Raw genomic sequence first — 114,588 nt, 5'->3', positions numbered from 1 at the left:
GCATCCCCAAGGATTCACAGAAGACAGAAGAGCTGCCAGAGACTTGTAAGAGGCAACATAGCGCCTGGTTTTAGCGGTGCCCAAAGGGGAAAGGAGTCGGCAGAGCTCACAGGCAGGGGTAGAAACAGCAGTTTTTTCCTAAAAGGCCTTTGAAGGTGTTTCTTGTGGCACTTCAAATTGAGAAAGCAAACATGACCCACACGGAACTGCTCCGGGAGCAGCTGCAGAACTGGTTCAGTCGCTCAGCTGCAGGTTGTCTGCGGGAGGGACGGACAGAGGTGTCCTGCCCGGCTCCAGTGTCTGGAGCCGGACGTGAGCCAGGGAAACCAAGTCAGAGTAGGGGGAGCCACCCAGAGCAGGGACCGCAGGGCTCTGGGGGGGACCATGGCCTCTCTGCTGCCACACCCTTCCTTGCTGGGGACCCGTAGTGGGGATTTGGCCTCCCCACTATGTCTTGGGCAAGGCAGTGGCAGAGAAAGGGCGAGTTACAGCCCTGCCACAGGCAGGGGCACCCCTTGAAGGGCCGGGGAATGGCCTCGATCCCCGGCTCCGGTGCTCAGAGAGCTGGGGAATGGGCTTGACCCCCGGCTCCGGTGCTCAAAGAGCTGGGGAATGGGCTCGACCCCCAGCTCCGGTGCTCAAAGAGCTGGGGAATGGGCTCGACCCCCGGCTCCAGTGCTCAAAGAGCTGGGGAATGGGCTCGACCCCCGGCTTGGGTGCTTGAAGGGCCAGGGAATGGGCTCGACCTCCGGGTCCGGTGCCAACCACTGGCTGCGGGAGGTGAAGAGGCAGAGGGGGCTCAGCTCACCGTGCCTCAATCACCCACTACCCTGACGTGTGAGCACCCGGCGCCGCTAGGAAGCCAAGGGCCCGGGAAGGGGACGGGCAGCCCGGGACAAGGCCACGGCCCGCCCGGGCACCCCCACCACTGCTCCGTGGGCCTTAAAACGGCACCGGAGAGGGGGAACCCTCGGCGGGGCACGACCCCGACCTCGGGGGGGCTGCGGGGGTGCTCGGTCCCCGCCCGCGGGCCCAGGGCCCAGGGCCCCGTGCCGGTACCGGGGTGGGGGGGGGGGCGGGGCTCGGCCCGGTCAGGCCCCGCTTCGCACTCCGACAACCCCCAGGGAACACTTCCGCCTTCGGTCACATGACCGGCCGCACGGCGCTTCCGGCTCTCGTCACGCGGGCACCGCCCCTCCAGCCAATCAGCGCTCAGCTGCCCGCGCTCGCGCTCTCCCCCCTCCCTGCGCCGTGACCTTCGCCCTTTGCCCCCCGGCGGTGACCCGCCAAGATGGCGCTGTCCAGGGCCGGCTGCCGCTGGGCGCTCTGGCGCCTCGGCTCCGGGCCCGGCCCCGGCCCCGCCGCCGCCGCCCTCAGCCGCGCCCGGGGGACGCCGAGGTGAGCGGGGACCGACCCCCCACCCCCCTGGTATCGGCCATCGCCCCCCGGCACCGGCCGGGCCCCCCGACCCATCCCCGCCCGATTACCGGCCTTCTCCTCCCCCCAGTTCCCACCCCCCCAGTACTGGCCGTAGCCCCCACCCGCTCCCCAGCCCCAAGGGACCCCCCATTCCCCCGAAACCACCCCCCGTTTCTTACCGAGGTGTCTCGTGTCCCCCCGTCCCCCCACCAGCGCCAGCTATCGCCCCCCCACCCGTTACCGACCCTGTCCCCCCAGCGCCACTGACGGCCCCGCCCAGGCACTGGGGAGCCCCCCAACCCCTGCCGGGCCCTGGTCCTGGTCGCAGCACCCCCCAGTGCCCCCCCAGACCAGGTCATGGACTTGAGTCCTGTCTCAGGAGCTGCCTGGGGCTGGCCAGGGCTGCCCATGTGGGAGAGGGGGGGTTCCCAGTGGCTGGGGGGGAGGGTGTGTGTCCCAGCACCCTGTAGCCTTTCTGGGGCTTTTGGGAGTCCCACAGCCCAGTGTCCCACCTCTCCCTGGGCCGTCTCCACTTTCACAGAATCACAGAACGGTTTGGGTTGGAAGGGGCCATAAACACCACCTGGTGTTTATGGAATGGTCAGAGAAGCAGGAACAGTTTGGGTTGGAAGAGACCTTGAAGATCATCCAGTGCCACCCGCTGCCCTGGGCAGGGACACCTCCCCCAGCCCAAGTTGCTCCAAGCCCCGTCCAACGTGGCCTTGAACCCCTCCAGGGATGGGGCAGCCACAGCTTCTCTGGGCAACCTGGGCCAGGGGCTCACCCCCCTCACAGCCAAGAATTTCTTCCCCAGATCTCACCTAAATCTCCCCTCTTGCAGTGTAAAACCCTTCCCCCTCGTCCCATGGCTCCCCTCCCTGCTCCAGAGTCCCTCCCCAGCTTTCCTGGAGCCCCTTGAGGGACTGGAAGGGGCTGGAAGGTCTCCGCGGAGCCTTCTCTTCTCCAGGCTGAACCCCCCCAGCTCTCTCAGCCTGTCCCCACAGCAGAGGGGCTCCAGCCCTCCCAGCATCTCCGGGGCCTCCTCCGGCCCTGCTCCAACAGCTCCGTGTCCTTCTGCTGTCGGTGCCCCAGCGCTGGAGGCAGCACTGCAGGGGGGGTTGTCTCCCCCGAGCGGAGCAGAGGGGCAGAATCCCCCCCTCGCCCCCCTGCCCACCCTGCTGGGGATGCAGCCCAGGCTGCGGGGGGGTTTCTGGGCTGCCAGCGCACGTTGCCAGGTCACATTCAGTTTTTCACACCTCCGAGTCGTTCTCCTCAGGGCAGCTCTCAATCCTTTCATCCCCCAGCCTGTGTCCATGCTTGGGCTTGCCCTGACCCAAGTGCGGGACCTCGTACCTGGCCTGGTTGAACTTCAGAAGTTCGTCACGAGCCAGCCTTTTCCGTACAACACTCACAGAAATAACTGGGGGATTGTTTCGCTGCAGGTCCGCATTGTGCTGCCTCTCCACGAAGGCTGGTTCCAGGTCCATCCTCGCCGCCCTGGCATCGAAAGCGAAGCACATCAACGGGAGGTACGAGAGGTTTTTGGAAAAGACCTTCCCCCGTTTCTACGTGCTGTACGCGACTTTCACGAAAGGTGGGTCCCAGGGAGGAGGAGACAGTTCTGCTTCGCTGGGGAGAATGGGGGCAGCTGGCTGCGCTGCCGGTTCCCTTCCCAGGGCTAAAAACCGTATCGCTGGAGGCAGTTTTCTGGGGATCGGGACCTGAGGGCGCTCTCTGTTTTGGCAGGAATCCAAGCGCTCTTCCTGGAAGTCAAAGAAATAAGTAAAATCAAATCGAAAATGTCCCACCAGAGACTGAGCGTTCAGCAGCTTCCCTACCGGGAGATGGAGAGGCTGCGGCAGGTACGGCGCGGCGCTCGGGACGCCCTTCGGTGCCACCTGGCTCTGCCTCGCCAGAAAAAGGGTCTTGAGTTCACGTGTGGGGCTTTGGCGGGGGCTCGGAGAGGCCAATTCCTCTGGGCGAGGCACGTTCCCTGCCTAAAAACAGGGTTCGGAAGCCGTGGCCAGGGCCGGGGCTGTTAATTTTGAGGGAATTTTGCGTGTTTGGCGTCAGATCCTGATTCTCTTTTCTGATTTCGGAGACAGTTTCGCAGGGATGTGATCAAGGCCATTCCCATCGGAATTATCGCCATCCCACCCTTCGCCAACTTCTTGGTCATCGTCCTGATGTGAGTACCGGCCCCACAGTGACCGCCAGGGCTCGGCCGCAGCCCCGCTCTTTGGGCTCCTTTTCACTGATACCTTAAATTTCATGGAATTGTGGGGTTTTTATAGAGTTATAAATCCAGCCGGATGGTCTCCCTTCCTCCCTCCACCTCGCACTGTAGTAAAAAATGCCCGTAGCCCGACGAGCCCGGCGATTGTTTCGCAATACCAGCTCCTGCTTGCCAGCAACCCGTCCGGCTCCGTGTTTCTAACCCGGAGAAATAATCCCCGGCATGCAGGGAACAGCCCTGCGCGTGCTTGGCTGGAGAAACCTCCTTGCACAATTCCCTCCCAGCTGTCTCTGTAGCGCTTCGAACGTCCCTCTCCCTGCCAGCTGTCCTGCCGCCAGAGCTAAATCCAGGCTAAATCCCTGGATTTTTCAATTCCGCTCCCTGGCTTTCATGTCCTGCGGGTGGGTGAGAGCCCCGCCGTGTAAAATGGCGCAGGGTGGAGATCTCCGGGTTGTGTGGAACCTCGGCCGCAGCGGAGGAGCTCCAGTTGGGCACGACGGCGATCCGATTGCTCGGAGCTCTCCTTTCCAAGCTCTCTGTGGCCTTTGGAGGAGCCAATCTCCTTCAATGACAAGGTGACCCGCTCAGTGGAGGAGGGAAAGGCCGTGGATGGTGTTTACCTTCTCAGAGCTGATTGATTCATTCCTGACACCATTTCTCCCGGCGTTCTCCTGGCGAAACTGGGTGCTCGGGGCTCGGACAGGGATTCGCCTCACGGGGTTAAAACCTGTCTGGGCCCAAAGGGTCGGGAATGGAGTGAAATTCCAGTCGGCGGCCGGTCGCAAGTGGTGTTCCCCAGGGCTCGGGGCTGGGGCCAGTTCTGTTTAATATCTTTATCGAGGATCTGGAACAGGCTGCCCAGGGCAGGGGGAGTCACCGTCCCTGGAGGGATTTAAAAGTCGTGCGGATGCGGCACCTGGGGACGCAGTCAGGCAGTGGGCTTGGCAGCGTTGGGTTAACGGTCGGACTTGATGATCTTAAAGGTCTTTTCCAACCGAAACGATTCCGTGATTCCCGGGCTCTCCCCTTTGGAGGAGCGAACCTCCGCAGCTCCTGGGGGCGAGAGGTGCTGCCTTGGCGCAGGACGTTGCTTGCGCTTCTTCCCAGCAGCACAAAATCCAACTGCCCCAGCTCGTCCCTGCGGTTTTCCTCCCCGAATCCCCGTCTCTTCTTCTCTCCAAGGTATTTCTTCCCACGCCAGCTGCTGATCCGCTACTTCTGGACCCCCAGCCAGCAGGTTGAGTTCCTGGACGCCTACGACGCCATCCGGAGAGACTCCTACCCGGATGTGGTGAAGAGTATAGCCCTGGCAGCGCGTTCCCTGCCTGAGCCGCAGCTCCAAAAACGCCTGCAGGAGCTCTGCGCCGAGGTACGTCGGCGCCGCGGCTGGTATTGCCCGTCCTGCCTGTGCTGCTGCTTCAGCCCTGCCTGGTGGTGGTGGTGATGACGAGCACCGCCGGGAGGTGTCGGCAACGCACGCCGTGGCTCTTTCAGGTGCAGCGAGGTTCCCAGCCGCGCGTGGCCGAACTCTATGCTGTCAGAAGCTTGTTTTCGGGATCTCCGCTGGGTCTGAACAAGCTCCAGGTGTCTCATGTGGTGAGTGCGGCTTTCCTCCTGCCGGCAGCTCAGAGCTGGCTCTTACTGAAGGGCGCCGAGGTGCCACGGAGGCCCCGGAGATGCTGGGAGGGCTGGAGCCCCTCTGCTGTGGGGACAGGCTGAGAGAGCTGGGGGGGTTCAGCCTGGGGAAGAGAAGGCTCCGCAGAGACCTTCCAGCCCCTGCCAGTCCCTCAAGGAGCTCCAGGAAAGCTGGGGAGGGACTCTGGAGCAGGGAGGGGAGCCATGGGACGAGGGGGAAGGGTTTTAAACAGAAAGAGGGAGATTTAGGTGAGATCTGGGGAAGAAATTCTTGGCTGTGAGGGGGGTGAGCCCCTGGCCCAGGTTGCCCAGAGAAGCTGTGGCTGCCCCATCCCTGGAGGGGTTCAAGGCCACGTTGGACGGGGCTTGGAGCAACCTGGGCTGGGGGAGGTGTCCCTGCCCAGGGCAGGGGGTGGCACTGGGTGGTCTTTAAAGGTCCCTTCCCACCCAAACCAGTCTGTCATTCCATGAAAACAGCCCCCAAACGAGACCGTTTGTCCGTCCTTGCTGTAGCTGCCTGGCTCGGTGGGGCCATCGGCCACTCCTGAGCCGTCCCACACCCCTGGACGTGCCCCAGACACCCGCGTCCAGCCCAGGACAGAGCTCGTTTCTCTGGACACGGCTCCCTGCTCTGCTCGTTGGGCCAGGCAGCCGAGCTGGGTGTAACGAGAACGGCCAAGGGCAGCTCGGGGTTTCAGGGTGGGCAGGACAATTAGTCAGATAATTAAAGAGGAACAAAACGTGGGGCATGTCTGGAACGGGAGAGGCTTTGTCTGATTTAAGTTGTGCCTGAATGGGTCGGACACCCATTTTTGGAGGAGTCGGTTGTCCTCACCGGTGACCCTGCCCTTCTTTTCCCTCTCAGAGAGCCCTGAGCCAGGTCCTGTTCCTGACCCCTCACTTGCCGGCCTTTTTCCTGAGGCATCGCCTGCGGAGCCACGTCCTGGAGATCCGGCACCTGGACCGCGCCATGCTGCGCCTGGGCTTGGGCCAGCTGTCCGAGGAGGAGCTGAAAGCGGTGAGGACGCCTCCTCCAGCCCCTTTCCCCTGGGCTCGCGTCGTCCTGGCCCTCCCCATCGTTAGCGGAGCTGCGTCGGGGCGCAGCACATTCCTCCAGACCCCCCGCCAGGTGGATTGTGGCCACTTTCCTCCAGAAAGGCGTTTTCTGAGCCCATTTTCCATGCTGGGACCACACCGGGGCACCATAGCTCAGCCCTGCTTCCCCGCTGGATCCCAGCGTGATCTCCGGAGATTCATGTTCCTGAATGTATCCGTGTTTTTTCCCTCTCCGCAGGCTTGTTACCTCCGTGGCCTGAACTCCACTCATCTCGGCATGTCGGAGTGCAGAGCGTGGCTGGAGCAGTGGCTGGGGCTCTCCTGCAAGCTGCAAGGTACCGCGAGGCAGCTCCCGCCTGGGGCAGGAGGCACCTGGGAACGTCGGTTCTGGGGAAATTTGGGATAAACGGGGGCTTTATCCCCCTTGGGGCTGCCCCATGGATCTCCTGGCCCCGAGAGAAGGACGTGGCGGAGCCCACTGGCTCTCTGCAGGGACGCGTCCGTGTGGGACGCCCACAAAGGGCAGCCTGTGCCCGGGTGTCCCCGTCCCGCAGAGACCTCGTGGTGGCGGATTCCAGCCGTGCAGCAGCACTGGGGGAAGCAAAATGGGAGCGGGAGGGAAACGGGGAACCCAGAGCAGAGCAAAAAGCCCCCGGAGAGAGGGCGAGGGGGAGCCCCGCAGCCTCCGGTGCCGCACCAGCAGCTCGGGATGAGCGTGTTTGGAGCGGTTGGGCCGTGGCGGCGCCGCTCCGACCCCTCTCTCCTGTTTTTTTTTTTTGTTTTTTTTTCAGCTTCCGAAGCTTCTCTCCTGGCGAACAGCATGGTCCTGCTGTCCCTCAACTACCTCAGGGCCAAGGAGTGACGGCCGAGCCGCCGGCTGCGCACCCTCACCCCAGGCATCGCGCGCCGACTCGGCCGTTCCCAGCCTGGTGCCGCCAAAACCAAACCCGCCTTTCGGTGACCTGAAACCGCGGCCCGCGGTCGGCGCTGGGACCCCGGTGGTGCCGCGGGGGCGAAGATGCGATTCCCTCGGAGGTTTGTGCCAGCGCCGGCTCTTCTCTTCCCCTTCGTGCCGTCGGAGAGGGCTGGCGATGCCGTGGGGCTGAGCCCCGGCCCTGCCCTCCCTCCCTCGGCGTCCCGGGAAGGCGGCTTCGCTGTTACGGCTCTGAAACTGCGTCACTTGAATTACGGGAGGGGAGAACCAGCGTCTCCGCTGCCTGTGGACACTTCCCTTAGTATCTCGTAGTCGCGGGCTCCCTTCAGCTTGGGTTTTGCTGCTCTGTGCCTCGCATGGAGGGGTTTTGTTTAGTTTCTTTACTCCACTGAGCAGTCTTAAAGATAAAAATCTCCCCGAGGGTTTAAGAAAAGACCCCCAAATCCCCGTGCGACCGAAGCGGGAGCCTCGTGGGGTTCCCGTGCTTTTTATTCCTCTGCCTCCCGGAGCATCCCCATCGCAGCCCCGCACCCGGGGGAGGCTGGAAACGCCGCTGCCGACACCAACGGGGTTAGAGCGAAGGCACCGACGCCTTCAGCGGAGGCTCCGGGCTGCCTTCGTTAAGTTCTGCCTAATTAGAGCGCAGCCCCCCGCTTTCTGCTCGGCGGAGGCGGCTCTGGGGGGGCTGGGGGGTGCTTCAGTGGCAGCTCCCGGCCCCGAGGCTGCGTGAAGGGGTTAAAACCCGTCGTGTCTCACCCGGCCCCGGCACTGCATGAGAAACGTCCCGCGGTGGAGTGAATTCAACCCAACTTTCCGTGTTTTATTAAAGAGAAAAGCAAGCGAGCGGCTCCGGCGTCTCTCTGGAGGCCCCCTCCCTGCCTCCCGCGCCGGGAAATACTCCGTGTCCCCCCACCGGCTCCTCCACCCGCAGCCGGGACGCGCCAACACCTGGAAAATTCCCTTTTTTAAGCGTTATTGGGGTATAAAGGAGGGGTAGGAATCACCCCCCCACACTTCCCCTCCCCGTGCACCAGGTCAGCTCCGAGCTCCTCCCTCACCTCTAGGAGAAGAAAACCCTTCCCTTAATCCTCACCCACCCCATTTTTGCAGGAATTCGAGTTCCCCTGGGGCGGGGGGGGGGGGGTGAGGGGTGGGGGTTAACCCCCTTTAAGACAAGAGCGGTGCAAGTTTGAGCATTTCTTTATTTTTACACTTAAATATTCTCTTTAAATACAGCATTGTCACCATGAAAAGAACATAAAAAGGCTGGAAACAATAAGAATTGGGGGGGGGGTAAAAAAAAAAGTGGAGGACAAGCTTTGGATTCACACTGGAAAAATGAAAAAAAAAAAAAAAAATTCAAAAAAAAAAAAAGCCACCTGCGGACAGTGGGAGAGGGGGGAGGTTTGGGAGCCGGGGGCGGGGGGGCTGCCTGGATTTCGGCGCTGCCCGTCGCGGGGCAGGCGCCATCACCGTGCCGTCGGGGCAGGGCGGTAGCACCAGAGGGGAGACGGGCCCGGGGGGGGGGGCGGCTGGGGGGGGTCCTTACGCGGCCAGGAACGGAGCGAGCGACCAGCGGTAGTTAGCGTCGGTCAGGAACGTGTCAACCAACCCACCCCCCAAAAAAACCCCCCCCCAAACAACCCAAGAAAAGGCAGAAAAGCGCTTTCATTGCACTATTAACAGCATAGTTTTCTTTGTTAAAAAATAGAATAAATCCGATTCTTTGCTTATCGTGAAAGCACCCATCCTAACCGGCGTTTTAGGATTCATTCTGTCGGTTGAGGGAACCGCCGGGCTCCCCTAACGAGTCGCTTAAACGAGCCGCGGCGGCCACTGGGGAGGGAGCGCGGAGGCCGTGGGAAATAAAAAAATTAAAAAAAAAAAAAAAAAAAAGGGGGGGAGGGAGGAAGTTAAAGATTTTTTTTTATTTTTTTTTTTTAACCCATTCAAGTGTCGCCGTTTGCTCCGGGTTTTTGCAGCTCGGAGTCGCTCCGGTTCTTGCGGGAGCTGAATAAAACCACCCCCCCTCCCCCCCAGCCATGGCCATGGCCTTCCCGCCGGGAAGGGACGCGGGGACATCGTCATCGCCGGGAATGCGCCCGACACGGGGCTAAGGCTTCGCTCCTCCCGAATTTAGCCCTTGTGCGTCGGCCGAGGGCAGGGGGAGCTGCCCCCGGGATCCCACCGGTAACGGGCACTGAGAGCCCCCCTGCCCCGGCCCCCAGCCCCGGTTCCGGGCAAAGGGGACAGTGTCCCCCGGGCTCGGTGCCGGTGGGGAGGGACGGGGTTGGGGGGGGGGAAAAGCGGCTTTGCCGGACTTAAGGCTCGGTTGGAACCGCTGGCCGAGGCGGCGAGAGCAGCAAAAGGGGCTTTAACCCCCTTCAAACCCCTTTCGACAGCGGGAGGCGACCGCCAGGAGCATGAGAAGAGCCTTAAACTGCAACAACCCCCCCCCACGCACACCCCCCCGGCAAAAAAATAATTAAAGCACTTTGTCGGGCCCAAGTCTTCCCCCTCCTCCATGTCCCTGCTCTCCATCGGGAGGTTTCCCTCAGGAGCAGGATCCCCTGGGAGCAGCTCCGGGGCCGTTTTCCAAGGAGAAGCCGAAGGCGGCAGCCGGGGGCCAGGTCGGATTGGACCCCCCCGCCCCCGCAGAGGAAGGTCCTGGGCATCGAGGGCTCTTCGCCCCCCCGGCTCTTGATTCTCTCCTTAAAAAGAGCGGATTTCCTCATCCAGAGTCCGGTGAACGGCGGGAGACGGAGGGGAGACGCTTCCCATCGGCCGGGATAAGGCTGGAGCCCGGGCGGGGGTGCCCGGGGCTGGGGGGGCGAGTACGGAAAGTGCTTTTCCTGCCCGGTTGCCTTGACCGTTCCTCGAGGCCGGCGTGGAACACAGGGACGGACGGACGGACGCGGGGCTCCGTCACGGCCGCGCCAGGCTCAAACTCTTCAAATCCAGGTGGTTAAAACCCCCCCCCAAAAAAATTTTCTAGAAGTTTTCAGGCCCTGGTCTCGCCCCCACCTTGTGCAATTGGAGCCTCCCCACCGGCTCCGGGTCCTTCCCGGTCCATCCTGGCCGTAGGGAAGGGGCTGGAGCATCCCTCGGAGGCGCCGGGTTGTGACACGGCCTGGTAAACATTCATTAAAGCCGGGGGGGGGGGAAAGAAAAAAAAAAAAAAAAAAAAGAGGAAAAAAAGGTCTTTTTTCATTAAAAACCGAAGAGGGCAGAGGTCTGCTGGCAGCCGGGGGCTGCGGTGGGGGCAGCCGAGGGGGGGGAGGACGGGAAGGAGCTGCCACGGGAAGCAGGAGGCCGCGGGTCCGGCGTGTCCCAGCGCGCAGGTGGCAACCGAGCGGCCACCAGAACGCGAAAACCGTCTCTGCTGGGCAAGCGAAGGGCTCCTGGCCCCCGGGGCGAGGGGACGCCCTTTAAAATCCTCTGTACAAGGCAGCCCCCCCGCGCTCCCCCCTCCCTCCCCTGCAATTAAATAACCACCAGTGGCCGCTGCCGGTCCAGAAAATATTATTGTCAATAAATAAATGAGCGCTGAGGGGGGGACGGGGCCGCTCAGACGGGCAGGACGGGCCCCGGCGAGGGCTCCTCGGCGGAGGGTGGCTCCGGTGGCACCGGGGACGGGGAAGAGGGAGCAGCCGCCGCTCGGCAGCCCTCGGAGGACGGGGCGGCCTCTGGGGACGAGGGAGGATTTTTGGACGCTTCCCCCTTGCTGGGAGCGGCGGCTCGGCCGCAAGTCACCACGGGGCCGGGGAGGACGCCGAGGTCCTTCTCGCCCGGGCAGGAGGACGGTGCCGGTGGCTCCGCCGCGCTGCCCTCGCCCTTGGCGCCCAGCGCCGGCCTCTGCTCCACCTGGTAGTAGACCACAGGGCCATCGTTCAAGTAGGGTTGGTCGCCCACCGCCGAGGCCGCCTGCTCCGAGCCGTCGGCGAAGCAGAGGACGGACGAGCCCGGAGGTAACTGGGCTTGGATGAGGATGGGGGCGGCCAGACCCGGGCACAAACCTTCCGGCACGGCCAGGGGCTCCTCCAGGATGCAAACGCCCAAGCTCTCCACGCTGGAGCCGTTGCTGGAGTCTTCCTCAGCCTTCAGCCTCTCCAACTCCTCCGCCGTTTGCAGGTGCATGACGGCCGTCTCATTCTCCGCCATGAATTCCTGGAAGTCCTGCGTTTCGGCCGGCTGCGGCCCCAGCCAGTCGCCGGCTGAGCCGTGAGCGGCGGCAGCCGCCTCCTCCTCCGGCGCCGGTGGCCGCCCGCCCTGACGCTTGTTCTCCAGCTCCAGCTTCATGATGGTGTGGAGGTAGTGAGTCCGCACCCGGATGGGATTGAATTCGATCCGACCGGCCATGTTCCCGCAACCGTCCCGGGAGCAGCCGCAGGGGAAGGACATGCGATCCACCTGGCAGGGAGACGGAGACGTGGCAGCTCCAGGATCCCAGAGAATCCCTCCCCGGAGCCTAAAATCCACCCCCGCCATTGAGAATTTGGCACTGGGGGAAGTTTTGCCCCCTGCGAGGTGTCCCCAAAACAAGGCCGGAGCTGCACCCCGATTCCTCCAGGATGAGCCGGCCCCCGAGGAGAGTATGGGCACACCGGCACCAGGACGAGCCCCGGCAACCTGGTTTTGCCGCCGGCGTCTCCTTCCCTGACTCACCTGGCATTTAATCCCTGCCTGGCTGCAGGCGCAGGCCTCCGGGTCGCAGTAGAGGCGGCAGTCGCAGCCGCACTCCTCCCGGGACAGGCGGATGGCCCGCAGCTCCTGCTTCTCCTCGGCGTCGATGCGGTGAACGCCGGAGGCTCGCAGCAAAGCTCGGCGGCGTTTGGTGGGCAGCGGCTGCAGAAAGAAATAGTCGTCCACCTCCACGTTCTCCACGTCGATGTCGTCGTCCGAGACGTCCTCCAGCGTCAGGCCGTCCGCCTCCTCCGACTCCACCGTGCCGTTCTTGGTGAGCTGCGGGGCGGCGGGGCAGAGTCAGTGCCCAGCCCGGGGGGGGGAACGCCGAACCCCGGCGACGAGGCAGGAGGAAGGACGGACAGACATCCCTCCATCTGCCTCCTCGTCCCCCACCGACCACCCCCCACCCGGCTCAGAGCCTTCCCTGGCCCCCCAGCACTGAGCAGGGTCCGACCCGGTCCCGCACAGAGCCGTCCCTGCGCGATCCCCCCCCGGTCACACTGCGGGCGGGCTCCTGACAGTTTATAGGAGAAGGAAGTGGGGAAAAAATTAAATAATAAAAATAATTCAGAGCAGAGAATCCCTTTTCTCTCTTCCCTCCGCTACGGCACCCTGCAAGTAGCCAGATAAAAGGAGGCCGCCGCTGCTTAAAATATCAGGGTCCCGGGAGAGCGGTGGCAGCAGCGGAGCTGCAGAGCATCCCCCACCCCCCCCCCCCCAGCCCCGGTAAAACGAGGTTTGAAACAGCGGCGGGGCCAGAGCCGGATCCTGCAACGCGCCTTCACCTCCCTGCTCCGGCCCTTCAACCTCCCCTCCTCCCCACGCCCCCCGATACCCCCGAATCTCGGCGCTGAGGAGAAAAGGGGGTCCCCGGCCCTCGGAGAGCCAGCACCCGCAGAGGCAGCGGACGGAGGGGTCCCCGACCTCCGGAGGAGCTGGTGGAAAAGCCCATTTTTAAAAAATAATCATCAAAAAATAAAGAAAATAAAGAGGCTGCCGGCTGGATTTGAGTCCCTTTGCCCAAAGCAGGCTGTCCCGGCAGCGGGAGCCGATGGCGGGCTCTGCAGAGCGTCCCCAGGCAGCACCCGAGGGCCCAGACCTGGCAGCGGCAAATCGGGGCCAGGCTGGAAAACAGGCAGAGCCACCCCAGATCCTCATCGTTCCCCGACGCAGCCCGGCTGCCTCCTCCCAGACCGGAATTTCTACCGGCACAGACCTGCTAGAATTTGGCCAACCCAGCACAGGTTGACGCTGCCCGGCCGGCACTGCGGGCGGGCGCAGCATCGACACAAAAAAAGACATAAAAAAATATAAAAAAGAAGAGTTTAGCGGCGATAAACCCATCCCCAGACAGTGTGAAACGGCAGCCTGGATCTCTCTCCTCCGACCTGGCTTACGCTCAAGCTCCACCAAAGCTCAGGGAGGCGTTTCCCGGCCGCGATTTCACCAGCGACACCCCGCTGCCCCGGCAATACCTTCATTTTCTTGGCGTGGAGTTTCTCTTCCTTGAGGTGCTCCCGTAGGATCTCCCGGTGATTCACCTCCTGCTCCTGAGCGAACTCGCAGAGCGTGTAGCGGCGGACGGAGTTGTGGCGTTGGGCCATGCCCAGGGAGCTGCCGCCCTGGCTGGGGACGCTGGTGAAACCCTGGCGTCGGGCGAAGTAGTAGACGGTCACTTGGTCGAAGCGGACATTCTTCCTGCGAAGCTGCTTCTGCCGCTTCAGGATGGAGGTGGCTGCGGGGGGCCGGGGGGGGGGAAGGCAGAAAAGGGCTGTTAGGAGCAAAAAACCCTTTTGAGAGTCCCATGAAGACCTTCCGCCCCACTGGAAAGTGGCTTTTCTGCAATCCCTGAGCCCTCGGGCTCCCAGGAGCAGGTCGAGCTCGTGTTGGTGGCCCCCAGCTGGCTTTGGGTGACAGCTGTGTCCTCATGGGCTGCGCTCTTACCTCCGATGCCACCGAGACCAACCCCATTGATCCCCAATCCCCCTACACCACCATCACCATCAGCCACCAAAATATTTCAGGTGGGGCAAACGCCGGGAGGGGGATAGAAAAGGTCCAGGATGGACCTTGGACAACCAATTTGGGGACTAATATTTGAAACTCCCTGGGGTCCGGAGCGACCCGAACCCGTGGGACGGGCGAGTAGATCTCTGCTCATCACCCCAAACGGGTTGTAAGGGACGAAGAGGGGAAGAGTGGAGCCAGCCCCACGTCCAGGGGAAGGACAGAACCAGCCCCACACCCAGAAGAGCGGAGCCAGCCCCACGCCCAGGTGCCCCATGCTCGACGGCAGAGGCTGGGGACACGGCCGGTGACCAGCCCCGACCACTCACGTATGAAGCCGGTGGAGCTGGAGGGGTTGACGCTGTCGCAGCTATCGGCGCTGTCGCTGTTGGAGATCTCGTCGTCCGAGTTGGAGCCCGGCGAGCCCACGTCCGCATCCTCGCACTTCCTCTTGAGGCCGGCGCTCGCGATCGCATCCATTTGGCCGTGGTTCGCATGGAGAGCCGGCCACCGGAGCTCCGGGCGGGCTCACCGCGGTCCTGCCGAGAAGGCGAGAAGCTGTAACGGCGTTTCGGTGAAGGCGGGATATCACTCGGGATAACCAGGAATGGTAACTAGCGGTGTTCCCCAGGGTCAGTTCTGGGTCCAGCCTTGCTAAACGTCTTCATCAACGACCTGGAGGAGGGGACAGTGTCCCTGCAGCCGGTGACACAGGACTGGGGGAAGGCTGTGCCACCATCCAGCCAGGCCTGGCCGGGCCGGAGAGTTGGGTGGAGAAGAACCTCATGGAGTTCAATGAGGGCAAGTGTAGGGTCCTGCGCCTGGGGAGGAACAAGCCCCCGCACCAGGACAGGTTGGGGGGTGACCTGCTGGAGAGCAGCTCTGTGGAAAGAGACCTGGGAGTCCTGGGGGATAACGGGATGCCCACGAGCCAGCGATGGGCCCTGGTGGCCAAGAAGGCCAATGTTCTCCTGGGGTGGCCAGCAGGGCGAAGGAGGTCATCTTCCCCCTCCGCTCTGCCCTGGGGAGGCCACAGCTGGAGCACTGGGTCCAGTTCTGGGCTCCCCGGTTCCAGAAGGACGGGGAAGTGCTGGAGAGAGTCCAGCGGAGGCTACGGAGATGCTGAGGGGCTGGAGCATCCATCTCTGTGCTGCGGAAAGGCTGGGAGCCCCGGGGCTGTTCCGCCCGGAGATCCCCAGAGATCCCTTCCAAGCCCTGCCAGGCTGGGATTCTGTGATTCCCTGGCTCTCAGGAGCAGCTTCTCTCCATCCCTGCCCTCCCCAGTCCGGACAAAGCCTCCAATCTCCAAGGCGAGCCCATCCTCCCCGCGTCTGGTCTGTGGGAGGGAGCTGCGCGTGGCTATTTAATATTATTTAATAACATCCTTTAATTCTTGGGCCGCCCCGGCGGGGTCAGGCGGTTGGGCAGGGTGACGGCCGCAGGTCCCTTCCCACCAAACTCTTCTGTCCTAAACCCGTTCGGCACCAAATCAATTCCCGAGCACAAGGAAACGCCAGTTTTACAAAGAAAGGAGCTCGCGCCGCCCCGGCACGGCCGACCACCGCACGCGTCACCTGTGAAATAACCTCTGCCGGCGGCTCGGTGTGCCTGCCGCCTCCCTCACTAAAAAAAAAACAAACCAACCCTAAAGCTTAAAAAGCCCTCGGGACGCGCCCTGGGTCACCCGCCCATCGCCGACGCCGGATCAGCGGCTCCGTCCGAGCCTTCGGGAGGGATTAAGCCCCTGTAGGATTTTGCTGGGAGAGTCCCCGGCGTTTTCCTGCCCCCTCGTTAATGCCCACACGCTCCAAAACGGGCGGCTTTGCCCCCAGAAAGCTGGGAAATGCTCGACTCCGGCTCGGGCGAGGAATTTTTGGGAGCGGATCCTGCGGCGGGGAGACCGGCGAGCATCGCTCCTCGTCCTCCTGATGCTTTCGGGCCACCGCAACACCGGCGGCTTTTGCTTTTGAACCAAGCCCAGGGCATGTCCCTTGTCCTCGTCCCCATCCCCGGGGCCCAGGATGCCCCGTCCCCAGGGAGCCCAGCACCCACCCGCTCGTGCCATCTCCTCTCCGCTTTGTGTTCCCTCGCTCCAACCACCGTTCTCATGGCAACGGAACAACCGGCTTCGAAATAACACGTGTCAGCCGAGGGCACCCCTGCGGAACCCCACGTCCCGGGGGGATCTGAGGGTCTTGGGATGCGATTCGGGGCGAAGGGGCAGCAGGAGGCACTGCCCGTCCCCGGGGGAAGCTCCGGGCTGGGTTCCCATCGCCTCCGGCCTCTTTAAAGCCGGAAAAGAAACGCTAGCGCCATCAAAAAGGACACACGGGTGCCCTACTTCTCCCCCTGCCCTTCTTCTCCCCCCCAAAAGACATGCCAGTGTCCTTTTTCTCCCCGCAAAAGGACATGCCGGTGCCTTTTTTTCCCCCGAAAAAGAACACGCCAGTGGCCTTTTTCTCCCCCAAAAAGGACGCGGCGGTGCAAGAGCCGCAGCGGCACGGGGGTGGCAGTGAAGCCCCCAAGCAGGGTGCGATTTCCCAGCCCCGCCTGGGTTTAAACACGGCTTTTTGGGGGTATTTATTTGTAGGCGAATCGCTTCATCCTGTTGCTAAAGTCGGGGAAAAAGCAGCTGTCGAAGCAGGGTAAGCAGCAGCCCAATTCGGGAGCCGACTGAACGACACCGATCCCGCACACGATCCCAGGGGATCGGGGGGGGTGGAAAACACCCGCTCGAGCGTGGCTGCCACCACGACCCTGACACCCCCCCCCCAACACACACACCCCTTGTTTTCCCACCTCCGTCGCCCCAAAACGGCCCCCGTTTCCCTGCCCAGGAGGATAAAGGCCCGAGGAGGGGATTTGGGACGGGGAAAGAAAAAAAACTTGACTCAAATAGTGTGAGGAAGGAGCCACGCGACCCCAATTCCCCTCCTTTCCGCTATTAAACCACACCGAAAGGAGCTCAACTCAAAACACTGGTGTTTTCCACGTCAGCCGTTGCCTTTGGGAGCGGGGAGGCGTTCCGGAGGGAGACGGGACTCCCGCGATCACGGATGCCAAGAGCATCCCGAGGCGGAGCCGGTCCAGCCGCGACGCTCCAAGATCCGATCGGGAAAACCTGCTGCCTCAAAGCTCATCCAAGGTTGATTTAACGAGCCCGGACCATCATGAGTGATTAACACTGTCACGCTGCAAAAAACAAACAAACAAACAAAAAAAAACCAAATCCCCCCCAGCTCCTGGTTTGCGGGTTCCCAGCTTTCGGGAGAGGAGGAAAAGTGGGAGCACCTCAGGGTGAGGATGCTCCGTGGTCCCCAAAGCTCGTTGGGTGGCGGACCCACCGCCCTCGGTCCAGCTCTAACGAGTTTTGTTTCGCCTCCCGCGACTCCGGCATCGTCTCCGATGATCCCCGATCCACGTCGGGACGCACTGCCGGGCTGCTCCCCCATCTCAGCTTGTCCAGGCGGAGACTGAAATAGCAATTCCGGAGCAACGAGCGGTTTGATTTCCAAATATTCAGAGCAATTAGTAATCACCAGGCGTGCATCCCGCGGATTTTGTGATCCTTTGGGCATCCTGTGGGTGTTGTGATCCCTCCTGAAAAATCTCACGTGGATCAAAGGGCTCCAGGACGGAGTAACTCCGAAGATGCTCAAAATTTCCTCCTCCTATTGACTCCCCTCTATAAACTGCTTCAACCACATCCCTCGAGCATCAATTTTTGGGGGGGGGCTGGTTGAAATAAGTCGCCCAGAGAAAAAAAAAAAAAAAAAAAAAGCCAAAAGCGGATCCTGACAAAACCTCCCAGGATTTCAAGGTGCCAAATACCGGGATGCGGGATTATTTCAGCAGATGGACAAGGAGAGGGTGGGAATGATATGTAAGAAGGAAGAAAATAAAGAGAGATATATACAGGGAGAGACCCTGGGGCTAAGCAGCAGCATCCCGACCCCGTCCTGGTCGATAACGGGTGTATTTAAGACCGGATCACGGCGCACGAGATAAAACCAGAAAAATATAATCGAGGAATAACCAAAGGAGCCCATTTTATTCCATCGCAGCACCCGGCGTCTCCCGGGAAGGTGATGCTGGAGCGCAAAAGCGGCTGCAATTTTGTATTCCCCCCCGGCTCCGGAGATAAGGATGGCTCTCGGCGGCGATTTCAACAGGAAAACGGCTCACCCCGGGGTGAAACCCACCCAAAAACGCGGCTTCCCCTCCGGCAGCCGCCCCCCCCGCCCGGCTCTCTCCCTCGTTACCCATTACGCAGCAGGATGAGCATCGCCGGGATGACACGGCAGCATCGCTGCGGAGCATCACGCCGTCACGTCGCGGGGGGGGATGGAGCGTGCGTCGAGGTGCCCAGCACACCCCCACCCCCAGCCCCGCCGACGCAGCCCCGCAGCTTCGCGATCGTGCAGAATGAAGACCCTTCGGCACTCACTGGGAAGCGGAAAAGCAGCTCCCACCGTCACCCCGAAGCCCCGGCAAAGCCTCGGCCCCACCGAGGTGGGGGGAAACGGGGAGTTTATTGCTGAGGGAATGCAAAGAGAAAACCCCGGGGAAGCCAAACCCTCGCTCCACGCGTCCTCCAAAGAGCAAATAAAGCAGCTCACCTCCTCAAGGACGGGGAGCCCCCCCAGAACCCCCCAGGGGTGGCAGAAGGGCTTTGGGTCAGGTTCGGCACCGCCTGGGAAGGGTCCGTCACACCCGAGCACGTGGCCGGACACCGCGGAGCACAGAAACCCCCACTCTCAAGGGGGAAAAAAAAAAAAAAAAAATGAGGCTCACACTCAATAATCGCTGCAGAATTAAACCTGGAGCCGGCAAAAATGGTCGGATCCGGGGGCACCTCCACCTGCTCGACACCCGGCACAGAGCTCCCGCTCCCGGCTCGTGCTCCTGTCATATCCCAGCATTATCCCAGAGCAGGAATTCGGGCAGAAGCTCGTATCGATGAGCCCAGAAATGAGATGAAAGAATTTCCACCCTGGATGGAAGGGTCGGCTGCTCGGCCACTGGGAAGAGTTCAGCAGGTTGTCTCTTTTACAAATTTGCCGTCGTCGGAGGCTTTTCCCTCAGGATTGGTCCCGGCAGCCAATGGATCCGCTGGGCTGCGGTTCAGGGACACTCCGGTCGTCACTGTGGTGAGACGAGTCCAGCCCGGGCTGGTCCTTACACCACCAACACTTCGGTTTTGGGTTTTTACAACACATGGCAAAAGATTTGGTTTCCTCTTATACGCTGCCGCTAACGAATGCGGCTAACGAATAAATCTAGGCTACAGCTCCCACGGCTCGAGCACCAGCGGCGCTGGAGCCGGCGCTTACACAACCAGCATCGCAGTCGGTAGGGATGGGGCTGGGTTGTCCTAGAGCCCCGAATCACCTCGGTGCCCGCTGAAGGCGGGCGGATCCCCCCACGCCGCTGCCCCACCTCCTGGGGAAGCTCAGGCGGGTGCTACGGAAAAGGCTGGTCCCAAAAAACCCCACTCGGTCCCCAGAAAAACCTACTCAGTCCTTTTGCCCATCACGAGAATCAAGTCATAAAGGTGGGTCCACCCCACATCCCACACGGTGGCTCCACGGAACACCTTGACCCAAAGGCCCTGAAGGTGAGGGAGACCCTAAAGGTGAGGCCGAGGGGAGACCCTGAAGGCGACGAAGACCTTGAAGGTGAAGCCGAGGGAGATCTTGAAGGTGAGGGAGACCCTGAAGACCAGGCCAAGGGAGACCTTGAAGGCGAGGTCAAGGGAAACCTCCCCTGAAGGCCAGGGAGACCTCAAAGGCAAGGCCAAAGGGAGACCCTGAAGGTGAGGACAAGGAGAACATTGCCATGGTTGTCCCACTGGCCCAGCTCCTCCCGAGGGTGAGCGTGGGGTTGCTGAGCTGAACCCTCACTCCTGGATGCTCTTCTCGGCTGGGTGAGAGGGGCAAGACCTCACGTGCTGGCTGATGTGGGCTCCTGGGCTTCCTCCGGACAGTGGCCACAGCTGAGGACAGCTAGAGGCCCCTGGCCACCGGCAGACCATGGAGCACCTGAGTGCGTGGGACTCCAGACCCTCGGGGTCACCTCCGTCCCCACGCAGACCCTGGCTCCTGCCACGATAACCCCGAGGAGGGTCAGGGCCACGGCGTGAGGGCCAGGCAAGGAGGAACCTTCTCCACAGTGGGCTGGTGGAGTCCCACCACCGCTCACCGAGAGGGGGGAGATCCTCCCAGCCCCCTCCTCACCTCCCAGTGCTGGCGACGGGGGCAGCCCCCCCCCCGCAATACCCCCCCACCATCAGGGACACTGGACCAGCACCTCCATGATGGTTCCTCCTCCAGACCAATGCGTCCCACCGCCATCACTGGCTCCATCCCACCACAACAACCCTGTGAGGCTTCTTGGGGACCCCCGGAACGGCCCCCCCCAGCCCTGCCTGCACCCCAGCATGACTCCTGTACCCCCACACTCTGTGGCCCCCACCTATACGTCCTGTCCCCCCCAATCCTCTATAGGTCCCCAGCTAGAGGACAAAGCAGCTATAAGGGCACCTCGTGTCCTTCACAGGGCCACTGGATATAAACAACCCCCCCCATATCCCTCATAGCCCCCCCAGGTACAAGAGAGGGGAGACCACAATGACCCCCCACATCCCCTACAGCCCCCCCCCCAAATATAAGGGTGTCCCACACCCCTTACTGGCCTCCAAAATACAGCAGAGGGGAGCGCCCCGGCTGTGGGGGCCCCCACATCCCCTACAGACAGACCCCCAGCTGTAGGGGCCCCCACATCCCCTACAGGGCCCCCCATCCCCTGCAGGCCCTCAGCTGTAAGGGGCCATAACCCACAGCCCCTATAGGTTCTCCAGGGGAAGAACCCCCACTTCCCCTATAGACACCTGCATCCTCTATAGCACCCCCCCCCCAGCAGCTGGAAAAGGCCCCCACATCCCCTATAGGCTCCCCAGCTATAAGGGCCCTCCGCATCCTCTATAGCCCCCTCTATAGCTAGAAAAGGCCCCCACATACCCTGTAGGGCCCTGCATCCCCTATAGGCCACCCAGCTACAAATGGCCCCCACATCCCCTATAGGCACTGCATCCCCTATAGGCCCCTGCACGCTTGATAGGTCCCTGCAACCTACGAGCCCCCCAACCATATAGGTCCCCCAACTAGAAAAGGCCACCATGTCTCCTGTAGGCCCCTGCACCCTCTATAGGACCCCGTATCCTCCTATAGGCCCCCCAGCTAGAAAACACCCCCACATCCCCCATAGGCCCCTGCATCCCCTATAGGCCCCCCAGTGAGAAAAGGCCCCCCCACACCACATAGGCCCCTGCATCCCTTATAGATCCCCCCAGCTGGAAAAGGCCCCTGCATCCTTTATAGGCCCCCCACGAATTAAAGGCCACCCCATCCTCTATAGACCCTGCAACCTCTATAGGCCCCCACATCCCTCGTAGGCCCCCCATCCCCTGCATCGCCCCCCAGCCGTAGGATCCCCCCATACCCCAGAGCCCCCTCCATCTCGCCGGGGCGGGGCGGCGGGACCCCCCTCCCCCCCTTCACCCCCCCCACTCACCGGGTCCCCCCGGGCGGGGCGGGGGCGGCTCCCGGGGGGGCGGGGGGGCCGGGGGGCGGCCGGGCGCGCGCTGGGGCTGCGGCCGCGCGGACCCGCCCCGCCGCCGCTCGCCGACAACAATGGGGCCGCCGGCGCTGCGCCTCCCCTTATATACCCCGCGTCACGTGACCGGCACGCCCCCCCCCAGCGTCCCCCGCCACCGCCCGCGCCGCGGGGCAGGCTGGGAAATCGAGTCCGGCGGGGGGAAGAGACCCAGAGCTAGAGCGGCGCGGCCGCGGGGCACGACGGGAAATGTAGTCCGGAAGTGGAGTGGGAGAGGCCGCAGGTTTGAGACTGGGGTGGAGGGCGCAGTGGGGCCTTTCCCCCCTCCCGCCGGCGGGACCCAGCTCGGATCCTGTGGGGCTTCACCCCCCTCCCGGGGCTGGGGAAGGGCCTGAGGGGGGGGGTGAGGGGGACAGCGGGAGCCCCCCAGGCCCGGCGCCGGGTTGGGGGGAGGCTGCAGGCCGCAGCTCTCCACAGGGAGCCGGCGGGAGGAGGAGAGGGGGCGGCCGAAAACTGCCGGCGGAGGAGTCTAGACAAGAGATTAGCGAGGCTGGAAACAGCGGGAAGAGGCCAAAAGCGCCTTATTTTAGCAAGAACAGAGCAGCTGCAGCTCCGGCAGCAGGGAGCCCACAGGGCAGTTCACCATCGGGGGGGGGGGGGGACGACGACACGACACACGGCCTGTCCTGCCTCAGGGGATCCCCCACCCCGCTCCGTCCTCCTCCCCAGGCCAGACAGGGCTCTGGGCCCCGGAGAAGGACAAAATCCGGGGTGTGTGTGTGTGTGTGTGACTCTCACCCTCCCCCTCCACCCCCCCCCCGAGACCCACACACTCACCTCAGCAGCCCCCCCAACATGCTCCTCCCTGGCGGAGTTCAACCAGGTGCCACGGTGCTTCCCGCCCCCCGGATTAGGGATTAGCTGAGTTATTAACTAATAAACAAGTCAAATTATAGGATTCAAATATCCTCTTCGTTCCCCCCAACTCCAACCCCTTCGTCTCCCGCCTTGTTTCCAGCCAGCAACCAGGGCCGGAGGAAGGACTGGCCTGTTGCTACCCCCCTCCAGCTGGGGGCTTCTCCTCCCCAAGCCACGAATCACTTCCCTGGCATTTTCCTCATCCAATAGATTAAAGTCAGCCACACGCACCCAGCAACATCAATACAAAGGGTTGATGGAGCAGACAGCGCCACAACTGTACAGATCCATCGCATTTCTTGTATAGTAAGGGGAAAAAAAAACAGGATTAAAACAGACATCTTCCCTAGGTGGATCCCTGCAAGTGAAGGACGGGAAGCTTGGACCAGACCTGAACCAGCTCTCGTTTGCATCAGGTATCTTGACTGCACCTTCAAGAAGACAACGGCTGGCTGAGGAAGGTGGGAACAGAATCCTTTACGGCTCACGGACGCAGAACAGCAGCCAATATTCCAGCAGCAGGGACGTGGCCGTCACAACTGTCACATCCCCGGTGCCTTTGCTTACCCCACAGGCCATCCCCAGCCTCAGCCAGCACCTGCATCACCTGCCTAGGGCTGGATCTTGTTGCAGCCTTATTTAAAAATAAACCCTCTGCTTTACATTGTATTTTCCCCCTATTTTTTGGCTGAAAACATCCTCGGGTAGTGCTGAAGGTTCAAGGCAAGCGTGACACCGGGGAACAGGATCCATCACCTGCAGAGCAGGGCAGATCCTTCACTGCTGTCCTGGAAACCTGCACACTCTGTGCACTTTTGTCACCATCAAGTCCAACGGCTTTCAATAACCCTTTGAACTTGTTGTTCGCCTCCTCCTTTGCACACACAAGGCTTACACCAGCGCTGGGGCAGCTCCGGAGGCTGCGCAGGGGGACGCAGGAGCAGAAAATGAAGCAGCAGGTAGACATCGCTCAATATTTCCAGGCGAGATATAGCTAAGCCTTTTTTCCTTCTCCCTAAAACATGCAGAAAAGAATCCCACAGACCCGAGCTAGTCAGCTATTTCTTTATCCAACTCCGCTTCACGTTTTGCTCCAGCTTTATACAACTAAAATGCGTAGATAAAGTTCCTGACGACCTTACACGCGCCAGGGAAGAAGGTTGGCGCCACAGCCAGACCCGCACAGACGCAGCCAACGCCGTCTTCGGGGTGGGTGGATTAAAAACGAAGTCGCCACCTTTGTCTAACAGACACGTTGTAATATTAAATGAAAGCTTAACAAAATCCTTTAAGAAAATCCCTCCCAGCCCCAGCCTACCACTCCATCAGCACAGTACATAGCGTATTTGAGACCTGCTCAGCTCAGCACGTGCCCAGTTGGCTTTGTTGGGCCAGCTGGATTCATGTTCTCTTGCCAGTCCGCGAGCCTCACGGGAGCTGATGCCTCTCAGAAAAGCAGAGCACGCTTGCCACAGAAAAAGGCCTCACGCAGGTTTTAGGTCCCAATGGCAAATTTCTACCCAGAGCCACACGAGAGCGCGACCTGGGAACTTCAAGCCTCAGAGCTCCAGCAATTAAAGCAGCATGTTACCGTTAACGGCCATTTAGAAGCCGTCAGAGCAAGGAGGTGCCCTGCCAAGAAAGACAGCCGAGGAACCAACAGCTCGGGGTCTTTCCAGAGGGTGCCCAGGAGTTTCCAGATCTCTGCTCGTGTCCTTGTGCTGGAAGTGAAGGGTCTTCATGCACGATGAGAGGATCGCGGGCGTTCCTCATCCCGTCCTCTCTATTTTAAGATGATGTGGTAGCTATCATTGGTTTCAGCTGCAAAAGAAGCAAAGCTCGTGAGCCACCCGCAACGGCAAAGGAATCTGCTGGGCTGAGCGGCTCTCGACAGAAGAGCCCCCCAAGAAGTATGGAAGGGAAATACAAGACATTTACGCACCTTTCATGGTGTCCAGAACGAAACAGGATTCGTCTTGGAAGTTCTGTATCATCTGAAAGGAGCCACAAAAGCCAGCTGAGTCTGAGGCTGTATTTAAACCCAGCAGAAGCACTTCCCAGCCCTACGTGAAGGTTTTGTGTTCTGCTGTTAGCGATGGGCATAGACTGAAAGGGCTAGGAGCTGCTCAGGCAGGTGCTTAGTGCTCTAGGAAAGGTGACAGCCATAAATATTTATTCCTTCCTCCAGCTCTCCAGAACCGAAGCTCGGAACCAGTAAGCCGAGAGAGAAACCATGGGACTCTGGGATGCAGGTCTAAAAGCAAAGTCCTCCCACAACAATTCCCCTCCCTGCTTTTATAGCAAAGCCAGACGAAACCCAAGCGGGAAGGAGGAGGGTGTGCTCGCGGCCTGAACTAGCTCAGGGAGAGCTGTTCACACCCGATAAACCTCATGGGTTTCAGTGAGGAGCCCCCGGCAGCAGAGCAGCGTCCCCAGACTTCAATGATTAACTCCCAATCCTTCGGAAACTGGAGGGGATGGAGCAGGGCCCCTCCTGAAGGCCTGCCCAGAGGACCTGTTCCCCCGCAACCTCCCCAGCGGAGCTCAGACTGCAATCAGACACGGACCAGCTGAAGCAACCCAGCGCAAGAGGGCGAAAATAAGGAGCACCCAGAGGCCGTCACCTCATCACTGATCAGCACGTGTATCCCCGTCGGACCCTGCTTGTAAATCTGGCTGATCTGTTGGGAAGAGATGCTGAAGAGCTGGGCCAGCTTTTCCGTCAGTTCCACCGCCGTCAGTTCCTCCAGATAAATAGCGTGGTACACTGTGGGGAGAAGAACTCTTACAGCTAGACGTCAAGCACCGCTTCGGTGTCTACGCTACGGATGCGGAGACTCTTCTGCTAGCGCCACGTACGCTCGCCTGGGGAGCGGATGATTAGAGAAGCACCACGAAAAGGCTGTGCTCTGCCCAGGAACATCAGCCAGCAGGGGTTTAGGAAAGGGAGGTCCTGCTTAACCAACCTGATCTCTTCCTACGACCCGCCTTCTGGACGCGGGGAAGGCTGCGGGCGTTGTCTGTCTGGACTTTGGGAAGGCCTTTGACGCCGTCCCCCACAGCATTCTCCCGGAGAAGCTGGCGAATCGTGGCAGAGACAAGTGTACTCTTCGCTGGGTTAAAAACGGGCTGGATGGCCGTGCCCAGAGAGTTGGGATTAATGGGGTGAAATCCTCTTGGCGGCTGGTCACCAGTGGTGTCCCTCAGGGCTCAGTTTTGGGGCCGGTTTTGTTTAATATCTTTATCAATGATGTGGATGAGGGGATTGAGTGCACCCTCGGTAAGTTCGCAGATGACACCAAAGTGGGTGGGAGTGTTGATCTGCTGGAGGGTAGGAAGGCTCTACAGAGGGCCCTGGACAGGCTGGATCCATGGGCCAAGGCCAACTCTAGGAGGTTTAATAAGGCCAAGTGCCGGGTCCTGCATTTCGGCCACAACAACCCCAAGCAACGCTACAGGCTTGGGGCAGAGTGGCTGGAAAGCTGCCCGGCAGAAAAGGACCTGGGGGCGCTGGTGGACGGCCAGGGTGACGTGAGCCAGCAGCGTGCCCAGGTGGCCGAGAAGGCCAACAGCATCCTGGCTCGTATCAGGAACAGCGTGGCCAGCAGGAGCAGGGAAGTGATGGTGCCTCTGTACTGGGCGCTGGTGAGGCCTCACCTCGAGTGCTGTGTTCAGGTCTGGGCCCCGCTGTACAAGAGGGACGTTGAGGTGCTGGAGCGTGTCCAGAGGAGAGTGACCAGGCTGGTGAGGGGTCTGGAGACCAGGGCATGTGGGGAGAGGCTGAGGGAGCTGGGCACGTTGAGCTTGGAGAAGAGGAGGCTGAGGGGAGACCTCATTGCCCTCTACAGCTCCCTGAAAGGAGGGTGGAGAGAGGTGGGTGGTGGCCTCTTCTCCCAGGTGGATAATGACAGGACCAGAGGAAATGGTCTGAAGTTGCAGCAGGGGAGGTTTAGATTAGATATTAGGAAGAATTACTTTCCTGCAAGAGTGGTCAGGCACTGGAAGAGCCTGCCCAGGGAGGGGGTTGTGTCACCATCCCTCGAGGTGTTTAAGAAACATCTAGATTTGCCACTTCAGGGCATGCTCTAGGGGCAGAGATTGTAGCTTGTGTGGTTGTTTTTGTTTTTGTTTTTGTTTGTGTGTGTGTGTGTGTGTGTGTGTGTATGGTTGGACTCGATGATCTCAAAGGTCCTTTCCAAACATGAAGATTCTACCATTCTATGATCACAGCCCCGTTGGGAAGGGACTGTGCACAGCCCATCTATCGAGTCTTGCTTTTCGGCAGGTTCAACACCCGCTCTGCTGCTCCCGCCTCCCGCAGCTATCACCTTGCCCAGCCCAAGCTGCTAAATCTACATGTAGCGTGTCTCTGGTGTCTGCTTTTGCCACATGGCTGCATCATGCCCTGAGCTCCGTAAGCATCAGCTCCACAGTAACTCGGCTGCCATGAGTGTCCTGCAATGCCTGCTCTGCGCTTATGCAGTCCTCGACTCAAAAAGCTTCTATTTTGACTAGAATCAGAGCAACGTTCTGTACCATTCCTGGCAGTTTTCCATCCCAGCAGGACGAAAGCACCACCCCAGCTGCTCCCCAGAGCCCCCTCCCTACCCCCGACTCCTGGCGGTGGTGGTGGTGGGGGGGAAGCAGGAGGATCCGAATTGGAGCAGGGCAAGGAAAGGACAAGCCGTTTGCTTTTGCACTTGCCGCTCCAATCACGGAGGTGGATAAACCGGCGCCTGGCTGCTCCACAAATGTAGGTCACTCATTGTTGTCTGGGCAATGCTGGATTCTCGCAGGAGCTATCGTTTGTCGGCTCAGAGCAGGCAACATGCCGACAGTCAGATTCTGCAGCCACCCATTTGGTGGGCAAATAAAAAAAGGGTTTGCCGCGGTCTTTTGGCACCCTTACCAAAGGAAAGCGTGCCCAAGCCCTCGGTTTGCGTACAGAGCCTGCATCAGGCTGCAGGTGAGCTCGCACGTGAGCTCGCTGCCTCCTTGCAGTGAGGAGACAAGGATGACAGCAGCCAACACGAGGCGCAGCAGCTGAAAGCAGAAGCCACAGACCCTCTTTCGAGCCGCTGTGCGGGCTCTGGTCACACAAGCAGCCTCTCTGGTGAGAGGGGCCTTTCGCCAGCCCAAAATCCGCAGGGAGAGTGGTGCGGGGACAAGGGGATTGGAAGCAACTGGCGCTGAGCACCTGTGAGCAGCAGCAGCAGGGCTTGAAACCGCGTTTCTGTTTGCTTTTGTTTTCCCCTTCACGCTGTCGGCAGCAACCCAAGCCCACATGCCCCCAGCCGGGCTTCGAAGCCCTTACCAAAAAAAGTACTGGTTACTGTGTCCCCGTCCTCGTGTTTCTGCTGCAGGTCCCTCAGCTGCTGGGACTCCTGACACACGTAGATGGTCAGTCTGGGCCGCACCATCCTACGGACAGAGCAGTGAGTGAACGCCATCGGATTTGCTCAAGGACACCTCTAGTTCCCGACACTTTGCCAGCCCTCTTCCCTCCCCTGTATCCTCAGAAGGAAAAGAGAAGATCAACAAACACATCTCAAAGCAAAACCGTCCCCACCTTGCTGATGCAGCAAAGGTTTTTGCGAGAAGGGGATGAAGTTGGCACGGGGACGTTGTGCCAGCTGGCTACCGGGCAGCTAAACTGGACGGTTCCCTCCTGAGGACGGAGCAGCCACGGGTCAGCCTGAGCTCTGCTGGTAACACGCACGCTCCTGCTTGTTCAGTCTCATTTTGCAGTGCAAAAGCCGGCAGTGTCTCCTGTCCTTCGTGCCCTTCTCCCCAGTGCAGTGCGACCACGTTTCCCTGCTATTTCCCGAGCCATCGGAGGCAGTACATTAACCCCCTGGAATGCTTCCCACCCGCACAGCTCTTGGTGCCCCACATCAGAGTCCGGCGCCGATGCCTCCCCAGACTTTCCCTCCGGCATCCAGCCCACCCTGGGCCCCTCCGCCCGGCTGCAGCGGTGCCTTCTGAAATGCTCCAGCTCAGGCAGGAGCTCAGTTAAACACCAGTCCCTCCTTCTTCAGGGAAAGGTGCAGAGGGATATTCCCTTTCCAGGAAGGTAATTCCAGCGAGAGGCTGTTCAGAGGATGCAGGGAACAAGTACGGCACCGGCGGGACATCCTGGCTTGTGGCTGGATTCTCTGACGCTCAAAGTGTAAGATCATTTCTAACGCTTCCCTCCCACATGGATTTTCTTCCCCAGATTGTCTCTGGAGCCATTACCCTGCTGGCTAAGTTATCAAATTTGACTGAAAGAGGTTCAGGAAGGTTAATGAAACTCTGTTTTCTAGCAAGAGCCAAGCAAACAGACTAAATCAAATACAATTTACCCACCAGCAGCTTTTAAGCAAACAACGTACCGTCCTTTTAACGCATTGAAGAGCCTGATGCCATCCGCAGGGCCGCAGATCTGGATAACGTCTTCTCTGGTCAGCTTCAGTAAGTCTGCACCTATGGTTTCAAAAATCAAAAGGAGAGAAAAATCACACAATCCAGCCCAAAGTGTCCGGGATTGGGGGGGGGGGGGGGTGTCTCCGGACACCGCAGCCGTGCTGGCTCCCCCTTGCAGAGCTCGCCCCATTCCCAAATTTCTTCTCCCCCCACTTCCCCCCGCCCCGAAGGACACTCGCTAGGTTGTTTTTTTTTTTCCAGGCTGGTTTCACAACAGCGTGTTTCGGTACAACCTCGGGTCCTGCCTTATCATTTACAGCCGGCTATCCAGCGCCTCGCTGACCCTGGATAACGGAGACCGTTATCATCAGGAAAGGAGAGGAAAATAAACGCGAAGCATTTCTTTACACACAGTGCTTTCCCCCAGATCAGCATTTCTCAGCTTGTTTTAAGACCGGAGGGTGCTGCAAGAGAAACCACCCCAGTCCCCATTATTTTGCCAGTTAAAGAGCGAGGTGAGAAACAAAGAACACAGCTTTCAGGAAGCCAAGTTTTATTGTGTTACAAAAAAGACGAGATTTTTAAAACCATTTATATTTGCAAAGGTAAGACGAAGGCGGCCTCAGGGGCAAGGGGAGGCAGAGCGACTCGGCACAGAGGAGGGACAGACACAGAAGGGATGTCGTAACCTACCTGAGAAGTTTCTGAAAAGCCGAGAAAAAGTAGAGAAGCGGTTTCGGTGCAGCCACTGCTGGGCCTCCTGGGGCGTGCTGGTGGGCAAGAGGTTCTGCAATGTAGGAAAAAAAGGATCACAGCCTCAGAGGTGACGTGGAAACCATTCCCAGTGAGGAACGAGCACAGGTCAGCTCAGTCAGTGTTTATAATTAGTCTTAAATCGAGACCTGAGCGTGGCAGGCTCACAGCACACGCACGCAAGAAAGGCTGCAGCCTGGACGGGTTTTGATTTAAAAGGCTTCAGAAGGACAACGAAAGAGGAAGGAAGCAAAGGGGAAAGCAGAGTGAAGATCAAGGCAATGAGAAAAGGTCACAGCGAGCTACAGAAAGCTTGCTCACAGCTCCGCGTCGCTGTACTGGACGTTTTTCCACCCTGTCACCTCTTTTTCCAAAGAGGAGTCAAAAAGAAGTGGTAACTCCCCCAAGATGTTAAACCAGAGCGGTCTCTTCCCCAACAAACTACAGCCACCCACAAACCCGCCCCCGCTGCATCCCCAAATCCCGTTTTCTGACCTGTGCACCGTCCTTACCACAAGCATAAGCTCTGAGGTGTGACTTACATCTGCGATCGGAGGGGGTGGCTCGGGCTGATGGTTTGGAGAGCCATTGCTAGGTTGGGGGGAAAAAAAGAGCCAGAAAGAGCAGAACAGGAGGTTAGCGCCTCTCTTCCCCCTCCGGCACAGGATCCCGACACGCAGCAACCGCCACCCTCCAAGACCCATAACCAAAAGCACCAAAACACAGGGGCCGCAGCAACGCCGTCATCGTTGCAGCGCAATATTTTGCAAGAACGGATGGCTTACGGCGGAGTATTATCGCGATGGGGACAAGGCAGAGCGAAGCAGGCTGGACGCTGATCAGCAGGGGGAAAACCGCTGATCAAACGCGCGCGGGTTTCTCGTGCGAGAGCCGAGCTTTGCTGCAGCCAGGAGAGGTAACAGCGCTCAGCTTCAAGGCTTTAATTTGATTTTCCCCTCGCTGACGCAGCCTCTTAGGCTGCTTCCACCCTGGAACCAGGCCCTTCCTTTCGTTAGTTGTCACTGCCAGCTCAGACACATCAATCTCTTGTGCAAGGCAGAAATCGATAGCCAGCGTCTTCTCCGGACTCACCCTTCGCCAATGGAAAAACTGCTGTGGGAACTGTTGAAGCCAGGGGACGGCGCGTTATTGACGTACGTTATCTCTGGCCAGGGAGAACACTAGAAAGGAAAACCCAAGAGTCACAGGATTGCTTTGAACAAGCGCACGCATCTGCTCTGGTTGGCAGAGGTTAACAGCTATTCGCTGACCGACAACCGACTAGGAAACAGAATTAAAGAATAAAGTAGGGGATTACAAGAATCTAAGCCAATTCACTGCAGACGGTCACAAAGCTCCGATTTAGGGAGCCTTGATCTCAAAAGGCCAAAAGTCACAAAATTCAAATGCGGGGAGACCTGGGATCTAAACCATCGCTCTGGCACTGGGCTGACACACGCGGCGCCCGCCAGCCTGGGCGGTTCCGTGCAGGAAGGATCCACGCAGTGGATCCAGCCTGAATCGGGCACTGATGAGTGTCCCCAAATTCACCCGGGGCAGGATGAGGGCTCCCTCCCCAGGGCTGCTCAGTACCAACCCCTCAGACGGCCTCATTTCAATAGACCGACGCTTTCCACTAGCGGAGGGGGGAAACAACGGGGCTTTCTGCCAGCTCACAACCTCGGTGGCCAGTTGTCACATGGGCAAAGCAAAGCTTGCAGGGAGAGGTAAAAATCTTTTACTAGGAAAAAACCCATCACGTTTGCAGGCACAAGAGCCCTTTTTCAGGTCTGGTAAGAAACACCTCTTCTGCCTACAAAATTTATCTTGCTTTTGTCTTGCGGCTATTAACAACTTGGCCAAACGTTTCACAGCGGAACTGCCAGTTCCTTGCCACCTGCGAGCGAGGAAAGCCAGGTTCCGTTAAAACAATGATGCCAGCACCCCACCTCTGTGAGTATCGTAGTTTCGTAGGAAGGCTGGTATTTCTCTTTCTCATGAGGCGTTCGCTTCTCCATCTTTTCCCTGTCCGTCTTCTGCTTCCGATCAGCTCCTTTGGGCTGGAAAGGAGATATTCCTGTTAGAAGAGCAGCCTGGAAGGGTGGCAGCAGACGGTTGGATAGATACGCAAGAAATGCAAGCACCAGCAGAGGCGACTCGTGCCTCTGCTCTACCCACTTGTTGCTTTACAGAGGGAAAAGGAAGAGGGCTGGGAGTATCTGCGCGGAGGATTAACAACAGCATCGCTTCTGTAACGACCACAACACCCTGATCTACCCACGCCCCTAAAAAGGGACCCAGAACGTCTGAACAAGGAGGTGAAACATTTTCCGGAAGAACCTTCTCCCAACAGCAGACGCTGGCTTGAAGGGGACAAAGGCCAGGTGCTGGTGTCACTTATCTCAGCCGTGTCTTCTGCACCTACCTCAGCCACACGGAGGGGCGGCATTTCAGTGGCACAAACTGCACCAGAACACGAGAGCGCTCAATTATGTCCTTGCCTTTGCCACGACCTTGAAAACCCGTGCACTCTCTCATACATAAGATTAAGGTGATTTTACTCGTTGCCTTTATCAAACGCTCAAAGCCTGGGGAAAGCAGCAAGCAAGAGAGCGCCTTTACAACCACCAAAGCCATCCTGGTGCTCCCCTAGGCAAAACCCTAAAAAAAACTCCTTTAAAACTCGGCTGCGCGTGGCCTCTGCCTGCACTCACAAGTGGAAGGAATTTGGCCTTGGTGGACCAACACAGCTGCCTGCCAACATGCAGATGCCTCCTGAGTGGATGAGCGCATCCATGGCACCGGCGGGGAAGCTTTAGGACTGCAAATACAACCAGGTACCACAGCCCTCCTGCTCCCCCCGCAAGCTCCACATTTCTTTTCCTCTGGACAGCAAAGCCAAGACCCGAACAAGCTCCCACCACACTCGGAGCTGGGTGAGGAGATGCTGCTTAGCTGTGGCTTGATTAGACAGTTTCCGCCATGAAAATCTAATGGTTGCTCTTATCTTTCCGTGGTCAGCGCTGCTGCTTCTGGCGGCTAGAAAGGATCTGTGCTCCAGACCCCGCTGAGCGTGGGTAAGAGTGTCAGCAGCTGTTTTGAAAGCACTGAAATCTCCCATCTTTGAGGGGCAGAAGGGAGAAAGGGAAGAGCAGGGCAGGAGCCCGAATCACGTTAACCCACAAAGGACAGCCTGCGGTGAACATACCTCAGGCAGGCACAGGGAAACGCAGGCACGGTGTTGAGTCTGGTGCCCAAACGGCAGCCCTGACCCCAGGAGGGCGGCTGCGTCAAACCAGCAGCAGATAAGGCCGAGCCCATCAGAGACCATCCTCTGGTGGGAGGCCCTGCCCTGAAGCCACAGCGTCACCGCTTTGGGATTGTTCTGGTTCAAGGTCATCAGAGCCGAAAAAAACAACAACGCATCCCCTGGCACAAAAAGCTGAAGCTCTGGAGAAATGTGGCGCCAGATGCCTCGCAATCTCGCTGTCCTCCGGGTGCTTGTTTGCCACCAGCCTTATCCCTTAACTCCCAACTCCGCAGCCATCCGCTTCGGCTATTTGCATCCAGATATCAGCCAGAGCTCAAACAAGCCCTAACAAATCACTCCCCTGCCTTCGAAACGTTAGAATCCAAACAGGCAAAAGAGAAGAGAGGGAAGGGGAAAGATGCCAAGCTCACAGCAGCAGGGTGTGCTGCCCGATATCCCACAGCAACTTCACGGCAGAACTGCAAAGCAGCACAGACGCCCAGCCAGGCAACCGGCCCCACTGCGTGCCACGGGCCCCTAACGGGAGGAGAGAGGAGCCATGGATGAGATTTTGTGGGGTGTTATGGGGAGAACGGGGTAACGGAGGCAACCTCAGCGTAGCAGACAGCGTGGGCATGGTGTGTCCCCACTTATTCCCTGCACAGCCACCCTCGCGGGCACCTGGGCACCTCTCAGCCACCCACGCCATCGTGCTGCTGTGGCCGCCACCGCCAGGTCGTGGCTTTGGGTTTCTGCAAACAGTTTGCAACTGGGACAAGACGCCCGCACCGCTGGAGAGGCTGGACACAGACGGACCATCAGATGCAGATGGACTATCAGCAACAGGTAATAATGAGGGGTTTAGAGAGACACCAAAGCTCCTTGAGGGATCTCACAAGCTGATAAGACTCAAGACTAAATGTGGGAGGTTTCAGACACAGGCAACACAACCCATGTTCTCCCTGTACATTGTTCTTGGCTTACTGGTTTTGCAGCCTCAACAGCATCCAGACTCAATGGACACAGAGGAACCAGGGGGAGAGCGGCAACGCAAGACCAGAAGGACCGGGAGGCCCTTTTGCAGGCAAGCTCGGCCACAGTCCTGCACCCGTGATGTTCACTGGGGCTGCAGCGTGAATTGGGGCTGACTCCCAGTTTGTTTCCCAGTGGGGGAAGGCCACCAAGGGGCCGAGGTACCTTGAAGACCTTGATCTGGCAGCTGGCGGAGTGCAGGTGCTCCGTGTACTCCCCGTTCTCGTTCTCCTTGAACGTGTCTATTTGGACCCGAAAGGGAACCCCCTTTTCTCCTCCGTGCTTCCGCATGGTGAACTCCGTGCTGATACAGTGAACCTGGGGGAAGGCGAGGCAGCCTGCGGTGAGTAATTCCGCCACATTCGACTGACCGCATGCTTCCCAATCCCCTCGTGGCAGCCAGGACAGCGCTCACGTAAAGGGCAGCCCAGTCAGAAGGGCGAAATACAGAGCTGGGATGGGATTGCATCAAGTACCCCCAGCAGTAAGGAGTTAAGGGGATGCCACAGCAGAGGTGGAGCCACATTCTTCCAACAAGTTTTGCAACCTCTTAACGTTACAAGCAAGCCCCGGATCAGCAGGGCAGGGAGTTCAGCTCCACCAGCCGCCACACGCTGCAGCCTGTTATCCTAGGCGGGAGGGCCAGACTTCCAAGAGGTATTTTAGGCAGCTGGTGAGATGTGCAAAAGCATCTAGGCAAGACGGAGACACAAATCACGAAGCCAGCGGGACCTAAACCACCAAAAAAACCCGTGTAAAACAACTTATTGGTGGTGGTCAACTGTGCCTGTGCTTTGCTAATGCACAAATTGCTGCTCTCCGGCACTGCTTGAGGCAGGAGGTAGGGTGTAGTTTAGTTGACATCCCTCTACTGTAGCATCTGGCTGCTATTTCAATGCTCCAGGTTAAAAAAAGCATCTTCTCCCGCCTTGGATAACTCATTTTTTTTCCCCCCTAGACCCCCGCAACAGGAGTTTCCCCGCTTTTCTTGTACCTGGATGAACACAGAAGTCCTCTTTGAAGGATCCCATAGAAACTCCACTGTATTGAGCTGGGTTGGGTTTGCTCTAGGGTCGATGATGCCCACGGACATCGGGATATCTGTAGGGGCACATACGGAGAACACGCTGGAGTTTGCAGTAGAAGGAGAAGAGATATTCACAGGGAACACATGGAAGAACCAACCGTGTCTCTCAAAGTGCAGAATCGTGACCGCACTTTGTCCCTTAAAGTCAAGGGAGCGGGAACCCGGCTGGAGGCACTTCAGGCACCCACATCTCCTCCAGCCTTGGCCAAGGTGATACCATGGGGACTCACCTATGTCCAGTATCCTGTCCCCAGGCCTGTTCCACCGCCAGCCCTCCAGCTGCTGATGCTCTGTGTACTGCAGCCGCCGGTCATGAAACACCACCCGGAATATGCTCTATAGAAGGGAGAAACGGTCAGTGCCTGGAGCTCCCCCAGGAAACCTGACGGTCTTCAAGCTGGGAGGCATTTCCCGGTGCAAGAAAAGGGGCAGGGAGGAGAGCCGAGGAGCCTGAAGGCTTCATGAAGAAGCCAAAGCTATAAAAGAAAGCCCAGACGGACCCTTGGGACAGAAGCACGGAGGCTGCAGCTTATCTTCCTGAACACTAAGCGATCAGCAATCGCCTCTTGGCTTGACCCCAGGCCCCATGAGACTGGTTGGACACCATCAGCCAGACTGGTCTCACCAAGGCAGGAGAAGGGGAAAGGGAAAATAAACCCCCCAAGCAAGCCAGACCCCCCACACACCGTCATGAGGGCTGCTGTGGGGATGCAGTACAAGATCTCACTCGCTGCTCCCTGCGGCAGGGGATGGCCCCAGCTGGACACACGTACCCGTGCTCTCCGCTTACCTTTACTAGTTTCCCATTTATCTCCGGCAGCTCTCCGATTTTCCTGTTGTCCAGCATCCGGATTTCATAGGACTGCCCTGGGGGAAAGAAGACAAGGGCGCTTCGCGGTTAGTTGTGGATGGACCCTCGCTGCCACCCCTCCTCTGGCATTCTGACATCTTTTCCTGCCATACCAAGCATGCCACTTGATCTTCTTGCCGTGTTTTAGTGAGGGGCCGTAGGAGCAGGAGCCATTAGAGCCACAGCTATAACGCCCCTCTCCAGGGCGAGAGAATCCTCCCCCCATCCTGCAGCAGTACTTTCCAGGAACTACCCTTATTAACCCAAGATCAAGAACAGGGAAGAAATCGATTACACAAGCTTCATCTGCCTTCCGTCGCCAACCCTGATCTTCCAGTTCTACTTGAAAGCAGCGGGGACAACTTGAACCTGTAAAACGCACCGGCTGCAGAGCACCCCAGCATGGATCCACCACTTAACCACCTTACATCGTGCAGGTTTTAATTAGGTTAAAGCCTACAGGCGATTCACCGCGGTAAGCAGATGGCAGGCAGCAAGGTGGAGGAAGTGGCACTTCCAGACAGGAGCAATCTGGGGTTTACTATCGAGGCGCTTTCCATTTCCAAGGGGAAGTTTCCAAAGGCAGAATTTTATTTTTCAGAGTGTTTACGGGAGGCGCAGACAGCCCGCAGAGGGCACGGGGCGTCCCTCACCTTGGTTGAGATAGGTGAGCGTTTCGTCGTGGAGTTTGACGGCGGGGGAAGTGGCGGCACACAGCACGTACTGGAAAGGCAGAATTTTGTTCTCGTTTTCAGGGGGCAAACTCGATTCTTCCTGCTTGAAGATGGGCAGGGCAAGGACGTCGCTGCGAAGAGATTTGTCAGACAGATTCATTTCAGCTCTGGCTAGAGAGAGATGATGCGTTTGGCATTTAGTTCCTCCTCCTAGGAAGAGCTTTGAGCTTTTTTTAGTTAAAAAACCCCCACATACCCTGACATCTCTCTGCAGAACTGCAGAGGAGCATTAAAACAGACCGAGTAGTTTTAGAAGAGGACCTGACACCTGCTCTTGCTAAAGTTTTTTTTCAAGTTAGCCTCCCTGTCTGCCCCAAACCTGCACATTTCTTGCTTTGAAGCTAAGAGACAAGAGATTTTGTGTTTCTGACTGAAGCCCAGCTCCTCCGGCAGCGCGACTGCTGCACCGCTTATGCCTCAGCGCAGAGCTGCTGCAAGGACGGACACACGCAGAATGACATCCATGTCGTGCCGATAAATGCCCGTCCTCTTCCTCGTGGTACCGGCCCACTCACCTCCACCAGCCCCTAACCCCTTCCCCTGCTCCGCGCAGAGCGGCCAGGAGCTCCTCTACCCTCCAGGAGAGGCTTGGCAGGAATTACAAGCCTTGCTTAGGTCAAGGTTGGCATTTTGTTTGCCGTCCTCGGTACTTATAAAAGCCCCCCAGCGAACAGGCGTGCCAGCCAAAGCGGAGGCAGAGACCTCGGGGTACGCTGGATGCGGGGGGACGCAGTCAGAGCACCAAACCCTCCCTCGGGCAGCCGTAACCTGCTGCATAATGCACACAAACATCTCGGTGGAGCAAATCCTGTAGGCTCCGACATGGAAAGAGCCCTTCTGGCATGAAGGCAGCAGGATGCGGACCCCCCCAATTTTCCCCAAACTCATCGACAAGCCCCCAGAGCCACGAGCCCTTTTGCTGGGCACCATGCAACCAGCCAGCCCTGACCCAAACCCAGAGCGTGGGATGCCCACGGAGGTCAGAAGATGCTGCGTGTCACTGGCAGCAAAACCCACGCCGTGGGTCCCCACGCCTCGGGATGTGGGAGAAACCAGAGCCAGGGTTCTGAGACAACCACAGGCATCTCTCTTACACCTCCCAGGTCTGCCTCTTGCCGAAATCTGCCACGACTCCTGCCCAGCCTACATCTGATGACAGGAGGAACTGCCCTGGGGAGCCATCAGGGTGGCTTCACCACCTGCAACAGCCCCAGCACCTTCCTGGCGATCAGGTCAGAAGAGATGGGTTCTCCAGGAACTCCACGGAGCCGCTCCAGCTGGCATGGGCCTGGGCTCATCATCCTCTGGATGCTGTCGTGCCGCTCGCAGCGCTGGCTGGGAAAAGCGAGGGTGTTCCAGCCCCGTGCTACCAACTTTTCGCAGGAGAAGGATGTCTCCAGGTCTTTGCGATCATGCAAAAAACTCGCTCTCTCCACTTCCCTGCCATCACAGACACCTTTCTATACTCAAAAGGCCACGTGGCAACAATAACTTGCTGAATAATGTTAATTTAAAAACTATCAGCGATAACCCTGAGCCTATGGATACGTATTTAATAGAAATCATTTCAGAAGCTGACTCTCGGCAGTTGTTCCGAGCCGTAACAACGGCCAAAAGTGTTGCCTCCGTACTGCATAAACCAGAACATCCTCCCTCCCAACCACCGAGCGGAGCCCAGGCCAACGTGCTTGAGCACGGACGCGCGGATCGGCTGCTGGGGCCACCCAGTGCCATCCCACCGCCCCCAGGTGAAACAATTCGGGGACAGAGCTATCCAGGTCCCTTCAAAGGGCAGTAGCGAAGCACCGAGCCCTGATGAAGAGTCAGGTGGCCGCCTTCTCCTGTTACAGACTCCTGGGCTTTGGATGCTCAGGGGAGAGCAAGGAAGGAGGAGTTAAATCAGCTTTTTTTCCCTTTAGTTGAATATTAAAAGCCTTTCCCAAGGAAAAACTGGACTTATCTGGCCAAATATCAGCTCCCACCCTAAGAGGGCTTTAACCCTTTGGTCTCAAGAGACCAAACATCCACCCTTCCTCCAGCGCTGTACAAGAAACACACCGTCCCTGCTGCCCAAACCCGAGCAGGAGAGCCCTTCCCTGCTCAAAGCCCAACTTATCAGACATTACACAGAGCCGTGCGGACGTCCCGGGGTCTCGGCATCAAAGCACGTGCACGCAATTAGGCAAATTACACAACCCGGAGGACAAACTTCCCTGCAGCTCCATCTCATTAGCAGAGGAACGGCGTTTCCTCCCGCAGGATTTCTCGCCCGAGCGGGCTGCCGAGGCAGGACCGAGCACGGCTGTTACCGATCCCTGTAAGAGAGCACAAGGCGCGAGGACGGGGAAGACCAGCATTAACCTGCTGCACCCTGACAGACGGGAAAATTAATTCAAAGGCTACGCCCTGCACAAATCCTCCCGGCAGCCGGAGGAAGGCAGGATGCGCTTCTCCTGCACGCACGAGCGCTCATTTTCCTCGTAGGCTTTGACACGGCAATGCTTCAATCCCACTTCTGAAGCCTCGGGACACCCTGGATTTGCTCTTTCGTTTGCTTTGCCTCGCACAAAACCAGTCTGGGTGATAAAAAGGCAAAGCTTGACTGTAACCCCCCCCTGCACGGGGAGCACATCGCCGCCATCCCGGCTTTCACTTGCTTTTCCCGTGCGTGCGTAGCTCTCACGCGACGCTGGACCACGCAGCGCAGCCGTCTGCTGAAAAATCACAAGCTGCTTTTCGGGGCTCCAGGAGCTCCCCTCGGCCACTAACATGGCTCAGACGCCCACCAAGAGGAATGGCAGAGCCACCCCTGCAAGACCTCCCCAAATCCAGCCTCTAGATTTGCGTTCGCTAAGACCCCGCGTGACCACGACCCAAAACCCACATTTTATTGCGAGCTGCAAAAGGCGAAAGATAACTTAGGGTAGTCGCATCCCGGTATTTCTGGAACAAGAGTCCAACCCAATTAATCAGGAATGATCACCAAGCAAATGCTGATTTGCTTTTGCAAGCAGCTGTTGGGGAAGCAGAGCTGCTTTCGGTGCGAATCTGCAGGCACGGGCAGGGCGGTGGAGCGTCGATGCGACACCTCGGTCTGCGGGGAGCGATCCTTCAGCGTCACAACGCCCACGGGTCTGGCCAAGAGCCCTCGGCTGGGACCTCCGGTTATTCAGACACCGTTATGTTCCTGTGCTATAGGACCCAGGTAATGGGGTGAGCTTTACGTATCACAGGGTGCAATAAAAAGTTAAAAACACTTATAGATACGGCACAGTTATAAAACAGCAAGGGAAAGCCCGGCAGCTCCCGGGCCTGGTGCCTTCACGGCATCTCCAGGGGAAGGAGAACCTCAGACCCAGCCGCGACCTGCAAAGCGATTCATGGCGGCACAGAAAGCACTTTGTTATTTCGCCTCCTGCCTGTCTCCCAGGCTGCCATCGCTGCTGAGTTCAAGAGAAGCCATTTTACGGGCTATTTGGAGAGAGCCGGGAAGCTGGGAGTCCTTCAGGCACCGACATCCCACGAGCAGCCCCCCACGATGTCCCCAGACGCCCAGCGTGGCCAAACCCTGCAGCCACCAGCGGGTTTTTGTTTGGACAAACCCACACAAAGCCCTGCCTGCTCCAACGGCACCTGGAGAAGTTCCTGCAGCTCCTGCGACCACACCTCCCTTTAAAAAAAAAAAAACAACACCACAACGATATTTCACTGTGCAATTTAACATGCTTTTGGGGAAACACACTTCACTTAAGGCCTCCGGTTCCGGGGTGAGAGAGAATCTCCTGGAAAAAAGGTGAAAAAAATAATTACAGGAAAACTCTGTGGATGGAAGTGTTCAGCCAAAGCCCGATTATCACCTCTAAAGCCACCTCCGCTCGCTTAAAGACCTAATTCCAGGGAACAACAGTAACGCCAAGAATTAAGGCTCGTTAACAAACGCAAAGCACAATCCTAACATACAACTCAAACAAGAAAAAGCTTCCGGCCCGAGCAACAACCCTCATCCTCCTCCACCACCTACCAGCACTCGCTCCCAAGGTAGTAACGTGCCTCTTCCATAGGGAGAAGGGATGAACGCGGAAAACCCCCACGGGGCAAGCACAGGAAAAGCCGCAAACGCTCTCAAAACCCGAGGTGCCTGTTGAAACCTTTCCCCGCTTCCCGCGACACGGAGAGAAAATGTCAGATGTCAGGACAGGAAGGTCGGCGCGCTCACCTACGGGGGCACACGCTCTATTTACGGGCAGCGTAGGTCAAGAAAAGTCTCCGAAAAAGAGAGTCGGGTTTCAGGCGGCCGAGCGAGCCCCGCAGAGAGCACAGCACGGGCTCAGAGCAGCGGCACAGCCACCGCGCCGCCGTCACCCAGCTCAGAGCCCTTTTGCGCCGGTGACGCCGGCGTGGAAAAGCTTTGCAGCCGGTTTGGTGAAGAGTCGCGGCCTCGGGAAACCTCCAGCGCCGAGAACTGGTGCCCAGCTGGGTCAGCCACGGTAGGTAAAGGATGTAAACGCCTCGAAGCTCACAGCTGCAAGATTTCCTTGTGCAAGGAAAACTTTGCTGCACGGCCAACGGGTTTTAGCTCAGCGGGGGCGAGTTAAGGTGATCCACAAAACCTTCGCTCGCCCCATCTGAGAGGGGGAGCGTTAGTGCACGCAACCCCTTGCCCGAAAGGAAGGGGAAAGGGGACAAAAAAAGAGCTTTGAAGTGTCACGAATCCCACCCCCCTCCAAGCAAAGCTTGACCTCCCCTGCACACCTGGGAAACTCATTCCCTCCCTCCCCATCAAAGGTAACGCAGGAGGAATCCCTCCTCCGAAAAGCGCTCGGTGTCACCATTGCCGGGAGAGGTGACGGACACGCTCCCTCCGAGCCCCCACGTCTTTGGGGCTTTGATTTTCCCCCAAGCACTCCAGTTAAATAAACGCCAAAGGTTGTGACAGATCCTAACGGCGGTCAGGGATAACTTTGGGAAGGTGCTGACACTCCTCATCCCTGGAAGGCAGGAGAGACGGAGGGATGAGAAGAGCTGCCCTTCCACTTCCCCTGGAAAAGGGCAGCGGGCTGGGAGTTGCTTTCCAGCCTGTTTTACCGCGAACAACCACCCGATGGGTCGTTTTTAATTCTGACTTTTACCATGTCCAGTTGCAGCCCCCTCAGAAAGCCCCAGGCTGGAGTCAAGGCATCCTCCTGCGGCATCTTCCTCCCGGACGGCTTAACCTCAGCCCCAACCTCCAGACCTTTCCTCGCCGCCCGCCTGCGTGCCCAGCTCCTGCCTCGGGTCTGCGGGGACGGATCCACCTCCTCCTCCCTCCTGACTTCCAGCCGAGGAGCTCCCAGGATGAACACAAGTGGAACAGAAGTTGCGTTTGAACTAACAAAGCTCTCGCCCCAAATTACACCAAGGCGGCTCTCTCACTGATGGCAGTGGACCTGCACTGGACCACAATGGAGCTACTTAATCAAGGATGGCAGCGGGGACGTGTGTGGCCGCTCGCGAACCAACTGGGCTGACCCCGTCCAGTCCAACACCTCATCCACGAGCTGCGCTTCCCTGTTAGAACTCACACAGCCACAAACGAGGCGTTATCGGGTCTCAAACCGCAAGCACGATGCAGCGCTTTGGCCTTGCTGCTGCACGGAGGCTCGGCCGAGCGGCTGGATGCCAGAGCCGGGAGCGGGAGGGCAGAGAGACGAAGCAAGCCGGGACCCATCTCCAGAGCACGGGCCACGTATTTGTGCAATGAGGGTTGAGAACCCGACGCTACGAGGTCCCGATTCCAATCCCTGCACGGGGCGTTGGACCCCGTGGGGGTCCTGGTCCTCTCCTTTGCTCCCAGTTTAGCTCAGAGTCAGAAGGACAGAGCTGGTCTGACATGAAAAAACCTGAAGTGTGTTCCTCCGGGAGGATGGTTAATTAGGGCAAAGCACTGCTCCTGGGGCGATTACCGTACGCTGCATAAAACCAAAGCAACCAGCCGCGGGCTCTTCTAACCAGCAGCAGAGGAGAAGCCTGGGACTAAGCCTGGGCGATTCAGCTGCACTTTGTGGACATGAGGAGGCCAGAGACCCAGTGCAGCGCCGGGGCTGCGCAGCCCCACACCCTCGAGCGCAACCACTCTCCGAACGGGCTGCCCAGCGAAGCCCCGACGGGCTCTTTCCAACCACGACTCTGTCCCAACTTCAAGCGGCCACCACCATGCCCCAGAGCCGAGCACCCGGCTCCCTCCTGAACCACCCCCTTGGCCACCAAACGTGCCATCAGGCAGCTCGGTCCCCATCTTTAGGTGCATTTTGGGGGTCATCAGCCCACCCTGAGCCCCCCAGCGTCGCCAGCCCCTCTCCCAGGCGCAGGACGGGCCCTTTGGGGTGACCTACCTCATGCTGTAGGCCCCGGCGCCCAGCTCCTGGCCAATGCCCGACAGGCTGGCATCGAAGTCCTGCACCAGCCCGGACTCGATCACCTCGTCGGCCAGCGGCAGCTTCAGGGCCCAGGCCATCCTCACCCACAGGCGGGGGGCGCAGGCCCCGGGCAAGGGGGCCGTGTCCCCCGTGGGGGAGGGCAGCAGGGGTCGCCCCTGGCAGCGGGGAGTTGAACTCGCTCCCCCTTTCTCCTCAGGGGACCCTCTCCCGGGGTGGCTGACTTGGGGATCCCCAGGACCCACACCCCGGCTGCTGCACCCCCCCAAACCCTTCAAGGGGCTGCGTGAACCCCAAACACCCCAAGGCCTACAGACACCCCCCAGGGGACCTTGTCCTCCGGGGACCCCCAAAACCCTCAGCCCCCCTCCCAAGGGACTGCACCCCCGGGGGACCCCGGGCCCTACTGACACCCTCGCCCCGAGGCGCTGCGCCCCCAGGGGATCCCCAGGCTCTAGAGCCCCCCCAAAGCCCTACACCTCCTCAGGCCCTACAGCCTCCCTAAAGCCCTAGAGCCCCCCCAGGCCCTAGAGCCCCCCGAAAACCCTACAGCCCCCTCAGGCCTTACAGCAAACCTAAAGCCTTACAGCCCCCTCAAAGCCCTTCACCCCCCACACGGGGCTGCCCCCCGAGAGGACCCCTCAGGCCCCGCCGCCCCCCTCTCAAAGGCCAACCCCCCCCAGAAGCTGCCAGCGGCCGCCCCCGAGGCCCCGCGCAACCCCAAGGCCGCCTTCCCGAGGGGCTGGGCCCTCCGGACCCCGCTGCAGAGCCCTCCCCGGCCCCGCCGCGCCCGCTGCCGCCCCGACGAGGGCCCCGGGCCGCGGCCCCCGCAAGATGGAGGCGGCGGCGCCGCCGACCCCCCGCCCCCGCCGCCAGCGGGGAGGCGGCCCCGCCCCGCCGCCTCGCCCAGCCAATGGGAGCCGCGCGCCGCCGGGTGACGCGCGGAGGGAGGTAGCCAATGGAGAGCTCCGCTTCCGGCCCGCCACGCGGGGATTGGTCGGGGGGCGGGGCGGGAGCGGCGCGGGGTGGGGCGCTCGGGTCCGTGCAGAGGTTCCCGGAGGTCGCGGGTTCGAGGCCCGGCCCTGGCTCATGCGTGTGCTGAGTTGCGCGGGTCTCAGCCGGCAGCGGGCCGGGGGGCCCGGGAGGGGGGTTGGTCGTGGTGTTTTCTCCCTCCCGGGGCTGCTGCGGGGGTGGAGGGAACGATGGCGGCCCAGCTCCATCCTCGGAGCCGCTTTCCCAAAAACCCGGGTGCCAAGAGCAGCCTTCCCTCTGTGTCCCCCCTGGGTTTGGGAACAGGGAGGGGGAGGAGGTACACACACACCCCCCCACACGCACCCACACCCCGAAAAAAAGGGGAAAGGAAAAGAAAAAAGAAAAATACTGTTTATTTCACATCACTACATCAAGTGCATCAGTCTGCCGTGTCCAGCGTCCCCTCCCCGTCCCCCCAAACCTCCCCCTTCCAGCCACCTCAAACCTCTCCCCGTCGCTCCCCGGGCTCGGGCGGGGGCGAGGGATGGAGTCCCCCAACCCGCCTGGCCCCCAGGTGACGGTGGGGGGAGGCGGGGAGGGGGTGCTGCCTCTGCTATGGGGTTCACCCCCCCAGAACCCCTCTCGGGATGGTGGTGAAGTCCCCAACCACCACAACGTCCCCCGTGGCGCGGGGGTGGCACCGAGAAGCCCCTCGCACTGGTGGGCAGGAGGTGGGGGACCGCCGAAATCAAAGCAGGGCGGGGGGGTGTGTGTGAAATTAAATCGGGGCTCACCCCTAACGAGCCGCGACGCTACCGCGGACCGCGGAAACACGGGAAAACGACCAAAAAATGAAAATCACTCCTTTTTTTTGTGTGTGTGTGTGTGGGAGGGGGGGGGGACACGACACTCGGGGGGCAGGAGAGGCGCGTGCAGGCAGGGGGGCTGTCACCACGCGCGTCGCAGGCAGGAGGAGGCAGGAGGCAGGCGCGACGCCCGACGCGAACACGCTTAGGTCATGTGTGATGCGGAGGAAAGGGGAGAGACGGACACACGGACACAGCTACGGGCGGAGGCGGGGTGGTGGAGCCCCCCCCAGCCCCCCACCGCGGGGCCGGGGGGGGGACAAAGTCGGTGGCAAAAGTGCTGATGGCAGGAGGTCGGCGGGGGGAAGGGGTGGGCGATGGGGTCGGGGGGGTGGGTGTGTGTCGGGGCAGGGGGGGCACATCCCCCTCCCCGGTTTAGGGGATTTGAAAGACGTTGAGTTTACTGGTGTTTTTGAGGGTCTGGCGGCGGTTGCAGAACCAGACGCGGACGACTTCGCGGTCGTAGTTGAGCTCCTTGGCGATTTCGGTGATCTCCTGGCCGGTGGGCAAGGCGTTCTTCTCGAAGTAGGCGTTGAGGGCTTCGATGGCCTGGGGGGTGAAGGAGGTGCGGCGCTTCCTTTTTTTGGAAGGTTCCCCCCCGACGAATTCCATCAGGTTTTGTTGCCCTTCTTGGTTTCGCAGCTCGGCTTCGCTCAACCATTTCTCCAGCACCGGTTTCAGCTTCTGGGCGCTTTTCGGGGTGATGTCCAGCTTCTCGAACCTGCGGCCAGGAAAACTCAGGGAGGTGGGCGAGGACGGGGGGAGGGACAGACACACACGCCACGGCGGGGTTGGGGGGCAGCCGGGGAGAGCACGGCGGGGAGCGACGCCGCGGTGAGGGGCTTCGTGGGCAGCGACCCCAGCCCCCCTCCTTTTCCCCCATTTCCCTCCTTTTTTCCCATTTCCCTCCCTTTCCCTAATTTTCCTTTTCTCCCACTTTCCTCCTTTTCTCCCATTTCCCTCCTTTTCTCCCATTTCCCTCCCTTTCCCTAATTTTCCTTTTCCCCCATATTCCTCCTTTTCTCCCACTTTCCTCCAGTTCTCCCATTTCTCTCCGTTTCCCTAATTTTTCTTTTCTCCAGTTTTCCTCCTTTTCTCCCATTTTCCTCCTTTTTTCCAATTTCCCTCCCTTACCCTAATCTTCCTTTTCTCCCATTTCCCTCCTTTTCTCCCATTTCCCTCCTTTTCTCCCATTTCTCTCCCTTTCCCTAATTTTCCTTTTCTCCCACTTTCCTCCTTTTCTCCCACTTTGCTCCTTTTCTCCCATTTCCCTCCATTTCTCCCATTTCCCTCCCTTTCCCTAATTTTCCTTTTCACCCATTTTCCTCCTTTTCTCCCACTTCCCTCCCTTCCTGTAGTTTACTTTTCTCCAGTTGTCCTCCTTTTCCCCCATTTTCCTCCTTTTCTTCCTTTTCCCTCCCTTTCCCTAATCTTCCTTTTCTCCCATTTTCCTCCTTTTCTCCCATTTCCCTCCCTTTCCCTAATTTTCCTTTTCTCCCACTTTCCTCCTTTTCTCCCATTTCCCTCCTTTTCTCCCATTTCCCTCCCTTTCCCTAATTTTCCTTTTCCCCCATATTCCTCCTTTTCTCCCACTTTCCTCCAGTTCTCCCATTTCTCTCCGTTTCCCTAATTTTTCTTTTCTCCAGTTTTCCTCCTTTTCTCCCATTTTCCTCCTTTTTTCCAATTTCCCTCCCTTACCCTAATCTTCCTTTTCTCCCATTTCCCTCCTTTTCTCCCATTTCCCTCCTTTTCTCCCATTTCTCTCCCTTTCCCTAATTTTCCTTTTCTCCCACTTTCCTCCTTTTCTCCCACTTTGCTCCTTTTCTCCCATTTCCCTCCATTTCTCCCATTTCCCTCCCTTTCCCTAATTTTCCTTTTCACCCATTTTCCTCCTTTTCTCCCACTTCCCTCCCTTCCTGTAGTTTACTTTTCTCCAGTTGTCCTCCTTTTCCCCCATTTTCCTCCTTTTCTTCCTTTTCCCTCCCTTTCCCTAATCTTCCTTTTCTCCCATTTTCCTCCTTTTCTCCCATTTCCCTCCCTTTCCCTAATTTTCCTTTTCTCCCACTTTCCTCCTTTTCTCCCATTTCCCTCCTTTTCTCCCATTTCCCTCCCTTTCCCTAATTTTCCTTTTCCCCCATATTCCTCCTTTTCTCCCACTTTCCTCCAGTTCTCCCATTTCTCTCCGTTTCCCTAATTTTTCTTTTCTCCAGTTTTCCTCCTTTTCTCCCATTTTCCTCCTTTTTTCCAATTTCCCTCCCTTTCCCTAATCTTCCTTTTCCCCCATTTCCCTCCTTTTCTCCCATTTCTCTCCCTTTCCCTAATTTTCCTTTTCTCCCACTTTCCTCCTTTTCTCCCACTTTGCTCCTTTTCTCCCATTTCCCTCCATTTCTCCCATTTCCCTCCCTTTCCCTAATTTTCCTTTTCACCCATTTTCCTCCTTTTCTCCCACTTCCCTCCCTTCCTGTAGTTTACTTTTCTCCAGTTGTCCTCCTTTTCCCCCATTTTCCTCCTTTTTTCCCATTTCCCTCCCTTTCCCTAATCTTCCTTTTCTCCCATTTTCCTCCTTTTCTCCCATTTCCCTCCCTTTCCCTAATTTTCCTTTTCTCCCATTTCCCTCCTTTTCTCCCATTTTCCTCCTTTTCTCCCATTTCCTTCCCTTTCCCTAATTTTCCTTTTCCCCCATATTCCTCCTTTTCTCCCACTTTCCTCCATTTCTCCCATTTCTCTCCGTTTCCCTAATTTTTCTTTTCTCCAGTTTTCCTCCTTTTCTCCCATTTTCCTCCTTTTTTTCCAATTTCCCTCCCTTTCCCTAATCTTCCTTTTCTCCAATTTCCCTCCTTTTCTCCCATTTTCCTCCTTTTCTCCCATTTCCCTCCCTTTTCCTAATTTTCCTTTTCTCCCATTTCCCTCCTTTTCTCCCATTTCCCTCCCTTTCCCTAATTTTTCTTTTCTCCCATTTTCCTCCTTTCCCCCCATTTCCCTCCCTTTCCCTAATTTTCCTTTTCTCCCATTTTCCTCCTTTTCTCCCATTTTCCTCCTTTTCTTCCTTTTCCCTCCCTTTCCTTAATCTTCCTTTTCTCCAAATTTCCTCCTTTTCTCCAATTTTCCTCCCTTTCTACATTCCCCCTTCTCCAATTTTCCTCCCTCTCCCTACTTTTCCTTTTCTTTTTTTCCAATTTTCCTCCCTTTCTCCATTTTCCCCTCTTTCCTCTAACTTTCCTCCTTTTCTCAGATTTTCCTCCCTTTCTCAGATTTTCCTCCATTTTCCCCACTTCCCTCCTTTTCTCTAATTTTCCTTCTTTCCCCCAGTTTTTCTTCTTTTCTCCAACTTTCCTCTCTTCCTCTCATTTCCCTCCCTTTCTCCCACTTTCCTCCCGTTCTCTAGTTCTCCTCCTTCACTCCATTTTTCCTCCTTTCTCCGATTCCCCATTCTCCAATTTTCCTCCCTTTCCCCAGTTTTCCTCCCTTTCCCTAATTTTCCTCCTTTTACCCATTTTTCCTCCTTTTATGTTTTCCCCCCTTTCTCCACGTTTCCTTTTTCTCCCTTTTTCCTTTTCTCCAACTTCCCCCCCCCAATTTCCCCCCTTTTCTCCAATTTCACCCCATTCTCTAATTTTCCCAGTTTTCTCCAATTTCCTCCCTTTCTCCATTCCCCTTTTCTTCAATTTCCCCCCCTTTCTCTACTTTTCCTCCTTTCCTCTGATTTTCCTCCGATTTTCCAACTTCCCTCTTTTCCTCCAACTTCCCTCTTTTCCTCCAATTTCCTCCCTTTCCTCCAATTTCCCTCATTTCCCCAATACCCCTCCTTTTCTCCAATTTCCCCTCCTTTCTCCACTTTTCCTCTTTTCCTCCGATTTTCCTCCCTTTTTCCAACTTCCCTCTTTTCCTCCAACTTCCCTCTTTTCCTCCAATTTTCCTCTTTTCCTCCAATTTCCTCCCTTTCCTCCGATTTCCCTCCTTTCCCCAATACCCCTCCTTTTCTCTCACTTCCCCCCCTTTCTCTGCTTTTCCTCCTATTCCCTGATTTCCCTCTCTTTCCCCGATTCCCGCCGGAGGGGCGGTGACCCCGCGGAGGCGGCCGGTGGTACCTGCAGATGGCCGACTGGCTGTACGCGGGTCCCTCGGTGGCCGTCAGGGCCTGTCCCACCTGCGTCTGCGTCAGCCCGAGGGACAAGCGCCGGATCTTGAAGTTCTTGGCGAATTCCCGGATCTCCTCCAGGTTAATCCCGTCCTCCTCCGCGCTGCTGTTGGGAGCCGGGGGCTCTGCCCAAGGAGGGATGCGGGGGCTGCCGTGAAACGGCCACGGAGCCGCCTCTCCCTCCCCGCCGCCATAACGAGCATCCCCTTCATTAGGCTCCCTAACGAAGGCTGGGTGCCGGTGGTCATCCCCAAGGATGCAGAGTGCGGGTGCGCAGCACCCTCTCCCCATCCCAGGGGATCCCAGACCCTGACATCCTTCCAGTATTCCCCCCCGTATCCTCTCCTCATCCCAGGGGAGCACAGTCTCCGGTATTCCTCTTCCCAGGGGATCCCAGAGCCCAGTATCTCACCAGTATCCCCCTCAATATCCCCAGCATCCTCTCCCCATCCCAGAGGGGCGCAGTCCCCAGTATCCCTCTTCCCAGGGCATCCCAGAATCCCATCATTCTTCCAGTATCCCCCTCCGGTATCCCCAGCATCCTTTCCCCATCGCGGGGGAGCGCAGTCCCCAGTATTCCTCTTCCCAGGGGATCCCAGATCCCAGTATGCCCCCCAATATCCCCAGCACCCTCTTCCGATCCCAGATCTTGGTATCCTACCAGTATCCTACCAGTATCCCCAGCATCCTCTCCCCATCCCAGAGGATCCCAGACTCCAGCATCCCACCAGTATCCTTCCCAGCACTCCCAGCACCCTCTCCCCATCCCAGGGGATCCCACACCCTGTTCTTCCCAGGGGATTCCAAGTCCCCAGCACCCCCCAGTATCCCCCGCCGTGACTCACTGGAGACCAGCTGGCTGACGGTGGGGGTCTCGGAGCAGGTGATGGGGACGGGCGCGGAGGAAGCCTTCGCTGCCGGGGCAGGGTTTGCCATCACCACGGCGGGCTGGGAGAGCGCTGGGGCCGGCTGGATGGGCTGGACCTGGGGCAGAGGGGAGGGTCAGCACCCCCAGAGCGGGGGCTACCCCACTTCCAGCCCCACGGCCGGGCTCCTCCCTGCCCACCGGCTCCATCCACCCAGCTCCATGCTGGGAACGGAGCCGTGACAATTCTGTACCGGGTTTGGGGTGTCCTCGTCACGTAGGTTTGGAGGTGACCAGCACCTCGGCTCATGCCAAGGTGAGGCCTGGTCACGTCCCACCCCAGCTGGGAGATTTGGTGGGTGCAGAGAGCGGGATCCACATGGGGCATGAAGGGTCACGTCCCCAAGATGCTCACGGGCTCCCGAAACACCGTGGCCAGGTCCCAAAGCTGCTCACGGGCTCCCAAAGCAACATGGCCAGGTCCCAAAGCCACATGGCTGGGTCCCGAGAATGCTCACGTCCTCCCAAAGCAACATGGCCAGGTCCCAAAGCCACATGGCTGGGTCCCGAGAATGCTCACGTCCTCCCAAAGCAACATGGCTGGGTCCCAAAGCCACACGGCCAGGTCCCAAAGCTGCTCACAGGCTCCCAAAACAACGTGGCCGGGTCCCAAAGCCATGTGGCCGGGTCACAAAGATGCTCACGTGCTCCCAAAACAACGCGGTTGGGTCCCACGGACACTCACGTGCTCCCGAAGCAACATGGCTGGGTCCCAAAGGTGCTCATGGGTCCCAAAGGCGCTCATGAGCTCCCAAAGCAACGGGGCTGGGTCCCAAAGGTGCTCATGGGTCCCAAAGGTGCTCATGAGCTCCCAAAGCAATGGGGCTGGGTCTCAACGCCACACAGCTGGGTCACAAAGCCACTCACATGCTCCCACAACAACGTGGTTGGGTCCCAAAGCCACCGATGTGCTCCCAAAGCACTGTTACTGGGTCCCAAAGCCACATGGATGGCTCCCAAAGATGCTCACATGCTCCCAAAACAACATGGTTGGGTCCCAACGATGCTCACAGGCTGCCAAAACAACGTGGTTGGGTCCCAAAGCCACCAATGTGCTCCCAAAGCACCGTGACTGGGTCCCAACGCCACACGGATGGCTCCCAAAGATGTTCATGTGCTCCCAAAACAACGCGGTTGGGTCCCACGGACACTCACGTGCTCCCAAAGCAACGTGACTGCGTCCCAACGCCACACGGATGGCTCCCAAAGATGCTCACTTGCTCCCAAAACAACACGGTTGGGTCCTAAAGACGCTCACGGGCTCCCAAAGCCACGTGGCTGGGTCCCGAGGATGCTCATGTCCTCCCAAAGCAACATGGTTGGGTCCCACAGATGCTCACGGGCTTCCAAAGCCATATGGCTGGGCCCCAAAGCCACACGGCCAGGTCCCAAAGACGCTCGTGTGCTCCCAAAACAACGTGGCTGGGTCCCAAAGCCATGCAGCCGGGTCCCAGAGATGCTCATGTGCTCCCAAAACAACGCGGTTGGGTCCCACAGATGCTCATGTGCTCCCAAAAGAACGTGGCCAGGTCCCAAAGCCACCCATGTGCTCCCAAAGCACCGTGGCCTTGTCCCAAAGCCACATGGACGGCTCCCAAAGATGCTCACATGCTCCCAAAACAACACAGTTGGGTCCCAAAGACGCTCACGGGCTCCCAAAGCCACGTGGTTGGGTCCTGAGGATGCTCATGTCCTCCCAAAGCAACATGGTTGGGTCCCAACGCCACATGGCCAGGTCCCAAAGATGCTCGTGTGCTCCCAAAACAACGTGGTTGGATCCCAAAGACACTCACGTGCTCCCAAAACGACATGGCCGGGTCCCAAAGCCATGCGGTCGGGTCCCAAAGATGCTCATGAGCTCCCAAAGCAATGCGGTTGGGTCCCACGGACACTCACGTGCTCCCAAAGCAACGGGGCTGGGTCCCAAAGGTGCTCATGGGTCCCAAAGGTGCTCATGGGTCCCAAAGGTGCTCATGAGCTCCCAAAGCAACGGGGCTGGGTCCCAACGCCACACGGCCGGGTCACAAAGCCACTCACGTCCTCCCACAACAACGTGGTTGGGTCCCAAAGGTGGTCTCGAGCTCCCAAAGCACCATGACTGGGTCCCAAAGCCACATGGATGGGTCCCAAAGATGCTCATATGTTCCCAAAACAACATGGTTGGGTTCCAAAGACGCTCACGGGCTCCCAAAGCCAAGTGGTTGGGTCCCAAAGCCACTCATGTGCTCCCAAAGCAATGTGACTGGGTCCCAACGCCACACGGACGGCTCCCGAAGATGCTCATGTGCTCCCAAAACAACACGGTTGGGTCCCAAAGACGCTCACGGGCTCCCAAAGCCACGTGGCTGGGTCCCGAGGGTGCTCATGTCCTCCCAAAGCAACATGGTTGGGTCCCAACACCACACAGCCAGGTCCTAAAGACGCGCACGTGCTCCCAAAGCAACATGGCTGGGTCCCAAAGGTGCTCATGGGTCCCAAAGTTGCTCATGACCTCCCAAAGCAACTGGGCTGGGTCCCAACGCCACACGGCCAGGTCCCAAAGATGCTCGTGTGCTCCCAAAACAACGTGGTTGGATCCCAAAGACACTCACGTGCTCCCAAAACGACATGGCCGGGTCCCAAAGGTGCTCATGGGTCCCAAAGGTGCTCATGAGCTCCCAAAGCAACGGGGCTGGGTCCCAACGCCACGCGGTCGGGTCCCAAAGCCACTCACGTGCTCCCACAACAACGTGGTTGGGTCCCAAAGGTGGTCACGAGCTCCCAAAGCACCATGGCCGGGTCCCAAAGCAGGGCAGCGTGTCCCAAAGCTGCTCGGGTGCTCCCACAGCCACACAGCCGGGGACATTGCCAGCCCTTTGGCCACGCAGCCGCCAGCCCCGTGCCCGTCGCTCACCTCGTTCTTGGTGGGGGGCTCGGGGGTGCCGGTTTTCTTGATGGCGGCCGCCGGGATGGTGCTGCCGGCCAGCGTGGCGATGACCTGGCCCTGGGCATTGAGCAGCAGCTGGGGTGTCACCGTCTGTACTTGCAGGTTCTGGGCCGGCAGCGCGGCCGGGACAGGGCTGGCCGCCATCCCGGGGGGGTTCACCACCCACGGCAGGGTCCCGATCACCTGGGCGAAGGGAGGAGAGCCAGGGCTGGGGGGTTGCATCCTGCAAACAGCCTTCCCCAGGGGCGGGGGGACGCGCCGGCTGCGTCCACACCCTCCTCACCCAGGAGAAACAACCCCCGGGGCGGGGGGTGGGAGGGGGGGGCAGCCGACGGTGGGTTTGCAATGGCAGGTCCCCCCCGCAGCGGTACCTGGCCCTGGGCGTTGGTCAGGATCTGGCCCGTGATGCCCTGCACGCTGGAGATGGTGTTAGCGATCACGGGGGCGGCCGCCAAGGAGCCCAGGAGCTGGGTTTGGCCCCCGAGAGAAGCCGCGCTGATCTGCGGAGAACCGAAAGCCCGGGGTCAGAGACCTGGGTGGCACCCCAGGGCCACCGCGTCCCCCCCCACGCACGGCCGGCCACCCCCTTCCCCGTGGCAGGGCGACTCCCGCCTCGCTGCCGCGATGGGATGCAGTCTCTTGAAGTCCTTAAATCCATCCTTTAGATTTTTGCCCAAAGCAAAGCTTCCTGCTCGGTCGCTCGTGCTTCGCCGGGGATGGGGAAACTGAGGCTGGGATCCTGCACGATCCCCCGGGAGATGACGGCAGAACCAGAGCGCTTTGTCCCCGGGGGAAGGACAACTTCTCGCCGCCCTCCGCAGCCACGTAAGGCACCGGAGAAAGGGGGACGGATCCCGAACTCGCCCGGCTCCACGCCACGAGCTGCCAGGTCCTTACTATGCCAGGGTTAAAGGCAAATCCGGCAGGTTGGACGGTGATCTGGGTCTGCGTCTCTAAGGGCTTGGCCACGGGCGGTGTGGGGGCTGCGGGGGGCTGTGGCAGGATGGGGGGCTGGCCGGGCGCGGCGGGGAAGACGCCGGGGGGCTGGAGGGGGGCCCGGGGCTGGACGGCAGCCTGCAGCGGCTGGGCAGGCTGCACCGGCGCTTGGATGGCTGTGTTCAACACGGCGGCGGCTGTGGAGCAAAGAGAGGGAGAGAGCGTGAGCCGGGGGCAGGCAGGGACATCGGGGAGACCCTGAGCTCGGTGTCCCCCCCATCCCTCACTGTCCCTTCCCGAAGGGAACCCGATCGCCAGGTGATTCATCTCCACGTGCGCCTGTTATGGCAGCCAAAGGTCCTCTCAGCTCCTCAGAGCCGAGCCCCTCCGCTACAGCTGGACTCATCCTGCCCCCATGGGGTGCTGAGCCCACCCCAAAACTGCCAGCGCAGAGGGTGGGGGGCACCTCTGGGGGCCCATCATCTCCCCTGTCTACGAATCACTCCTGGGACAGGCTCCTTCCCTCGCGGGAGCTCAAGAGGAGACGATTCCCTCTTACAGGGAAGGGCAGGAACCCCGGGGAGGCGCTGACCCCCCTGGGGGTGCCGTTCCCAGAGCCCCAGATCCAACCTGGACCTCACCCCCCATCCCCGTCTGCTGCCTTCCTCCCCCTCATCATCCTCCTCGTCCTGCCTTTCCTCTTCCCCTACGCTCCTGGCACCTTTTGTACTCCAGGAGCCGCAACGAAACCCCCGAATTTATCGCCGTTTCAGAGCCCTCCTGGAAAGAAGGACCCGAATCTGGCACGAACCCATTGGGGGCGGGGGGGGGGGGGCGGGGGGGGTGGAGAATGAATTAAGGTGTCTGCCAAGCAGAAGGGCACGGGTTACCTTGCAAATTGGCTATAGGCGGTTTGAAAATTCCCCCTGTAGGAGAAGCAGCCGTCAATCCGGGAAGGGCAGCGACCGTTGCTGTAGGAAATGTCCACACAGCCAGCCCCTGCTGACCTGCCACTTGACCTGCAATACTGATGGGGATAAGAAGAGGTTGAGTAACTGTCCCTGCTGGAACCATTACTCCTGTCACAACTGTTGCTAAGTTTTCCTGAGTCAAGACCTGCAAAAGTAAACAAGATTTAAAAAAGAACACAAATCAACGCCACTGCAGACAGCATCAGCGGAGCATAAGTCTTTGTAAAGGGGCGCGTAGACCCGGCGGCCGGGCGGCCCGGGGTCCCTCCCCTCTCAGCAGCTGGGTTCCCAGCTCCGCGGAGCCCCCTCTCCGTGGGGAGATGGCGGGGGAGGAGGGAGGGGGGTGTTGGGGATCCCCCCCCGCCCCCCGACGCGTCTCTGGCAGCACCTCGGCGGCGCAAGGCCCGTGGCGAGGGCGCCCGGCAGAGGGAAACTGCCGTGGTTCAGGGCGTAGGTCCTACACCCCGCGCCACCAGCCGTCCTCTCTGCCCTCGGGGTTTTGCCTACAGCAAGCGGACGCCTCCCCGGGGGTCCCCGCCATATCCCGTCCCCCCACCCCCCCCCCCCACCCCCTCTCTTCCACCCCATCCCTCGCCCCCCCAGCCCGTCCCGCTCCGCGGCTGCGGGGTAGTTACCTGCGGGGTGGCCTGCACGGCCAGCGGGGCCAACGTCTGCGGCTGCTGGCTCGTGGGGTGGCTGAAGGTGCCGAGGGAGGGGACGGTGCTGGGAGACGCTCCGGTGGCCGGTTTGGCTTTGCCTGGGGAAGGGCAGAGGAGAAAGGGTTGGAGAAATGGCCGTCGGGTGAGCGACAGCAGCTCGTCCGTGCAAAGGATGGGGGTGAGGGTGGGGGGCACCCAAATTACAGACACCCAGGGAAGGGACACCCTCCCACGAGGGTCCCGGGGGAGCTGCGGCCCCACGGGAAACCCGGCGCAGGGCATCCTGGGGAGCAGCAATCCCCAAGGGAGGGGGTCACGGCCCAGGTTTTGGGATGCAGGGGAAGGGCGTTCGGGGGCTTCTCATGGGATGGTTTAGGGACAAGGCAGAGGGGGGAGAATTTGGGTGATTTGGGGAGGAGTAAGCGTGGGAAATGGGGGGGTTGAGGGGATAAAAAGGAGCAGCGGCGTGTCAGTGGTTCGCCGGGCTGCCTGCGCCTCTCTCGGGCTGCCGGCTCCAGCAGGAGGTATTTTCCTCCGCCAGCTGCCGGCTCCAAAATTAGCAGCAATTCAAGCGGTGTCAGCTCCTGAACCGCTCCCCCCGGGAATGGGGAGCTGGAAAGGGAAGGGAGCGAGATCGCCCGGCAGAGGGGGGTGGGTCCCCCGCGGGCCGAGTTTCATGCGATGTCTTTCAACCCTCCGCCCAAATTCACCCAATATATTCATATTTCCTAGTTACCGTGAACATCCGAGTGAGAGGAAACCTTGCTCCTAATCCATATTTATTACTTCCAAAAGTAATTACTTGGGTTTTTAGCAACCTCTTGTATTTATTCTCCTCAACTTCTAATAATGGCAACCCTCGAGTATAAAATCCACTTAATCCTCTTCTATTTTTGTGCAAAGAAAAACACCCTTTTCCTGCCTTTTCCTTTGGCAAAAAATCCACCCCCCCCCCAACTTTTACCAAATAAATGCTTTTCTCAGCTGAGAGCCAGACGCTTCTTGGGTTTTGGTTCCTCGCCCAGAAATAACTACAGGTCTGGACGATTTTAAAAAAGCCTATTTTCTATTTTTTTTCCTTTTTTTTTTTTTTTTTTTTTTTAAATTTCTTACCAAACCCCAGCGCGGGTAACACCCAGCGCTTCCCAAATAGCAGAGAGCGTGCTGCGGGGCAGTGATGCTGCCGGCTCCCGTGGGTTTTGCGTATCTTGACGTGCTTTTCCTCCCCTCCAGCCCGCGGCAGCAGGACCGGAGCATCCCCCGGCATCGGAGGGACGCTTGCCTCCTCCTCTTCCCAACCGGCCTCAAACAAGCCCCAGTCCTGCCCGTTTAATCCCGGAAAAAGCAGGGGGATCTGGTTGTGCTCTGTGTCACGGAGGTGACAACCAGAGAAAAGTCTTATTAATGAATAAAGCACCAGAGGGGCAGAGGAGGGGACGGGAGAGGGGGGCTTGGAGGCAGATTCCGAATGGATCTGGCAGGAGGATTGGGGTGCTGGCCAAAAAGCCGCGAGGAATAAAGCGGGATTTACCCGAAGGCTTTTTCCAGAGCGAGAAGGGATGCACCCTTGGGAGAGGAAACCCAAGCCCCCGCTCTACGTGGCCGCAGGAAAACCCGGCTCCCCGGCAAAACCCCTCACCCACAAGCGTCCTCTCCATTTTAAGCAGGTGTTTGAGGGCTGTCCTCGGCGCAGGACGCTTTTCCCCATCAGCTCCCGGAGAAGGAATAGGTTTTGCTAACTCCGGAGCTGGGGACGGGGGTGCTCCAGAGCGGGATGGGCACAACTTGTCCCACTGGCTCCGACCCTGCGGTCCGGAGCCCAACTTCGCTTGCAGGGATGGAGGGAGCAGGGGCAGCCCAGGGAATGAGTCCCGGGGAAGGAAGGTGTCTTACCGGCCGGCTCCCCGCTGCAGGAGCTCTGGGTGCTGGGTGGCACGTCCTCTCTGCCCGGGGGCCCCGTCTCTCCCGGGGAGCCCCGCGCTACCTCCCCCGCTGGCATCTCCACGGCTTTCCGGTCCTCCTCGGCCGGGAGCGGGGCATCCACGCCGACCTCCAGCACTCGGATGGTTTCATGGCTGGACATGACAATAACCTGCAAATACGCCCCAAAACGTCCATCAGCTCCAGGCATCCGACCCCACGGGGGTGTCCGCGGGGCCACGCACCCCAGGGCAGAGCGAAGCAGCTCCCCCCGCCCCATGGGACACGGCTTTGGGTGACCCTTAAAACAAACCAAGCAGAGCCCACACCATCCCCTCAAAGAGGGACGGGACGGGGGGATGGCAGCCCCGCCAGCCCCTCGCTGCTTTAGTTAATCAGCAGCTTCTGGGCCCTGGTAACCCCAGCTCCACACGCGTCGATAAACGACATCCTCGGCAGGTAAAAGACGGCCGTCGGTGGGCACAGCGGCCCCGGCAGAGCCGGCAGCACCCCATCGGCAGCACCAGAGCGAGCGTTTATCTACGACCCCATCCACGGCTCTGAGCCGGGGTCATGCGAGCCCTCGGAATCATGAGACGATTTGCCCCGTGTGACATTGCTTGGGGACGCGCGGGGAGCGACGAGCAGAGATACCAGCTCCCCCCCGCCAGCTCCCCCGCGGCTGCAGGCAGCCAAAGCCCCGCAGCAAAGATCTCCTGCAAACAGCCGGGCCCCCGGGATGGGGACCTCGCGCCTCCTCTTCGCCATTAAAAAACACCCCGAGACGAGGCAGCCGAGCTCCAAAAGATGGAGCCGAACATCTGCGTGCCCAAGCATGGGGGCAAACAGGCCGGTTGTGAGCGTGGGGCAGGCACAAGGCGGGGTTTTCACCCCCACGCAATGGGGCTCAGGCTGTTGCTGAACCCCAGCTCCCCACTCCTTGGCCCTCCCGCTTGTGGGGGGCGGCGGGGAGGGAGCCGGCGATGGCCGTACCTGCTCGTTAACCGTCAGCGAAGCCTCCTGGGGCTGCACGGCCTCGGTGTCCATGGCGTCCCGGCGAAGGTGGGAGAGGGCTCAGACCTTCCACATGCTGCAAGTGGGGAAACACGAGAGCGTCCGTCAGCGACCCAGCGAGCGGCTCGGGGCAGGGTTGGGGGGTGGTCACACGCCGGTTCGACCAAACCTGGTCTCTCCCACCGCTTCCCTGCTCCCATCCCACTCTTCCACCCCCCTCTCCCGCTCTCCTGGCCCTCCCAGCTGCCATTCGGGGCCGTGCAGAGCCTGCTCATGCCCTCCTGCCCCACATGGCGGGGGTGCACGCTCCTCCCCAGGTGGGGCTCCGGTGTTTCGGGTACCTCCCACCACCTCCCATCCTCTCGGCAAAGAGGTCACGGGTGTGGGTCGGCATAATTTATTGGGTGAGCATCAAATATACAAGCGGCAGAGCACCGGCAGGGTCATTCCAAGGGCCAAGCCTTTCCCCCTTCCCTCTCCCTTTGGGAGATGAGGGTGCAGCTCCCAGACCTGCTTTAAAAACCCTAAAAAACCAGGCAAAACCCAGGTGAAACTGCCCGTGCTCCCTACTTGAAGCCCAGAGCGGGTCCCCAAAGTCTCCGCGTGATGCTTAGCAGCTCTCCCAAGCCCCCGACGCCGGCCGCAAGAAGTAGAAAAGTCAATCTGCTCTTTCCCGAGGGGACCTAAATGGATGGGGGACACTTCATTAAGCTGGTGAAACGAGTCTTTCATGGCGGGAAGGGGCTCGGCCCACCTGTTGGAAGGCACCTCTTCCCCTCCCCGCGGCCTTCGTTAACTCATTTGGTCACGTATTGTCCCCTCGCTGCCTTGCAGGAGCATAATTGCCTTTATAAGAGGCTTATGAATTTTTTATTAGGAACGTCTCGGGGACGCGTTTAACCAGCCAGCCTGGATGACATTCAAAATTACTCGATGCGTGAGCGAAAGTGTCCTTGTTTGTGTAACTGCTCCGGAGCCTGGGGGCACATTGGCGCTGGTAGGTGCTGCCAGACCCCACGAGCCGTCCCAAAACGCTGGGCAGCGTCCGGTCCCCTCCAGCCTGGGTGCCACCACCTCCGAGCTGGGCCTGATCCTGTCTGTGCCCCACCGGGGACATCGGCGTCACACGGACCAGCCAGCTCAGCCCTGGGCAAGCTCCACAAATCCGAGCGTGTTAAACACGGGCAGAGCCTCCCCGGGCTCACAACTCATCTGAAAGGGAATTTCAGCTCCAAACTTGTGTTAATGCGTCTCATCCATTGGCTTTTCCTTCTGCCGGGGAATCCGGAGCAGCGCGGGCATCCCCTGCCCCTCTGCTCCGCTGCCATACACCGCCCGTCACGCCAGCCCGGGAGGGCACTTCCAGCATCCGGGAAACATCCCCCCGCGCCGTTTTACCAGCCCTTTATCGTTTCTCTGTGTCTCAGAAGCCACCGGGCTCCTGCTGAGGCCACCGAGCGTATCCTGAGACGGAGCTGGCGTTTGTATGCAATTAGTAAACACAGTTATTTGGATCCTGTTGATCCAAAGTGGCCTAAATTGAATTAAGAGCCGAATTCTCATCTGAAACTCAACAGGGGCCGAGCATCTGATTCCCTTAGGCTGGCTTTTGTACACACCGCTCGGTATTTATTATCCGCAGCGAAGTGACGCTTGGGGTGCCGGCCGAGTCGGGGCTATTTGCTTCACCAGCCGCTCGCCACAGCTCTCCCCCTGCCAGGCTCGACCCAAAAATCCACGCGGGACCCAGAACCGTCCCCTTTGCCAGCTTCAGCGAGGACTTTTAGAGCAGCCGGTGACTGATCTCCGGTAGCTGCTGTCAATTTTTAAAACCCGGCCTTAGCTTCAGAGCAGCCGAACACCTCGGGATGCCGGTGCACCGTTTAATTAACCATTTATTCTAGTGCAACGGAGAAGAGAGGAAGGGCCGAGCGAGCGGCTGACGCAGGTAGCTGGCCTTATTAAAAGTTAATGAGCTTTCCAGCAGCCAGAGCCCGGCAAACAGCGAGGAAGCCGGAGCAAGGGATATCTGTGCTGCCTGCACGGGGCCGGCAGCGCAGGGAAACCAGCAAAATAAAGAAGCAACGCGTCCCGCTGCAAGAAGAGCGAGCAAGGGGAAGGAAAACACTCCAGAGGAGCTTTCTGAACTTCGCTGGAGAGTAGCTGGCAACGGGGAGGGTTGTTGGGGGCACAGGGGGAACTCCGACCCTCCGTCCTGCTGAATGCACCCCACGGGACGTGATCCACGTGCTCCAGGGAGCTGCTATTTAGCATTTTGTCTCCCCTCGGCACCACCGTACCCCGCTGGCCCGGGTGGGTGCCGGCACGGGCAGAGCAGCCCCTGGGGATTTGCTGACAAGGAGCAACCCCCACCCCCCACCCCCGGAGGGTCTTGTGGCAGCTTTTTCCTACACCTGAGCTTGGGAGAGGTGGCAAAGCTCCTTGTGCTCGTCCCGTCACCTCCCCGCCACCGTCCCTGCCCCAGGGACCCCTCCCCAGCTCCCCCCTGTGCCTGTCACATAGGGGGTCTTCGTTAGAGCGGGCAGTTGAGCCCAAACTGGGATCCCAAACTGGTGGGCGAGGGCACGGTGACGGCCGTTGGAAGAGAAGGGATGGCCAAGGGACTGTTCGGTCCGCGGGGGCACCCGTCCTGTGCCGCCAGGGCACGTCCACGACCCAAAACCACCCACGGAGCCAGCGGGGAGCGGAGCCTGGAGCGGACGGGGAGCGTGGGGTCGCTGCCTGTAGCTGGAATCCCACAGGATGGCGGGGGGCCGCCGGGATCTCCAGGGCAGCGTGGGAAGAGGCATCGGCAGCCCCGGGACTCACTCACTGTCGGCTCCGGGGTGAAGGAACGCTCCCGGCAGGAGATGGGGCTGGCTGCGGCCTCCCGCTCCTCCGGACGGGTTGCGGCGCTCCTGGCTTAGGCTGTGGGGAAAGAAAAACCAGAGCTGTCTCGGTGCCGAATTGTCACGTTATGAGTATATATCATTATATATATTATATATAAAGTATATAACACGTAAAACCCCATTTTGAGGTTTGTCTCCCAGACCCCCTCCGGGGACTTGCACTGAGACAGCTGGAGCTCTGCCTGTTTCCGAGCCCTGCCATGGCCTTCCAGCGAGACAGTTGGGCAAAGTTGAAAAACAGACGATTTATCGAAGCGACAGACGGGAACCGATTCGGAATCGCCGCCGATGAACGCAGGAGCTGCGACGGCACTACTACCTGACGGCAGGGCCGGCAAAATCAACGCCGTCCCGGGGGTTCCTCCCCGAGAGGGGACGGCAAAACGCTCACCGAGAAGGCGTCTGGGGGGAGGAAGAGGAGCAGAGCCCGTCCGCTGCCTCTTCCCGGTCTCTAGTCTCTCCTCGCCCTCAGAGATCCTTCCCTCAATGTCCTTTACACCCTGATCTTACCTGTTCCCCTCTCTGGGGTGACGTTTAACACCCTTTGAGCGGAGAGGCGAGTGCTACACTCCTGTATGTTTAGCACGTTCTTCACCAAGCTCACTATCGTATTCAGGGGCGGAAACTTTAATTATTCGTTTCACGGGAGAATCAAGTAAAAGCTCTTCGCTCCGAGCACCGCGACCTACAAGATTCTGCGCCGAAACCGTTTATCTGCCTATTCCCGCAATCTTTAGCCCAAACAGGGCCGTCCTGCCGCCGCAAAACTTCCTCCTTCGGCTGCTTCTCCGGCCCACCTCCATCTCCACCCGCGAGGTTGGCACAAGAGATAAGGCGACACCAGCGTTTTTAACCTCTTCTCTACAATTCCCAGACCCCTGCACTTCCCCGAAAGGATCCCAGGCTCTGGGCGAGAGGGGATAACCCAAAAAGCATCCCCATCCTCGCGACAGAATTCCTCCCTCATTGTTCCTCGGCGCTGCCAAAAAGCTTCGGGAAGCGGAGCTGAAGGGCCGAGCCGCCCCCAAAGCCTGCGGCACCGAAAATTTAACGCGGGTGTTGGTTTTTCTCGGCCTTTGCCGACGTAAGGAGCGCCCGACGCCGCTGCAAACGCCAGACCTCGCCGTCACCCATCCCCATCCATCCCAGCCCCAGTTAAAAAGCCTCTCTGGGAGCCACGGATTTATTCCAGCGCGACCGGAGCGGCGAAAACTTGAAGAGGGCAATAACATCCCTGCTCCGCCGGATTTATCTCCCGCCCCTGCGCGAGCCGGAGATTCAGGCCTGCCCCGTGGGGGGAGAGAAAAAGAAAAAGATTGTTTTTTTTTTTCCCTCGGTGCCATGCAAAGAGACCAATTAGCGCACCAGACAATTAAACAGACATTTCGGAATGTCAGGCTGGATGCGGTTTGGCGGCGTGCTTCGGCTTTTCGGAGTGGGCTGCTTCTCCTTCAGCAGGTCGGCTGTACCATTTCATTTCGTTTCTTCGCACTTTCTTTTTTTTTTTTTTTTTTTTTTCCCCTTCTTTTTTTTTTTGGTGCAATTAATGGGACAAATAATTTGTCCAGATGGTGGTGTTAAGTGCACGCAGCAAGGAGACAGCCATTTCGCAACAGATGGCGGCAAGGAAATGAAATGCACAAAATAATAATAATAATAATAATTTAAAAAAAAAAAAGGGGGGGGGGGAGGAAAAAAAAGGGAAGGATAATTTAAACTGCTCCGAGTCTCACTGTGAATATAATTGCCGTGTTAATTACAAGTGTTGATGAGTCAGAGATGCAGCCACTTGGATCCCAAGTGGGTGGAAATCGAAGTTTGAACAAACTCGCCACAGGTGAGAAACTCGAAGAGGTTAATTAAACAGGAGACGTTTTGGACCTGGCGACACCGGCGCTAATTACTCGCTGTCGTTAACCCTGGATGAATTCCTCGGGATGGAGGATCCGATCCTGGGCTGAGGAGTCTGAAGCACGCACCGACTTCAGGCGGACGAGCCCTAGAAGAGGCCGGTTCCTGCCCGGCGGTGGCTCTGCATGCCCGCACCCCCGCGGGACACGCGCGCCAAGGCACCCGGAGGTGCAGGACACCCCCCCGGATCCTCCCGGCGAAGCCGTCACCGACGCGGAGGGGGACGGGTCCAAGTCAGGGTCCCGCTCCCTGGAAATGAAGCGTTACGGCAACACCGCGGTCCCGAGCATCCCTCGCCGCTGTCTCACCATTTATTTTTTTCCACCACGTTCGGAGCGGAAAGCTCCGGGCTGGAAACGACGCCATCGGCGGGAATTCTTTTTCAAAGCGTACTTGCGGGTGGCGGAGACCTGGAGCTGAGGGCAGCCGAGCAGTTTGCGAGGGTTTTTTTCCCCTCCTTAAAAGTCAGCTTCCCTCTTAAAATGCCTTTTTCTCCTTCTGAACTGCATCGCTTTTAAGACGTCGCTGCGTTTAGTGATGGGGAAACTGAGGCAGGGGACGGGATGCGACGCGTTGCTGCCGGCAGAGTCAAATCCATCCATCTCCGATGGAGACGCGTGGCCGGGGCGAGCATCCCTGCGCCCGAGCTCACCCTCCGCGAACCAGCGGGAGAAAGGAAAACCGAAAACGGGGCATTTTCTCCTGCTGGGAGAGGAGCCGAACTGGCCAGCCCCAACCTCTGCAGCAAAACCTTTCCGCTAAGCCGCGAAACGATGTAAATCTCCTTTTTACCCCATTTTCTCCCCGTTCTTTTTGGCCCTGCACCAAATTCCCTGGCGTGGTACCATGGGAGGGCTTGGAGTCCGGGCACAGGACTGCAGAAGGGTTGATGTAAAGCCTTGCGGAGCATGGATTTACAGCCAGCTGTAAAATTCCTGAAGATCTGGGCTTGTAAGGGAACGCTGGCGGCTTCCGTACTGGCAGGACGGTGAAATCTTTAAGACAGAGGGTTTTTTTCTCTGCTGGGAGGCTTTTGGAGGAGACATGGCAGCTCCCCAGCGTTCCTCATCCACAGTGTTCAGCCAACTTCACGCCTGGAAAACCCCGTGCCGGGGCTGGGGCGGCTGAATCCCAAAGGAGGGTCCGGGAAAACTCATTTACTGGCCCAACTCGTCTCCCAACACCAGTGAAAAGGCACAGCCGGGGTCGCTCGGGGGTGATCCTAAAGTTTTCCAAGCAAATGGAGGGGTTGTGTTGAGCCTGGATGCGTGGCTGTGGGGAGCCTGCCGGGACCGGAGCCGGCTCGGGAAGGGAATGCACATTGCGTCCATGGAGAAAACGGAGCCGCTGACACACAGCGGGCGCTTCCCAGCCTGGATTATCTCGCTCGAGAGACGCCAAGGGCACGGGAGGAGGAGGTGGAGAGGTCGGTTGGCATCGACTCGGCCCCAGCCTGCATGAAGCTGCCGGGGACGAGCCCCGGTGCAAGCGCAGCTCGCTCCGGCACCCCCATCCCGGGCAGAAATACCTCCTTTAATCGCTTCGTCCCAACGTCTGCTGCCTGGGCAAGGGAAAAACCCGGCGGAGGGTCCCAAAACCTGCTTGGAAAAATGGGTGGGGGAAACCCCAAACGAGTTGGCCGGGGTTCCCTGCCACTTTGGCCGTTTAACTCCGTTATTTGGCAAAATCCTCTTTGCACCATTTAAAAAAAAACCAAACAAACCCCCAAAATTTATCCCAGCCACGGTGTGTTTTTACTGCTTTTGGTGACTATTGCTCTAAAATGCCTTCGTGCCCCGCCGGTGGGAGGGCAGAGCCACGGGACGCTGCATCCCGCTCTGCTTCCGCCGGGGCTGCGCGGCCTCGGTTGAATCCCTTCATCTTGCCTTCCCTTCCCACCTTCACGGGGTTTTTTTGGGAGGCAAAAGCCCGATCCCGAATCAAACCTCCCGCCTGCGTGGCCGTGCCAAGGAGGATGGAGTTCCCCTCGTCTTCTCTGCAAGGCAAAGCCCGGCCAGTTCATCCCACTCTCCAGCACTGGCAGCAGCCGGATCAGCTTACAGCAACTTCCCAGGAATCTGCTCCTTTTTCGGGAGAGACGGGAAAGTATTTTCATTCCCGTTAGAGAGGAGATGGGATTAAGTTCACCTCCCAAGGTCACGCCAGACAAGGGTGGCAAAACCAGGAGGAGATTTCCCATCTCCCAAACTCCCATCTGTGCCCCCCGAAATAGCCCCCGGAGCATCAACCACCCTCCTTCCCACCAAAGCCCCCCCGGGGGCTGGAAGCCACCTGGAGGGCCCAGGACATCTCAGAGAGACATCGCGGTGGGTTCGGGGGGGGCACAGGACCCCCCCACCCCAAGCCTACGGTCCTGTGAAAGGCAATGGCGGGGGGGGGGGGGCAGCGCTCTGCCCCTCATCGCCCCTTCAGGGGCTTTTAAAGGGGGTCCATCGGCTGAAGCCCAACCCCGGGATGGCGGCAGCTGCAGGGGGACGGGTCCAAGGCGGGGGACAGTCCCCCCCCTCCACTCCCCGGCGAAGGAGCGAACGCAGCACCCCCCCATCGCATTTCCCCCCCCCTCAAGATGGTTGAGGTCCACCGTACCCCACGCAGCCCCCCCAGCCCCTGCGCTGCCGGACCCCTGCCAGCCGGGGCTCTGCGGTGCCCGGGGAAGACCCCCCCACCCCCGGCAAAACACACACCGAGGGGCTCAGGGTGGCCGTGGAAGCTGCCCCCGGGACAGTGACCCCCCCCAACAGGGCTGCACAGCCCCCCCAAACCCTCGCAGCACCCCATGCCCAGCCCCACAGCGTGCCGGAGCACCCCAAAATGCCCTTGTACCCCCCCCCAGCCCTACTCTCCATTCACCCCCCCCCTCAGCTGCAGCAGCCGCCCCCCCTCCCCGGGGCTCTGCCCACCCCCCGGAGCCGCCAGGGCACCCCAATCCCTGCCTGGCACCTGCACCCCCCAGGCAGCGCCTCCCGCCTCATCTCCCACCCGGGGGGGGGTCCCTTTGCCGTCCCCTGGTAGGACCCCAACACCGTCCCCCTGTCCTGCCCCCCCCTCCCCAGCACTGTCCACCCCCAGCCCTGTTTTTCCTCTCCTGAGCCCCAAATCCCGTCTCCCGCAGCCCCCAATTTCTCCTGCCCCCCCCCCCCCGAGCCCCCCCTAGGGCAGTCACCCCCTTTCCACACCCCGGGGCCCGCCAGCCCCCCATCTTTCCCCCTTTCTCTGGACACCCCCAGCTCGGGGTCCCCTCAGGGACCCCCACCTAACCGTGATCTCCCCTGGCACCCCTAATCCTACACCACCCCCCCCATTCCTCTGCCCCCCATCACTCCCTTGCTGCCCCTCATCTGCACCCCCACTCTAAGCGTGCGTCCTCCTCCCAGTTCTCCCCAATTTACACCCCCCCCGCAAACCCAGTGACCCCCCCCCACACCTCCAAGTCCGGCTGGCCCCCCCTTAATCCCGATGCCCCCCCCAAAACCCCCCAACCTGCCTTTCCCCCCGCCCCCCCAAAAAAATCCAGGTATATCCCCCCCGCCCCCCCCCAAAAAAAATCCCTGTGCCCCCCCCCCCAGCGCTGCACCCCGCTCTGCGCCGTTTTCCCCTCCGCGCCCGCTTCCCCCCCATCACTCTTTATCATAAATATATAAATTATGCTAATTACGGCATTGCATATTCACCGCGGCGGGGCCCACCGCCCCCCGCCCGGCCCCGGCCCCGCTCCGGCCCCGCACTCACCGCGCCGCCGGGGCCGGGAAGGGGGGGGGGGACCGGGACCGGGGCCGGGGAAAGGGGAGGGGGGGGATCCGCGCCGCTCCGCGCCGTTCCGCGCTGCTCCGCGCCTTCTCCTCTGCCGGGGAATAATTAAAAATTCATCTCACAGCGGCGGCGGCGGCGGCACAAAGGGGAGGGAGGCGGGGGGGGGGGGGGGGGGGGAGAGGGAGGCGGGGAGCGGCCCCGGGACCCCCCGTACCCGGGGTTGGGGGGGGGGTGGGGGCCAGGACGCCCTCGGGGGGTGGGTTTTTGTGGGGGGAGGATGGGTTGGGGGGTGGCTTTTTTTTTTTTTTTCCCGTGGGGTTGAGTGGTTTCGGTGGTTATTCGTTCCCCCCCCCCCCCCCCGCCTCCTCCGGGGGGATTTTTTAGCTGCTGCGTCATGAACATAATTTATGCGCAGGCCTTTGCCGCATCCGCGGGGCTGCTGCGCTGCCCGCCGCCGCCGGGGGCGCACGGGGCCCCCCCCCGACCACAGACCCCCCCCCACAGCCAGAGACCCCAGCCCCGAGACGCCCCCCCCCCCCCCAACCAGAGACCCCAGCCCTGAGACACCCCCCAAAGCCACATTCCCCAGCCCTGAGATCCCCGCACCACAGACACCCCCAGACCACAGACCCCCCCTACAGCCAGAGACCCCAGCCCTGAGACCCCCCCCGGACCACAGACCCCTCCTACAGCCAGAGACCCCAGCCCCGAGACCCCCCCCAAAGCCACAGTCCCCAGCCCTGAGACCCCCGGACCACAGGCCCCCCCACAACCAGAGACACCACCACCACCGGCCCCCCAAACCAGAGACACCCTCCCCCACAACCAGAGACCCCAGCCCTGAGACCCCCCCCAAAGCCACAGTCCCCAGCCCTGAGACCCCCGAACCAGAGACACCCCCACAATCAGAGACACCACCGAACCACAGACCCCCCCTACAGCCAGAGACCCCAGCCCTGAGACCCCTCCCCAGACCACAGACCCCCCTACAGCCAGAGACCCCAGCCCTGAGACCCCCAAACCAGAGACCCCCCACAACCAGAGCCCCCACCGAACCACAGACCCCCCACAGCCAGAGCCCCCAGCCCCAAGACCCCCCCAGCCCTGACACCTCTGAACCACAGACCTCCCTAAAGCCAGAGCCCCCAGCCCTGAGATCCCCCCAACTCCATCCCTGAGACCCCCAAACCAGATATCCCTCAGAGCCAGAGCCCCTAGTCCTTGAGACCCCCCCCAGCCCCAGAGCCCCCAGCCCCAAGACCCCTAAACCAGCCCTGACCCCCAAACCAGAGACCCCCCCAAAGCCAGAGCCCCCAGCCCCAAGACCCATCCCAGCCCTAATGCCCCCAAACCCAAAACCCCCCCAAAGCCAGAGTCCCCAGCCCCTGAAATGCCAGGACCCCCCAAACCCCACACCCCCAACCCCAGCCCCCCCCCAAACACCAGCCCTGTTAAATCCTTGACTCTCCCAAACCCCAAAGCCCCCCGACCCCACTCCCAGCACCCACCCCCCGGCTTTGGGGTCACCCGTACCGCCGTGTCCCCAGTTTGCTGGGGTGGGTGCCGGGGGCGGGGGCCGAGCCCCCAGCTCTGCACCACCCCACAAGGTGACGCCCGGAGCAGCCCTCCCGACTCCAGCTCCGAGCCGGCTCATCAAAACCCTAATACAGCATTTCATCATCATAAATTAATACATTAATCACCACATTAACGTGAACCACCCCGGGGCAGCACAAAGGATTCAATTTGTTCCCTTTCACCCCCCCTTCCAGCCCCTCGGCCCCGTTATCCACTTTCCTCCAGGGCTGTGGCTTGGGATAGAGCCCCGGTGCCAAACCCGCTCCCTGCCAGGGCTGGGGGCTTTTTTAAAAGTGATTAAACCACCCCCCAAAAAAAAAAAACCTTCCTGAGGCTTTAAAGCGGGAGCTGGAAGCAGGGGCCTGGGTGGGGGCAGCGCTGCCTTCGCCCGGGGAACCCACAGTAATAATTCAAGACGCTCCATCTTCCCGGCATAGCATTAGCCTCAGATCCAGCCCCCGGCGTAATATGTAGGAGGCTGAGCTCCGCACACCCGCTCCGCTCGCGCTCCCGCCGGCCAGCATCCCACTGCCCGCCCTGGGCTCCCAGCCCACCCTCTGGGGTCCCAGCCCACCCTTCGGAGCCACAGCGGGGTCCCATCCTACTCTCCAGATCCCCAGCAGGGTCCCAGCCTGCTGAGGACCTCTGGCCCTGTGGGGCCACGGTGGGGTCCCATCCCACCCTCCAGTGTCCCATCCCACCCTCCGGGGTTGCAGCGGGGTATGGTCCCATCCCACCCTCCAGGGCCATAGCCCACCCTCCAGGGACACAGCAGGGTCCCAGCCCACCCTCTGAGGCCACAGGGGGGTCCCAGCCCACCCTCCAGGGACACAGTGGGGTCCCATCCCACCCTCCAGGGTTGCAGCAGGGTCCCAGCCCACCCTCCGGTGTCCCAGCCCACCCTCTGGGGCCACAGCAGGGTCCCATCCCACCCTCCAGGGTTGCAGTGGGGTCCCACCCCACCCTCTGAGGCCGCAGGGGGGTCCCAGCCCACCCTCTCGGGTCCCAGCAGGGTCCCAGCCCACCCTCCAGAGGCACAGAGGGGTCCCATCCCACCCTCCAGGTCTGCAGCAGGGTCCCAGACCACCTTCTGAGGCCACAGTGGGGTCCCAGCCCACCCTCCAGAGACACAGAGGGGTCCTATCCCACTCTCCGGGGTCCCATCCCACCCTCTGGGGCTGCAGCGGGGTCCCGTCCCAGCCCACCCTCTGGGGCCACAGGGGGGTCCCAGCCCACCACCCTCTCGGGTCCCAGCAGGGTCTCAGCCCACCCTCTGGGGTCCCAGCCCACCCTCCAGAGACACAGAGGGGTCCTATCCCACTCTCCGGGGTCCCATCCCACCCTCTGGGGCTGCAGCGGGGTCCCGTCCCAGCCCACCCTCTGGGGCCACAGGGGGGTCCCAGCCCACCACCCTCTCGGGTCCCAGCAGGGTCTCAGCCCACCCTCTGGGGTCCCAGCCCACCCTCCAGGGACACAGTGGGGTCCCAGCCCACCCTCCAGAGACACAGAGGGGTCCTATCCCACTCTCTGGGGTCCCATCCCACCCAGAGGGGTCCCAGCCCACCCTCTCAGGTCCCAGCAGGGTCTCAGCCCACCCTCCGGGGTCCCATCCCAGTCCCAGCCCACCCTCCAGGGACAAAGGGGGGTCCCAGCCGACCCTCTGAGGCTGCAGCGGGGTCCCAGCCCACCCTCTGGGGTCCCAGCCGGGTCTCATCCCACTCTCCGGGGTCCCATCCCACCCTCCAGGTCTGCAGCAGAGTCCCAGCCCACCCTCTGGGGCCACAGTGGGGTCCCAGCCCACCCTCCAGAGACACAGAGGGGTCCTATCCCACTCTCTGGGGTCCCATCCCACCCAGGGGGGCCCCAGCCCACCCTCGGGGGTCCCATCCCAGTCCCATCCCACCCTCCAGGGACACAGTGGGGTCCCAGCCCACCCCCCGGGGCCACAGCAGGGTCCCAGCCCACCTTCTGAGGATGCAGGGGGGGTCCCAGACCACCCTCTCGGGTCCCAGCCGGGTCCCATCCCACTCTCCGGGGTCCCATCCCACCCTCCGGGGCCACAGGTCCCAGGGGCGTGCGGAGCCACACGCTCCTTTGGGCCCCAAAGAGTTCGGGGAGGGGGGACTTCGGCCCATCAACACGCCGCTCTGAAAATCAGATCTATTTCCAAGGGGAGCCGCCGGCTCCCTCACCGGCACGTGCAGGACCTCGGGAAAGCCGGGGAGTCCCAAAAATGAGGATGCGCGTAAACCGCCGGCACCCACCTCGTCCGCAGCAGCACCGTCCCGCGGGGACAACGGGGGTGTCCCCAGCCGCTAACGGCGACGGCGGCGGCCGCCCCTCAACTCCCACTCGCTCGGCGACAGCGCAGAGTTTGAGCTGCGGGGGAAGCGATAAAGGGTTGGTAAAACCAGGAGGTGATTTAATTCTGGGTGTCTCCGAGAGGGAATGTGCTCCCGGAGACTCTCGGAATCCTGCCGATAGCTTTAATTTCCAGAGCTGTGCGAGGTCGATGCCCTGGTCCCCGGGACTCGTCTGCCAGCTCGGAGGGACTTTGGGTTTTTTGGGTTTTTTTAGGGACTGGGTAAAAGAGTGAGGAAATAAGTAGCATAAGAGGGAGCTCAGGTGCAACTTTAACCTTGTCGCTCCGTAATTAAAAGAGGGAAGAAAACTATTTCTGTAATTGCAAAGCTCATTAGAAGCGCAGGTGCAATTCTGCGGCTTTTCGAGCCAACTTACGGACCAATTATAACTTGTTTGGAATCGTTAAGAAAGAAAGGAAGCAGCGTATATGATTATCTCGCGTTCTGCTTCTTTTACAATTTTAAAATCGTGACTTCCTTCTTATCTCCCGGCAGGAAAAAAGGGAGGAAAAATTAAAAAAAAAAAAAAAAAAAAAAAGGACAAAAACTCCAACGTAACGTCACAGTTATCGGCACCTTTAAAAGACGAGCACGGCTTGATAAAGCTGAATTAATTCTTACTTCTTTCCCAGCCCTATTAGCTGGAAAGAATCGCCCCATCCGTCTTTTTCTGCTGAAAAAGCCGATGGACCGATTTCAATCTTTGCCTCATAACGTGCCTTTTTTTTTTTTCTCCTCAGAGTTCATCACTACGGTATTCACGACCCGCTCTTCCCATCAGCTGCCGGGGGTGTGAGGGGGGAATATCTACGTTCATAGGGAGGTAAGAGCCACCCCTGGAAAACGAGCGCCGATGCCGCGGGCAAAATCCCTCCCAGCGCACACGGGGACGCCTTCTGGAATCCACCTCGCTCCGACCGGCCTCGCCGCTCACAACCAATTTAATCTGCTAATATTTAGGGCCGATTAACACCCACCCCTTGCAGCCTACCCTCCCATTCAATGGGAATTAAGCGAGCGCTTAACGACCGGCAGAGGTTAACGCCCGGGCAGGAATATTAACAAATACGCAGCCGGCGCCGGCCGCGTTTTCATTAATAATCGAATTAGATCCGTTAAAGCATCTTTGCCCGAGTACAGCTGTTGTCGGAGGCCGCAGCGCAATTCTGCCGAGAGCCTGCTTTGCATACGCTCTCCTGTGATTATGAATATTTAAATACTTCCATCTAGTCGAATTTCAGGCTCATTTACATACATTGGCACACTGGTTAATATAATGCATAGGGGGAAAAGGGTGCACGGCGCATTTTTAATTTTTCTTGAAGAGGAATTGATTTTACGAGTGCTGAAAAGCCTTTTTTTTTTTTTTTCTTCCTTGTTTCTTCAGGAAAATAGCTTGCTTGGGAGGGGAGGGGGGATTTTTAATTAACCGGTTGACAGGAATAGCTGGCAAAACTAAAACGCTGACTGCAAGAATGTGCCCTTTGTTCCAGAGCTTGCTCTGTCCACGAGAACTCCTGCTCCGTGCCCGAACTAATATCGCCGTTTTCTCCTCCGCCCTTCTTTCGCTGACTTGGCTGCTCTCATCGCACCCAGCACCGGCTCGGAGGAGGGTCTGCACCTCACCCCGCCATTTCTGGCACATCTGATTTGCTACGGAAAAAATTTCCAGCCCTGCAAGGCACATATATGCCCCGAACCAGCTTATTCCAGCCGTCCCGAGAACTTCAATGGCTAAAAGCGCAGGGAAAAAGCGAGCCAGGACGTTCTTTTTGGCTCCCCTGCTGCAAAGCAACCGCGGTCGCTCAAACTTCCCTGAATCTGAGCTTAAGCACGTGCTTTTCAAAGGCTGCAGGGGGGGTTTAATGCAGATTCGTTGGTGCTACGATAGATTCGGGCTCTGCCTCGCTTTTCCCCTTAAAACTGGAAACGGGCTTTAAAATTTCCATGGGATTTTCCAGGCCACTTTGTAAGGTTGGGTGAAACGCGGCCCTGGCAAAGCCAAGGGCAGAACCCCCTCGATTTCAGCCGTGGGAGAAGGAAGGAGAGCATTTTCCCTAGGTGGAAGGTATCATCCAGTAATTAACAACTCCTTATTCATTATTTTTATGTAATTAATTACAGCCTTAGACCCACGGGGTAGTCTCTGCCTCGAAGTACCTCTCGCTTCTGATCGCTCACAGGGGTAAAGTTTCACAAACGCGTACCTGCTCGGAAAGCCACCAACACCAGCTCAATTTTTACCGCTGTTTTATTTCTGCTACTGCTCAAGTTTTGCTACTTTCAGCAGCAAACAACGGGTACAACCCCAGCCAGCCCTGCTTCCAAAAAAGGGTTAAATAACCCCATTTTGGGTAAAGAAGGACTTTTCAGCACCGGCCCCTTGGCTCGCCCAAAAACATAAGACTCAGCCCCGTATGTTTTTCTCCGTCCGGCGTGTTATCGGCGCGGCGCTGACGGGGCGCCAGGGTCTTTGCAGACCGTCCACCCCCCTTTGCCTTCCAGAAGTGCCCGGCGTGGGAAGCAGCAGCACCCGCTGGCAGCCGGCCAGGCAGCCAAAAACCCCCCTCGACTTCTCCACGTTTCCATTCCGGGTCACGCACACGCAGCACAAGACCACTCACGAGCCGATTTTTCAGAGCTTTTGATGTTTACTGGAGGTTCTGTGGGTTTTCTTTTTCCTCTTGGGAGTCCCAAGAAGCCCTTAAAGAAGGTAATCAGCCATAAAAATACAAATGAAAACAATCCCAAGGGATTTGAAGGTAGATGCCCTCTGAAGAGCCAGGCTCCACCGAATGGAAACACTTTCTCCTTGCCTTCCCCCCCTCGCAGAGTGTCTCCGCTCTTCCTTTACAAGGAAGTTTTCTGTGTAATGATAACAGGAGAGTGGAAAAAGGCACGTTTGTGAGAATAAATCAGGGTCTGAAGCCAGGAGCTGCTGAAAAAGCTTAACCCCGAGCAACTCCACGAGCTCTAGGGCTTCGCGGGGTCGGGTTTGTGAAGACATCTGGGCTCAGCCCCTCAGAAATCACCTTCTCCTTCCTGGAGGTTCTCTCCCCTTCGCTTACTTTCACCCCACGTTTCCGTGGGCAGATTTCAAGCCAACTTCTCTCCCACTTTAAAGGGTAAATATTGTTTTTTGGGTCGGGGTTTTTGTGGGGTTTTTTTACGGTTCCTGTACAGTTGCAAGGTGAAGAACATTTTCTAGGCATGAATTATTGACGAAGCCCTCCCAGGCACACCAGCCAACGTGCATATTCATCAGGCAGCCGCTACATTATTCATGAGACGTTCACTTACACAGGGAAGAGAACAATGCTATTCTTGATTGAGATGCCTGAAAACGAGCTCGAAAGGGAGAGTCGTGCCCTCCAACTCTGGCCGAAACGCAGCCAGAAAGTTTATCAAAAACACACACAAAAAAGTGGGAATTTTACACTTTCGGGGGGTATCTTTATTGTGGTCCTTTCATTGCCATCTGTGTACGTTATTCTTTTAAACAAGACTTTACAGCTAGAACTACTAGATTGCATCATACCTTCCCTAAGCACAGCTCCAGACCTCCGACTGCACCTTCTGCTGGCAACACCTGCAAGAGGTTTTTACAACAGTAGGCACCATAACTCATCCCAAATTCATTAAAAATTATCACAAAAACCCTCACTCTCCTCCTTTAACCCCACAATGTTTTTCAGCAGCGGTACATGCCAGAGCTCTGTTGAACAGGGCTGGTGTTAAGAACGGGGACTTCCCCCTCTTGCAAATGCGGCACTAAATACAAGGCAAAAGGGTGCTTGAATCAGAGATGTTTTATTTCCATAAATCTACTCAGGTCTCTCCTGTGCTGGGCAAAGGGCAACAGGGGGGCAGAAGAAGCCTCAGGGATACATGTGCCTGACCACATCTTCAGCTTCTTAGCAGCGTTTTGGCGCTGCGCTTTTGGCAAGAAGGGGAGACCGTGGTCACTTCTGAAAGGAACCTGTTCTTTACGTGCCCCCTGCGTGTCGGCGAAGACCACACTGAAGCCAATGAGTCCTGTGGCAAGACGTTACCCCACAGAAGAAGGGTCTCTAAGGGCTTCCTTGATGTAGGGAGGCAGAAAACAGGGTCCCAAGGAGAACCCCGGGAAGGACTCGGGGCTTTAACAACCACAAGGACTCAGTTTAGAAGAACCAACAGAACCCGGAGCTCAGGCTGCAGTCACCAAGTGTTAGCACAGTCACCGCGCTAACGAGCGGCTCTGCCTGCTGAGGCTTCACACAGTCCTTAAGGCTTAATTAAGCTTAACAATATTTGGAGGTTACCAACCATTTCCCTTGATCTTTTATGCATGAACTCGGAGGTGGCTTCTTTCCCTGGGTGCAATTCAGGAGGAAGCCGGGAGAGAGCTGGGGGGGGGGGGGGCTCCCTCGCCCACCAGTTTCCCCGCTGCTGTCCCAGGCCCTGCGAAGGCTCTGCCCAGCACATCGCCCCTACTCCATACCAGAGGTCCCCCACCTCACCTATGGGCCTGGAACAGCACACCCCCACCCCCACACCCCCAATCCCCTGCTTATGCCCCCCCCAAAGCTGGGGCCTGCATAGGGACCCCCATTCTCCAAGGCCCTGCCCAGGGCCCCCTCTCGGGTCTCTAGGCTCCACCTGGAGCCCTCATTCCCCTCCCCAGCGCTACTTAGAGGCCCCCTCACCCCTAGGAATGTCCCCCTCCTGGTCCTACTTAAGGTTTCCCCGCCTCATCCCCTGGGCCTACCTGAGGCCTCCCCACTACTCTAGGCCCTGCCTCGGCCCTGCTTAGGGATCCCCTTCACCCCTGGGGCCTGTCTGCTCCCCACTCCTGCCCGGGGAATCCCCCCCCCCTCCACTCTAGGCCCCCCCTTCACCCTTACGGACCTTCCCCTCAGCCCCTAGGGCCTACCTAAGGCTTCCCCACTACTCCAGACCCCCCGCCCAGGCCCTGCATAGGGACCCCTTTCACCCCTAGAGCTCCCCCCCCAATCCTAAGGCCTACCTGAGGCCTCCCCACTAATCCCAGCCACCCCCAGGCCCTGCTTAGGGACCCCCTTCCCTCGCGCAAGCCTACCTACAGCTCCTCCCAGGCCTTGCCTAAGGCGCCCCTCACTCCTCGGGCCTACCTGAGGCCTCCCTTAGGCACCACCCTCCCCTCCTTCCTCAGTCCTGGGCCCTAAAGGTGCCCCCCCAGCCCTGGGGGCCCCTTTCTCCCCGCTAGGCCCGGCCCTGGACCCTCAGAGTCTACCTGAGGCGTCCCCGTCCCCGTCCCCGTCCCCGTCCCCGTCCCCGTCCCCGTCCCCGTCCCCGTCCCCGTCCCCGTCCCCGTCCCCCCCCTCCAGGCCCTACTCAGGATCACCCTTCGCCTCCCGCGGCCCCTTTAAGAGCGCGCGGCCCCGCCCCCGCGCGCGGTGACGCCACCGACGCGCGGCGCCCGCTTCCTGCCCCCACCCCTCCGCTCCCCCCCCCCCCCCGCCCCCCTCCCCCCCCCCCCCCCCGCGGCGCCGCGGTGACACCGAGCAGGAAGCGCGCGGCGCGGGCAGAGCGCGAGCCGCCGCCGCCGGACGCAGCGCCGCCATGAACGGCAAAGGCAAGTGGGGACCGGGCCCGAGCCGCGAACCTCCTCCCCGCCCCTCAACCCTGCGCCTCACCGGCAGCGACCACCCGCCCCTCCCCTCCGGTTCCCCCCAACACACACACACACTCCGGGCAGCGCCGTTCCGGGACGCGGCGCCTTTAAGGGCGGCGCCGCAGCGCGTGACCGCGGGAGCGGGCCGGGGCCGGGCGGCCAATGGGAGCGGGGCGGCGGGGGGGGTGCGCGGGGTCGCTATAGCGCCGCGCGCGCTCGGCCCCGCCTTAACCCTGTGAGTGCCGCGCGCGCCCCCACCCCCCCTCCGCGCCGTGACGTAGGGCGGGGGGGTACACGACGTGCTGCCCACGCGTGACGTCAGGGGACCCCATTCCATGCGGGGAGGGCGAGACGAGGTGGGGAGACCCACCCCATCCCCCGGTGACGTAGGGGATCCCCCGGGTGACGTGAGGAGGACCCCAGTAGGAGCTGGAGTGAGAGGGACCCCCCGCGCGTGACGCCAGGGGGACCCCATTGGAGGGGGGAGCGCTGAGGTGAGGGAGACACCCCCCCCCCCCCGACGTAAGGAATCCCCCGCATGACGTCAGAAGGGACCCCATTTTATGGCAGGGCGCAGGACCGGCCCCCCCCCGCCCCGGGTGACGTAATGGCGGGTGGGGGAGAGCCCAGCCCCACGGGGGGGACCCCGCTGCCTGGGGGGCAGCTGGGGACACACACACACACCCCCTGGGTGACACCAGGGACCCCCTGGGTGACGTTGGGGGGAGGCCCCGGGGGGGGAGACCCTTTCGTTAGGGGGGGACCCACCTTGGGGACAACATGGGGGCAGCTGAGGGGGTTGAGACCCCCGAAAGGCCCCGGGCGGGGTTGGGGGGGGGGCGCAGCAGGGAACGGGTGCCCCTGGGTGACATTGGGGACCCCTTGGATGATGTAAGGGGGAGGGCCCGGGGGGGAGACCCCCGTGGGACAATATGGGGGCGGTTGAGGGGGTTCAGACCTCCCGAAAGGCCCCGGCCGGGGGGGACAACGGGGGGGACACCCACCCCTGGATGACACTGGGGACCCCCTGGGTGATGTAAGGGGGGAGTGGGTGAGACCCCTTCATTATGGGGGGGGGGGAGATCCCTGTGTGGGGCCTGGGGACACCCCCAGGGGACAACATGGGGACAGCTGAGGGGGCTGATATCCGCCAAAAGGCCCCGGCTCGGGGGGGACAGGGAGGGGACACCCCCGGGGGGCTGCAGTGGCTGAATAGGCCTGTCCCGGCTGGGGGGGATGGGGGGGACACTGGGGGGCTGGGGGACCCCAGGAGCCCGTCCCGATCCCAGAGGAAAGGGGCTGAATTTGGGTTAAGAATTGGCGATTCTGAGCAGGGGCCGCGACCCAGGGGAATTTGGTTGTATTATTATTATTATTATTATTATTATTATTATTATTATTATTATTATTATTATTATTATTTATGCTTTGCCAAACTTCCTGCTTTCCCACTGCTTCCAGTTCCGGAAAAAAAAAAGCCGTTTTCACTCTCGGTTTTGTTTTTGCCGGGGACCGAAATGCCAAGGGCGGGGGGAGTGGGGTGGGGGGGCGATGGCCCGGGCGGGTTCACAGACGCCGATACCCCCTTCTGCTCACGTGATAAATTAAGAAACGGGGATTGCCGATTAAAAAAAAAAAAAAACCAAACACCCCAACAACCCCTCAGTGTCCCGGCCGGCGCCGTTTCCGCCCCGCGCTGACTCCCCCCCTTTTTTTTTTTCAGGACCGTACCCCCCCCAGCCGTCCTACCCCATCCAGTCCCCCGCCGTCTACCCCCAGACTCTGCCCCTTCCGCAGCCGCCGCCGTACACAGACGCGCCTCCGGCTTATTCCGAGGTAGGGACGCTTCTCCCAAGGTTTTATTTCCTTCTGAATAAGTTTACAGCTGCAATATTTTTTTTTATTTTTATTTATTTTTTTTTCCATCTGGAGGGTTTGTTTGCTGCTGGTGTCGCTGGCGCGGCCGTTTGTCCCCAGTTTCTCGTTTACGAGATCTGAATTAGCCAAAGTGACAAATGTTGCCGAGCTTCCCCTTGAGTTAAGATGACAAATGTAGCTCACCTGTCGCTGTAAAACTCATCTGCGATAATCACTTTTAATTGGATTCTTGCGGGGGAAGAGGGGGGAACTTTCTCCAACCGTGGGGAAAATGTTCTTTTGCCACAACCCAGAGGAAACGCCCGGGGAAGGGGAGTGCCTTGCGCGAGCAGGAGGGTGAAAGTCCGCGTCGGGGCTGATGCTTCCACAGCCAGGCTGAGCAACCGCTGGGGGTGGGGAGTAGGTCATAGAAACAGAGAATGGTTTGGGTGGGAAGGGACATTAAAGCTCACTCCAGTTTCCCCCCCCTGCCCTGGGCAAGGACATCTTCCCCCAGCCCAGGTTGCTCCAAGCCCCGGCCAACCTGGCCTTGAACCCCTCCAGGGATGGGGCAGCCACAGCTTCTCTGGGCAACCTGGGCCAGGGGCTCACCCCCCTCACAGCCAAGAATTTCTTCCCCAGATCTCACCTAAATCTCCCTCTTGCAGTGTAAAACCCTTCCCCCTCGTCCCATGGCTCCCCTCCCTGCTCCAGAGTCCCTCCCCAGCTTTCCTGGAGCCCCTTGAGGGACTGGAAGGGGCTCCAAGGTCTCTGCGGAGCCTTCTCTTCTCCAGGCTGAACCCCCCCAGCTCTCTCAGCCTGTCCCCACAGCAGAGGGGCTCCAGCCCTCCCAGCATCTCCGGGACCTCCTCCGGCCCCGCTCCAACAGCTCCGTGTCCAAGTCTCTAAACTTGCACCGCCTGTTTTTCCCCCCCCCCTTTCCCTCACAGCTTTACCGTCCCAGCTTCGTGCCTCTGGGGGCTGCCACCGTCCCCACGATGTCTGCGGCGTATCCTGGCGCTTCCGTCTTCCTGCCCATGGCCCAGTCCATGGCCGTGGGGCCGATCGGCTCCTCGGTCCCCATGGCATATTACCCCGTGGGACCGGTGTATCCTCCGGGCTCGACAGTCCTTGTCGAAGGTGGCTTTGATGCTGGAGCAAGGTTTGGGGCTGGCGGAACCCCCAGCATCCCTGTGAGTATAAATGTGCCCTCAAAACCCTGCGGGCTTCAGCGTTAGGGGTTTGCAGGCGGTGGCGGGGGCGAGAAGAGGGCCTTTGTTGTCGGAGAGAAACATATTTCTTCCCCGATCCGTCATTTGGGAGAAGAGTAAGCTCCTACTTTCCCGCTGAGGGTTTGCTGCCTCTGGCCAACCTGCCTGCAGCCGCGTAGGCTCGCAGGTGGTTCTGGCTCACAGCAAAGCCATCGCGTGGCCAGTGCTAGCCCCGATTTGGCTGTGGGGCCATGCTGTGATGCGCTTCGGGGGGAGGCGAGCCAGTGGGGCTGCTTAGCGACCCGACTTCCCCTGGCCCCAAACGCGGCCTTGGCCTCTCCATGCTCCAGTGGAGCTGTGGGAGGTTCCCGCTCCCCGGGCCGTTCCCCTCCGTGGCTCGTGGCCGCGTGAAGGTGGTGCTCCCCGGCTCGCAGGCTCCTCTGCGTGGGCAGAAAGCCGGGGTCAGCGCGTGGGCTGCGGGCTCTGAAAAGAGAGGGCAGGGCACGGACGAGGAACCCGGCGTCGCCCATCGGCTCCTGGCCTCTTGTCGCTCAGCCTTTGCTTGGTAGAAAGCGATGGGGACGTCGACTGGGAGGTTTCTGCGTCCCCGTGGTGGCTTTGTGCCGCCTCCTGTGGTGACACCGACCTCGGCTGATCCTCCCGCCTCTCCTTTCTCTCTCTTCCAGCCCCCCCCTCCTGGCTGTCCCCCCAACGCCGCCCAGCTGGCCGTGATGCAGGGAGCCAACGTCGTGGTGACGCAACGGAAGGGAAACTTCTTCCTGGGAGGCTCAGATGGCGGCTACACTATCTGGTGAAGGAGGAAGGGGAAGGGGGAGGGAGAGGGGGGGGCTACATTTGTGTAAGGAAAGACATCACATACCGTCAGCACTTCTCACGATGTAACTGCTTTAGTCCATATTAACCCGAAGTTGCAGATTAGGCACGCAGCGGTGAGGGGTCTTCCCGGTCCGGCGCCCGGCCGCACAGGCACTTTAAAACGAAGCAAGAAACCGTGTTAATGGTGACGGCGCCTCTGTTCAGAACAGGGCGGGGGGGGGGTGGGTGGTGGTGGTGGGATGGGATTAATTGGCAAAACGAACGTGAGCTCGGCCTCCCCCCTTTCGTTTCACTGGAGTAACACCGCGGCGCTGGGCTTTTATTAACGGGCTGCCTGGACGCTGGCTCTGGGGAGGGCGAGGGACCTCGGTGGCGGTCGCGCCGGTCCACTGGTCCCAGAAGCCACAAAAAACCCGGCCGGGTTTCCCCAGCGAAGGTGCTGGGTAGAGCAGAGGGAGGCAAAATTCACTTCCCGGCAGCGGGGAGGGCACCTTGGCGCTTCTTTTTTCCTGACCTCACTCTCTGACGGATCCCTGGAAGCCCTCTGTGCTCACCTTCGCCCGCCCTTCTCCTCCAGGAAGGTGCGCGGCCGGCGTCTATCATGGGATTTATTTTTATTTTTTATTTTTTTTTTTATACACTCCAAGTAATCTTGGATTTCTTTGCACATTAGATCTAATCAAAGCCATGCTTTGGTGCCAGAAACACAGCGCGACTCATGCTGGAACATTTCATTCGATGCTAACTAGGCTTTTAGAACGATGCTTATTAAACAAACTTCTTTTTTGGGGGGGGCGGGGGGGGGGTGTTTTTGGTTTTTTGGGGTTTTTTCTTTTTTTTTTTTTTTTTTTTAATTCAACCTGGTGTCTTGACACCAAAACTCCTTAAGGCTGTTGTTCAAACAGAGAGGGCTGGTTACCATCTGTCCAAGGGTGTGTAGCAACTATCAATCAACACGCAAATTAGCTCGGTTAATGGCTTGTTCCGTGAACGCGTACTTTAAAAATGACTTGGGTAGAATGAAGTGTTATTAGGGTTAAGAAGAATATTTCAGGGATCCTCAGTGTTTTGGTTTTCGTTTTGTTTTCCGCAGAGAGAAAAAAAAAAAAAAAAAAAAGCTCAGATTCAAATATATTTTATCTCGAGGTTTCGGTTTAATCTAAATCCGTGTCTTGTCTATGTTGTGTTTAACCATACGACTGACTGTTATGAAAGTTCAGCATTACGTCTCTCTCTGTATACACTGTGGTGCACTTACCTTGTGGATTTTTTTATACTAAAAAAAAAAAAAAAAAAAGTAGAATAAAGACTATTTTGAAAATTTGAACAAAATTTGAAGCAAATTGGCGTTCGACCTCAAATAAAACCCATTGGCTCCTGCCCATCGCGAGCCTTCGGGTTTCTTCACTTATTTCCTCCTCGCTGCTGTTTTGTGAACTTCTTCCTTTTTGGCAGCTCGCTCTTTTATTTTTTTTTAAGTTTTTGATTGAAAGGAGGAACTGCCCTCGCTGAGGCAGCAGGGGAGGGACGGCTGGAGCTGCTCCTGGCCCCAAAACGGAGGAAAACCGATGTGTCGGTGCTAAAAGTGGCTCCGGGATGAAGCAAACCCGCTCCCGATTCCCCGAACCCTGCGAGATCAGGCGCCTCTCGGGGCAGGGATGAGTTTCTCTGCGTTTTTAGGTGATGACGGGGCTTTCCCTCGCTCGCCCCATCCATCCGGCTATTTTACGTGGCGCGCTTAACCTTACCCTCCACATTAGCCATGCTAATTACCCCACCCCCGACCCGTCCGCGGAATAATTTAATTGTTTGGTGAGATACGGCAAAAGAAATGAGCGACTCGGAGCGTTTGTCACCGGGCTGTATTGGGGTGCGGCGAAGGGAGGAGACGCGGGGGGTGCGGGCGTCCTCCCCGCCCTCCGGGCAGCAACGGGCAAAGCTCCGCCACGCACCGGTTTATTTTTCCTTCCGTGCTTGGCTTAATAAATTAAGGAAAATAACAACAACAAACAACAATGACAACAACAACAAAAAGCAGCTTGTAGATTCCCCCGGCTCCAGGAAATTCGGGTCATTTGGACCGGAGCGCGGTGAAAAAGGAGCGCGCTGGGGCTTAGATAAAATACTCTTCTTTCTCTTTGGATGGAGCATCCTCCATCTGCACCGAGACGTCGGTCTCTGCCGCCGGCTGCTCGTAGGTGAGGTAGCTGCCTTTGTTTCTGTACAGGTAGATGATGATCACCACCAGGACCGTCAGCAGGGTGAGGAAGACCAGGGTGATGACCACTACCGGGGGAAGGCAGAGAGAGGAGCAGGGTTTAGCCCCCAGAGGTCCATACGGAGCCGGTAAATGGGGAGGATCCGGCAAGGAGAGCCCCCTACCTGCGATGACCACGGTGTTGGCGTCCTCATGGAGAGGTGGGGTGTGAGCCTTCTTCAGGACAGGGGTTGTGAGCTCTTCTTCATCATCAAAGCGGGAGAGAGGGAGAGGGGAGAAGGTGAGCCAGGCTGGTTCCGACCCGGCTGGACGGGGCTTGTGGTGGCCCCGGGCAAGCTCTGGCCGAGGATTTATATGGCAAAGCCGTGCTGGGACGCTCACCTGCAGTCAGAGGGGGCTGATCTCCTTCCATCGCATCGGCTCCTTCCAGGCGAAGGGCTGGGATCCTTCAGAACTACTCCAAAAAAAGGATAAAAGTGACAAAGTCGCACCCGACGCCCCAAATGGGCTGCCGGCGGCGACGCAGCCGAGGTTTTATTCGGGCTGGGGCATGCGGGAAGGCGGGGAAAAACCAGCCGCCGACTCTGCAATTCGCTCTCAAACTTCGAGAGCTTCAAATTGCCCCGAAATCCTTGGGAATCCTCCCGTCGGGGTCCCCCGAGGTCGATGCCGCAGCCGGCCCAGCGGCCGCCAAACCGACCTCGGCGGCTCTGCCCGAGGTGGCTGGAAATCTTCGTAAAAACCATCCCCCCCCCCACCCCCCCAAAAAAAAATAATGCTGTTGTGCAATGGCTCCGGTGCTCGGGCACAAGTGACTCAGCGGCTCTGCGGAGAGACGCCGCTAGATGTCAGGAGCAAATAAAAATTAATTTTTTGTGATTTTTTTTTTTAAGTAGAAAGAGGAAATTTAACCACGGGAGCGTGGCTGGGGGCCAGGAGCGCGGCTGTGCCGTGCCGGCGGGACGCGTCTCAAGAGGACGAGGTGATGCTAACCTTGTCGGCGACCTCCCGGCTCTTGGAAATTTTGGAAATGGGGAGGAATTTTGGAACCGGGGAGGAAGTTCTCAGGGTCTGGCCCTGCCCTGCCTGTCCCACCGTGCCCTTGTGACTCGCGGCGCTGCCGGCTGTTTGCAAACCGTCCCTCACGACAGCGGGTTTTCCTTTCCAGTGCTACCGGGGAGGGGGGGGAAAAACTTCCCCACTTACAGTCACGGGAATTTGGGAAAACAATTTCCCCCCGCCTTTCCCGGCAGCGTTTAGGGATGGTTTTGGGACGCATCTCCCGCCACCCAGGGACGGGGAATCTCGAGCTCCCCCCGACCGCGACAACTTTCCCCCGGCTCAGTCTCGGGCTGGTGCAAGCCACAAACTCATTAAAGCTTTGCTTCAAACCCAGCTTTGCATTAAATATAGTTTTACTTTAGACCCGGCTTTGCATTAAATATAGTTTTAATTTAAACCCGGTTTTGCATTAAACACAGTTTCGCTTTAAAGCCGGCTTTGCATTAAATATGTATTTTCTTTAAACCCAGCTTTGCATTAAGTGTGATTTTTCTTTAAACCCAGCTTTGCGTTAAATCCATTTTTTTTCTTGAAACCCAGCTTTACATTAAATCCAGTTTTTTCTTGAAACCCGGCTTTGCTTTCGAGCCCGTCGGGCTCCTCCGGCAGCGACGTCCCTTCCCACAGGGCAGCGGCTGCTGCTCGGGCGGCTTCGGGGTAATAAATCGGGGAAGTTTCCCCCCCCCCAAAATCGTAAGATTGGGATTTAAGGGAAAAGGGGAAAAGGCGCTGTTTGATGGAAGGGGAGCTGATTCAAGCCGGGTGCCTCGGAGGTCGGGAAGCGGTCGGAATTTCCAGTGGGAAACACAAACCAGTTCCGTGCCCGCGGCACCCGCGAAATGGGGTCCTGGGACCCGCCGAAGGTTTAACCCAAAATTTAGGTGGGGGAAGGACTCGCTTCGGCATCGAAACGGCGGCGGTTCGGGAAAGCGGAGCTTCCCGGGGAGGGACGCTCTGCCCGGATCCTCCCTCGCCGCTCCCGGCCTGGGATCACGGGAAGGAACTCGCCAAAACCAACCGGGAAGGAGCCGCCTGCTCCACGGCGCAGAAAAACGCGGGATATTTTTGGGGGTTCCCTGGCTGGGCCGGGATGCAGCCCCCGGGCACCGGCAGGGGATGTGCCGGGGTGGGGGGGGGAGCTGAGGGAAGGGGGGGACTCCCTTTTCCAGCACGCCGGATCCCTGCGGATCTCCCCGGGGTTTTTAAAAGCGACGCGGGGGGTTGTTGAAAACCCAAACCCACCCCACCCTCCGTCATCTTCCTCCTTCTTGCTCGCGGGACGAATCGCTCGAGCGCCGTTCCCACAGCGCAGCCCTCCCCCCCCTCCCCCCCCGGCTCCGTGCCCCACAGCTCCGCCGGGCACAGCCTGCCCTCGGGGACGCTCCCTTCCCGGTCCCATTCCCTTTCCCATTCCTTTTCCCATTCCCATTCCCTTTCCTATTCCCTTTCCCATTCCCATTCTCTTTCCCATTCCTATTTCTATTCCCATTTCCATTCCCATTCCCATTCCCTTTCCCTTTCCCATCCCATTCCCATTCCCGTTCCCTTTCCCTTCTTTCCTATTCCCATTCCATTACCTTTCCCTCTCCCTTTCCCATCCCATTCCCATTCCCCTTCCCTTCTCTCCCATTCCCATCCCATTCCTTTTCCCATTTCCATTTCCATTTCCATCGCATTCCATTTCCCTCTCCCTCGCCCTTTCCCTTTCCCATTCCATTCCCATCCCATTTCCCAATCCCTTTCCCTCTCCCTTTCCCTTTCCCATCCCATTCCCATCCCATTCCCATTGCCGGCAGATGGAGGACGGGATGAGCAAACCCTCCCCGCATCCTGCTCACCCCCATTTCCCCTCCGTCACCCCGGCAGCGGCATTTTGTCGTGTCCCCCCCCCACCCCGCCGTGCCCCACTCTGCATTCCCGCCGGATTTTCTCCCCATGGTAGGATCAGGCCTTTCCCCTTCCCTCTTCCCCCCCGAATTCCAGCTGGAAAACCCCCAACCGAGAGCCGCCATTCCGCCTTCTCCCCCAAACCAGCCGCGCTCCGCGGCCAGTGGCACGACCCCGGTGCCTCCCGGTGCCAACCCACGCACCCAACGCGGCCAAACCCCCCCCGCCCCGACCCCCTGACTCCCGGGGGACGGCGACTTTTCGCTGGGGGTCACCCCAGGAGCTTTGTGTGTCCCCCGTCCCCCCCCCCCGCCCCAACCCTGGCCCTTACCTGCACCCGCGGTGCCGGGGGCGAGCGGCTGCCGGCACCATGTGCGGCTCCGAGTCTCGCCCCGGCGAAGGCGTAGCCCTTTTCCTGCCTCACCTTTCCAGTTCGGCTGCAGACGACAATAAAAACCCAGAAAAAAAAAACAACAAAAAAAAAACCAACCCACCCTCCGCCATTAACCCCTGGCTCGCTGGGCACCCAGCCCGTCACCCTGCGTCAGGCCGGCCGCACGCCGGGGCGACGATCGGCAGCGGGGTTTAGCTTCGATACGGGATGGCGGGGAGGGGGGGTGTGTGTCTGTGTGTCTGTGTGTGTGTGTAAGTTTCCAGCACGACGGGGGGGGGAAAATTAGGGGTTCGGTTTGGGGTTTTTTGTTGGGTTTTGGTTTGTTTTTTTTTTTTTTTTTTTTTGCACGGCAGGCAGCACATTTTCCCAGAGCCGGAGAAACCGGCTCGACGCCTTTTCCCTGAGTCACCGCAAGGCGCCCAGGCAGCGGCGTTGGGTGCTGGGGGAGAACGGGGTGACAAATCCCTCCGGCACCCGCCTTCGGATGCTGGTGGGACGCCCCCCCCACCCCCGCCAACCCGGTGTTCGCGGCGACCCCCCTGTCCCCGCGATGGGCTTTTGCCAGACAGCAATTTGGCCCCCGATGGCGTCTTCACCTCCCCCTCTCGCCACCTTTTCTGCCCTCGGCCTTTATTTGGGACGGGACGGAGCGGGGGGGGGGGTGGGAAGCACGGTACAGTTACGGGGAAACACAATAATCTGCCCGTGGTGCCATAAAACGCCCGTTTTCCACCCAGGGCGCTGGGCTCACAGGGAGGTGAGGGTCTCGGTGGGGTCCTGGGGGGGGGTCGCTGGTGGGGAGGGGTCCTGGCTCGTGTCCTGCTCCGCCGTCCCGGGACAGCCTTGCTCCTGGGAGAGACACGGAGGTGACGCCGAGCCAGGTGAGACGGAGACTTGGTGCTTCGGTTAAACAGGACCCGAGTCTGGCCGGGGCCGGGGGTCGGGTCGGCGTCTCCCCCCGCAGCGCTGCCGCACCCACCTCGGTGCCGGAGGGGGAGCCGCCATCCCCGGTGCTGCTCGATGCCACCTCGGGAGCCACCTCCAGCCCCATCTGCCAGCGGAGGAGCGTGGCACCCGGCTGGATTTGTCCCATGGACCCCCCCCTTGTCCCCACATCCCCACCGGCCGCCCCCCAGCAGGGGTTGGGACCCCGAACAAGCCAGGCATCCCCTTGCCGTCATGGGACAGGGATGTGGCCCCCGCCGTGGTGTCCCCTCTCCTGGCACCAGGACGTTCTCACCTGAGTTTCGGCCGCCTTTGGCTCGAGGTCCGTTGCCTCCACGCTCTCCTTGGAGTCGCTGCGGTCGCCCGCGGCATCGTCGAGCCGGCACGGCTCCTGCCTGTTACTGGGGGACGCACACGCCGTTGCCTCCACCACGGGACCGGGGCCATCGGAGGGGACAGCCGGGGCTGGGGACGGTGGCTCCGTCCAGTCACCATCGGTGGCCATGCCATCCGGCTGACGGGGGTCCCCTGCGGTGGCCTCCAGCCCGGCCATGGCTTCATGCGGCTCCGGTGGCGCGGTGCTGGCAGCCTGGGCAACCGCCTCGGATAAAATCAGCGATGCCAGGGAGGCAGCGATGCCCTCGGCCCCCGCCTGCACCCCTCCGGTAGCCCCCGGTGGCTCCGGACCCTGGCTTTCGGTGAGCCCAGGGGGGCCAGTGCCTGGTGCCACCGATGTCCCCTGCTCGTGGGACGGAGCTTCGGGGCCGGGGCCGGGCTCTGGACCCTCCTCACTGGAGACTGACGCCGTCTCCGACAGGGACCTGCCGCTGGCGGGGGAAGCCGGTGGTGGCCCGGGGACGGCAGCCCCCAGGTCCCCGTTGGAGACGGCGTCGGTGGCACCGCTGCCCTCCCCGGGGGACGCCGCCGCCGCCTCCGCTTCCACCACGGGCTGCCAGTCGGGTGCCTTCCCCGGGCAGGGGAACATGGCCGGGGGGCTGACGGGCGAGGAGATGACCAGCGAGCGCCGGTTGCTGCGTGGGGGGAGGACAGAGGGGGTTAAAGCCCCCTCCCGCACGTCCCACAGGCATCATCATCCTTGGGGGGGGGGGGACACGTGGCACCACGCCGCCGCCGCCCTGGCTTGGCCGGTGACTCTTCCACCAACTGCCCTCAACCCGGTGTTGGGAGCTGCTCGCCCGTCCCAGGACTGGGGGCTGCTTTTTGGGCCGGGGTGGCGGGGCGTGGCGGGGGGGGGCGATTTGGCCACTCGAAGCGCCCCCCCCCCACCCCCCCCACCCCCACCCTGTCACGGGCGCTCGCCCGCTCGTTTACCTGGGGACGCCCTTAATGATGAAGACTTTGCTGGAGTGCTGCTTCTCCAGTTTGCTCATCACCTCGTAGAGGTCGCGGTTGAGCTGCGGGGGGGGAGAGAAACACATCAGGGGATACACCCCCCCCGGCCCAAGCACCCCCCATCCCCCGGCGGCACCACCGACATCCTCAAGCTGCTCTAAATTATTAAGTGAAACGAAGAGCAGCGAGGACCCGGCCACCAGCGTGGCCGGAGCAGCCGGGGATGGCTACAAGGCTGCTGGGGGGGGCGGGGGGGAGAGAGGGGAGGGGTGTTTTGGGGTGTCCCCCCCTTTGCGCCCCCCCCCCCCACCTTGCTCATCTCCTTGTAGAAGACATCGCGGAGGTTGGAGATGTTCTGGAAGATGGTCACGTAGCAGGCGATGCGGCTGCGGGAGGGAAAAGGCGGCGGGAGGTGGGGGGGGCAAGGGGGGGGGCAGGGGCCGGGCTCAGGGTGCCGAGCACCCATCGGGCGAGGACCCGTCCCCCCGCGGAGACGGCGAACGGCGATTCGACCCTCGGGACGAGGACGAAGTGGCCCCGGACATGCGTCCCCGCGGCCACCCGGCTGCAGCCGCGGCTGTCACAGCCACCCGCGGCCCCGGGGGCCACCACCGTGTCACCGCCACGGCCTTTCGGGAGAAAACCCCACTCCTGCCCCGCCACGGGGGTAACGGCATGTCCCCGCCATGTCCCCCAGCCCCTGTGACACCCCCAGCCCTGCCATGACCCCAGCCCCACAACGTCCCCTAGTCCCATGACGTCTCCCACCCCCTGCAATGTCCCCCAGCCCCACGATGTCCCCAGTCTCACCATGTCCCCCAGCCCCTGTGACACCCTCCCAGCCCCACGGTGTCCCCCAGCCCCACGATGTCCCCAGTCTCACCATGTCCCCCAGCCCCTGTGACACCCCCAGCCCCAAGATGTCCCCCATCTCCCCATGTCCCCCAGCCCCTCCAATGTCCTCTGGCCCCTGTGACACCCCCAGCCCCAGTGACACCCCCAGCCCTCTGATGTCCCCCAGCCCCACAATGTCCCCAGTCTCACCATGTCCCCCAGCCCCTCCAATGTCCACCGGCCCCTGTGACACCCCCAGCCCTCTGATGTCCCCCAGCCCCAAGATGTCCCCCATCTCCCCATGTCCCCCAGCCACTCCAATGTCCCCCAGCCCCTGTGACACCCCCAGCCCTGTGATGTCCCCCAGCCCCTCCAACGTCCCCCAGCCCCACAATGTCCCCAGTCTCACCATGTTGCCCAGCCTCTGCAATGTCCCCCAGCCCGTGACACACCCCCAGCCCTGTGATGTCCCCCAGCCCCAAGGTGTCCCCCGTCTTCCCATGTCCCACAGCCCCTGTGACACCCCCAGCCCCTGTGACACCCCCCCAGCCCTCTGATGTCCCCCAGCCCCACAATGTCCCCTGTCTCCCCATGTCCCCCAGCCCCTCCAATGTCCCCTGGCCCCTGTGACACCCCCAGCCCCAGTGACACCCCCAGCCCTGTGATGTCCCCCAGCCTCTCCAATGTCCCCCAGCCCCTGTGACACCCCCAGCCCTATGATGTCCCCCAGCCCCTCCAACGTCCCCCAGCCCCACAATGTCCCCCGTCTTCCCATGTCCCCCAGCCCCTGTGACACCCTCAGCCCCTGTGACACCCCCCCAGCCTCTGTGACACCCCCCCAGCCCTCTGATGTCCCTCAGCCCCAAGATGTCCCCCGTCTCCCCATGTCCCCCAGCCCCTCCAATGTCCCCCGGCCCCTGTGACACCCCCAGCCCCAGTGACACCCCCAGCCCTGTGATGTCCCCCAGCCTCTCTAATGTCCCCCAGCCCCACAATGTCCCCAGTCTCAGGATGTCCCCCAGCCTCTGCAATGTCCCCCAGCCCCTGTGACACCCCCCCAGCCCTCTGATGTCCCCCAGCCCCAAGATGTCCCCCAGCCACTCCAATGTCCCCCGGCCCCTGTGACACCCCCGGCCCCTGCGACACCCCCTCAGCCTTGTGATGTCCCCCAGCCCCAGGACGTCCCCCGTCTCCCCACGTCCCCCGGCCACTCCAATGTCCCCCAGCCCCACGATGACCCCCGTCTCCCCACGTCCCCCGGCCCCAGTGACACCCCCAGCCCCGCGATGTCCCCCAGCCCCGAAGTGACCCCCCCCCCACCCCGGTACCTGCCATACAGAACGGGCAGCTCCTCCCGCAGGTCCTTATTCAGGTCTTCAAACACGGCTTGGGCTTTGTTAAACTCCTCCTCGGCCTGTGGGGAGGGATTGGGGGGCGGGGGGGGGGCCGTGGCTTTGCCGGCACACGGCCGGGATTGGGGCGGGGGGGGGCGGGGGGAGGGAGCTGAGGCTGGGGGTGGGGGTGAGGGTGGGGAGGGGGTGTCAAACCTTGGCGATTTTGGCCTCGTCCTTCTTCTTGGCGCTCTGCAGAGCTTCCAGGTGGTGCCGGGCGCTGTCGTAGTCCACCAGCTTACGGCCCCGCTTGGCGATGCGCTCCTGCCGGGGGGGGGGGCACCGTCAGCCAGGATCGGGCCCTTTGGCAAGCCCTCCCCCCACCATCCCCTCAACACCCTACGGGGTGCCGGGGGGGTGGGGGTTGAGGTGGGGGGGTTACCTTAAAGTCCCCGAACTGAGCCAGGTAGTTCTCCATGAGCCGCAGGGCCTGGTCGGCCAGTTTCGCCTCGTAGTCGTCCCACAGCAGGTCGTTGCTCTGGGGGGGGGGTGTGGAAAAAAGGCCGGGGGGACACACACGGACACACACACACGACGACGGGGGTATAACACCCAGATTCCCACCCTCCCCCCCACAACCTCCCCCCCCCACAACCTCCCCTCCGGCCCTACGTGCCGGGCTGCATCCCCAGGGAACTCCACCCCCCACCCCCCCCACCCCTGGAGGGGACCCTTGGGGACAGCGCGGGGGGGGGGGGTGGGGGGGTGGCAAGTCCAGGGGCTCACATCTGCGATGGCTTTCAGCTCTTCGTGACCCCCCCACTCGGGGCTGTAAATCTCCTGCAGCGTTTCCGCCACTTTCCGGGAGCTCTCGTGCATCACTGCCGCCCGGCAAGAACACCCCGGGTTATTCCTCCTCCTCCTCGCCCGTTATTATTTGTTATTTATTTATTATTATTATTTGTTAGGATGCGCTGGTATCTGTTATTATTTATTCTTTTTACTATTTATGATTAAAGCCCCTTATTTATTACTTCTGAATATGTGTTATCGTTTGTTATCTATTAGTATTTTATCATTTATTATCATTTATTATTATTTATTATCATTTGTTATCATTTATTATTTATTATCGTTTATTATCGTGTATTATTTATTATCATATCTTATTATTTATTATAATTTATTATCAATTATTATAATCTATTATTTGTTATCATTTATTATTGTGTATTATTTATTAGCCTTTATTATTATTTATTAGCCTTTATTACTATTTATTATTATTTTTATTAGTTATTATCATTTCTTATTATTTATTATCACTTATTATTTATTATTATTCTTTATTAACATTTATTAACATTTATTAACATTTATTATTATCTATTATCCTGGCTAAGACAACGCCGAGATGCGCAGTCGCCTCCCGGCTCCTCCGTGGTGCCTCCCCGGGGTTTTTCCCGGAGCATTTACAGGATTGGGGGGAAGCGGGGGGGTGGGTTTTGGGGGGGTTTTTGGGGGGGGGGGGGGCGTACCTTTCACCGCCCCCAGGAAAGCCTTGAGGTCTTTGTAGAGTTTATTGCCTTCGTTCTGCAAAGCAACGCGGCGACGGGTCAGGGACGTCCCCCAAGGACCCGCGGGGATTCCCGCCATCCCTCCGGAGACGGAGGCACCCCGGAGCGGCAGCGGGGGCCCAGGGCTGGCGTAGGGGTGTCCCCCCCCCCGTCCCGCTTCTTTCCCCGCTGCCCCGGCGGCAACCTGCTGCAGCTGGAAGTTGTACGCGCTCTGCTCGAACTGCTCGTCTTTGGTTTCCACCGTTTTGCCCAATTTTTGCAAGACCTGGGACGGAGAGAGACGGAGAAGCGGGAAGAGCCGTCAGCCCCGAGCTGGGCGCGTGGGAACGTCCCCTCGGGGGACGCTGGGGGTCCGGCAGAGCCCACCCAGAGCCGGGATTCGCATGGGGGCTGCAAAATTCCAACACATCCCTCGGGGCTTTTATTTTTTTTTAGAGGAAAACGGTGACTTTTTGGGTGCGAACTCCTCGCCCTCCCCTGTAAAACCCCACAGGTGCAGCCCTACGGACCCCGAAGCACCCAAACGTGACCGTGGCTGCAGGGGAAACCCTGGGTGCCGCCTCGCCGGGCACCAGCGACACCGTGCCGAGGATGAGGACGGTCTGAGACCTCCGGAATCGCCGTCGCGGGAGCGCGAAGGGGCCTCGCCGGGCACCAGCAACACTGTGCCGAGGATGAGGACGGTCTGAGACCTCCAGAATCGCCGTCGCAGGAGCGCGACGGGGCCTCGCCAGGCACCAGCAACACCGTGCCAAGGATGAGGATGGTCTGAGACCTCCGGAATCGCCATCGCAGGAGCGCAATGGGGCCTCGCCGGGCACCAGTGACACCGTGCCAAGGATGAGGACGGTCTGAGACCTCCGGAATTGCCGTCGCAGGAGCGTGGCGGGGCCAGGGCCGCACAGGAGGGAGGTTTGGGGTGTCCGGGAAGAGGTTGACCCCCCCCGGGAAGCGGCCGGAGCCTGGCCAGGGCTGATACAGCCGCGGGGGAGCTGAATTTAGCACCGAGCCCCAGCCAGGAAATCCGACGGCGTGTGGGTTTGGATGAGGGAGGGGAGACACACACACACTTCACATCGCCCCCAAAATGGGAGTCGCCGCCTGCTTTTTTTGGGGAGAGAAAGGGAAAGAGACGCCCCTGAACCGCCCCAAAACAGCCCAGAATTGCCCCGTTTCTGCCCGCTTCCGGAGCCCTTCCCCCTCGCTTCCTGCGTGGCCGGTGCAGGCTACGCCAGCGCTCCCGTCCCCGTCCCCACGCCGGGTCCCGCTGGGGGCCGTCACCTCCCTCCAGCCCCAGGGACCCCGTGCCAGCAGCGCACGGTCCCCCCCCGCAACCTCTGGAAGGTGTTTCGGGTGGAAAAAAAAAAAAAAATCCCACTTTTAGAGTGCTTGGGGGAGGTTGGGGAGATGCCACCAAGGCCATGGTGGAGCAACCATGACGTTGACCCAGAAGCGCCCGAATTAACACCCTGTGAGCACCCGTGGGCGCCCAGCGGTGCCCGTTGTGCCACCCCCTCGGCACCACGCTGGGGAAAAAAACCAAACCTTCAAGGATAAAAGAAAATATGGGATTTCGGGCGGCGGGGCAGGGGGGCTGGGGCGTCGCGCCCTACCTTCTCCTGCGCCCGGCTGAACCGTTTCTGGACCTGCTTGGCGAAGAGCCCGGCTCCCCCGGTCTTGCCCTCGGCCATGGCTGCAGCTCGGCTCCCGCTCGTCGCCGCGCGCTGCGGTTCGATGTTTTTTTGCTATGGAGGAAGTTCGAGGCGAGGCAGCTGCCGGCATCCGCCGAGCACCCGGGCACCCACCGCCACCACCCCCCCGGAAAGGCTCCCCCCTGCGCCCAGCGCCGTGGGTGGTTCAAGCGGGCGGTGGGGAACGCCGGCGCCCGCCTCTTGACTCTTCCACCGGCGTCTGGGTTTGGCTTTAAATTTGGCGCTCGGTGCAATTTTGGTGCCGGGTTGGGGTTTTTTTTGGCCCCCGTGTCAGGTGGGGTTGTGGCATGGCTGGTTCCTCCAGGATCATAGGATTATAGGATGGTTTGGGTGGGAAGGGACCTTTAAAGGCCACCTAGTCCACCCCCGGCCCTGGGCAGGGACACCTCCCCCAGCCCAGGTTGCTCCAAGCCCCGTCCAACCTGGCCTTGAACCCCTCCAGGGATGGGGCAGCCACAGCTTCTCTGGGCAACCTGGGCCAGGGGCTCACCCCCCTCACAGCCAAGAATTTCTTCCTCAGATCTCACCTAAATCTCCCTCTTGCAGTGTAAAACCCTTCCCCCTCGTCCCATGGCTCCAATCCCTAAATGCCATCCCTGGGGGTGTTTAAAAGCCAGGCGGACGCGGTGCTGAGGGACGTGGGTCAGTGGTGGTTTGGGCAGCGTTGGGTTGATGGTTGGACTCCATGATCTGAAAGGTCCCTTCCAACCCAGGGAAGTGGTGGAATCGCCAGAGTCACAGAACAGTTTGGGTGGGAAGGGACCTTAAAGATCACCCAGTGGCACCCCCTGCCCTGGGCAGGGACACCTCCCACCAGCCCAGGTTGCTCCAAGCCCCGGCCAACCTGGCCTTGAACCCCGCCAGGGATGGGGCAGCCACAGCTTCTCTGGGCAACCTGGGCCAGGGGCTCACCCCGCTCCCGGTGGAAAAGACGGGACGCAGCCGTGGGGCGAGGCGGTAACAGCCACCGAACCCGACATCTCTCGTTTAAAGGAGGTCATTTTTGGAAGAGAAACGGAGCTAGCGGCGGGGAAAAATCCCACCGGATCACCCCGCATCCCTCCCTCTCCCCCCTCTATCTCCAAGGGCTCCATCGCTGCCCACCGAGGGCATCTGTGGTGTTTTCCCCTTTCCCATTATCCCAAGGATTTCCCGGCTGCCCCGAGAGCGTGGGGCCGGGTGCTTTTCCCCGCAGCTCTTTCCTAAGGCATGAGGAAGAGGAGGGGGACGCGGGCGAAAGGACGCTCCGGAGTATGGGAGGGGGAAACAGGTGCTGAGGGATGGAGGAAAAAACATCCACCAACGCGCCGGATTGAGGAACAGATTTTATTGACACCGGCTACGGGTTTTAAACCCCTCCGAGCGAAACGCGGGGCAAGATGACGTCCATCGCCCGAGCCGGGGACTGGGCTCTTCTCCTGCCGCTGCTCAGTTCTGGGCGATCACCTGGAAGGAGAAGAAAAGCGACGGTTGAGCCGAGCGGGGGCAGCGCCGCCGCGATGGGTGCGACGATAGTGCCGGGTCTCGGCCCCCAGCCCCGCTGCCGCCTTACGCTCGAGATCCAGGAGATGTAGGCGGAGACGCGGGTGAAGACGGTGGGTTTGCGCTCGACGTTGCAGCCCATACCGGAGACGAAACTGGTGACACCGTGAACCTGGTACTGCCCGTTCACCGCGCAGTGGAGGGGACCGCCGGAATCGCCCTGCCGGACCCAGGAAGCCGGGGTGAGATGGGAAGAACGGGGACGCCGGTGGGATGTCAGGGGAGGAAAAAATGGGACGCCGGGGCCGTACCTGGCAGCCGGAGCGTATGCCGTCACCGCCGGCACAGACCATGGTGGGCCTGACGGAGGAGCCCCAGTAGGAGGGGCTGGAGCAGATCTGGTAGTCCACCACGGGGAGGTAGGCCTGCAGCAAGACGCTGGAGAGCTGCCCGTTGGCTGCACCCAACCACCAAGCGCCGGTTAACGCCACCCTGGCAAAGACCTGCCGGACCCGCACCCGCCACCCAGCCCCCTTTGCCCGCGGAAAATCCCCCCCCCGCCACCCCCAAAACCTTGGCGCGATCCCACCCAACGCCGGGCAACTCCGTGCCCCGAGCCAAGCCCGGCGTGATGCCTCCTGGGACCTCCAAGGGCTTAAAAATATCATTCGGCTGCTCGCGTTTCCCATGTTTTTGGGGTGTTTCGGGGCCGGGGGCGGCCCCTCAGGCACTCACTGCGGGTGAGACCCCAGCCCGTGATGTAGCAGGGGTAGTTGTTGGGCAGGATGGTTCCCTCCTGGGGCAGGACCGCCAGCTGCACGTAGGAGTTCAGGGTGGCGTAACTGGCCAGGCGGATCAGGGCGATGTCGTAGCTGGCGAGAGGAGGGAGAGGATGTTGCAAGGACACCCCCATCACCACCACCACCACCCCCCCTCCGCTCCCCAGCGATGTTCCCCCCAAATCCCCCTCCCCGCCGGCGTTACCCTCCGGCGACGTTGTTGCTGTTCCAGTAGGGATGGATGATGATCTTGCTCACGCTGAAGGTCTGCTCGGTGCCGTCGGCCCTGTTCAGGTTGTGTTCCCCAGCCACCACGCGGAAGTTCAGGGCGCTGCCGGGAGGGGGGAAAAAAAACCAAAACACAGGATCAGGCCCCGAATTAGGATTATTTCAGGAGTGAGTTGATACAGAAAGGGCCGGTGAAGAAGAGGATGCTCCCAGAGATGGGCTGCGCAACCACCCCGGGTGGAGGAGCAGCGAAGACCTTGAAGGACCTTTGCTCTCTGGGTCGAGGCGGCCAAAATTTCTCCTTGGAAAGGATTTTGGGTGGAAAAATGGAGGGGAAGGCGGGGGTCCCCACGCCTGCTCACCGATCCACGCAGTGGGCCGCTGTCATCACCCAGTTCCTCCGGATGAGGGACCCTCCGCAGGTGTGGTGCCAGTTGCCACCGGAGTAATACTGGAGGGAGATCTGGGGAGGGGGGGGAAAGTGAGGCGCGGGGTCGGGGGGGGGTGTCTCACTGAGGTTCCCATGGGATTTTCCGGCTGCCCCCGGGAAGGACCCACCTGGGAGGGCCAGGCGTGCGAACGCGCTTCGGTCCCACCGACCACCCGCTGGGCCCCATCGAGGTCCTGCTCGGAGCAGCGTCCTGCGGGAGACGGAGGACGGGGAAGATGGAGGGGGCGGCGGGGAGAGGGAATCGCTAACTCACCCCCCAGGGGTGGGGGGGGGGAAAGGGGGGGTCGCCGCCAGCTAACGAGGCCGATGGCTTCCCGCCGGGGACGGGGACCCACCGCAGAGGGCGAGGGCGGCGAGGAGCACCAGCTGCAGCATCATCTCGGACCACGGCGATGCGGCGGCGTCTGAGGCCGGGGCTCCGCGTCGCTGGTGGCTTTAAAGGGGATGGGGAAGGAGGGACGGGAAGAAAAGCAGGTGGCGCGGCCTTGGTCCCCCTTCCAAAACACACACAAGGCCCCCCGAGGTCAGGGCTGAAAACCCTGGGTACACCCCAAGTCTCGCTCGGCTTTGGGCAGGCAGCCCAAATCCACCCCCCCCCGCCCCACCCCAGGAGCGAGGGGGCGGCATCCCCCTCCTCTGCGCATCTCGGGCAACGCTGTCATGAGTTTAGCCCGGTCTCGAGCCCCAGGGACGAGCCCCGGCCACGGTTCTCTCGCAGGGCGTGTAGCCACGGGCTGCCTCCGAGAGTTTTATCTTTCTCTCTAAGAGCTTTAACAGGGGAACGGTGCCCGCGTCGCCCCCGGGCTGGGGAAATCGAGGCAAACGCGGGGCAAAAAAAAAAAATATCGTCCCCCCCCCCCAACCCAGGACAGGGGGCAACCGAACGGGGACTGGAGGAGACCTACATGGGGCGTTTTGAGGTTAAATGAAACACCAACATGTTTCGGAATAAAAAAAAAAAACCCTGATTTCTGGCCAAAATGGTTTTATTTTTCCCCCTTTTCAAAAGAAATCAAGGGTGTTCTTGGGGGGGGGGGAGCGGGGGTGTGAACCTGCAGAAAGGAGGTTTTTGCTCCGCTCACGGAACAGTGGATGGAAAACGGCACGTGTGATAGCGGCGGTTATCGGTCCAATCATTTAAAAAAAGAAAAATACGGAAAGAAAGAAAGAAAAAAAAAAAAAAACAAAAAAAACCCCACACCTGCTGCATTTCTGCTCTTATCTCCAAGGAAAACACGAGATTTCAGGGCTAAAACGTCTCAAAATAATCACTTTTGTGTTTTCTGGGTGCAGAAGGTGGCGAGGGTCAGCAGCGAAGTCTCCGCCCCGGCGCGGGGATGCCCCGACTCCGGTTTTGACCCACACCAAATTTGACCCCTCGTTGCAAAAGCGGCTTTAAATCCACTTTTGGGCTGCAAAAGGCAGTTTCCAGGGCAAGAAGAGGGAAAGAAATTAAATCGGAGGAGCTCGGAGGAAGCCGGAGCCGGGACGGCGGTAAAATAAATCGTGTCTTTATTTGAGGTTGCGTATCCCAAAGGCACGTTCTCCCACCCCCGCCCCACTTCCAGGAGGGGTTCCCCACACCCCCCCCCCCCCAAGTATAAATGAAATGGCAGCAAAAGTGGCAGCTTTTGGGGTTCTTTGGGCTTGAAGAAAACCGGGGGGGGGGGGAGGGGGGGGGGGGGTTTGGCGAGAGCCTCTCCGGGAGGATGCTGCCGCGGGAAAAACCTTCCTCCGGATCCGCATGAGCAGAATCGCACCAAGGAATCGTCATCATCATCATCCAAAAAAAAAAAAATAAATCTAATTTCCCCCCCGCCCCCGGCCCCGGCAAGGAGACACAGCTCAACTTCTCTGCCCCCCCCGGCCAGCAGCGATGGATGGACGTGGGTTTTGTGAAGGCTGAATCCAGACTCCTGACCCTCTGGAAGCGAAGTGGAGGGACTGGCAGGGGGTCTCGGGGCGGGGGGGTTGTGCTTTGGGCAGGAGAAGGCCGGGGGGGGGGTTACTCCTCAGCCCCAGCCTGTCTCCGCCGCGGTGTGGTCCCTGTGGCCTGTCCTCTGGCTCTCGGACCTTCCTCAGGTCTCCGTGGCCTCGTCGCGCTCAGGGGGCGATGGCACGTTGCCTCAGCCACCGCCCGGGGGGGGGGGTCTCGAATGCCCCTCGGATGCCCCTCGGATGCCCCTCGAAGGCCGGCAGCCACGGGCACAGGGCCCACCGGGGGCTTCTTGTCTTGCGTTAATGACCCCCGAGTGTGGGGCGCGCTCCCGTCTCAGAAGCTTCCGGAGAGGCCTCTTCTTGCAGCACCGTTCCCGTCCCAGGGAGCAGCTCTATCCTCTGGCCATCTACTTGCACGGACCGGGATTTCTTCCCTGCATCCCTGCGTTCAAAGGTTTTGAAGCCAGGCTTCCCGGTCCCAGTCACGATCCCGATCCCGATCCCGATCCCGGTCCTGGTCCTGTCCAGGTCTCCATCTTGGTTCTGATCTGGAGCTGATGGTTGGACTCGATGATCCCAAGGGTCTTTTCCAACCTAAATGATTCTATGATTCTATGATCCCGATCCTGGTCACTGTCCCAATCCCAGTCCCTCCTCCCTGGGGGGGTGCACAGCGCCGAGCACCACCCGTCCCGATCCCGATCCCAATCCCAGTCACCATCCCGCTCCCCTGGTCACTATCCCAGTCCTGGTCCCTCCTCTCCGGGGAGATGCACAGTGCTGAGAACCGCCTGTCCCGCTCCCAATCCCGATCCCAGTCCTGTCCAGGTCCCGATCTCGGTCCCGATCCCAGTCCTGATCCCAGTCCTGGTCCCGGTCCCTCCTCCCAAGGGGGGTGCACAGTGCCAGGCACCGCCTGTCCTGCTCCCAGTCCCAGTCCCAATCCTGGTGCCGAACCCAATCCCGATCCCAATCCCAGTCCTCATCTCGGTTCCAATCCCAATCCCGATCCCGGTCCCTCCTCCCTGGGGGGGTGCACAGCGCCGAGCACCGCCCGTCCCGATCCCGATCCCGATCCCAGTCACCATCCCACTCCCCCGGTCACTATCCCGATCCCAGTCCCTCCTCCCCGGGGGGATGCACAGTGCCGAGAACCGCCTGTCCCGCTCCCAATCCCGATCCCAGTCCTGTCCGGGTCCCGATTCCGGTCCCGATCCCGGTCACTGTTCCGGTCCCAGTCCCGATCCTGATCCCATTCCTGGCCCCATCCCCTTCCCAGGGGGGTGCACAGCGCTGTGCACCGCCCGTCCCGCTCCCAGTTCCAGTCCCGATCCCGATCCCGATCCCGGTCCCAGTCCTGATCTCGGTTCCGATCCCAATCCTGATCCCGGTCCCTCCTCTCCAGGGGGGTGCACAGCGCCGGGCACCGCCCGCCCCGCTCCCAGTCCCCATCCCGATCCCGGTCCCAGTCCTGATCTCGGTTCCGATCCAAATCCCGATCCCGGTCCCTCCTTTCCAGGGGGATGCACAGTGCCGAGAACCGCCTGTCCCGCTCCCAATCCCGCTCCCAGTCCTGTCCGGGTCCCGATCCCGGTCCCGATCCCGGTCACTGTCGCTGTGTCAGTCCCGATCCTGATCCCACTCCCGATCCCGGTCCCTCCTCCCCGCGGGGGATGCGCAGCCCCGAGCACCGCCCGTCCCGTCCAAACCCGGTCCCAGCGCCGCCGCCGCCGCCCCGTCGGTCCCGGTGCCGGTGCGGGTCCCGGTTCCGGTGCACTCACGCGTCCCGTGGAAGCGGCGGCCGATGGGGTCCAGGAAGGGGTTTTTGCGGTGCCGGGAACCCCCCCATCGGCGATATCTCGGCGGCGGCTCCGCGCTGGGGGGCACCGGGGGCGGCGGCGGGTCCCATCCCGGAGAGGGGCTGGGATCGGTGGCCCGTGGGGACACAGGTAGCTTTATTATTTTTTTTGGGGGGGGGGGGGGACGGGGGACGGACGACACGGGGGAGAGCACAGAGGGGGTCTGGAACCACAGACCAAGGGACTGAATTAGGCAAAAACCAGCTGGATTTGGGGATTTTGAAAGCTCCCAAGTTGGGTTTCCTTTATTTTCATTCGCTCAACCAGCTCAGAAGAGTTCAAAAAAGGGAAGGGAAAACCCCTGGCATGAAAATTTGGGGGGTTTGGGGGGGGGGGGGGGAAGCAGAGACAAGGAACCCCCAGAAGGCGGAAGAGGGGACTCAAGGCTGAGTGCGGGGTCCTGGGAGGGGGGTCGGAGCAATCCCAGCACGAATCCAGGCTGGAGAAGAAGGAATTGGGGCTGATGGTGGGTGAGAAGCTCCACACGCCCCAAGCAACGTGCCGCTGGCAGCCCAGAAAGCCATCGGCAACCTGGGCTGCATCCCCAGCAGCGTGGGCAGGGGGGGGCCAGGGGGGGATTGTACCCCTCTGCTCCGCTCGGAGGAGACCCCACCTGCAGCTCTGGGGACAGCAGAAGGACACGGAACTGTTGGAGCGGGGCCGGAGGAGGCCCCGGAGATGCTGGGGGGGCTGGAGCCCCTCTGCTGTGGGGACAGGCTGAGAGAGCTGGGGGGGTTCAGCCTGGAGAAGAGAAGGCTCCGGGGAGACCTTCCAGCCCCTTCCAGTCCCTCAAGGGGCTCCAGGAAATCGACGGCTACAAGCTCTTCAGGAGGGACAGACAGGAAAGGAGAGGTGGAGGAGTGGCCCTGTATATTAGAGAATGCTACGAGAGCTCAGAAATCGAGTATAGTGATGACGGGGTGGAGAGTGTTTGGATTAGGTTAAGGGCCGATGAAGCTGCTGTCGCTGTGGGAGTCTGCTCCAGACCTCCCGACCAAAGCAGTGAGGCGGACGAAGCTTTCTAGAAGCAGCTGGGGGAAATCTCGCCATCACTTGCCGTTGTTCTTGCGGGGGACCTTAACCTCCCGGCTATCTGCTGGGAATACAACACAGCGGAGAGGGAACAATCCAGGAGGCTCCTGGAATGTGTGGAGGATAACTTCCTCACACAGCTGGGAAGTGAGCCCACCAGGGAAGGTGCCCTCCTGGACCCGCTTCTCGTGAACTGGGAAGAACTTGTGGGAGAAGTAAAAGTTGGTGGCCGTCTAGGGCACAGTGATCATGAGATGATCGAATTTCTGATTCTTGGGGAAACAAGGAGAGGGGTTAGTAAAACTGCCACCTTAGACCTCCGGAGGGCAAATTTTGACCTGTTCAGAAGACCGCTGGACAGAGTCCCTTGGGAGGCTGCCCTGAAGGATACAGGAGCCCAGGAAGGCTGGACATACTTCAAGAGAGAAGTCTCAAAGGCACAGGAGGAGGCTGTCCCCGTGTGCCGAAAAACAAGTAGGCGAGGAAGGAGACGGGCCTGGCTAAATAGGGACCTTTGGCTGGACCTCAAGAACAAAAGGAGAGTCTCTGACCTCTGGAAGAGGGGGCAGGGCTCTCATGAAGACTAGAAGGATATAGCGAAGCTCTGCAGGGAGAAAATTAGGAGAGCCAAAGCGCAGCTCGAGCTCAACCTGGCTACAGCTGTTAAGGATAACAAAAACTGTTTCTATAAATTCATGAACAACAAAGGGAGGATTAGGGAAAATCTCCCTCCCTTACTGGAGGCAGAGGGAAGCACAGTCCCAAAGGCTGAGGAAAAGGCTGAGGTGCTCAACGCCTACTTTGCCTCAGTCTTTAGCAGTGGAACGAGCTGTTCCCTGGGCACCAGCCTCGTGAGCTGGGAGACAGGGAGGGGAAGCTGGACGAGGTCATCGCAATGAAAGAGGAAGTGATCTACGACCTGCTACGCCGCTTGGACGCGCACAAGTCTATGGGACCGGACGGGTTACATCCAAGAGTGCTGCAAGAGTCGTCAGCCGTGCTCGCCAAGCCACTTTCCATGATCTACCTGAAGTCCTGGCTAACTGGGGAGGTCCCAATGGACTGGAGGGGAGCAAATGTAGCGCCCATCTACAAAAAAGGCAGGAAGGAGGATCCAGGAAACTATAGACCTGTCAGTCTGACCTCGGTAGCAGGGAAGGTCATGGAGTAGATCATCTTGAGTGCCATTACAACGCATATAATGGACAAGCAGGGGATCAGGCCTAGTCAGGGTTTAGGAAAGACAGGTCCTGCCTGACGAACCTGATCTCCTTCTATGACAAGATGACCCGATTATTGGATGAGGGAAAGGCTGTGGACATTGTCTACCTACACTTTCGAAAAGCATTTGACACTGTCCCCCATCGAATTCTCATGGAAAAACTGGCGGCTCACGGCCTGGATGAGCATACGATCTGCTGGATCAAGCACTGGCTGGATGGGTGGTCCCAAAGAGTGGTGGTCAATGAGTCAAATCCAGCGGGCGGCCGGTCACAAGTGGTGTCCCTCAGGGCTCGGTGTTGGGACCGTTTCTGTTCAACATCTTTATTGATGACCTTGATAAGGACATAGAGTGTATCATCAGCAAGTTTGCAGATGACACGAAGCTAAGCGGGAGTGTTGATCTACATGAGGATGGGGAGGCTCTACAGAGAGACTTGGATAGATCGGATCGATGGGCCAATGCTAATGGGATGAGCTTCAACAAGGCCAAGTGACGGGTCCTGCCCTTGGGCCACAACAACCCCATGCAGCGCTACAGGCTTGGGGCAGCATGGCTGGAGAGCTGCCTGGCAGAAACGGACCTGGGGGTTCTCATTGACAAGCGGCTGAACATGAGCCAGCAGTGCGCCCAGGTGGCCAAGAGGGCCAACGGCATCCTGGCTCGTATTTAGAAATGGCGTGACCAGCAGAAGGAGGGAGGGGATTGTCCCCCTGTACTCAGCACTGGTGAGGCCACACCTGGAGTATTGTGTCCAGTTCTGGGCACCTCAATATGAGAGAGATCTCGAGGTGCTGGAGCGAGGGCAGAGGAGGGCAACGAAGCTGGTGAAGGGCCTGGAGAATAAATCTGATGAGGAGCGACTGAAGGAGCTGGGACTGTTGAGTTTGAGGAAGAGGAGGCTGAGGGGAGACCTCATCGCTCTCTACAGCTACTCGAAAGGCCATCGTAGAGAGGTTGGGGCTGGTCTCTTCTCACAGGTCATTAGCGACAGAACAAAAGGGAATGGCTTCAAGCTGCACCAGGGTAGGTTTAGGTTGGACATTAGGGGAAAAATTCTTCACAGAAAGAGTGGTCGGACACTGGAATAGGCTGCCCGGGGCGGTGGTGGAGTCGCCATCCCTGGATGTGTTTAAGACTCGTTTAGATGTGGTGTTGGGGGATACAGTGTAAGGGAGAACACTGTAGAGTGGAGATGATGGTTGGACTCAATGCTCCCAAGGGTCTTTTCCAACCTAAATGATTCTATGAAAGAAAGCTGAGGAGGGACTCTGGAGCAGGGAGGGGATCCAGGGGACGAGGGGGAAGGGTTTTACACTGGAAGAGGGAGATTCAGGTGAGATGTGAGGAAGAAATTCTTGGCTGTGAGGGGGGTGAGCCCCTGGCCCAGGTTGCCCAGAGAAGCTGTGGCTGCCCCATCCCTGGAGGGGTTCAAGGCCAGGTTGGACGGGGCTTGGAGCAACCTGGGCTGGTGGGAGGCGTCCCGCTGGATGTGGGGCGTGGAGGAGATGAGCTTTAAGGTTCATTCTCACCCAAACCATCCTGCGATTCTATAATTTGCTGGTGGCAGCAAGGCACAGACAGCGACATCCACCATGAACATCGTCTTTATTCATACAGCTCTAAAGAAGGACCGTTGCAATCTCCACCCCGTATCACCTAGGATTAGCTCTGCTAATTGATATTGCTATAAATTTAATTTAGGGACAAAGAAAGGCTGGAGAAGTGGTGGGGGGTGGGGAGAAGGCAGGGCAAGCCGGGGAAGTGAATAAAATAAAAAGAGGTCCCCAACACGAAAACCAGAGAACAGCAAAGTGTGCGGACGAAGTGCGCAGGTCCCCGGAGAGGAGGGGTCCAGATTCCTGCCTGTCCCCAGGGGAGGGGACATCCCCCCAACACCCCCCCTCCGGCTCTCCCCAGGCCCCGTGTCCCAGCCCTCATCATCCTCGCTGCCAGCACGAGGGGACGGGCTGTCGGAGGCCCTTCCTCCGAGGCCGGGGTAGGGGCGGGGGGGAGAAGAAAAGACACTTTTGGGGCTGGGTTTTGGCCAGCGATTTCGCAGAGAAGGCTGATTTCTGGAGGGGAAAAGGGAGAGAGAGGGGAGCGGGGCAGGGGCGGGGGGGCCCGGACCCGCGCAGAGGGCGCAGCGCAGGCTGAGAACACAAAGCAGATGAGGAGGTGGGGCGGGGGGGGGGAAGGAAGGAAAGAAAGAAAGAAAAAAAAAATGGCACAAAAAAAAAAAAAGAAAAATAACAAGAGAAGTGTAAACTTTCCTTCGTTAGTATCCTAGCTAGGAGCTTCCTCCAGTCTGGTTGCGCCGCGGGGCTGGCGGCAGAGCCCGGGGCTCTCAGGAGTTGGCTCCCTCCTGACGGCTGCTCCGGGGCTTCCGCTGCGGGAGCCCCTTGGTCTCTGTGCCGGTGGAGGGGGGGCCGTGCCGCGCTGAGGCCCCCCCAGTGCCCGGGGGCTGCGTCTGGCCGGGGTTGCCGGCGGAGGTTGCTGGAGGGGGGGTTTGTCGCCTGCCGTGGGCCTGGCCCGGCCCATTCCGCTGTCGGTTGCCGTTGTTGGAGCGGCCGGGGGCCGGGGGGCCGATGTGGCGCTGGCCCTGGGACCTGGGCCCCGCTCCCGGTCTCCTGTTCCCCTGGGAAGCCTGGAACAGAAGAGGGTGGGCGAGTGAGGGGGGCTGGAGAGCTGCTAGCTCTTGGGGCCGCATCCCCGCACACCCCAACCTCTTGGTCCTGGTAGGGGGGAAATGGAACAGCAAAACTTCCAAAGTCCGCTCTGAAGCAGAACCATCGAGGACAGGCTGCGCGCCGCGGCTAGACCCAACACTGGGGCACCAACAGCAGAAGGACACGGAGCTGTTGGAGCGGGGCTGGAGGAGGCCCCGGAGATGCTGGGGGGGCTGGAGCCCCTCTGCTGTGGGGACAGGCTGAGAGAGCTGGGGGGGTTCAGCCTGGAGAAGAGAAGGCTCCGCGGAGACCTTCCAGCCCCTTCCAGTCCCTCAAGGGGCTCCAGGAAAGCTGGGGAGGGACTCTGGAGCAGGGAGGGGAGCCACGGGACGAGGGGGAAGGGTTTTACACTGACAGAGGGAGATTTAGGTGAGATCTGGGGAAGAAATTCTTGGCTGTGAGGGGGGTGCGCCCCTGGCCCAGGTTGCCCAGAGAAGCTGTGGCTGCCCCATCCCTGGAGGGGTTCAAGGCCAGGTTGGACGGGGCTTGGAGCAACCTGGGCTGGTGAGAGGTGTCCCTGCCCAGGGCAGGGGGTGGCACTGGGTGGGCTTTAAGGTCCCTCCCAACCCAAACCATCCTATGGTTCTGTGAAGCCGCTGCTGCTCAGCCCTGTGCAAGTCCTGACCCAGCCCAGGAATGGGGAGAGAAGCCACAAACGTGGAACAAACTCCCCGCAGCACCATGCGGTGCCGGTGCCGTGCTGGGGTGCAGTTACCTCTCGGGAAGGCTGGGAAGGGCGGCCACCTGCATTCCCCACGGCTGCATCCGCTGGGGACGAGGGCTTCTTGCTGGCCGTGGTGAGGCTGGCGGCAGAGGCAGAGGCACAGGCGGGGGCGGAGGGAGCAGAGGTCTCGCTCAGGGACACGGCGGTGACGGAGCTGCAGCGCGAGCGGGTGGAGTAGCTGTTCTTTGGATGGGAAACTGGAAGAGAAATACCCCAAAAATGTGCATTCTGCAGACGGGACCCACACCATTAGCCATCCGGCCTCCAGACCTGGCCAGCTCCAGCACTGCTGGGGGCTCCCGGCTGCAGCCAAAGGCTCGAAAGGACAATGGACGTTTTTCGGGCTTTTTTTTGGTTGTGTGAACGGTAGCAAGGGCATGGCAAACTGGGACCAGCGCTCGACAGCGAAGAGGAAGGGCACAGAGCCCCCCCTTGCCAAGGGAGAAGCGTCTGCAGCAGCAACAAGGGGAGGGCTGGCTCCTCTCTCCGCTGCCAAGAGGAAACAAAACCCCCTGACCAGAACACTCCCAGTTTTGGGGACACATGAAGGGTTTTGGTGATGGCAGGGCCAGCAAAAGGTGACCGATGGCTCCTCCCCGACTCCCCTCCAGCTCACCTTGGCCAAAGGAGGCGATGCTCTTCTTCAGCGCGTCGAGGTCACAGGTGAAGCGTGCCACCCTGCCCAGGTCCTCGTCGTACTTCCGCTCGCTCACAAAGTGCTTCACAGAAAAGGCAAAATTTTTAATGCAGTTAACGAGGTTAATTCAGTCTGTGCACGGGAACAGAAAACGGAGGTGAAAACCTCCCGGTTTGGCCCAGGAACAAGTACCTGAGGTGGGGGCTGCTTGAAAAAAAAGCCACCTTGGTGAGAAGGCAGATGGCTATGACTTAGGGAAATAGAAAACCACTTTTTTTCCCACCCCCCCCCGCCCCCCAGTGGATTTCCACCCATGCACAAAGGAGCCTTCCCCCGGCTCCAGCAGCCGAGCCGCGGATTCACTCGGCCCGAAGCAGCTCCGCTCTCCCTGGCCCTGCTCTGGGGAACCAGCCCCCCCTGCTCTCTGGACACTCTCGGGGGCAACAGGTTTCTCAGCTGCATTCATCCTGCTGCAGGGGGAGCACTTTTAATTATTAAACTGGAATTTAATTGATGCAACTTCGCACTGACCTCTTGTGGCAGGAGCCGGGGAGCTGGAGAGCAGAAACGTTTTAGGGAATATAAAAGCGGCCGGGGCGCAGCCGGGAAGGTCTCCCCGTTTCGGGGGTGGGGGGGAAAAGGCAGAGGTCAGCCCACGCCAGCGGGTGGTTTTCACAACCGCTCGGAGCACAAAGCCATGGCCCTGCCGCCTTCCCCGCTCTCTGCCCGCTCACAAGGGCCGGGCGTGCCGGGGTTAACGCCCAGCTGATGGGTTGTTGGCCGCCGTCGGTATTTTACAAACCAAGTATTTGTAATATTTCAATTCAGGTGCCCCGTATCCCGCTGTCCGCAGCGGCATGCAGAGCGCTGGTGGTGGATTGAGGAACGACAGACGCAAGGAAAAGACTCGCACAGGACACAAAATTGCATTCAGAAGTGTCAGACACCCAGAAAACTACACAAAAGCGTGCCACCGTTGAGAACGGTCAGGATTAACGGCCTTGCTTAGCGCTAGAAGCTGAAGTAGTTGAAGCCTCAGGCTGCAAGAGCTGACCGAGAGTAAACTTTCTGATAAAACCAATGCTGCAAACACAGAACTCGCTGAGTCCGGCACGTTCAAGCGTAATGGCGAGGATAAGGACCAGAGAAACAATTCCGAGAGAATGAGGTAACTTCAGAAGGCAGGCAGCCCAGCGACCAAGAAAACCAGTAAGAAATCGAGACCGACCACAATCAAGGGATTGCACTCGGGGATGGGGTGCTGGGACGGTATAACTGGGGCGATCTGAGGTTGGGGTCCCTCCTCGGAGGCACCAGCTCCAGCGGCTCTGCGTGTTTGGTAAATAATCCGCTTATTTACCCAGCGGATTGGTGACTCCTCTTCTCTGAGCTGCCACCTGAGAGGGCCCTGTTGAGCTGGCACCCCCACAATTCCTACCACGGACTAGGTGGCAGCTGCAGAATTCCTGCCACACCACACTTGGGTGGGATTAGGACCCGGCTGGAGTAGAGGGAGCAAAGAGCTCACCTTTATGTCGGCTCTGAGCTCCACCAGCTGCTCCTCCGACATCCGCACGGCCACATCGGTCATCTTCTTCAGGGCTTCTGCCTTCTTCTGGCGGCTGACCAGAATTTCCACTGCAAAACAGACCACGGCTCAGGCTCCCAACCAACCCTCCCCCCGCGGAGTTAAACCGCCCCAGCCCCGGCACACAGCCCCTTATTGGTAAACAGCAGGTTCCCTGCCTCCCGTCCTCCCCCCAGCGCTCCGTGCCAGCTGCACAGCAGCCCCCGCCGCCCCATTTCCATCCAGACACGGAGCGGACCTGAGCTGTGAGCTGACGCGACCAGGGGCACCACACGCAGCTTCGGTGGAAGTTTTACCGCTCTCCCCGGGCTAAACTCCTTCCTTCCCCCACCCCAAATCCCCTGCTTTGGCCGTGAAAGGCTGGCGCAGGTGGTCCTCGGGGTCCCTTCCAACCCGGGATTCCGTGGTTCTACGGTGATTGGAACTGGGGGGCTGGGTGCTGCTGGGGCGGGCGTCCCCATGGATTCCCCTCCCAGAAATCCCTGCCCAGCTCCCCAGGAATGCCGAGACTGTCAGGAATCAGAGCGGTTTATGTCCCCATCCTCTAACGAGGGTGCTTAGACCTCAAAGGGGATGGTTTGTATCAACTGTGTCAGGCAGCAAACGCGATCTAGTCGTGAGATATATATATATATATATATGGCTAACCCAAGCCACGGGGCAAGGCTTCTCTGGGTACAGAGCCACATATTCAGGACCGGGAGGTAAAAAAAAAATCACAGAAATCTTGGGGGGCTGAGCCTGAAGAGCGCAGCAACACCTACAGCTCTTCAGGCGGGCCCTCGGTAGAAAGACAAGAGCCTTACTTGCTTCTGCTTTCACTTTGTCCATCTCAGCCAGCAACGCCACCTCGCGATCCATAAGGCTGGAGGGGGTGGGGGGAAATAAAAAAAAAAAAAAACAGAAAAAGGGGAGATTTAGTAAGAAACAAAGAGGACGATGAAATCTTACTGCAAGAGGAGGGTTGGGAGGGTTTGCCGGCCAGCGGGGAGAGACCGGCAGATGGCAGCAGGAGCCCGTGGCACCGCGCACCCAGCGCGGCTTTTGTTCTGGCAGGTGCGGAGTTGTGTCCGGGCTGCGCTGGGGACAGCGCGGAGCACGATGCGGCGTTCCCAACCCGCCGGGGACATGGTCACCTTACCCTGATAAAGTCGGAGCCACCTTGGCAAGGGGAGAAAGGAGCGGCGGCTGGGCTGGTGGGGGACGGCTCTACTCGGCTGGACTTCTCCTCGCCGAAGAAAACGAGGGCACAACGTTTGAAAGAGTCGCTCAAAATACAAAAGGCAGGAGCAGCGGGGCAGGGCGAGGATCCAGGATGGCAGGAGCAGGGCGCCAGGCATTCGGGCAGCCGTCCCATCCGAGGCAGCCCCTCAGGGGCCACGCTGGGAAGCGATGCTCCGCTCTTACGCCCTCATTAGCTTACTTAAACCTACCAAATTGGCCCACCGACCCAGAAACCTGGATTCGGGTGCTCTGGGCTGCTTCTCAGGAGGCGCGTACCCCGCTGATCCCCCACAGGGCTGCAGGACCCACATGAGAGCATGGCAACCTTCCCCCCGGTGCAGCAGGTACGAGGACACGTCCTCCTGCCTTGTCACCAGGTCACCCGGAGCTACACAGGTCCACGATCCGGGAGTCTGTTACGGTCTGAGGATTCTTTGGCCATGGAGGGAACACCTGAGTGGGTCACAGCAAAGCGTCTCCACTCGCCAGGAGGTTCGAGCGTGCCTGTTGCCATGAGACCGCAATTCCCCCGGGCATCACGGCGGCAGCTTTTACGCAAGCAGAACCGCACAGCTACCGCCTGGCCAAATTTAGCAAATTCAGGTTTTTTGAGCACCCTCCGGTGAGGCAGAGCACCCAGGAACCTTCCCATCACTGCTGCTCACAGGCCGTGCAAAGAGGGCTCTTGTCCCGGGAGATGCGCACACCGAGTTACAATGGAAGCAGGAGGGGAAATACCAGTCCTCCCAATCCGGATTGGGGCACGTACTGGTCACAGCTCTTTGCCGTAAGGAATCCAGACTCTTGCAGATACCCTCCCCCCTGCAAAGGCTTCTTTTGTGCTTCCTTGGAAGCAACGCCTCCGACGTCCTCAGCCCTGCACCGCCGCAGCTCACCTTCACTCAGCTGCTGCCGGCAGCTGGAATGCATTCACCACCCAGCCTATTAATCGGGTTCATTTCAGTTTCTGCTTTCTAAATATAAAAGCAGAGTCTTCCTCTCACGTGGTCGCTGTACGATACGCGCAGCACAGACACTAAACGGTAATCGGAGATATCGGCTGTGCGCAGGGTCAGCCCTTCAACACCCACCACATGCTCTTTTAGTGAGAAAGGTTTGCTTGAAAATGGGAAGAATATTTATTTTAGCGACTATCTGAAAGGGAAGCCACAGAGCATCTGAAATGCAAACTCAAACCGCCGCTCCCGCTCCTCTGCATGTCAGGGAGGGCTGAGGCAAGATCAATTTAAACAATTCCCTCTGAACAGCAGCTTTGACATTTGGCTTCTTCTGTTGATTTATCGCTCTGTCCATCTGCCTTTTCAGGGCAGGAATTGTTTCTGCTCGTAGCACAGCAGGGGCCTGATCCAGGTCAGGCACTCTCAGCCCAACTGCGCAAATACAACGACGGGTGTCAAAAGCTACGCTAATAAGACTTCACCTTGTTTCCAGAGCGGCACAACCTGGCTCCGCCACGCCAAGGGACAGGGAAAGGGAGATACCCCGCTGCCTCCTGCCCAGAGCCACCCCAGCGGCAGGAATCACCGGGAGATACGGGGCCGAATATGGCCTTAATGATTAATTCCAGTGCAGGAACAGCCTTTGCAGCTGGCGCCCGTGCCGCAGAACTGGGTTGTGCTACACCTTACCCCAACGCCTCCTCCCTGAACACACAGACACACACCCAGCTCCTGCAAAGCCAACACCCGCTTTATATGGGGGTTTGGGGATTTTTTTTTCCGCCAAGCTGCAGGCGCAACACGCACGCACCTTGGCACGGAGCGTAGCTTGCATCTCTCTGTAATTTAATTTACTCAGCAGAGCTCAGCTGGAGTCCTTTACCCAATTTTACAGTTGGGCTGGCTGAGGAACAGAGGTCAAGTGGCTTCGCGTGACGAGTGACTCGCATCAGACCCCACTGCTCCTCCATCCCGCACGGCTTCTCCTCAAACAAACGCACTTCCTTCTGCCGGATCCGTTGGGAAAGAGGCCTGCCTTTCCCAATGCTCTGTCCTGGGATCCCACGCAGCACGGAGAGCGCATCTGCCCCTGCCAGGAGGACTGGCCTTTAAGAAAGGATATTGAAGGAGTGCACAAGGAAGAAAAAGGGGGAGCAGCTAAGCCTGCTGAAGACGAATTAATGCTGAAGACTCAGTTGTGACCCAACCATTAGAAGACGCTCTCAGCTCGGTCGAGCAGTGCCTGCAAGACATCATCCGTTCGCAGAAGACAAGAGCCGTTTGCACAAACATGCTTAGGGTTCCGGGGCCAGTTTTCCTTGGGGCTGAAACACAAGGATCTCCAAGCCCGGCTGCAATGGAAGGTGGCTGGAAGCTCGCCTGGCAGCTCTGCCACGAGGCACGCAGAGGGGATTCTCCGCAGTGAGAAACCTCAAACCCTGACTCGCAGCGCGCGTTGATGAAGTTGAACCTATCCGCAACACCACTCACAAAGGCTCAGGGGTTTTTTTTCCCCCCTGCTGTGTTACTTTCCCTGTCAGTGGATAGCAAAATATTCAAGAAATTAAGGACTATCAGGATTCCCTAGTTCAGGTTACCTGATCATCTCCAGCCCAGAGGAGCAAATCCTCTCTAAATAGGAAGCCAAAGCCCCATCTGCCACTCCAACAGGCCAGATTTCAGAGACCGAGATACCTGCCAGGCACAACCCCGGCATTGGTCTCCTTCGCCCTCACCTACCTACAGACCACAGGTCTAATAGAAGCACCTTGTCTAGGGAGAGAAGGTGAAGAACTCCAGGAAGCCTCACTGGTTAAAAGGACATCCGAAGGGCAGCCCTGACAGGCACAAGTTAAACCAGTCGCAGCTTTGCTACTGAAATATCCTATTTCAGTTGAACAAACCTGCTTTTAAACCAGGTTTTGGTAGAAAGCCAGCCGGAGAGGCAATTCAGCAAGAGGGTTTAACCATCGGATCCCACCTTGTGCCGTAGCGTTTAAAAAGACACTAATTGTTCTCTGGGTCATGCAGGGAGTTGGGAAAACAAAAAACGCAACCCAATAAAAAAAAAAACCGTAAAGGTGCAATTTACACTTCAGGTCACCGGCAATTGCATCACTTTGGGGAAAAGGAAAGTGAATGTCTTTCTGCAGAGTCACCGCGCATCGACCGCGCGGCCCCGGCATCCTGCCGGGCAGCTCTTTGGCTCGGCGTTTGTCGAAGGAGGTTCCCGGTGGCCGCATTCCAGGCAGGCACTCGCCTCCCCGCTGACGGAACCGCGTGTCCTGCTTCACCCACTGCCGGCTCGGCTTATCGCAGCGACGCTGCTGGGCTGGACTTGAGTCTTTAACCTTTCCCAACATGACGCAAGTGTTTTATAGATGATAACGTAAGTCAAAGGGTGAGGAATTACTTATACGGAACCAGACACATTAGCCAAAAGAATGACATTTTCCATACCGGGGAGAGAGTCCTTACAGATGTCGTAACCGTATAGAGAGGCAGACAAATAAAACTAAGGACAAAACCCCGCTGTATGCGGTGATAATATCAAATCGGTATCAGTATTGACTCAGTAGACAAAGCCACTAACAAAGTAAGAAATAATATTCACAAAACCAAACTTGAGTTAGGGCTACAAATCTCTTACGGACAAGGTAAATCCCGTCGCGTTGCAGATTTTCCAAAGGATGGGAGGTGCTGGGAGCTCCACGTCCCCACAGCTCAGCACCAAAAGGCAGGTCGGGGCCCACGGACACCTGTAACCCCAGCCCTCCTTTGGTCTCCTGTCCTCAGGTAAGTTTAAAAGTCACCTATGAACATTTTTGTCAGTATTTTTAGCACGCGCTGAATTTAAGTACGGGACAGCATTCCATTTAGTGCGGGAGAGCAGTTCCTGCGGGCAAAGTTCAAGGCAAGTACGGGCACAAGAAAAAGCCCACACCGAACCGCCGAATTGGCTAAAAGGCTTCAGAAAAGAGCTCTCTGCATCACCCCCGACTACTCTCGCCTTTGAGGCCACATCCAGTTTTCAGGCACAGACAGCTTTTGACACAGATTTGCAAGTCTGCCAAATATCTACTTTAATCCCTCAATGCGAGAGCGGCATTTTAGTTACTTGTCAAACGTTACTCACTTCAGGCAAGGAGAACTCTCTGTGCAGTTTCTTATGAATATTTCTTTACCAAAAGCAATCGTGTTTGTACAACCAGGAAGAACAATTTCCTCAGAAATAGAGTCAATCAGCCAAGACAGCGAGCGTATCTGATGTTAGGCCTTTCGGAATATAATCTTAAAGCACTTATCCAAACCAATAAAGATGTTCATTAAAAAAGAGACTCGATGACACCCGTAGGGAACATCACGCACACTACTAAAAGTTTGTCTTAAAACAGGGGAAGCAACGCTGCATGGGATGATCTTTGATGTGTACTTGTACCTTCAAAAGGGTCCCTCTCTTCTATGTTATATTCGGCCATAATTTGAAGATTTCAAATACGAATGTTTGTTTCTAAAAGACACGTCGTACTGCGCCCTGAGCTCCCACCAGTTCTCCTTCCAGCACAGCTGACATTTGTATTTGTAACTCAAGAGTACGTTATCTGGCGAGTTCCTCGTATTACCTGAGTCTAAAATGACTTTCCGATGGTCTTGGGCAGCCACAGTTTGTCAAAGACCCTGATGGACAGCCCAGAGCAGCGTATGAACATCCCACCGCACGCGTGGGCCGACAGCTGGAACGCAGGCCCTGCAAATGCCCCCCCCCCCCACCAAAGGCTTCAAAAACCCACAGAGCACGGGCCTTTAGCCTCCGGTTTATTCTTAACGCCACACTGACCTCCCCAGAGGCTGAAGAACAGAGCCGGGGCGGTACGGCAAACACGAGCAAGTCGTTAACCCTACCGGAAAGCCGAAGTCTTATTCCAAATGTATTGGTTTTAATCCTTAACACCTGGATCCGTCCCTACATTTAACTTACCTACTCTGCAGCT

General features: G+C 59.5%; 9 protein-coding genes across 25 annotated transcripts in view; 2 read left to right on the top strand and 7 right to left on the bottom strand.

The window, feature by feature from the left end:
* Positions 1 to 1,253: 1,253 nt before the first annotated feature.
* On the top strand, positions 1,254 to 8,120 carry LETMD1 (LETM1 domain containing 1). The gene is made up of 9 exons (XM_063359012.1): positions 1,254 to 1,398; positions 2,862 to 3,013; positions 3,166 to 3,281; positions 3,525 to 3,607; positions 4,838 to 5,024; positions 5,150 to 5,251; positions 6,156 to 6,308; positions 6,585 to 6,681; positions 7,138 to 8,120. Exons 1-9 carry the CDS (start codon positions 1,292 to 1,294, stop codon positions 7,206 to 7,208), a joined length of 1,068 nt encoding a protein of 355 aa, XP_063215082.1. The 5' UTR covers positions 1,254 to 1,291; the 3' UTR covers positions 7,209 to 8,120.
* Positions 8,121 to 10,720: 2,600 nt separating this feature from the next.
* Positions 10,721 to 14,512, bottom strand: CSRNP2 (cysteine and serine rich nuclear protein 2). Its single transcript, XM_063359010.1, has 4 exons — positions 14,303 to 14,512; positions 13,442 to 13,701; positions 11,946 to 12,242; positions 10,721 to 11,690 (listed from the first exon to the last, which is right to left on the bottom strand). The coding sequence occupies exons 1-4, from the start codon at positions 14,451 to 14,453 to the stop codon at positions 10,848 to 10,850; spliced, it is 1,551 nt and encodes a 516-aa protein (XP_063215080.1). The 5' UTR covers positions 14,454 to 14,512; the 3' UTR covers positions 10,721 to 10,847.
* An 8,186-nt stretch (positions 14,513 to 22,698) lies between these two features.
* TFCP2 (transcription factor CP2) lies at positions 22,699 to 43,477 on the bottom strand. 3 transcript variants are annotated; one of them, XM_063359121.1, is made up of 15 exons: positions 37,816 to 38,255; positions 36,536 to 36,687; positions 35,823 to 35,899; positions 35,263 to 35,368; positions 34,940 to 35,046; positions 34,111 to 34,263; positions 31,613 to 31,723; positions 30,756 to 30,844; positions 30,176 to 30,254; positions 29,604 to 29,697; positions 28,880 to 28,970; positions 27,820 to 27,926; positions 25,130 to 25,272; positions 24,448 to 24,499; positions 22,699 to 24,326 (listed from the first exon to the last, which is right to left on the bottom strand). In XM_063359121.1, the coding sequence occupies exons 3-15, from the start codon at positions 35,877 to 35,879 to the stop codon at positions 24,289 to 24,291; spliced, it is 1,227 nt and encodes a 408-aa protein (XP_063215191.1). In that variant the 5' UTR covers positions 35,880 to 35,899; positions 36,536 to 36,687; positions 37,816 to 38,255; the 3' UTR covers positions 22,699 to 24,288. The 3 variants fall into 3 exon arrangements, with proteins under 3 accessions (XP_063215191.1, XP_063215189.1, XP_063215190.1); XM_063359119.1 differs by lacking the exon at positions 37,816 to 38,255 and adding an exon at positions 42,988 to 43,477 and having other exon boundaries at positions 22,701 to 24,326; XM_063359120.1 differs by lacking the exon at positions 37,816 to 38,255 and adding an exon at positions 42,988 to 43,477 and having other exon boundaries at positions 22,701 to 24,326; positions 30,206 to 30,254.
* Positions 43,478 to 44,479: 1,002 nt separating this feature from the next.
* Positions 44,480 to 74,463, bottom strand: POU6F1 (POU class 6 homeobox 1). 10 transcript variants are annotated; one of them, XM_063359027.1, is made up of 13 exons: positions 74,430 to 74,463; positions 70,793 to 70,907; positions 61,190 to 61,284; positions 58,336 to 58,432; positions 57,316 to 57,514; positions 55,399 to 55,520; positions 54,683 to 54,908; positions 53,754 to 53,989; positions 53,228 to 53,356; positions 52,824 to 53,039; positions 49,851 to 49,989; positions 48,956 to 49,130; positions 44,480 to 45,588 (listed from the first exon to the last, which is right to left on the bottom strand). In XM_063359027.1, exons 4-13 carry the CDS (start codon positions 58,387 to 58,389, stop codon positions 45,243 to 45,245), a joined length of 1,842 nt encoding a protein of 613 aa, XP_063215097.1. In that variant the 5' UTR covers positions 58,390 to 58,432; positions 61,190 to 61,284; positions 70,793 to 70,907; positions 74,430 to 74,463; the 3' UTR covers positions 44,480 to 45,242. The 10 variants fall into 10 exon arrangements, with proteins under 10 accessions (XP_063215097.1, XP_063215096.1, XP_063215102.1 ...); XM_063359026.1 differs by lacking the exons at positions 70,793 to 70,907; positions 74,430 to 74,463 and adding exons at positions 61,779 to 65,263; positions 66,856 to 67,041; XM_063359032.1 differs by lacking the exons at positions 70,793 to 70,907; positions 74,430 to 74,463 and adding exons at positions 58,927 to 59,039; positions 66,930 to 67,024.
* Positions 74,464 to 76,397: 1,934 nt separating this feature from the next.
* DAZAP2 (DAZ associated protein 2) lies at positions 76,398 to 81,584 on the top strand. Its single transcript, XM_063359334.1, has 4 exons — positions 76,398 to 76,487; positions 78,250 to 78,362; positions 79,334 to 79,576; positions 80,281 to 81,584. Exons 1-4 carry the CDS (start codon positions 76,475 to 76,477, stop codon positions 80,407 to 80,409), a joined length of 498 nt encoding a protein of 165 aa, XP_063215404.1. The 5' UTR covers positions 76,398 to 76,474; the 3' UTR covers positions 80,410 to 81,584.
* Positions 81,510 to 86,056, bottom strand: SMAGP (small cell adhesion glycoprotein). Of its 2 annotated transcripts, none has more exons than XM_063359335.1 (4): positions 85,930 to 86,056; positions 83,031 to 83,103; positions 82,814 to 82,891; positions 81,510 to 82,717 (listed from the first exon to the last, which is right to left on the bottom strand). In XM_063359335.1, exons 2-4 carry the CDS (start codon positions 83,059 to 83,061, stop codon positions 82,545 to 82,547), a joined length of 282 nt encoding a protein of 93 aa, XP_063215405.1. In that variant the 5' UTR covers positions 83,062 to 83,103; positions 85,930 to 86,056; the 3' UTR covers positions 81,510 to 82,544. The 2 variants fall into 2 exon arrangements, with proteins under 2 accessions (XP_063215405.1, XP_063215406.1); XM_063359336.1 differs by having other exon boundaries at positions 82,814 to 82,888; positions 85,930 to 86,055.
* A 112-nt stretch (positions 86,057 to 86,168) lies between these two features.
* BIN2 (bridging integrator 2) lies at positions 86,169 to 93,835 on the bottom strand. Of its 3 annotated transcripts, XM_063359325.1 has the most exons (12): positions 93,646 to 93,835; positions 92,217 to 92,297; positions 91,994 to 92,048; positions 91,242 to 91,336; positions 90,898 to 90,993; positions 90,672 to 90,779; positions 90,453 to 90,538; positions 88,601 to 88,676; positions 88,270 to 88,352; positions 87,233 to 87,968; positions 86,972 to 87,043; positions 86,169 to 86,841 (listed from the first exon to the last, which is right to left on the bottom strand). In XM_063359325.1, the coding sequence occupies exons 1-12, from the start codon at positions 93,721 to 93,723 to the stop codon at positions 86,740 to 86,742; spliced, it is 1,668 nt and encodes a 555-aa protein (XP_063215395.1). In that variant the 5' UTR covers positions 93,724 to 93,835; the 3' UTR covers positions 86,169 to 86,739. The 3 variants fall into 3 exon arrangements, with proteins under 3 accessions (XP_063215395.1, XP_063215394.1, XP_063215396.1); XM_063359324.1 differs by having other exon boundaries at positions 86,169 to 87,043; XM_063359326.1 differs by lacking the exon at positions 86,972 to 87,043.
* Positions 93,836 to 95,063: 1,228 nt separating this feature from the next.
* CELA1 (chymotrypsin like elastase 1) lies at positions 95,064 to 97,248 on the bottom strand. The gene is made up of 8 exons (XM_063359333.1): positions 97,020 to 97,248; positions 96,792 to 96,874; positions 96,596 to 96,696; positions 96,211 to 96,336; positions 95,962 to 96,098; positions 95,538 to 95,683; positions 95,297 to 95,446; positions 95,064 to 95,190 (listed from the first exon to the last, which is right to left on the bottom strand). The coding sequence occupies exons 1-8, from the start codon at positions 97,060 to 97,062 to the stop codon at positions 95,173 to 95,175; spliced, it is 804 nt and encodes a 267-aa protein (XP_063215403.1). The 5' UTR covers positions 97,063 to 97,248; the 3' UTR covers positions 95,064 to 95,172.
* Positions 97,249 to 104,326: 7,078 nt separating this feature from the next.
* Positions 104,327 to 114,588, bottom strand: part of SPATS2 (spermatogenesis associated serine rich 2) — a 31,163-nt gene continuing 20,901 nt past the window's right edge. For all 3 annotated transcript variants that reach the window (XM_063359327.1, XM_063359330.1, XM_063359329.1), the window contains 6 exons: positions 114,576 to 114,588; positions 109,220 to 109,278; positions 108,354 to 108,463; positions 106,805 to 106,907; positions 106,180 to 106,385; positions 104,327 to 105,382 (listed from right to left, as the gene is read on the bottom strand). The exon at positions 114,576 to 114,588 is cut by the window's right edge and continues 123 nt beyond it. In XM_063359327.1, the coding sequence (XP_063215397.1) occupies positions 105,083 to 105,382; positions 106,180 to 106,385; positions 106,805 to 106,907; positions 108,354 to 108,463; positions 109,220 to 109,278; positions 114,576 to 114,588 (791 nt within the window). In that variant the 3' untranslated portion in view covers positions 104,327 to 105,082. The remainder of the gene's footprint in view (positions 105,383 to 106,179; positions 106,386 to 106,804; positions 106,908 to 108,353; positions 108,464 to 109,219; positions 109,279 to 114,575) is intronic.

This window comes from Chroicocephalus ridibundus, chromosome 24, assembly GCF_963924245.1.
Source record: "Chroicocephalus ridibundus chromosome 24, bChrRid1.1, whole genome shotgun sequence".
In the NCBI taxonomy this organism is placed as follows: Eukaryota; Metazoa; Chordata; class Aves; order Charadriiformes; family Laridae; genus Chroicocephalus; species Chroicocephalus ridibundus.
This window is presented reverse-complemented; position numbering and strand designations above follow the sequence as displayed.

Coding starts and splice junctions, on each gene's coding strand:
- LETMD1 (XM_063359012.1), top strand. CDS start 1,292: ATGGCGCTGTCCAGGGCCGGCTGCCGCTGGGCGCTCTGGCGCCTCGGC. Junction 3,608..4,837: donor TTCTTGGTCATCGTCCTGAT/GTGAGTACCGGC, acceptor CTTCTCTCCAAG/GTATTTCTTCCCACGCCAGC. Junction 6,682..7,137: donor GCTCTCCTGCAAGCTGCAAG/GTACCGCGAGGC, acceptor TTTTTTTTTCAG/CTTCCGAAGCTTCTCTCCTG.
- CSRNP2 (XM_063359010.1), bottom strand. CDS start 14,453: ATGGATGCGATCGCGAGCGCCGGCCTCAAGAGGAAGTGCGAGGATGCG. Junction 13,702..14,302: donor CAGCTCCACCGGCTTCATAC/GTGAGTGGTCGG, acceptor GGCCCCCCGCAG/CCACCTCCATCCTGAAGCGG. Junction 11,691..11,945: donor AGGCAGGGATTAAATGCCAG/GTGAGTCAGGGA, acceptor TCTCCCTGCCAG/GTGGATCGCATGTCCTTCCC.
- TFCP2 (XM_063359119.1), bottom strand. CDS start 43,109: ATGGCCTGGGCCCTGAAGCTGCCGCTGGCCGACGAGGTGATCGAGTCC. Junction 34,264..34,939: donor GGACTTCTGTGTTCATCCAG/GTACAAGAAAAG, acceptor GCCTTCCCCCAG/GTTCACTGTATCAGCACGGA. Junction 24,327..24,447: donor CGTTCTGGACACCATGAAAG/GTGCGTAAATGT, acceptor CTTCTTTTGCAG/CTGAAACCAATGATAGCTAC.
- POU6F1 (XM_063359027.1), bottom strand. CDS start 58,389: ATGGACACCGAGGCCGTGCAGCCCCAGGAGGCTTCGCTGACGGTTAAC. Junction 53,040..53,227: donor TGACCAACGCCCAGGGCCAG/GTACCGCTGCGG, acceptor CCCTTCGCCCAG/GTGATCGGGACCCTGCCGTG. Junction 49,990..52,823: donor AGCCCCCCACCAAGAACGAG/GTGAGCGACGGG, acceptor CCTCTGCCCCAG/GTCCAGCCCATCCAGCCGGC.
- DAZAP2 (XM_063359334.1), top strand. Junction 78,363..79,333: donor CGCCTCCGGCTTATTCCGAG/GTAGGGACGCTT, acceptor TTTCCCTCACAG/CTTTACCGTCCCAGCTTCGT. Junction 79,577..80,280: donor GCGGAACCCCCAGCATCCCT/GTGAGTATAAAT, acceptor TCTCTCTTCCAG/CCCCCCCCTCCTGGCTGTCC.
- SMAGP (XM_063359335.1), bottom strand. CDS start 83,061: ATGGAAGGAGATCAGCCCCCTCTGACTGCAG. Junction 82,892..83,030: donor TCAGCCCCCTCTGACTGCAG/GTGAGCGTCCCA, acceptor TTGATGATGAAG/AAGAGCTCACAACCCCTGTC. Junction 82,718..82,813: donor CAACACCGTGGTCATCGCAG/GTAGGGGGCTCT, acceptor TTCCCCCGGTAG/TGGTCATCACCCTGGTCTTC.
- BIN2 (XM_063359324.1), bottom strand. CDS start 93,723: ATGGCCGAGGGCAAGACCGGGGGAGCCGGGCTCTTCGCCAAGCAGGTC. Junction 91,337..91,993: donor TTTCCTGGGGGCGGTGAAAG/GTACGCCCCCCC, acceptor GCCGGGCGGCAG/TGATGCACGAGAGCTCCCGG. Junction 90,780..90,897: donor CTCAGTTCGGGGACTTTAAG/GTAACCCCCCCA, acceptor CCCCCCCGGCAG/GAGCGCATCGCCAAGCGGGG.
- CELA1 (XM_063359333.1), bottom strand. CDS start 97,062: ATGATGCTGCAGCTGGTGCTCCTCGCCGCCCTCGCCCTCTGCG. Junction 96,875..97,019: donor CGCCGCCCTCGCCCTCTGCG/GTGGGTCCCCGT, acceptor CGTCTCCCGCAG/GACGCTGCTCCGAGCAGGAC. Junction 95,447..95,537: donor GCATACGCTCCGGCTGCCAG/GTACGGCCCCGG, acceptor TGGGTCCGGCAG/GGCGATTCCGGCGGTCCCCT.